This window comes from Phyllobates terribilis, unplaced genomic scaffold (assembly GCF_046119375.1).
Source record: "Phyllobates terribilis strain yellow unplaced genomic scaffold, ASM4611937v1 Scaffold_3__8_contigs__length_932513732, whole genome shotgun sequence".
Classification (NCBI taxonomy): Eukaryota; Metazoa; Chordata; class Amphibia; order Anura; family Dendrobatidae; genus Phyllobates; species Phyllobates terribilis.
In genome coordinates, this window is record NW_027362763.1 from 729472197 (window position 1) to 729616375 (window position 144179).

A 144179-nucleotide genomic window follows, 5' to 3' on the forward strand; every position below is an offset into this window, starting at 1 on the left:
CACAAAGTATCGTGGATGCTCGAGTGACATGCTCGAGTCCCCGACCTGCATGTTTTGCTGCTGTTACACAGGTGAAAAAAACATGTGGAGGTTGCCTGACATACATGAGCAATCCCCACATGTTCTTTGGCTAATAGCAGCGAAACACGTGCGGTGGGGGCTTGACGATGTCACTCCAGCACCCGTGATACTCGGTGCATACACGAGCACCCTAGGCAAACTCAAGTAGCGAGCACTTGTGCTCAACACTATTTGGCAACTTTGGGATCTATCCAGTAGTGTAGCTACCGGGGGCGGGGCAGAGGGGGTGGTGGCCCCGGACCCCGCGATCTCAGGGGCCCACCCGGAGCTACGCTAGTGTAACTGTATCGGCGTGTGCAGCACTCTGGGGCAGAGCAGGGAGACTCGATGTCCCTGCACTGCCCGGCGGCCACTATGGGGCTCTTGAGCAGGAGGGAGGGGGGCCCCTCGATGCCCATCACCACAAGTTCAGTGATGAGAGAGGGAGCGCAACACTCCCTCTCCCATCAGTCCCCCCATGCGTCTGACATCACTGACGTCATCACTTGGTGTCCGCTGTTCTGAAGATGTTCAGGTGCTCAGAGCAGTGGGGGAATGAAGAGGAGAGGTGAGTATTGTGTTTATTTTTATTTTTTTCCTATGGTGGGGATTATGCTACAGACTCAGCCTATGGTGGGGGGGGGATTATGCTACTGACTCTGCCCATGGGGGGGGGTTATGCTACAGACTCTGACTATGGGGGGGATTATGCTACAGACTCTGCCTATGGGGGTGCATGATACTATACACTCTGCCTATGGGGGTGCATTATATTATATACTCTGCCTATGGGGGTGCATTATACTATACACTCTGCCTATGGGGGTGCATTATATTATACACTCTGCCTATGGGGGTGCATCATATTACAGACGCTGCCTATGAGGAGTGCATTATACTATATTGAGGACTGTCTGGTGCATTATACTATATGTAGGCTATTTATACAGTGTGGGGATTACAGTTAGGGTCATACAGTGTGGGAGATAATGTAAGGTCTTTGCACAGTGTCGGGGTCATCATACAGTGTTGGAGCCATCAGTTTGGAGGCTACTAAGGGGTCAGTATACCGTGTGGGGGATACTATACAGTGAGGGGGCATTATACTATGTATAGGAGAGCATCATACTCTGTAGAGGGGAGCTGTACACGGGCGGAGATTCGGGACATTATTAAATGTTAAGTGGGCACTTATCGATATGGGGAACTCAGGTTATTGCGACTGTCAAAGGGGCACACAGGGCATTATTACTTTCTAGGAGGCAAAATGTTTTCTAGGACACTTACACATGGCATTACTATATTCTAAAGGGTTGTTTTACCATCTAGACAGCACACAGAAGGTGCAATAATAGGGACACATACGGCAGCAGCGGCTCGGTATTGGGGTATCAGCAGGATGTGGAGTTCATGCAGGTTGGGAATAGATGGGGACGGTGCCTGAAATGTAAGGAGTCAAATGTGTCTTTGTGGTGATCTCTGCAGACCTGAGACTCGGGGTCCTGGATGGAGACATTGTCGTGTCGGTCTGGGCGAGATGGAAAAGACAGGAAAAGTGAACAAAAGAAAGAACATCAGCTGTAAGTTACTATATATAACTGTGCTGTGATCTCTTATATGTTCTGCAGGACTGGCATCTATCAATATATGGTTACCATATGGTGGTAATAGCAGAGCTGGTCTTTGTATAGAGATTATTTTCAGCAAGAGCGCGGTCATCTGCTAAAGTTCTCCTACATCCACTATCTGGATGCGCCACCATATTTGTAATCAGGGTTACCTGGTTAGGGGCCCACTCAGAAACTTCACCCCCCCCCCGCCAAACCAAAACCCTAGCTATGCCTCTGGATCTATCTGTCCATATATCTATGTACCTATCTATAATCTAGCTATCTATATGGCTGTCTATTTATCTGTAATCTATATGCGTATGTAGCTAAGCATCTCTCGTGTCTATCTACATTAGTGTTCAAATTAATAGCAGTGGGTTCAAAAACATGAGTTAAGCACAAAATCTTTATACTAGTTTTTATTTCCATGCATTGGGAACATTGCACACTGTTTTCTAATTCAAAACATGAAGAGAAATGTATATAATTTTAACTACTTTACAGAAAATAACAAAAAATGAACATTGGGCTGTTCTAAAAAATAGCAGTGTCCACATGTGTCTTTACAAACTCACAATATGTACTCTTTTTTTGGGGGGATTTAGCATTCCTGTGAATCACTAACCTAATATTTAGTTGTTACCCACAGTTTATTAGAACTGCTTCACATCTATGTTGCATAGAGTCAACCAACTTCTGGCACCTGTCAGCTGTTATTACAGCCCAGGATGCTTTGACTACATCCTACAATTTTTTGGCATTTGTTGGCTTTGCCTCAGAAACGGCATTTTTTATGTCACTCCACAAGTATTCTATCAGATTAAGGTCCGGGGATTGGGCTGGCCACTCCATAACCTAAATTTTGTTGGACTGGAACCAAGATTTTGCTCGTTTACTGGTGTGTTTAGGGTCGTTCTCTTGCTGAAACACCCATTTCAAGGGCATATCCTCTTCAGAATAAGGCAACATGACCTCGGCAAGTAGTTTACTATATGCAAATTGGTTCATGATCCCTGCTATGCAGTAAATAAGTCCGGCACCATAGTAAAGGAAACGTGTCTTTATCATGATCCTTTCACCACCATGCTTTACTGTCTTTTAGAGTGTACTGTGGCTTGAATGCAGAGTTTGGGGATCATCTGATGAACTCTCTGAGGCTCCATTTCTCTTTAGGCCAGTTGATGTGTTCTTTATCAAATTGTATCCGCTTCAGTACATGTGTTTTTTTTGTTTTTTTTTAACAGTGGGACTTTGCGAGAACTTCTTGCTAAGAGATTAGCTTCACAGCGGTGTCTTCTAACTGTCACAGTACTCCCAGGTAACTTGAAACTGTCTTTGATCATCCTGGAGCTGATCATTGGCTGAGCCTTTGCCATTCTGGCTATTCTTTGATCCATTCGAATCGTAATCTTCCGTTTTCTTCCACGTCGCTCTGGTTTTCCTTTCCATTTTAAAGCATTGAAAATCATTTTAGCTGAACAGCCTATCATTGTCCGCACTTCTTTATAAGTTTTACCCTATTCAATCACCTTTTTAATCAAAGTGCGCTGTTCTTCTGAACAATGTCTCGAACGACCCATATTTCTCAGGCTTTCAAGGAGAAATGCATGTACAACATGTGCTGGCTTCACCCTTAAATAAGGGTCACCTGATTCACACCTGTTATTCACAGAATAATTGACCTCACCAATTGAACTCCACACTGCTATTATTTTGAACACCCCCATACAATTAATTATTCAACTACACAGACTCAAAAACATGCAGATCATGAATGCGGAGTCTGGTGGTTTTCTTAGAATCTACTGCACCAACTGGTAAAGTGTTTGACATGTGGTAATATAATTTATACCAAAAACCGTGATTAATCTGGTTAGTCATATTGGACTGCTATTATTTTGAACACTACTGTATCTATCCATCATGTTAGTGGTCTTCCACAGTGTAGCCCTTTCTCTGTATCCCTCAGCTGGTGACTCTGGTGAGGGGTCGGGGCACTGCAGACCCTGTTGTGCCACAGCTCAGACTGATTGTACAGTTTGGAATTGTCAGTGTTAACAATCCACCAGACAGTGAGTGCTGCACTCAGGGAGGAGGTCTCATTAGAGAGTCTCCCTTTAACTCTTTCCTTTCCGGAGCACACAGCTTAGAGAGGGAACCTGATCCTGGGCCTGGTGCAGACACACAGGGCTGACATCACACGGCTCCTGGAAAGTCTCCGCTTCCTGCACACAACTTCTCCAGGCTGAAAAGTTTTTTTTTTTTTTTCCTCCCTCTTGTTGTTGCAGAGCAGAACTTCCTCTGTCAGATGCAGCCTCCCCCTCCACAGCTCAGGCAGCCGCCGCATCACCCCATCCCAGAGGGCTCAGAGCAGGACCCCCGACAGCTACTAATGAAGTAAGGCATCCCCCCGGATCACACAGCCCGGCCTGCTTCCGGCTCATCCAGACCCTCAGAACAAGTGAGTGCAATGTTCCCTCCACTCCATGTAACAGGTCCAGGATGCACTCTAGTATATGCCTCACCTACACATGTAGCAACATTGTGTGATTGTGACATTACATAGGACTGCAGGTGAACTAACAACTCAGTACCCAGAATCAGTGCAGCCACAAGTGACAAGCTCAGCACTGCTACATTACCTGTAATCCGCCTGCAGATCCATGCTGGGCAAAAGTTGTAATATGGCATTCTGTGCTTTACATAGGACTGCAGGTAAACTTACTGCATTGTCCTAACTCAGCACAGTTATCATAATGCTATAACAAATACAAAGATAAATTACACAACTGATGGACAAATGTAGCAGAGCAGAAACTTCATTGTGTGATCACAGTGTACATAGGACTGCAATAAATATCCTGCCCCAAGGGATGCACAGTTCAGCCCGAGGAGTTAAAAAACAAGTTCAGCTCTGCTGCATCTATATAAATAGCCATAGAGGAATAATAATGTGTTGTACAGAACTCAGGAAGATTGCATTAATTATTAATTTTTATGATTCTGTACAGTGATTTTTTTTTCCTAGCAGTGATTGATCATTTCATTTGAGATATATATATATATTTTTACTTACAGATGTGCCCTATCTTACTTTATCTCTTGCCTCGAAATATAGTGAGAGCAGTGGAATAAAATTGCCAACTTTGAAAAAAAAAGTAAAGTGATGCAAAAATGTTATGTTTCAATTTGGTCATTTTACGCCACTTATCTCCAGAAAGCTCAAGCTAAGAGCATCAGTCTTGAAAATCTTTGATAAATCAGATGTGTTCTCCATGATTCAGAAGCCCTTCCCAGAAAGTGGTGAAGCAATTTTTTTTTTACAATTTTTTTGCCACTCCTATGGCACAAATACCTTTAATAAATCTGCCCATTAATATTTAACTCTTTAAGCAAGTATGCCATAAAAAAAAACACACAGCAAGAATGAACCTGTAGGTCAGGGCCAAACAATAGCGGTGCGATCCCAAATTGTTGAGTTATTTAGTTTTGCGATGGTAAATAAATGTTGCAGAGTCACAGATGAACTCAACAGTTTACCAGGTCCGGCTAAACATTTCCTTGTAACAGAATGTTTTACACTTGTTTGGCTACAGTGTGTTAATAAACCCCCTAAACCTCGTTCAGACGAGTGTATTATATGGACGGCACGGACCGCTCACGCAACAAATATGCCAGTGCACATGGCCGATCTTCCACACGGATTAATGGTTTGCATGGTAAAAATCGCAGCACACGTTACTGGTCTGATTTATAGACCAGATTAGTACATGTAAATTGCAGGACGAGCACACAGAGCTGCACACAGCACCGATCACGTCCGAGATTTTGTGCGACCGTCTGAACCCGGCCTTAGAATTAGACATTTTTTGCAATAATAAATAAGATCAGAGGTGTAATTATTTGTGCAGACTTTGCATTATATTAAAATGTCAGCATTTGTTAGCCATGTAAACGTTCAAATTGTCAAGTGTGTCGCACACATTCATTCTTTTTTGGGGTAAAAAATAATATATCTCAAAACAAACTAACAAATAATGATACAAAAATGACCAAAAAAAAAAAACAAAATGGTAAATCTGCCCTAATGGGATGAATTTTATAAACAATTTGATGTATATTTATTAGATTATTGATAAAAAAAATGGCAAAAATTGAGACAGCCCTCCAACAGATCCAAAAAAGCAAGTGAAGTTTATTTAGTTGCTTTTTCTGGATCGAGTGCAGGGCTGCCTCAATTTGTGTCATTTTTTTCAGTTGAAGATTGTTCTACAAACTAATAATCTTTTGTATATGACAGTGTGAGTGATGCATTTTAGGTAGAGATGATGCATGTGGATTTAGATAGGAACCTTAATGGGAACCCATCACATAATTCACGTTACCCCAGCCATAAGCAGCATGAATCAGAGACAGACTCCCTCACTACCAACATCTATGATTTAATCCGAAACTTTGCAGTGTACATAAGTGAAAAGGGGGCCAGGGACGAGGTGGCTAGGAAAATTAGTCATGGAGGAATGCCTCTGCCGGACTCTCCGCAATCCCGCTCTGCTTGATTGACGGACTCTCCGATGTCTGTCACAATATTTCAGAGTAAGATATACATGTTTGTAATGAGGGAGCCAGTCTGATTCACGCTGCCCATGGTTAGGACCGCATGAATCATATAAAAAGTTCCCTTTAAGAATGGTGATGGTGTGAGCTCGCTATACTTTATTTTTCAATGTAGTCAGATTGATATTTGCTTTCTTTGGGCTGCAGCACACTAGATGACCCCTTGATGGTCCCAAAATATGTTGTCTTTGGGACTTATCTTGTCTTCCAAGCAGCGCCTTGAACACAATTCTCATTTTCCTTGGAAAACAGACTAAAGGTGTAATCTGCTCTAATTTTCTTTTTGCAGGTTGTATAGAGTCAGAAAAAGCTGAAATCATAAGGTCCTGTTTTGTTCTTATTTATATTACTAAAACAGTTGCCACATTAGACTATGCTCCTTGTCTGACTTGGACTGCACTTCTATAATGTCCATGGGCCCTAAAAAAAAAAAAAAAAACCATACTGTGGTTGTCTTCATTAGGCTACTGTTTCATCTCTCACTGTGGCCTTGGGACGCTGTGAGTGACGGCTCAGCCAACCTAAAGGATCTGGAGTGTGCTGGACTGTCGGTATTGTGACTGACAGCCCAGTTGTCCAATCTGAGGCTGGGGTATTGCTGGGCTGGCAGCATTTTGATTGACAGACCTACTGCTCAATCTGGCCTAGCCTGCGGGCGTTCCTTCAGGTGTCTACCGTTCTTGATAATTTTATATTTAGCTGGCTAGCTAAGAGCAGAACATTGTCAGCTGTAGCTTTGCTCTGTATCTGATTTCCCAATCTTATTGCCGGACCTTGGATTTGTCGTGACTATTCGTGTGTGTTATCCCTTTTGCTCCTGACGCTTTCTGACCTCAGGTACCTGACCCCGAACTTGGCCTCCGACTATGCTTTTCTCTTATCCCCTTTTCTTGATGTACCCTCCTGTCTTTGGTCCCCAGACTGTTACTTGACCCCGGCCTGTCCATGAGTAGTGACTCATCGTCACAGCCACCCCTTTAAGATGTGCTACATCCACATCTGTGTTGGGCTTTTTATTTTTCTCTACCATCATATGAACAGAACGACGGAATACAAGCAAGCTAAGGACATTTTATAAAAAGGGGTTTGTCATGGTGTCTTTCAGTTTACTGGCTTTTTTTTTACGCCATTTATGATGGAATTTGCGGAGGAGCCTCCCAGCAGTTGTGAACACAAAAGGTTAACACTTAGAAAGTGAAAACTGATGCTGCTCACACATAGGGAGCTGTTTCCATTTCGTGGTCAAAAAAAGAATTTAATTTTACATAAAATACTTGAATAGTGTCAAATTAAACTCTTTTTTTTATGTAAATTTTTTGTCATGCAAATCAAAATTCTGTGCAGACAACAGAACTGATCTTGTGGATTGCTACATTTCTGATTATTTACTTACACCCTGTGCACACTGCTTCACATGGCTTATCTGTATCATGCTGGGTTGGTTGCTTTCTATGTGAGTATTGTATCCCTACTGAGAAGCTGTCTGGACAAGTATGCCAGAAGTGCAAGCAAATAAGCAAACTCTTCCTGGAAGGAAAGATCATGAAATCCGACAATAATGACCCAATTTAACTCCTCACTTATCAGTAATTGGATGGTAGCTGACCACCAGTGTGGCCACAGTTATACCACCCTCTTAGGATTATTTCTCAGCTTTTCAGAGTTCTAAATGGAAATTCTGCTCAGTAATCTGAGATATGGCAGCAGGAGAGTGCGGGAAAGCTAGAGGATTGTGATTTGGTGAAGGACACATATATAGTACAAAGTTTACAACCTTTGATGTCAGTAGGATCAACTCTCCTAAGCCGTCTATACGGGCATACAGGTCATAGAAAGTTTGCTAAAATACTACCTTGATATCTGCGATCTGATATCTTATTCCAGAGAAATCCACGTTTTTCTTAATATGTAAATGACCTGTTACGATCTATGGGCCGGACATAGATCTCCCTGAGAATCTGCCTCCAGAGCTTGATTTTAATGAAAGTAAGATTAGAAGAGCAGACGGTCAGCCATTACATGTCTCACACTGGTAATGCCCCCTATCATTTAAAATAAGCTGTGGAGGCAGATTCTCAGTGAGATCTATCTCCGGCCCATAGATCTTGACAGCTCATTTACATATTAAGAAAAACGTGGATTTCTCTAGAATAAGACATTGGCTCACAGATATCAAGGTATCATTTTATTCAACTTTCAGTGACCTGCATGTCCATATAGACGACTTAGGAGGGTAGTGAAACACCCCCTGGGCCGTGGGGTACCCGATGCCGGGCCGGTAGATGCTGGGGGATGTTACAGTGACGGTGACCCGGTCCGTGACCCAGGGCGGTCAATAAAAAGGGGTTATTGATAGGGGATTTATAGTGATTGTATAAAGTTAGTGACGCCACCTGTGGAATGCGGCTAAGGGAGCCACCGCTGCGGAGCAGGTCCTCTGGAGCTGATGTTACTGCAGTAGCGATGGTGTGGCTCTCCACAGGTAGAGCTTAGCTCCAGGGCAGTGTAGATGTTATGGGTTATGCTGGGCGTTGTAGTGCAGGGGTTGATGGCGCAGCAATAATCAGTCCACAACTTAATGGCGGTTTCCTCTTATCTTTACTTGTGGTGATTAGACAAGCCGGGACTAGAGTACTGGCTAGAAGTGGAAGTCCGGGCAGACTGGAAGCAAGTAAAGAACCCTCCTTGCCAGGCGAAGTTGGAGGCCTTCCCTTTCCACTAAACTCTTGGGCCCTGCTGCTTGTAGCTGTGCGGTGGCCCTTGTCCCTGAGTGCAACGTTTCTGTGCTTACCCGTATGCAAGGCAGCTTGTGCCTTGCTGGTGCGTCGCTCCCACGTGGTGGTGCTGGCCCCTGCGGTGCTGCTGAGCCTCCGGGCGTCTGATGGGGCCAGGAGACCTGCAGTCTCCTGCCCTCCAGTTTCTACTGCTGGGCCTTCTGTGCCCCACAGCCTCGGACTCCCGTGTCCTGTTCTTCTGTGCTGGTTTTTCTGGGGTGAACTGCCGCGCAGCTCCACCCCCCAGCTCCTCTCTCCTCGAGGTCCTGACTTCAACTCCTCACACTAAGACTAACTAACCCTGCCCCCAGATCCCAGTTGCTAAGGGGAGGAACTCCCCTTGCTGATCTGGAGCCAGGAAAGCGTTACATGCTTAGTAAAACCTGATTAGGGGACCCCTGCTTGCTTCCAGGCATGTCTTCACCTCTTGTGAGGGAGGCAATGACACTGTGGCAACCAGACCCCTGGGGTGCCACAGTAGATCTTACTGACAGATTCTCTTTTAGGTAAATTAGTATTTCACTGCATTGTAGATAAATGTATGTGGATCAGAGATTGACTAATGGGACCCCATCAAATAAATATATTAGGAAATCACACTTGTGCATCTCTGGTGAGCAGAAGTGTGTATAGATCAGTGCTATTGATCCATTTAATTTGCAGATTTCATGTGATGTCCTGAAAAGTCCTTCAGGTGCCACAGCAGAGGGATACAAACGAGACGTAAAATCACGAGTAAAAGGCCAAATAGGTTCGCATCACACAAAATACAGGCGGATACAGGGTGGTCCAAAAGTAGGTGGACAGAAAGTGTAATAAGGTTATGAAGGGGGAGATTTATCAAACATGGTGTAAAGTGTAACAGGTCTGGGAGGCGGAACCTCTGAGCTACTATACAAGGGGGCGGTCCTTGTAAGGGAGCGGGAGGCGACCAGGCAGGCAGTCACAGCAGGTGACCGGGACAGTCTCTAGAAGAACGGGCAGGAGGTCACGGCAAGTGACCGGGGCAGTCTCTGGATGAACGGGCAGATGGTCTCGGCAAGTGACCGGGGCAGTCTCTGGGTGAACGGGCAGATGGTCACGGCAAGTGACCGGGGCAGTCTCTGGGTGAACGGGCAGATGGTCACGGCAAGTGACCGGGGCAGTCTCTGGGTAAAGGGTTGGTACGACCTGTGGCGGCTGATGGTAGACGTGAGCTCCCAGGTGAGCAGGCGAGAGTCTCTGGATAAACGGGTGGTCACAGCATGTGACGGCGGAGCCTCCAGGAAGACCAACAGACAGGCGGCAGATGAGCGCTCCCAGGTGAGCGGGCAGAAGTCTCTGGACAGGCGGGTGGTCACAGCACGTGACGGCAGAGCCTCCAGGTAGGCTAGCAGACAGGCAGCAGATGAGCGCTCCCAGGTGAGCGGGCAGGAGTCACTGGACAGGCAGGTGGTCACAGCACGTGACGGCGGAGCCTCCAGGTAGGCTAGCAGGCAGGTAGCAGATGTGCGCTCCCAGGTGAACGGGCAAGCTGGTCCATAGACAGACTGACAAGAGTTGGAAGGCAGACCGTCGGACCTCAGGCAAGCAGGCAGGTAGTTGATGTGCGCTCCCAGGTGAGCGGGCAAGCTGGTCCTTAGAGAGACTGACAGGAGTAGTAAGGCAGACCGTCGGACCTCAGGCTAGCAGGCAGGTAGCAGAATATCAGGCAGGAATAAGACAGCAAGCTGGCAGGAATCTGGCAGGTAACTGGCAATGGGACCTGAGGGCTGAAGCAGAGTAGTGAACAGTGCAACAACATTGCTCGGGCACCTCCATTTTGGAGGAGGTGCCTTATATATGGTGAAGTCCTCCGGCCATTGGCCGGGGACTCCTTAGGACGGCGCGCGCGGCCCCTTTAAGAGGGAGGGAGAGCGCGCGCGCGCGCCCTAAGCACAGTGGCCGGGAAGGAGCGCGCGCTGCCAGCAGAGCGGGAGGAGGACGCCGGGCACGGAGCAGAGAGGTGAGGGGAACAGCGTCCCTGCCTAGCAGAGGGCAGGGACGCCGACGCTACAGTACCCCCCCCTTTAGGCCACCCCTTTTTTAGGCCAGACAGAAATTTAGCAAGGATGAGCGGGGCATGGATGTTCTCCCGGGGCTCCCACGTTCTCTCCTCAGGACCAAACCCCTTCCAATCTACTAGAAAAAAGGTCTTTCCTCTTACCCTTTTGGTGGCAAGAATGTTCTCTACCTCAAACTCGTCCTCAGCAGAAACCGGAGCAGGAGGCGTACCTGTAGACTTGGAAAAAGAGTTAATTACCACAGGTTTGAGGAGAGATACATGGAAGGAGTTAGGGATCCGTAAGTTGGCCGGAAGTTTCAATTTATAGGCCACCGGGTTGATCTGACTGATGACCTCCAGAGGACCGATGAACCGAGGCCCTAACTTGTAAGAAGGTATCTTGAGTCGGACATATTTAGATGAGAGCCAGACTTTATCTCCAGGACGAAATTGTGGAGGATCCAGGCGTTTTTTGTCAGCGTGTCTTTTCATCCGTTCGGACGACTGAAGGAGTGCGGATCGGGTACTCTCCCAAATGGAGGAAAATTTGCTAACGAGAGATTCCGCAGCCGGGTTGTCCACAGAGGTGGAGACAGGAAAAGGAATCCGAGGATGCTGACCGAAGACTACAAAAAACGGGGATTTGGAGGAGGATTCGCTCTCGTGATTGTTATAAGAGAACTCGGCCCATGGTAGGAGATCCACCCAGTCTGAATGATGGGCATTAACGAAGTGCCGGAGGTAACTGGTCAGGTTCTGATTGATCCGCTCCACTTGACCATTGGACTGTGGGTGGTAAGCGGAAGAGAAGTCCAGGGTGACGTCTAGCAGTTTACAAGTGGCTCTCCAGAAGCGTGAGGTGAACTGTACCCCACGATCCGACACGATGTGGAGGGGCAGGCCATGAAGACGAAAGATGTGACGAATAAAGTCTTTAGCTAGCTCGGGTGCAGACGGGAGGCCTGGCAGGGGAACGAAATGAGCCATCTTGGAGAAGCGGTCAGCGACCACCCAAATGACCGTACAACCGGCAGAGACTGGGAGGTCAGTTATAAAGTCCATTGCTATATGCTGCCAGGGGGCAGCAGGTACAGAAAGCGGAAGGAGGCGACCGGCTGGCAGATGTCTCGGAACCTTGTTGCGGGCGCAGGACACACAGGCAGAAACAAAGTCTATTACGTCCTTGTGCAGGGTAGGCCACCAGTAGTGCCGGGTAATAAGCTGGAGGGTCTTTTTCTGACCGGCGTGGCCAGCCAGTTTAGACGAGTGACCCCAGTGAAGGATCTTCTCCCGATCAGGTACTGATACGAACGTCTTTCCGGGAGGGAGACGATTTAGACTCACGGGAGCCACCTGCATTACTCTGGCGGGATCGATGATGTGTTTCGGATCTTCCTCGAGATCAGACACCAGAAAGGATCGAGACAAGGCGTCCGCCTTGACGTTTTTGTCAGCCGGGCGAAAATGAAGAACAAAATCAAAACGAGCAAAAAACAAGGACCACCGGGCTTGGCGCGGGTTAAGTCTCTGGGCATGCTGGAGGTAAGCCAAGTTCTTGTGGTCAGTGTAAATTATTACCGGGTGAAGAGCCCCCTCGAGCAGGTAACGCCACTCCTCCAATGCCAGTTTGATGGCCAATAACTCTCGGTCTCCTATGGAATAATTGCGCTCTGAGGAGGAGAAGAGTTTAGAGAAGAAGCCGCAAGTTACCATCCTCCCGGAAGATGATTTTTGAGTAAGTACCGCTCCGGCTCCAGAGGAGGAGGCGTCAACTTCCAGGAAGAACTGCTTGTTGCCGTCCGGGCGATGCAGCACCGGGGCGGAAGAGAAGGCCTGTTTTAAGGAAAGAAAGGCCTCCTCTGCTTCGGGCGGCCACTCTTTGGGATTAGTACCCTTACGGGTGAGCGCGGAAATTGGGGCAGTCCGGGAAGAGAAGTGTGGTATGAAGAGGCGGTAGTAGTTGGCGAAGCCCAGGAACTGCTGAATGGCCTTCAACCCCTCCGGTCGAGGCCATTTCTCGATGGCAGACAGTTTCTCTGGATCCATTCGTAGGCCGGTCTGAGAAATAATGTAGCCCAAAAACGGAAGCGAGGTCTGCTCAAAGAGGCACTTCTCGTATTTAGCGAAGAGGTGATTCTGCCTGAGCCTGAGCAGGACCTGACGAACGTCCCTCCGGTGAGTCTGGAGATCCGGAGAGAAGACCAAGATGTCGTCCAGGTACACCACTACGCAGGAGTAGAGAAGGTCCCGGAAGATGTCATTGACCAACTCTTGAAAGACGGCAGGAGCGTTACAGAGACCAAAGGGCATTACCAGATATTCATAGTGGCCGTCCCGGGTGTTGAATGCCGTCTTCCATTCATCCCCCTGACGGATACGAACCAGGTTGTACGCCCCACGGAGGTCCAGTTTGGTGAAGATTCTAGCCCCCCTCAGACGATCAAATAACTCCGGAATGAGCGGAAGGGGGTACTTATTCTTCACCGTGATCTGGTTAAGGCCTCTATAGTCTATACAGGGACGGAGAGAGCCGTCCTTCTTTTTGACGAAAAAGAAGCCTGCTCCCGCCGGGGAGGTAGATTTCCGGATGAATCCCCTGGCCAGATTCTCCTCAATATATTCGGACATCGACCGGGTCTCAGCAGCGGATAATGGATAAATACGCCCACGGGGAGGAGTAGTACCAGGTAACAGGTCGATAGGGCAGTCGTATGGTCTATGAGGGGGTAGTGTCTCTGCCTCCTTTTTATTAAAGACATCAGCATAAGACCAATAAGGAATCGGAAGTCCAGGTAGATTAGCTGGGGTAGGAGAAGGACGGACGGGATGGACGGGAACCAGACAGGTCTTATGGCAGTCCTGTCCCCAGCGAAGGACTTCTCCGGTCTGCCAGTCAAGCACGGGTGCATGTCTCTGGAGCCAAGGTAGACCTAGCAAGAGGGCGTGAGAGAGTCCAGGCAGAACATGAAAGGAGATACTCTCAGAATGCAGCATTCCCACCTGCAGAGTAATGGATTCGGTGATGAGTTGGATGGGGCGTGGTAAGAGACCCCCATCCACGGCAGCAACAGACAAGGGTACAGCCAGAGGTTTGGTGGGGATGCGGTATTTCTCTACCAGGGACTGTGAAATAAGATTCCCGGCTGCTCCAGAGTCAAGTTGGGCTAGTTCGAAATAACGGTTCTCCCCGCAGAAGATTGAGACTGACAGCAGCAGAGATGGAGAGGATTTATTCTTGTCTAGGTCGACCTCTCTGAGCGAACCTAGACACAGGCGTTTCCCGACCTCTCCGGGCAGGCACGGATCCGGTGCTCCTTACTGCCACAGTAGAAGCAGCTCCCCTCGGCACGGCTTAAGTCCTGACGGGTTTTGACCATCTTGGTCTGGTCGACCTGCATAGGCTCAGGAGAGTGTACCTGGGGAGAGACGGATTTCTGAAAAGTAGGAGCTAGACGTGGAAACCTCCTCTCACGGGTGACCTCTTTGGCACGCTCCTGGAACCGTAGGTCAATCCGGGTGGCAAGAGTTATTAGGTCCTCGAGAGTGGTAGGAATGTCCCGACCGGCAAGTTCATCTTTAATACGGCCGGACAGACCCTCCCAGAAGACGGATACCAGAGCGTCGTTATCCCAGGCCAGCTCCGAGGCAAGGGTACGGAACCGTATGGCATATTGGCCCACGGTGAGACTTCCCTGACGGAGGCGTAGCAGTGATGATGCGGATGAGGTCTTCCGTCCGGGTTCGTCGAAGACTTTCCGGAAAGCCATGAGAAAGGCAGGCAAGTCGGACACCAGGGGGTCTCCTCTCTCCCATAGAGGATTTAGCCAGGCCAGGGCCTCCCCGGTGAGATGGGACATGATGAAGGCAATTTTGGCCCGGTCGGAGTTAAACTGGTGGGACAGGAGTTCAAAGTGCAGGGTGCACTGATTTATGAAGCCCCGAGCCTGGGCGGAGTCGCCTCCGAAGCGAGGAGGTGCAGAAAGCCGGGGTCCGGGGTAGGATACCATGGTATTAGTGGACAGCGGAGCTGCCGGATTGCGAGTCATGGCACTGGCGGAGGTTGCTGGCGGAGCAGTCAGAGTGTCCAGGATGGACTCCTGTTGGGACCTCTGACGGGACAGTTCATGACACAGGTCCGAGAGCGAGGGAGCTTGGGTGCCACCGGGTTCCATGGCCCGAGCAAACTGTAACGGGTCTGTGAGGCGGAACCACTGAGCTACTATACAAGGGGGCGGTCCTTGTAAGGGAGCGGGTGGCGACCAGGCAGGCAGTCACAGCAGGTGACCGGGACAGTCTCTAGAAGAACGGGCAGGAGGTCACGGCAAGTGACCGGGGCAGTCTCTGGATGAACGGGCAGATGGTCTCGGCAAGTGACCGGGGCAGTCTCTGGGTGAACGGGCAGATGGTCACGGCAAGTGACCGGGGCAGTCTCTGGGTGAACGGGCAGATGGTCACGGCAAGTGACCGGGGCAGTCTCTGGGTAAAGGGTTGGTACGACCTGTGGCGGCTGATGGTAGACGTGAGCTCCCAGGTGAGCAGGCGAGAGTCTCTGGATAAACGGGTGGTCACAGCATGTGACGGCGGAGCCTCCAGGAAGACCAACAGACAGGCGGCAGATGAGCGCTCCCAGGTGAGCGGGCAGAAGTCTCTGGACAGGCGGGTGGTCACAGCACGTGACGGCAGAGCCTCCAGGTAGGCTAGCAGACAGGCAGCAGATGAGCGCTCCCAGGTGAGCGGGCAGGAGTCACTGGACAGGCAGGTGGTTACAGCACGTGACGGCAGAGCCTCCAGGTAGGCTAGCAGGCAGGTAGCAGATGTGCGCTCCCAGGTGAGCGGGCAAGCTGGTCCATAGACAGACTGACAGGAGTTGGAAGGCAGACCGTCGGACCTCAGGCAAGCAGGCAGGTAGTTGATGTGCGCTCCCAGGTGAGCGGGCAAGCTGGTCCTTAGACAGACTGACAGGAGTAGTAAGGCAGACCGTCGGACCTCAGGCTAGCAGGCAGGTAGCAGAATATCAGGCAGGAATAAGACAGCAAGCTGGCAGGAATCTGGCAGGTATCTGGCAGGTAACTGGCAACGGGACCTGAGGGCTGAAGCAGAGTAGTGAACAGTGCAACAACATTGCTCGGGCACCTCCATTTTGGAGGAGGTGCCTTATATATGGTGAAGTCCTCCGGCCATTGGCCGGGGACTCCTTAGGACGGCGCGCGCGGCCCCTTTAAGAGGGAGGGAGAGCGCGCGCGCGCGCCCTAAGCACAGTGGCCGGGAAGGAGCGCGCGCTGCCAGCAGAGCGGGAGGAGGACGCCGGGCACGGAGCAGAGAGGTGAGGGGAACAGCGTCCCTGCCTAGCAGAGGGCAGGGACGCCGACGCTACATAAAGTGATTATGTGGAGTGATGAAGCTCCTTTCAAATTATTAGGCCATATTAACAGACCTAATTGTATTTACTGGTATAATGAGAACATGCATTTAACATTAGAGCAACAACTAAATGAGCCTGGTGTCAATGTTTGGGGTGGTATTTCAAGTTTTGGTGTTTTAGGACCAATATTTTTTGATGAAACAGTCACAGGAGATAAGTATCTCGAAATTCTAATGAATCAAGTTGTTCCCCAGTTACAGCAACAGCCTAATTCAAATGACCTTTATTTCCAACAAGATGGGGCCCCTCCACATTATTCAAGAGTAGTCCGCGAGTATCTTGATGAAACATTTTCTAATAAATGGATTGGCTGAAGAGGCCCACTTGACTGGCCGGCACGTTCACCAGACTTGACCCCAATGGATTTTTTTCTTTTGGGGAGTACTCAAGGACAAAGTTTATAGTCAAAAACGAAAAAGTGTCAGTGATTTGAAAAATTACATAATAGATGCATATCAAGAAATTAATACCCAAAGAGACTTGTGCAAAAAAGTTTGTCGAAACGTAAGAGGCAGACTTCAAAGCTGTGCAGCTTGTAATGGAAAACAGTTTGAGCACCTGCGTTGATAAAATTTAAGGGCTTTTGTATTATTGTTCAGAATAAAATGTAATTGTCAATGTTATGCTTGTGTTAGTGAATATAATTTTATATATAAATCAAAATAAATGTTACTATTTTCTGGCCACCTACTTTTGGACCACTCTGTATTTGTGACAGGAGGCCAATTGCATGGATACCTTTGTGATGTGAGATGTAGGTGGACGGATACGTGTTTGATGGAAGATATAGGTGTACTTATACCTGTGTGACGGGAGATGTAGGTGGACGGATACCTGTGGGACAGGAGATGTAGGTGGACTGATACCTGTGGGACGGGAGATGTAGGTGGACGGATACCTGTGGGACGGGAGATGTAGGTGGACGGATACCTGTGAGACGGGAGATGTAGGTGGACGGATACCTGTGAGACGGGAGATGTAGGTGGACAGATACCTGTGGGGCGGGAAATGTAGGTGGACGGATACCTGTGAGACGGGAGATGTAGGTGGACGGATACCTGTGGGGCGGGAGATGTAGGTGGACGGATACCTGTGGGGCGGGAGATGTAGGTGGACGGATACCTGTGGGGCGGGAGATGTAGGTGGACGGATACCTGTGGGGCGGGAGATGTAGGTGGACGGATACCTGTGGGGCGGGAGATGTAGGTGGATGGGTACCTGTGGGGCGGGAGATGTAGGTGGACGGGTACCTGTGGGACGGGAGATGTAGGTATGAAGGTGTAGTGTGGAGTGTTCCCAGTATTAGAGGTAATGGAGGTATGTGTTACCCTTCATTATTTTTTTAGGGTAAAAGTACAATTGTAGGCCCTCAGGATTTTCTGGGAGTTATAGCTTTGTCAAAATCTTGTGAGCCCTCTTGGGGATGTGGGTAGAGATGTGAATTTCACGATGTTACTTTGACACTTACCAACCAACTAAACATTGTAGAGACCAGATCCCCTCCCTTCATGGCAATGATATTCGCTAACGTCAGTGGCCTCTTTCAGCAGGATATTTAGGAATGGTTTGAGGAACATAACAAAAAAAATCAAGGTTATGTCTTGTCCTTAAACTTCTCAGATATGTTGGTCATCTGTGGGATGTGCTGAAAAATAAGTACGATTCATGAAAGCCGCAGAAGACAACTTATAGGACATATAGGATCTGCTGATAATGTCTAGGTGCCAGATACCACAGGACACTTTCAGAGGTCTTCTGGAGTCCATACCCTGATGGTTAGAATTTTTGTGGTGACACAAAATATTAGGCAGGTTTTGATTTTTTTGACTGTCTGATGCACATACTGTATATATTTCTGCACGGTCACCAATAAGTGACAGAATAAGCGGTATAGTCTAATACAGTAGGGATTTAAGTTCATCAGGAAACCTGATTATCCAGACGAGTAAATTATTGACAACTGGTGGGATAAATCTGATGTAACCTAGGAAGGGATATACAGTGACTGGTGTGTGGTAGATTAATCAATTTACTGCCCAGTGGCAGTAACCAGTGAGCGGTCGATGAAACAATAATGTACAGGATAATAGTCGGAAGTAGATTAAAATATACTAGTAATAATAATGGTAATAAAAATATAATTTACCACATCCAAATTTACAATGGATGTAGGCCAAGCAATTTTCTTAAACCAAGGAAAATCTAATTGTACTTCTCAGTTGTGCCTGGAAATTCTATCAGTACAAGATGCATCTAAAAAAGTGAAAATGTCATAGAATTACATATACCTACATAATTACACATAGGCCCCTATTCATCATTGCCTTTGCCCCTGTTTTTTTAATCTAGTTTTTCATCTTTTTTTTGTTTTCACGCAATTAGTTGTTTTATTTGTGCCTTTTTTGAGGACTATTTTATGTGTTCACCTGTGTTTTTTTTTTTTTTCCCTTTTGTGCGCTGAGTTTAGCAATTTCAGATGTTTTCGCCTGATTCATCAATTGTGACTTTTGAAAAGTCGCTAAATTTGGCACAGCTTCAATCCAGTTCCCTCCTGGTGGATTTTTTAGTACGTTTGGTGCAATTTTTGTGACTTGTGGTGCCAAAGTGCAAAACCAGTTGAAGACAGAAAAAAAATCCAATTTTTGACTTTGCGCCAAATTCATGAATCGCGTATGCTATTTTGTTGAATTTGGCACCAGAAACGGCAATTAATATCTTCAGACAATATACAAAAGGAAAGTGGGGGTTGTCCACTGCTGGACAACCCCTTATTAATGGTCCCAGGGTGCTGCGTAAGCAGTGCTGGTTGATGAAAAGTGCCACATAGGGTACCACCACTGCATGGCCCCTCACCCAAGCTCCTGTAAACAGATTACATATTACTTTGAGGGCAAGCACTAAACTGTGCACCTATTAATATTTATTTATGTTGCCTGTAGAGTGACAACATATTGCTCAGCAAAGTTTAACTTGATTAAAGGGATGTTCTGAAGTTTAAAGGTTATCGTTATCCCCATCTGCGGGGTAGGGTATAACTGTCTGATTGCTGTGGGTCTGATAACCTTGGCCCTCTCAATCGTGCACTACCATTGCATTCAGTCTTAATGGGAGGGCTGGTTGATCTTTGGCACTCCGATTAGAATGAATGGAGCGGCAGTGTGCGTGATCAACCTGTAAGGAGACAAGACACTGTGGAACCAGATCAGTGAGGGGAGGAATTTGGTCAGGACTCCGAGTACAGTGTTGTCAGAGAAACTAGCTCAGGAGAAAAACAGCGCGTGTGCAAGTTCTGAAGTGATTCTGGCGCTGAGCAGAGAGACTGGAGGAGCGATAGCAGCGTCTGGAGCTCCTGTCAGGAAGAAAAGTTCTGCGTAGCCACCCAGCCCAGACGTCAACGGTCAAGCCCCGGAGAGCCGAGTGATGCCAGTCAAGGTTCCCAGCCCAGACGTCGACGGTCAAGCCCCGAAGATCCGAGCGACGCCAGTCAAGGTTCCTCACCCTGATGACGTCGGTCGACAGGATGGGAGCAGGTTGTGGTGGCACGGTTCTCAGATGTATGCGCCAGCGACAGGACGTCGCAAAAGCTATGGGAGGTGTCAGATCGGAGATTCACGGTTGGGCTGTTGACCAGGAAGAACGCGCGAGACGGGTCGTTACTTCTGACAGGGACATATGGTACTGGTCACGAATAGAGGGAAAGACAGTAGTCAGACCGGAACCACCAGACGCCAGAGCAGCATCGCGAAAGTGGATAGAGAGTGACGGGGAAAACGGGCAGCAAGTTGTGATAGGAACAGAGTATGGCAAAGGCTTTAAAAGACTGCCGCTTGCCCGATATAATTAATGACAATCTAGTTCCCCTTCCCTCCAGGAGATCATTTTAAACTACCTGCCCCTGAATTCTAGTGTATTCCGACAATTTATTCTGTTATGTGATTTCCTGCTTATTTTACTGTCAAACATTGTAAAGAAATTGTTACCATATAATATGTGTTTTATAATTAATATTAGTTGTTAAATAAAAGAAATATACTGTTGTTTCACCTGGTGTCTCCGCTGTTGCATTCTGATACCTGCTTACAGACCTTCGATCCATTCAGCTGGGTCTCTTCAGTCGAGCCCCCAGCTATTGGAAAGTTACCCCCTATCTCGTGGAAAGGTGATAACTTTTAAACCTGAGAACATGCCTTTAAGGCCAAGATCACTTAAGATGACTATGACCTTGGCATGGCAAAACAGTTCAGTGCACCTTCCCACCTACTTGTTTTCCATCTGTCTCCATCTTGACTGACAGGTCCAGCTTTACAAGGAGGTACACTGCACTGCTCGTCCAGGGTGCACTGAACACCTGTGCTTGGTCTGAACAGTCATTTTGTACTGACAGACTCCTTCTAACTGGTTCTCCAATCCTGCCAAAATATATCAAATTTGTATGGCCACTGTAAATGCCACTAATAGACAAGACTTCTTATACTTTGCATTATGAAGTCTTTTAACAAGCGGTTAAAGTTTTGTCTGACAAAGACCATCCTTGCCCATATGCCCTATTATTGCATGCAAGTGTTATAAACTGCAGGTTCCTGGTTTGGGACCCCCTGAAAGCAGCTCCAGGCCCCTTTTTCAGGTGGTATATTTTATTTTTTCAATCACCGTTAATAGTATGCTTTTTTGTGAATTCCACTTCGACCCCCATCATTCAGTTGCACTTTTATGGCTCATCCTACAAGTTAAAGTCAAACATTACTGCGGAATTGTCTTTCATACAGACGCCGTTACTTTAACATAAACTTTTCCCAGAACTCATCTTGTATCTGCAATGTCTTTTGAGAGACACAATAACGACATTATGGGCTCAGAGTCATTCTCATCCGGGACTGCAACTGTCTCTTTTTTTGCCAGTGGGATAGATGATGCATTTTTTATAAAGGGAAGCAATTTTGTTCATATGAAGGCGTTGATAGTCATTGCCACTATTATTGCTGCGCTGTTGTCAGGATGTCTTCACTTGCTATGTGCTATCGCTCAACAAGCCCTACTTACAATACAGGAGAAGTCATTGTTATAGGAAGGCAGCTGTCTTCAATCCCTGCCACTAAACGCTCTTCACATTTCCTGTCAGCCGCACGATACGAGTTGAATGTATAAACTTGGCTTTTATGTGGAGAAGTTTTAATTTTGTTGCCCCCACAAATCATAATGATAGAAGCCACACAGATGGTCCGACCGGTCCACCAGAAAACCAGAGAATCTTCAAATGCCCAGACCCTGACATATTGGGGTCCTATTAGAACATGGCTCCAAAGCTCCAACAGAACAAAACCCCATGTAAAGTTGACTTTGTACCAATGAATTACCACTAGGGTCTATTTCCTTTGGGTTGATTGACATAGATGTCATTGATGATGCACTATATGGCCAGAATTATCCCGACATCTCTTCATTGAATTCAGGTTTCTCATTCAGTCCGTTTGCCACCAGTATAAAACATCCGGCCCCCCCGTCATGCCGTCTGCCTTTACTAACATGTGGCAGAATAGCTGGTGAAGAGCTCATGGATACCAGCTCGGTCCTGTAATAGAAGCCACCGGTGTAACAAGTCAGGTCATGACATTTCTTCCCACCTAAATATTCCGCCATCACCTGTGAGTGGTTTTATTGAAAAATGGAAGGAGCCACGAAGTGGAGACCACAGAAAGTTACAGAGCGCGGTCACCGAGCGCTGAGGAGCAGACGGCAGAAAAGTCACCAACATACCTCTGACTCCATAACTGCAGGGTCCAAACCTCTTCTAGTATTAACATCGGCGCAAAGACTGCCCTGCCAGAAACTTCATGGCATGTGTTTCTATGATAGAGCAGCTGCATTCAAGCCTTACATCACCAAGCACAATACCTCGCATCGGATGGAGTGGTGTAAAGCTGCCACCACTGGATTCTGGAGCAGTGGAAATGTGCTCAGTAGAGTCACACTTCTCTTACTGGCATCTGATGAACGATTCTGGGTTTGGCGAATGCCAAGAGAATGCTACCCGCCTGATTGCATTATGCCAACTGTAAAGTTTGATTGAGGAAGGATAATGTTGATGATTTTTTTTCAGGGATTGAGCCATTTAATTCTAGTGAAGGGAAATCTTAGTGCTTTAGCATCCAAAACATTTTGGGACGATTTAATGCTTCCAACTTTGTGGGAACAGTATGTGTCCCAGTGCATAAGCAATATCTATATAGGCATGGTTGGTGGAGTGTGGTGTGGAAGAACTTCACTGGCCCACACAGAACCCGGTCCTCAACCCATCGGTTTTGTGGTGCCAGCACCCAGTGCAAGTATTTTGCGCACACTAACTTGTAAACTATTAGTGCTCTCTGAGTTACTTCCACGACCCCAGTATTGCACCTCATATCTCCCAAGCACATGGATTGTAATTTTGAGGAACATAATGTTATTATAACCTCTTAGTTTTTTGGGTGCTTCTAAAATGTAAAAAATAACCCAGTGTGTCTGTTGTTTTTTTTTCTTTTTTAATTCCATTTTTTTATGTAAGAATTTTATAAACCTAGCCCACAAACCTTTGTTTAAGCCTAAACCTAGCCTTTCATCTTAATCCTAACCCAGTTTCTAACCCTAAGACTAACCCTAGCCCTAAGTCTAACCCTAACCCTTAATATATCTCTAACCCTAGTAAGGGTTAGAAAAAGTGTAAAAATCAACTCTTACTACTGAATGAAGATAGTATTGAATCATGTTCACTGCACCATCTGTCATCTCAGTCGCTGCTCATGCAGATTGCAGCAGTGGAGATGAGTTTGTCATTAGCTGCTGCACTCTGCATAAGCTGCGACCAAAATGACAAAGCTCACTTGTTATATGGAGCTTTGTCATTTTGGTCTCTTTCTAAGCAGAGCACAGCAGACGATGACAAACTCCTCTCACCTGGTACGCTTTGCATAAGCCGCTCCAGGCGGACGCTCACTGCACACTTGCAGAGGCCCATCACTTCACAGTGTTGTGGGGAAAGGGCAGAGGGAAGGGCAGCATTTTGTGCCCCCATAAGCTGGGGCACTTGGGGCAACCACACTATGCCACTGCCTCAACACCATTGAACAAATGTGTGATGAATTAGAACAGAAATTGCAAACCATGCCCTTTCATCCAATGTCTGATCCCAGAAATGCTCTTCTGGATAAATTGGGAAATATTCTCACGGACGCCAAAACCTTATAGGAAACCTTCCCCGAAGAGTGGGGGCTGTGATAGCTGCAAATGAGGGAATAACTACGTATTAATGCCTATGGATTTATAATGGGATGTCATAGAAGCTCCTAGATGTAACGTGTATGTGTCCCAATGATTCTGAATATATAGTGTATGTTCTGTGCATGCAAATAGAACAACAAAATGTATTTTTAAAGCGACTGGCCAACTCTTTGCTTTGGTGGCACTGGAGATCTTGTTTTGAAGTTTTGCCACATAATCATGCCCCTTTCACATGTCCTGCCTCTTCCACTCCTTGTTAATAAGCGGTTGGAATCTGAGGCTCCTAACACAATGCACAGGAAACTTCCATAAAGGGATTGCCAACTGGGAGGTTTCAAGAAGCTTTTGTGGCACCCAGGATATTTGCCAATTTTTCTAGGAGTCCCTTTTTCTGAGAGGCTCCCAAACGATCGGAGAAATTTGGCAAGTATGTATTAAAGTTGAAACACACATTTAGGACTGGGCTATAGCGGTGGGCAAAAAGTATAGTGTTGCCCTCCACCAGTAACAGTATGATAGAATGCATGGCTACCTTTTGCTGGATATGTGCTGATGATTTTCTATGTACATTAATTTTGCGGTGACTTACTGGATAGGAAAGCCTAGTTCAGTCTGAACATCCCTATACAGTAAGGCTATGTTCACACACGTGTTTTTTTTACATCAGAAATCTGATTTCTGGCAGGAAAACAGCTGCGTCAAAAACGCAGGTTTTGGTGCGTTTTTGCAGCATTTTTTTTCAATGTCCTTCTGTCTCTATTTATGCATGTATATAAAGTTCTGTGAACAAAAAAAAAAAAAAAAAAAGACCCCATTCTTTTTTGCCATCAAAAACGCTGAAAAAACACAGGTGAGTTTTTTGCTGCGTTTTTGGTGCTTTGTTTCAGTGTTTTTTTTCACCATCCATTACTTCCTATGGGTGAAAAAACGCTGAAAGAAGTGACATCCTCTATTTTCCAAAAAACCCAACCAAGGCTCAAAATCCGCAGCAAAAAAAAAAACAAGATGTGTGAACAGAGAATTCTGGTTTCTCATAGACTTTGCAAGTACTGCAAAACGCAGCTGAAAATTTGCCTAAAAATCTGCAGCAAAACACAACATGTGTGAACATAGCCTTAGTCACCGCAAAATTAATTGTGATTCAAACCGCCCTGACATTGGACATAAGTACACTCACCGTCTCTCGGTGGACATGACTGCTGCGTATATTCGATGTATAAAAATGCTACATAAACATAGACTAAAGCCTGCCATACACAATAGTTGACTATTGGCCGAATCATGGCCGGCTCTCTCATACAAAGGCACGTTCTGTCGACCGAGTGTTCCTGCTTTCTCTATGAGAGAGCGCCACCAAACATGTCTGCTTATAATCTGGGAGAGCAAAACGATCGGCAGTTCAAAAGCAGACATGTCGGATCCTGTACACCTCCAACAATCAATTGTCCAAGGCGCATTAGAGTGTCGGCCAAACACTTCGATGTTGGGCAGTTCATCCAACATTAGTCTAATGTATATGGGGCCTTAAGGCATCAAGGTCCTCTGGAAGACCCCTAGAAGTCTATATTTATTGACTACACAGCAAAGTTGCCATGAGCATATCCTGTCACCCACCTGCTTGTTGAGGAATTGTCCAGGAATACTGTGTTCTCTCCTATAACATCATGTACATTTATACCATAGATTTATGTCTGCGGGTGGAGAGCACTTACCTCCTCGTTATAGAAGGGGTCCTCTGCATTTTCTGCCCCGATGTTGTGTTAGATCACTGTCTGCTGAATTATTCTACAGCTCTCTTATTAGTACATGAGGTCAGCAGCAATCTGAACGCTCCCAAGACGATAGACGGCGGGAGAGGAAATCTTTGCCCGCTTTAAACAAATTAGTTTAATACGTTTTTCACATAAAATGTTATTTTACGTTCAGTTGTTTTGTAGTTTCCTATTAACCCAGTTAATTAAACTCTTTTATGAGAAGTTCCCTGGACGGATGCAAACCATTCCTTTTGCTGCGTAAGCAGGACAACTCCGTATCTGCTCTCAAGGTCACATGCCAGTCATAGTACTCCAGGAATTCATATTCTCTTAAGGCATCTGTCCAGACCTGACAGATTATGATAAATTCAGTACTTTACCGGCGATGATTACCTGCTATTTATTCTCCTCTGATCTTATTCCTTGGCTGCTTTTTGGCTCCGTTCCATTATGGTAAAGCTGCGATCTGTGACTACAGTGTAACTGCATTGTCTACAGGGATTCTGTGATTGTCTGAGACACACCTCACCCCTGCTGTAGTATGGGAGATGTCTCATCATTAGTACACCAATAACCAGAAAACAAATCCTTAAAGGGGTTCTCCAAGAATGGAAAAAAAAAAACTATATTACTAAAGGAAATGTCAGCATAAATTCCTAAATACATTTAATTAGCATATGAAAATCGTTTTTTGAGGTAATCACTGTAGAATTAAAATGGCCACCACCTTGTTTCACTGAGATAAACCTGTCCTAGAATGTTGGGCTAGGACCCTGTGAGCATGTGCAGTAGGACAGGACCCTGTGAGCATGTGTAATAGTGGGGAAGGGCGTAGCCTTCCCTTGGTACTGAGATAGTTAAAGGAAGTGTTCCTGAAGTCAGACCTCTCTGAACTGTTGGTAGACCAAGCTAAGGGGTTAGCTTTAGTGGTCCAGTCAGTAGAGTAAAGGGGGAACTTAGTGCCCGGATCAAGCCTTGAGTGATATAGAGCTTGTTCCTGGCATAATTCATTGTGGGCTGCAGTACCTGTAAATAGCCACAAGATGCCACTGTCCTGGGTGCAGATGTCAGTCTGCTAGCAGGGTTACAGGCAGTGATGAGTTAATGCTGTGTGATGACAGCTCACCGATGTTGGGCACTTTGGGAAAATTCCTGCTTAAGTTTCCAGAAAGCAGGAGGAGTCACTCAGTAAGAAATAATACAGGGAATCGTTCGGGCAGCCTGTATATAGTGGCTGCTAGGGTAGACGGGAGCTCCATACCCTCTGACAGTGGGATCCCCAGTGTGAAAGTCTCCCTACACAAGAGCACGAGTCCTGCTAGCCGGCCGGAGAAACTCATCAGAGGTAGTGAGGACCCGGGGCACTTCTAGTCTGCAGGAAGCAGAGGAAGAGGAATAGGACTCCAGGCTAAGACGTGGGGGAGAGATTGGATCCAGATTACTGTCAGCATTACAGAAGAATCTCTTGGGCTGGAGATAGAGTCACAGAGATGCTTCATTTAAAGAGGGAACCAGGGCTGAAGATGTTGCCAGCGCCTGTGAGAGAGATGATAGCCTGTCGGGCCTTATCCATTATATCTGCCTGTAAATACTGTATATATTCCTCTTCCCCAAGTAAAGTTCAAGTTCTGGTTAAGAACCTCGTGTCCTCTGAATTTATTGCTGCCCTGGTCCCAGAAGAGAAATGCCTGGAGACAGCCGCGATCGGATGGCTTGAAGTAAGTGAAGAGCACCACATACACAGCCACACTGCAGAGGGAGAACACGTATTGTCTGTAGGGTGCCATAGCGAGTGGGGACTACAGCTCGCCCACGACTACCTCGCTGGGGCACCTTACACATGTGCAGCAGGACAGGACCCTGTGAGCATGTGCACTAGGAAGCGTCGCCCTTTTTCATATGTAGGAAGATGTGCTCCACTAATACTACTGGAGATACCAGAGGGGCTGAGGTAAGAAGAGGCGGCCCAAACTTCTGTGTGCCCCGTCTTTCTGAATAACAATATAAGTATCTCCAGGTCACAGCAAGGGAGCTTCCTACTTCACAGGCGCCTGTCCCTGCTGCACCCGCTCGCAGGCTCCTGTCCTGCTGCACCCGCTCGCAGGCTCCTGTCCCTGCTGCACCCGCTCGCAGGCTCCTGTCCCTGCTGCACCCGCTCGCAGGCTCCTGTCCCTGCTGCACCCGCTCGCAGGCTCCTGTCCCTGCTGCACCCGCTCGCAGGCTCCTGTCCCTGCTGCACCCGCTCGCAGGCTCCTGTCCCTGCTGCACCCGCTCGCAGGCTCCTGTCCCTGCTGCACCCGCTCGCAGGCTCCTGTCCTGCTGCACTACTGCACATGCTCCTGTCCTACTGCACATGTTCACAGGTTTTCATGGATAGCACTCATACCTATGATATCCTTTGGGGCTGTACACATGTCCGACTTTTTCCTCGGATCAAGTGGTCCTCGGAAAAATTTGGAGACCTGTCTGATTTTAATCAGAATGTGGTCCGATTTTCAAGGATTGACAGAATGGAGAAGATGGAGATACTTTTTTTTTCTCTCCACTTCTGAGAATAACTCTGATCAGAGTAAGTGGACTGTTTTTCTGCCCTTAGAGCAAGGGCAGAATGATTGTAAAGTACAGATTATTAAACCATAAGTGTGAAAAAGATGATCATTAGATAACAGCCACATGTATACTGAGACAATGAGCCTAAAATCCCCCCCATACACATTACGTAGATGAAAGTAATGTATGTTACTGGTTGAATAATTGTTTAATGAACGGTTGTTTAACAAATGATTATAATGCAGACCCGGCCATATTAAGTTTAGTCAATATTAACCCTCATAGTCTCTAAACAAATGACCAATCTTTTTGAGTATATTCTTTCAATGAAAGGTTGTCCATGGATGAAGGATCTTTCTGTGAACAAAATATCTTTCAGATGAAAGAAACCAAACACGGTCCATTTTGGTCGGCTAAAATGATTGTTCGTTGTTAAGTTTTTATCCGATGAATGATCGTTTTGGTCGAAATTGTTAATTTCCATCAATTTTAGTCTAATATGCATTGGAGTCTATATTAAGGGGGCTCCCACTCCTGAGAAAAAATACTGACCAAATACTGATAGTGGGGCCGTGGCCATACATGGGTTATTGGACTACTCTGTTAGTTTGTAATTTTCCCCTTGTACTTTGCCTAATCTGCTGATCTCCTTTGTTTCCAGATTTTTACCAGTTGAACTTATATATCTTGTGCCCCTTTGTATTGTGTTTGACTGCTGCACTTTTCTCTACCAACCAAAGTTGCCAACATTCAGAAATTCGTGGACAGTCCGTAAAAATAACACCCTTTTTTCCCCTGTCTGTAAAAAAATTTGCTACATCCGATTTTTATTTTTAGGTTGGAGAGACTTTTACAGGTTTTATGACTGTACTTATCACCCTTTTTACAGTTCATAGTGAACTCATCAAATGTCTTCCTACAGGATTTATGGTCTGTAGACATGTATCACTTAGACCACCATAATAAATCATTATGATTATAACGTGTCCATTAAAAAAGTTGTCTGTCTGTGATTTTTTTGAAGCAAAGAAAATAAAGTTAGCAACCAAGGCTAATTTTTTAATAAGGTCTTGCGCTAACCTTGGGGCTCCATTAATATCTGTGTTGTGGCTACTGATTATCACGAAAGCCACAATTCAAGGCTAGATCCATGGTGCGATGGATATGACCAACAGCTAACCATCAGGCTTTGTTGTGGTATTTGTTGTGTTGGTCCTGGAGACAACCTATTAGCAATTAAGTTGTGGGGCTTGCAGTCTACCAAGAACTGAATCGAAGTTGTGTGAGTTGGTATAACTCACTGGTTTCGTGAAATATCTGGGAATTACATCCATTTCTATAGCATGTTGTGTCTTGGGTTGTTTATCACCATTTTCATTCTCTATTTGTATAGTCCAGTACATAAAACTAGAAAAAGTCAAACGTTCTTCAAAATTATAATATATTATATACACTGAAGAAGAAAACAAAACAGAAAACATTAAGGAAAATGGCAGCTTGGTACAAAGGTAAAAAACATGTTCACCTATGACAATCAAGCCGAGAACAAGCGGAGGGTGTTTTTCAATGAATATTTTTTTCTACTCTTGATATCTTCCCCATTTGTAGTGACGCGCCCCCGGGCCTGTGTCGCGCTGCGTTGCGCACGCGGGAGCTTACCCGGAGCCGGATCTCTTGAGGGTTGTAGTCTCGTGGCGGTGACCCGGTCCGTGCCCAGGGAGTCAAACTGAGCGGCGATGTAACAGCGGTAGATGCAGGACGACTACGCCACCCGTTGAATGCAGCTATGGAGCTGCCGCTGCAGGACAGTCCGCTGAGGCCGGTGGATGGATGGTGCAGCGTAGATGGTATAACCCCCAACGGGAGGGGTATGGCCTCAGGACAGCAGATGTGGATGATGGGGGTAGCAGGAACCACTCAGAGACGGTGCGGTGTAATTCAGGGTCTTTACTGGTAACAACGATAGACCCTCCCGGAGTACTTGCTAGTGAACGGGGCCTGGTCAGTCCTTGAGCAGATGGGATCTCCCCTGGCCAGGCGGAGTTGTAGGCCTCCCAAACTGACTGTACTCTTCTGGCTACCTTGCTAGAAGCGGATATAAGTAGCCCACGTCCCTGAGTGTACCGTGTGGTGCTCACCCATATGGCCGGTGACTCGGGGCCTTCTAATGGCTTCCGCTCCACGATGGCGGTGCTGGTCCCACGCGTGTGACCGTGCCTTCGGGTTTCTGGGCCTGAGGACCTGAAATCCCCTGCCGGTCGGCTTCTGCTGCTGGGTAAGAGTTAGTCCCCACAGCCTCGGACGCCGGGTCCGGTAAGAAAGCTTCTCAGTCAGGGCGAGCTCTGCAGCTGCCAGCCCCTGACTCGTAGTAGTATTGCTTCTGCTGTTTCTTGTCTCTACTCTCCTTGACTGCTAACCCTGCTTCAGCCCCGGGTTTATATAGGGGAAGTTCTTCTCCTCCCAAGACTGGGAAGGAGGTGTGGCATGCACAGGATCCCTGACCAAAGGACCTCCCACCTGCTCTCAGACATAACATTACATTACTGTGGAAACCAGACCCCTGGGGTGCCACATTCCCCCCTAGTAAAATTTAGTACTCCGGGACTAAACACATTTTAGAAAAACATAACAAGATATAACAATAACAATACAATAAGAAACACATAAAGGTGGTCACGGCATGTCCGTAACCGGGTGCAGTCTTTGAAGAAAGCAAGGTGTCCATTTCACCAAAACAGGGAGACGTAACCAGGTAGGGGTCTGTCCTACCCCGAGTCCTTAACAGTCTCTAGTCCATCCTGGGTTACGCTCCAACTAATTGTACAAGGATTCCCGGTAGATCCACCAAGGATTCCTAAAAATAACTGGAAACACAAAATTATACACAAGCAACAATACACAGATAAACATAAATAAAACAATTTATACACTTCAAATCCTCCAGCGTGCGGGTAACTGGCCTCTAGTGGCCCTAGTGGACCTACGGAGCTGACTGTCTGGCCCTGAACTACAGGGTGTAGGAGCTGTCAAGGGTAAACTGGGCAGCTGTCTACCGGCTCTTTGTCTCACTAGGGGTACGGCAGGCTCACTATAAGCAGAGGGTTGATCCTCCTGTTCTGCTTGTGTGGAGTCTTCTGCCTCCTGGACCGGCTGTTCTTCCAGCTCTACCTGTTGCTCCGTAGGTGCTTGGGATGCTGGTTGGAGGAAGGTGAGTACGGGTACCACAACTGCACCATTGACTTGAGTCCAAGACCGAGTGAAGTCCCCGAGCACAGTACTAACCATATCTTCCCTTTCCTCTACGGGTCGATGGTCTTCTTGTTCCTCTTCAGGGTTCCTCAGTTGTTCGGGACACTTCTTCAGGTGGTCCCGGGATACAATGGCTGTGGTTTCCCCTCCGTCTTTACTGATGGTACAAACCTTCGGGTTCTCGTGGCTTGAGGGCAGTACGGTGTACGGGTCCTTCTCCCACTGGTCGTCCAACTTGTGGAGCCGTCTCTTCCTCTTCAAGACCTGCTCTCCGGGTACCAGGGGAACAGCGGGAGCATACTGGTTGTAAGTTTTCTCTTGTCTTTCCCTAGCCTGACAGAGACTTCGCTCCACGCTCTCCTGTACTCTCCGGTACTGCTGCTGCCTCTCTGTGTCCCAGTCTGTTTCTGGTGAAGTGTCCTCGGGTGTCAGGACTCCCATTTCCAGGTCAACAGGTAACTTACCAGGTCTTGCCCTCATTAGGTAAGCCGGGGTACAGTTGGTGGAACCTACCGGGATGTGGTTGTATAGGTCCACCAGATCGGGCAACTTCTCAGGCCACAGACTGCGTTCTTCCAGGGGCAACGTTTTTAGAAGATCCATTACCACCTGGTTCATTTTCTCACAAAGTCCATTAGTTTGCGGATGGTAGGGTGTCGTCCTTATCTTCCGGCAGCCATACAGATTGCAGAATTCCTGGAAGACCTCCGCTTCAAAGGCAGGTCCCTGGTCCGTCAGCACTTGGTCCGGGTACCCGTGTGGACGGCAAAAGTGCTGCTGGAAGGCTCTAGCTGCTGTTTGAGCCGTTAAGTCCTTGACGGGGACGACAACCAGAAACCGGGAGTAATGATCCACGATGGTTAACGCGTAGACGTAGCCACTTCTGCTTGGGGTCAGTTTTACATGATCCAAGGCTACCAGTTCCAACGGTTGCCAGGTGACGATGGACTGCAGGGGAGTCTTCTGGCTGGCACGGTCCTTCCTTCTCAGGTTGCACGGGCCACAGTCTCTGCACCACTTCTCGATGGTTCCCCTCATGCCTACCCAGTGGAACCGCTCGCGCAGCAGGAACTCCAGCTTCTTCCACCCGAAGTGTCCAGCTCCGTCGTGGTATGCCTCCATCACCATGGCTGCGTCTCTTCGTGGCACCACTACTTGCCAGAGTAATTCATGCGTCCGGGAGTTAACCATTCTGCGGCACAACTTCCCTTTGTAAAGGAACAGTCGACTCTTCTCTGCCCATAGTTGTTTGGCTTCCTCCGGAGCGTCTGGTTCAAGGCGAGCCTCCGGCCGAGTCAGCATCTCCTTCACCAGTCGGACGGCAGGGTCGCTGTCTTGCGTTTCCGCCCAGTTGTAGTGGGGTAAGGGGTTCAATGTAGCAGCCTGCTTACTCCTTACCCGGTGGGAATACTGGATAGTCCCATGACGGTGGAACGCAGGGAGTTCAACTTCTTCCAGTCCCTCCGGATCTTCTCCTCCGTCCGGCAGGTTGGGCATCCTGGACAGGGCGTCCGCGTTGGTATTGGAGCGTCCTGCCCGGTATTTGATTGTGAACTCGTAGTTGGACAGACGGGCCATCCACCTCTGCTCCAGGGCACCGAGTCTTGCCGTGTCCAGGTGTGTCAACGGGTTGTTATCCGTGTACACGGTGAACCGGGAAGAAGCGAGGTAATGCTTAAAGCGCTCGGTGACTGCCCATACTACGGCCAGGAACTCTAGCTTAAATGAACTGTAATTCTCGGGGTTCCTTTCGGTGGGTCGCAGTTTTCGGCTGGCGTAGGCGATTACTCGTTCCTTCCCCTGCTGGATCTGGGACAGTACGGCTCCTAGCCCGATGTTACTGGCGTCGGTGTAGAGGATAAAGGGCTGGCTATAATCCGGGTACGCCAGGATTTCGTCCCCCGTGAGGGCCATCTTCAGCTGGCGGAAGGACTCTTCTTCCAGCTCCTCCCATTTGAAGGGCGGCTTCTGGTTCTTGGCCTTCCGGGACTGGCCTATCAGGAGGTCCTGCATAGGTGCTGCCTTTTTGGTGAAACCGGGAATAAACCTTCGGTAGTAGCCTACCAACCCGAGGAACTGCTGCACTTCTTTTACGCTGGAGGGGCTTGGCCATTCCTTAATTGCGGTGATCTTATCAGGGTCGGGAGCCACTCCGTCAGCGCTCACCACGTGTCCCAGGTACTGCACCTTTGGTTTCAGGAGGTGACACTTGGAGGGTTTCACCTTTAGGCCGTAACTTGCCAGAGCTTCGAACACTTCCGCCAGGTGTTTCAGGTGGTCCTCATACGTCTTGGAATATACGATGACATCGTCCAGGTACAACAGGACCGTCTCGAAGTTTCTGTGGCCCAGACAACACTCCATTAGTCGTTGGAAGGTTCCCGGTGCGTTGCAGAGTCCGAACGGCATGCAGGTGAACTCGCTAAGTCCCATCGGGGTGGTGAATGCGGTCTTCTCCCGGTCCGCCTCTGCTACAGGAACCTGCCAGTACCCGCTAGTGAGATCCAAGGTAGAGAAGAAGTTAGCAGATCTTAAAGCAGCCAATGACTCCTCTATCCTTGGTAAGGGGTACGCATCCTTGTGTGTGATACGATTGATTTTCCGGTAATCTACACACATCCTCATGGTGTTGTCTTTCTTTCGGACTAAGACTAGTGGAGCTGCCCAGGGGCTACAGCTATCCCTGATCACCCCAGCCTCCTTCATGTCTCTAAGCATCCCCTTGGCGTGTTGGTAGTGGGCAGGGGGTACGGGTCGATACCTCTCTTTTATAGGAGGATGGTCTCCCGTGGGGATGTGGTGTTCTACCCCCTTGACTCGCCCGAAGTCTAACGGGTGTTTACTGAACACTCTCTCGTACTCCTGAACCACCCGATAGACTCCTTGTTTCTGGTGTGCGGGAGTGGAGTCAGTACCCAGATGTAGTTGCTGACACCAGTCCTCCATGTTTTTCTTAGAGCCGTTACCTTCCTCCGGGTGAGATGGAGGCAAGGGTTCCACAGATTGTATAGAATTTTGGTTAATGGTATATAATTTGGCTAGCGTGGCATACCGGGGCAGGTACACTTCCCTCTCCCCGATATTTATTATGCGAACGGGCACCCTCCCATGGCGTACATCAACCACCCCCCGTGCTGTCAAAATGGTGGGCCTACTGTCCGAGTAAACTGGTTCTACCATTGCCTGGTAATCTCTACCTCTCAGACCAATAGCTGCCCGGCACCAAATCATCATTTCACTTTTTGGGGGCATGGCAATAGGAAAAGGGTCACACATTCTTACGCTACCAATCTCACCGCCGGAGAGTTCCACCTGTTGCCGTCGCATCAGTGCCCGGATCTCTTTCTGGAGCACCCGCTGCTCGCCGGAGCTGGCGTTCTTGGCAACCTGCTGTAAAAGGAAAATCACCTCTGCAAGACAATTTTCAATTACATTAGTTCCTAGAGTTATTTTCGGGTGACTCTCATGTTTGTCAATATCTACAATGATCAGTCCCTGTGCTGCCAGTTCGACTCTACCGATTTTGATGGTCACCTCTTTAAATCCGATCTGTGGCACGGGCTGGCCATTGCTGGCGATGATACTCAAGTCGTCGTCAGGGTAGCGGGTAATATCCGAGTCATTCCAGTACTGCTTAAAGAGCACGTACGGGATGGTGGTGACCTGTGACCCGGTGTCCAGTAGGGCACTCATGGGAATGCCATCCAGTACCACAGGCAAGACTGGACATCCTCCCACATATCTGTCGCGCCAGTTCGATGGGCCTGGTGATCTTTTTCCTGGGGGTTGGCCCTCTACCCCAGGTTGTGCCCGTTTAAAGAACAGTACCTTGCCATATGTCCAGGTTGATTGCAGCGGCGGCAGATGGGTCGTCCGTCCTCGCTGTATCGGTCACTGGGTCTTCCTCTGGCCGGTGGGGTCCTCCTTGGTCGACGCCACGGGATGTCCTCCGGTCCGGATGCCAGCTGGATCTTCCCTGGGGTGGAAGCCTGTAAAGACTGCACAGTTCGGGTTAGCGCAGCAACGCTCTTAGCTAGCTCTTGGACCTGATGGTGTAGGTCTGGAGCCGGGTCATTGTCCAAAGCCTGCGCATCAGCTCCCACAGGCCCTGCCGACAAGGGCGCCGCCTCCTGGTGGTAAGTGATAGCAGGGCGCTTGTGGGTCACAACGCCACCCGGTGCCGGTTCTCGGAGCACCCGGATGGCTCTGTCCTTGAACTGTGCAAAGCCCAGATGGGGATCCTGTAAGGCCATTGCCCGCAACTGGGTTCGGTGGGTATTACAATACAGTCCCTCTATAAACTGTTCGGTCAACAGCCTGTCCTCGTTTCCCACTCCATCAGGGTCGGTCTGCTTAATGGCCCTCAGGGCCTCTTGTAGGTTTAGTGCATAGTCCCTTATACTCTCATGCGCTCGCTGCTTGCACCCGTAGAATCTAAGCTTAATCTCGGCTGAGGTGCGGGTATCAAAGGTGTCCTTCAGCCGGGTTAGTATCCCTGCGACAGTCTTCCTCCCAGGTGGCCAGGATTTTACTTCCCTTTTGGCTGCCCCGGTTAGTTGGGCCACCAGGATGCTCACTTTTTGCTCTTCTGTGAGGGGGTACACCTGGAAGAGGCTATCCAGCTTTTCTCTAAAGTCATGCAGGGTATGTGACTCCCCTGAGTACTGGGGTAGCCAAGCTGCTCCCGGGATATAGGGCATGGTGAAGGGCATAACTGCAGCAGCGGTAGCGCTGGCGGGGGTTGAGGCAGTGAAGCTCTCCTCCGTATCCGACATCTTCCTCCCCCCTAGTGGACCGTGGCCTACCTTGCGATGATCCTCTTCCGTAGGCCGCGGCTCCGCAGTGGATCGTCAGGGTTGAGGACCTTCCGTCGCGCTCCTGTGACGTCGGCGTCTGCTGGGCTCCTTCCAGGACCTTACGCAACGTCCGGACGTGAGGCGGGTCTTCAGTTCTCGCGCGCTTTCGGAGTCCACGCCCCTCTTCTTCCCGCGCGGCGTCCTCAAGATGGCGTCCAATGGCGGGAAAACTCCACGGATGGCGGGAAGAAGGCAGAAGATGGCGCCGGATGGCGGGAAACTTCACCGATGGCGGGAAGAAGGCTGAAGATGGCGCCGGATGGCGGGAATCTTCACCACAGGTAAGTTTGAAAAGTCTCTTTTTCAGGCACGCAGTACCCGGTGGTTGCGGGCACGAAATCCTGCCGACTACGCCAAAGTTGACGCGCCCCCGGGCCTGTGTCGCGCTGCGTTGCGCACGCGGGAGCTTACCCGGAGCCGGATCTCTTGAGGGTTGTAGTCTCGTGGCGGTGACCCGGTCCGTGCCCAGGGAGTCAAACTGAGCGGCGATGTAACAGTGGTAGATGCAGGACGACTACGCCACCCGTTGAATGCAGCTATGGAGCTGCCGCTGCAGGACAGTCCGCTGAGGCCGGTGGATGGATGGTGCAGCGTAGATGGTATAACCCCCAACGGGAGGGGTATGGCCTCAGGGCAGCAGATGTGGATGATGGGGGTAGCAGGAACCACTCAGAGACGGTGCGGTGTAATTCAGGGTCTTTACTGGTAACAACGATAGACCCTCGCGGAGTACTTGCTAGTGAACGGGGCCTGGTCAGTCCTTGAGCAGATGGGATCTCCCCTGGCCAGGTGGAGTTGTAGGCCTCCCAAACTGACTGTACTCTTCTGGCTACCTTGCTAGAAGCGGATATAAGTAGCCCACGTCCCTGAGTGTACCGTGTGGTGCTCACCCGTATGGCCGGTGACTCGGGGCCTTCTAATGGCTTCCGCTCCACGATGGCGGTGCTGGTCCCACGCGTGTGACCGTGCCTTCGGGTTTCTGGGTCTGAGGACCTGAAATCCCCTGCCGGTCGGCTTCTGCTGCTGGGTAAGAGTTAGTCCCCACAGCCTCGGACGCCGGGTCCGGTAAGAAAGCTTCTCAGTCAGGGCGAGCTCTGCAGCTGCCAGCCCCTGATTCGTAGTAGTATTGCTTCTGCTGTTTCTTGTCTCTACTCTCCTTAACTGCTAACCCTGCTTCAGCCCCGGGTTTATATAGGGGAAGTTCTTCCCCTCCCAAGACTGGGCAGGAGGTGTGGCATGCACAGGATCCCTGACCAAAGGACCTCCCACCTGCTCTCAGACATAACATTACATTACTGTGGAAACCAGACCCCTGGGGTGCCACAGTAGAATTTGAGAAAAACACTTTGTACTTACTATAAGGCCCCGGTGATTGATTTCTTAGAGCAAAGAAGAATACAGTCCTGTGATATTACTCCACCAGACTAAAAGTCAGGATGCTGTAGTGATGTAATGCATTCTCAATTCTTAACAATTATTTAGCATTTTTAATAATAGTAACTTGCAGATTGTAACATTATTGGTGAAATTAATAAAAAAAAAAATTAGACTAGAGATCTTTTTTTTAACTTAATTATTGTATATTCAAATAACAAAAAAACTTTTCAGGAAAAAAAAATTGCTTACAAAACTCATTAAAACCGCCTCAGGAAACGAAAAACTTCTTCGAAACCGCCTCCAAAAAATGAGCAGTTAATGATTGAAAACTTTAGTTTTTTTTTAAAGAGTTCAAAAACTTTAAGTGTGAACACAACCAAAGGGTATGTGCTCACTGAGTATTTTTGCTGAATTTATGGAGGAGAAACTGAGCGGAAACTCTCCAAATCCTTCTCAAAAACGTAGTTTCCGCTCAAAAAACTCAGCAAAAAGACTTAGGCCGGTTTCACACATCTGGATATTTCCGGTACCGGAGATGTCCGTGTGCACATGTGTGCCGCATCAGGAGCACACGTATCGAAATTTGGGAATCAGTGTACAGTTAGCGCTGTTACCAAGCGCCGGGTGCTGAACGATGCGATCAGCACCGGCAGGGACAATGATGAGGGTAGTAGTGTCTGATAATCATCTGTCCTAAGTTTCCTCCGCTGTAGTCCATGCGACCGCTCAGCAGAGGAGCCAGGGAGAATGACTCCTGCAGCGAGCTCGGTGAGTGACAGGACACCGCTCGCTGAGCGCAGCTCCGGGGCCGCTCACTACAGGAGTCATTCTCCCCGGCTTCTCTGCTGAGCGGTTGCATGGATTACAGCGGGGGACACTTAAGACAGGTGAGTATATGGATTTTTTTATTTTATTCTTATTTTTACAGGTGGACACTGCAGGAGCAGACACTACTACTCTCATCATTGTCCCTGCTGGTGCTGATCGCAGGTGATGATGGCAGCGTTCAGCTTGGTAACAGCGCTAACTGTACACTGATTCCCAAACGCCGGTACGTGTCACACGAATGGCATCCGTGTGCGGCACGTGTTTACACGGACCCATTGACTTGAATGGGTCCGTGTGATTCCTGCTGCTGGCCAAAAACGGACACATCTACGTGTGGATCACATGGACACACGGTCCTTGGAAACACACTGACGTGCACAGACCCATTCATTTGTCTCCGGTACGTGTGGAAACTGTCACCACACGTACCAGAGACACTGATGTGTGAAAGAGCCCTTAGTGTGTACATACCCTTAGGCTATGTCCACCCTGAGTTTTTTTTTCAGGACCTCAAAATCTTTTAGATGATGGCGTACCTGCATCATTTTTGTTATATGAAGACCCTTCAGGGAAACGTGGGCGGTGTTTTCCTTGAAGCGACCATTCTGACATCTTTTTGGATGTTTCTGGCATCTTTAAAGCAAATTCTATATATAAAATAGTGATTTCTTCCAAGCAGAAGCCGCCAGAGGAATAGACAGGTCACTTCTTTTAGCCACTTCATGGTTTCCGAAGACTGAAGCATTTAAAAGAAGTGACAAAAGACAGAACATGTGCATATCAAGTCGTTTTGACATTGTTGTGCATATATTTATTTTTTATTATTTTAACTATTTTTAAGTGCTTTTTCGGGTGGTTTTCACGTGGAATCTGCCTGAAAAAGATATACCCTAAGGTTCAGTTCCTGCAATAAGTTTCTGGTGAGTTTTTGGTGCTGTGTATTTTCACTGCACAAAAAAAGCAGAGCCTTACAGTTCCAGAAAATTGTATGGGATTTATAGAGATCTCGTGCCCACTGTGCTTTTTTTTTACGCTTTGCAAACTGATCTGCGGCACATTTTTTAAATCCGCAACTTGTCAATTTCTAAGTCTTATGTGCAGATTTTCCCCATAAAATGGCATTAGATACGGAAAATCCGCAGTTTAAAAAGGCATGTAATCCACATAATGCACAGGAGTGTCAAAACGACATTGCTGTGCACATGTTCTGTTTTATGTTTGGATACCCTGATATGGTTAAGAGAAGTGACAAGATCATTCTTCGGACGGCTTCCGTTGGGAAGGTTTTGGCAGGCAAGCTGCCCATCCTTTATACTTCACATTGTAAAGTTAAAGATGCCGGAGGCAGAGGCACCACAAGAACGACAGCATGACCGCCCGGCGAAGCCCCTTCAGGAAAACAACTACTGTTTTGCCTGCAAAAACTTGGCAGCTGCGCCAGTGTCTCTGTGTGCACATAGCCTAAGATTTCTTAAAAAAAGAAGTATCTTCTTCTTGGTTGTCACAGACAGTGTGAATAATTCACTTTGTTGGTATGTGGTATTCGGAATAGATATCTTGCACCAGTGTATTGTAAACTGCTCTGATGTCACTGGAAATTATGGGATTATTATACATAGTGTAATGGAGAAGGAGTAATAATGAGGAAATGCACCATTATGGTGTTGGCAGGGACTACCAGCTATTTTATGGAGGAGTGTCAGACTGCACAACAATGTAGACCGTAATGTCTCGCCATCTTCATTATCATCTTGGAACATTTTTATCCACATAAAAATAATTTAGAAAATGAGGTCTTGTGATAGACCAGACAGTTCCCTCTTGCTACCAGCAAGCTGTGAAGAGCTTGGCAGGCGGGGAATTGCTGTCAATTTGTGAAGCCAGGAAACGAAGGTTTACTCATCTGGGCGCTTTGAATAGAAGGAGCAAATGAGAGTTTTTTCTGCCTTCCATGAGATATGATATCCGCATTTGGTGCAGAACACACAGGGTTATGTACAGTCATTAACATTTCCTCTATAGGCAGATTTCATGCTCACGGATCATTTTATGTCAACATCCACCGCCTCCTGAGTCCACGGAGACCGGCGTACCCAAGTGTAAAGCTCTGCAACCCTAAAAGTAAAAAGAATAGAAAATCTCATTAGATATGTGGGTAGAAAACTTTGCACAGACTAGTCGTGGCTGTGTAACGAGGGGAATAAATTAGTCTAAGGCTAGGGTCACACAAACGTTTTTCTCTCATCCGAGAAAATCAGTCTGATTATGCTAATCACATCAGAATCTAATCAAAGTGTGATCCGATTTTGTAAAAAAAAAAAAGAAGTTTCTCCATCTTCTACATGCAGTGCGTCCGTGAAAGTTGGACCGCTCTTGGATGACATCCGAGTGCAGTCCAATGTTTTCCATAGACTCATAGACATGAATGGGCAAGTGCCATCCTATTATCGGAGGCAACTCGTGCATGCTCCGTCTTTTTATTTAAACCAAATTGGTCCGAGGAAAAAATCAGACATGATAGCACTCATCTGATCTGTATGGTCATCTGCACGAGCCCTTATTATTAATTGAATCATTGTTGCACTCAGGGCTGTGGAGTCGGTAAGCCAAGCCACCAACTCCGACTCCTCAATTTCCCTGACTCCCGACGCCACAGCCCGGCCTCACTACTGAGCGTGGACATAAAGTGCAGCACAGATTCATCTCAACTAAAAGCCGAGATCCTTAGATCAGTAACAGAACAGACATTTATAGGACATTTCAGAACTTTCCCAAATTCTTATGAAAACATTTACAGCACATCCTGCATTGGACTACTGTACCCAATTTATTATATATTTTAGGAGTCGGTTCATTTTATACCGACTCCAACTCCACGACTCGGACTCCTGGATGCACCAGGTGTCTAGTCAACGCTGTAGTCTCACTGAAATTGCTTGGCTTAGCGGACTCCATGGACTCCTAAAGATCTAGAGGTCCTTGCTTATGGGGAAAGATATAGCAATTTGGCCATCCCAAAGCTGCTGGCGTAAAGGTTTTTTTACATTAACTGACCGACTGCACTAAATTACTCCCGATCAGCTACTTGTTTACACAGACAGACCACTCTTCTTATGCGCACTGAACTGTCTGTAATACATCACTCACTGCACATATTCTGCCATTATTCTTAGCAGCACAATTGCTGTTTACACAGGATGATGCACTGCCGAGAACGATTATCTTTTGTGCAGCAAAATTCTTGTTTGTCGGGTGATCGACAGCCAGTTTGGACTTCCAGGAACGCTTGCTCACGATACTATTGCAGTTATATGGATCCTCAGTGTGACATACAGAAGTAGTGCTGTTGCTTTAAAAGCATTAAGCAACTATTGAAGTAACACAAGCATAGGAGACAGGAAGTGTTGGGCTCCAGAAGCATCCAGCAACTAGAGGGGTTAACACAGTCACAGGAGAAGGGAAGTGTTTTAGCAGAGCCCCAGGGGTTTGTGGGGAAGTTGCTTACTGTCTGGCTGGAGCCCAAGAGAAAGGTGGTGTGTGTGTTTTGTATCTCACAGAAGCGCCCCTGCAAGTGAAAAGGATTCAAGTCAGGAGTGAATATAAGCACAGGTCAGGTAGAGTTCCTGAACTAGCAGTGCAGAGTATTGTCAGGCAGAAAGATAAGGACTGGAAGAAATGATGTCACAGGGATCATCTCCCTCAGCAAACCCTCCCCCCCTCCATCTCACTGTGCAGTAAAGAATGCTGTGTTCATTAATGTGCCTTTTCATTAGAACTGTGCTGTCCTGTACTACTGGGAAGACTGTGAACTGCTGTGCTGCTAAGGAAACTGTACTGTTTGTCACTGGAGCCTGTTGCTCATAAGACTTAACTTGCACTGGCTGTGCGGCTTCTTATTAAATGCTACTGTTCTACCATTTAGGAGGACTCTTGTCAAGTGTGTCTGGTCAGCAAGTGAAACAACCTACGTGTCTGTGCCTGACGATCAATACGCCTGTGTGCCTGAGAGAAGCTGCAGCACATGGTCTATGGTCGCCCTGAGTAACGGTTCCCCCAGGATTCCAAAGAATTCATGTAACCTGTCTTGCCCCTATCTGAACCTAGCGGCGTGCGTGTAACATCAGTCACAAGTTGTATGTGGCCTTACTGGGTGAGTACCCGGGGCTATCTATGCTCTCCATCTGATCCTGACCTCTTGTCTCTCTTAGTTTGGTTTGTTCTCAAAAGCCGATACTGCTCTCTAATCAGCTCTGACCGACTGTACACAAGAGAGCCTTGCGAACCTGCCAATACTCCAATCTTTGGCAAAACTTTTCCCTTGGAAACCAGTTACTTATGGAAGAATCATAATGGGGGTTTGGGCTAAAGACCACCTTTGGGAATTTTTTTTTACTTAAATGCTGGTATTTAGGGCTAAAAATAATTTTTACAATTACATTTCATTAAAAATGTTGCAGTTTGCCTTCTATAGCCTCTGTGTTGCACTGCCTATTGGTGGCAACAGAAAGAGTAAACCGAGAATCCATCAGTGAGCACTTTTTGATGCAGGAGAGTTTGTAACTTTTATCTGTCTTTTTCTGAGCTCCTCTCAGCTGATGTATGACCACAGACCACATCAAATTTCAATGTGCAGCAGAACAAAGAGCCTGTAAAAGCCAAACAGTGCAAAATCTTTTATGAAACCCAATTGCAAAAATGATTTTTAGCCTGAAATACATAAATTTGAGCACCCTGATTCATACAGAAATAAAGATGATTTTATGGAAAGTGAAGGTAGTGAAAAATAAACTAGTGGTATGATTTTAAAGGGGCTACGTCCCCATTCAGGCTATATGCTTAAGTTAAAACATCAGTTTGGTCTAAGAGACTCCACTTAACTACTAAAAGGTCTGTCTTGTATACTTTGCAACACAAGGATGAATGCCATCTGGACTCAGTGATTTGTCTATTTTGGTGTTTATAAGGCGGCGCTGCACTTGTTGTTGGGTTAAGCAGGTGGCGTTTAATAGAGAATTATCTCTAATCATGTCGTTTGTCAGTGGATTTCCCTTCGTTAAATACAGTAGCAGGGAAAGCATTTAATAGGTTGGCTTTTCTCTTCTCCTCCGTTACCTAGATAATTTCTCAGAAAGCCTAAACTTTCAATTTTAAGATTCTTAGTATTTATGTAATTGACTAAATTTTTGGGATTATATTTAATCAGGAACAATAAATAACACCAAATTCAGGAGAACCGCAGACACCAGGTTAAAAAGAAAATTCCATATTTAAGGAAAGTGATGGGTCCTCCTTATATTTGATGTACCTGTACATCATAATGGGAAAGGTGTTCCTGCAAATTAGCATACAGGTATGTCATTATTTATTTATTTATTTATCTATTTATTTTACTCACTTATATAGCACCATTAACTCTACAGCACTTTACAGACATTATCGGCACTGTCCCCATTGGGGCTCACAATCTGCATTCCCTATCAGTATGTCTTTGGAGTGTGGGAGGAAACTGGAGAACCTGGAGGAAACCCACGGAAACACTGGGAGAACATATAAACTTGATGCCTGGATCCGTAGAAGCGTGATAGACACGCAAAACGGCTGTCCGCAAAAGGCGCCGCTTCCCTGCATTTTTAATGGAAATGGAATAAAAGAAGATTTTATTACATTGGTGTGCCACCTCGCTTTTTTCATGTATAAACATATAAACTCCTTTCTGATGTTGTCCTTGGTAGTATTTGAACCCAGGACCCCAGTGCTGCAAAGCAACAGTGCTAACCACTGAGCCACCGTGCTGCCCACATCCAGCCTATATTACTGGCAGAGATACACAGAGCTCACATCTAGTCTATATTACTGGGAGAGACACACAGAGCTCACAACCAGCCTATATTACTGGGAGAGACACACAAACCTCACATCAAGACTATATTACTAGGAGAGACACACAGAGCTCACATCCAGCCTATATTACTGGCAGAGATACACAGAGCTCACATCCAGTCTATATTACTGGGAGAGACACACAGAGCTCACAACCAGCCTATATTACTGGGAGAGACACACAAACCTCACATCAAGACTATATTACTAGGAGAGACACACAGAACTCACATCCAGCCTATATTACTGGCAGAGATACACAGAGCTCACATCCAGTCTATATTACTGGGAGAGACACACAGAGCTCACAACCAGCCTGTATTACTGGGAGAGACACACAAACCTCACATCAAGACTCTATTACTGGGAGAGACACACACAGCTCACATCCAGCCTATATTACTGGGAGGGGCACACAGTGTTCTCATCCAGCCTATATTACTGGGAGAGATACACAGATCTCACATCCAGCCTATATAACTGGGAGAGGCACACAGAGCTCACATCCCATCCAGCTTATATTACAAGAAGACACGTCATGGGGATCATATGGGCACAGTAGCTACGCCCGATCAACCATCGCCGCGAGTTCACCTTAAAGGGGTATTCCCATCTCCAAGATCCTATTCCAATATGTACTTGATGTAATAATACTTTTAGCAATTAGAAATATAGTATAGTTCTTCTGATTCGCTATGTCGCTTACCCCATGTGTAGAGCATTGCAGTAGCTTAGGTATCTATGGTCACGACAACTACTGTCGCTATATGAGTGGTTCTAGCAATGGATACCTAAGGTACTGCAATGCCCTGCACATGGGGTAAGCGACATATCGCATCAGAAGAACTATACTACATTTCTAATTGGAGGTATTTGCTAATATTATTATTACACTTGCCTTCCAATCCTCAAAAAGCAAGTGGAGAAACAAAAACACAGAAATTGTGATAATCTCCAAGCTCTGATTAGACAAGAATGGACGGTCATCGGTCAGGATTTGACCCAGAAGCTGATATCCAGCTGCTAGTGAGATTTGTAGAAGTTTCAAAATATAAGGGACAACTCAGTAAATATTGAGTCTTTAGAAACTTGATGTATTTGTCAATAATAGTGTAAAAACTTCTGAAATGCTGATACTTCAGTAACTATAGAAACATCCGACTAAAAGATCTAAAAACACTAAAGCTGTATACTTTGGGAAAACCAAAATTTGCATCACTCTCAAAACTTTTGTTCACGAGTATATTCCATCCAAATTTGCGCTCCAAAAGACAAACTGCGATCCTTCCCTCCTGAGCCCACCTGTGGGCCAACCTGTAGTTTTCAGAAGAGGGTCATTGAGGAGCAGTTAATAAGGCTAGGTGGATGAAGAATGAGTTTAAACTTTAAAAAAAGATTATACAGCCATTCTGACTTAGATTTTCAAAGTAAGTACATCAGCTACATCAGGTCTAAGAAATCTATTTAAGAACATATGCAGCTTGTATTGGGTAATCCGGTGACAGATATGCATTACATTTCCTAATTTAGACTGCACACCAACGGTCTTCAACCTGTGGATTGGGAGCCACATGTGGCTTGCAGGCCTGTCATGCACTGGTGGACACAAAGGGCCTCTGTGCAAGAAGAATATATGGGCCCTTAGCAGTACAATAGCTCAGCACAATGCACAATTTTAGCTGCTTTTGTGGTGAAAGTAGGCCCCTTTACCTCTTGGGCCCCTGTGCAGTTTCACAGGTTGCACCCATGGAATGTCAGCCCCTGGTTGTCTGCCAGCTTAGTTAATTAGCACCAGGTCTCTAGGTCTAGCAAGCAGGTCTCCCAGATGGTGACTTCTGTGAGTAGCCCTGCACAGAAGAGCTGATCTGGATGTGCATGTACTGGCCTTAGGAGAGGAAAGATAAATTAAAGGGGTTGTCCACTACTTTTATATGATCCCCCAATGTATTCCCCCAGGGTCCATAAGTGTTTCTCTAAATACCTTGTGGTGCCTTTTCTGCCTGTGAACGGCGCTATCACTGGCCGCTCACAGGCATCACGTGACCCCCGGCTGCAGCCGACTCTGACATCCGCTGACGTCACGACAAGTCCAGGCTCAGGCGAGGGTCCCCCTTCCACGTTCCACCGGTGGCTGCTGGGTTGTGGGTGGGGTTACCCTGCGCGTCACACCCGACATCCACCGCGCGCTCTCCCTCTCCTCATTCACTGGGAAAACGCACGGTGGATGCTGGTGTGATGCATGGGGTAACCCTGCCCATAGCCCAGCGTCCACCGCAGGGAGCGCATCACTGATGTCACGCCTCACTTGACGTGACATCAGTGATGGGTCACGTGATGCCTCTGAGCGGCCAGCAATAGCGCCGATGGGTCACGTGATGCCTCTGAGCGGCCAGCGACAGCGCCACTCAGAGGCAGAAAAGGTACCACAAGGTCTTTACAAAAACACTTCTGGGCCCCGGGGGGATACATTGTGGAGTGCATATAAAGTAGTGGACAACTTCTATAAGTATGGTAAGCTGGGGATAGGATGATGCTACGTGTCAGAGGAGGTGCTTGGAGCTGGATGTGACATTGTGGCACTGTCATGCGTCTGGGTTCGAACCCTTTTCTACGGGTGTTTAGTATCTGTTATCCTTGCTTCAGTCTTTTTAGAGTAGCAGGTGTTTTCATTTACTCAGTATTCTGCCCTATCACCTTTTGGGTGCGGCTTTATATACTTTCCCACTGCTGGTATTTCCTGCTGGTGATGTCTCATTTGGATGTCCAGCCATACTGCTATAGTTTAAGCCAGGCAGTGAAAGACCAGCTAGCGTTTATCTCTGCTGTTTCTGTTCTCTACCCTGCACCTATCTTCTGTTTCTTTTTAGGAAGCAGGTGGCTAATTCTCTAAACAGTTCATACTTAATCCTTTATTTTGTATTTTGTGGTTTGTTTTACTCACTCTGGGATCTTTTTCTATTTCAGCACACTTTGCCTTCTGTAGGTAATTTGCACTCTGCTCTGCCCTCCAGTTATTTAGGAGGAACGTGAAGCGCTCGACGACCTTTCAGGCAGTATTGGTCCGAGTTGCCATCGTCTAGTCTGTGGTTAGGGCTGTCAGATCACACAGGAACCACTAGGGACTGTGGGGTCAGGATCTCTAGTCTGTACAAGATCCGGCAGGGTCAATTGCAGTTCTAGTGTTACCTATTTTCCCGAGTGAATTGCTACACTATATTAACAGGTAGAATTTCTTGATGTCAGAATACTGAATCGGGGTAAAGACTCATGCAGATGTCCATGGATCTCGGTCCGAGAGCAGACCACTAATGCATGGACTGGCCCTGACAGCTTCATATATTTCTATATGTGCTCGAACTGAAGCCCTCGATCTAAGTATACTACCTCAGTGTGATTTCTGAGCGACTGTTTTGGCTATCATTATACTGGTAATGAGGGCTATAGGTACGGGTCTTTGTACACGTTGCGGTTTTGTTGTGTTTTTTTTTCTGCCCATATTTGTCATAAAACCTGAAGGGTTTCCTGATTTTGGCAAAGTGAATGAGATTCCTGACATCTCATGCACACGCTGCTTCTTTTTTCCTTGCAGATTTGCAGCAGATTTAAATCTGCAGCATGTACATTTTTGCTGCAGATTTCATCCATACTAATGAATGGGAAAAACGCATCAAAAACACTTAAAAAATGCGCCAAAAACTCACGTATTTTATGCTGCCTTTTTCCTGCCAGCACATCAGTATTTGCAGCAGATGTTTTTTTGCATATACCATATCTCTACTGCAGGGGGCTAGGAGCTGGACGTCACTACTTAGGGGGGTCTGGATGGGGCTAATTCTTAGAGCTAAATGTGACTTTCAAGGTAATTAAGGTTGGGGACCACAGCCATATACCAATTTCCATGCACAGCCATTAAAATGGATTACTATTAGATGAAAAATTGTCAAGCCTGTGTAAAATACTGCAGCGGTAAACATGATCTATTTTTATAAGTTGGGGGCTAAAACTTAATTTAAAGTCCAATAAAAATGTAATTTCTACATCCGCCTTGGTGTCGTCAGGCTATTTGGAAGAGGAGGAAAAAAAAAAAAAGTGTCACATTAATTCAGGCCGTGAAGAAGAACCTGAAAACACCTCCGGAGTGATCTAATTTTTGTGGGTATCATATTGTGTGTATTGAAAACACTATAAATATGAAGGATTGGAGAAGTGAGAGATTTAATGAAGTGTGTACCTACTGGGAGCGTCGACGGCTCGCAAACGAGGGGGATGTATTAATCCATGCATACTGGGTAATGTGGAGCTCACCACAAAGCCTGGCAGTGCTTTATAGCCCCAAGGCCTAAGATGACCTTCCCACTGGTACGGCCTTTCTGCCTGATTTAGCTTGCTGATAAAACTCCTGTTCCTTTTGCCATTTTATGAAGCAGCGCTGTTTACGTGATTCATGGTCACAGCTGGAGAACTCTTGTATCCACAGGGCTGAACATTTTTACTGGAAGAGAGTGCATGCAAATTAAATGCTTGTGTAAGTTCGAAAGCATTTTTTTTTGGTTACGGAGCCTTGTATATAACAGATGTTCAGATTGTTTGGATTTGTTAAATGCCTTAAAGTTAAGGATTTTAGTCCACTCTTCTTTATTCATGCATAAAACATACATATATGCTGTAAAAATCCGGATATAGCGGAGCGGAGATTGCGCGATGCAGCAGAAGTTTTTCCATGGGACTATGCAAGAAATGAAATGGCCGGTCTGCTTCATCGGCTTCCTCCTTCGGTCACAGCCCCAGATGTTACAAATAGACTATAATAATGACGTGATCGGAGATCGGAGTGTAAATTATTTTGAAAAACACTTTTTTTTTCTTTTTTTTTTTAAGCCAACTTGCTAAACAGATGGCTTTATAATCCACTCGTACAGTTTGTTTAGGAAATCATCCTTTGATGGTTTTATTCCTGGATACAAATGTCCTTTGTTTATTTATATTTCGATAAAATTTTGGATCAAAATTCAAGGTGTTTTTCAATTTGGTAAGCTGAAAAAAAAAGTATAAATAAAAATATACAGAGAATATGTGAAGGGTCGTTATGTTTATAGCAGCAGATTTAGATTTTTGGACTGGAAGATGGAGAAATAATGGCATCTTTTCATTTACTGCAACCGTTCCGTATTTCTGAATGGGGGTGATTCTGCAGCCTAGGTATACAGTACGGTATATTTCTTTAAATCACTTTTAGATAAATAGGTTTATTTTCTAGAATAAATTTGCGATGTGTGAACAGACTCCAACAAATGAGAGCAAATAAAAAACCTGGGAGTCTGAACTGAAACTTTAAATTGATGCGCATGCAAAATGTAAATGCATGTTCACATAAGGCCACTAGACAGAGAAAAACCAAAGACAAGCAAAATACCCAAATAACTGGAAGTAAATGGATAAATTGCACAGTGCAAAAATAATGATAAATAATAAAGGGTATTTAGTTAACATAATTTTGATCAAAATAATGTAAAAGCCATCCCGCAACGTCACGGCAACCCTTATGGGACAGTCCTAACTCTAATATTAAAACCTTACCATTTGTCAAGTGACATACATATGGATAAGGGCAGAGAGACTGAACCCCTAGTAGAAGCATAGACCTGAAAGGCAGAATGAACCTTTCAGCTCAGACAAAGGGCGGCCACACCCTTATATGCACTGAAACATGAGAGCAAATGCCTAACGAAAATTTTGTGCTGCGACTGCCACATCATTCACTATCCTATGGTGTAGAATAACTTCATGGGTCTTTGACCTTATTCACATGTTAGAATTTTGCATCAGAATTGTGAGCCAAAACCAAGAGAAGAACAGAGAAAAGCTATAATTGATAGCTGCACAGTAGAAATGAGCAAAAAGATTTGCATTTTGCCGGAACGGTGTCCACTTTGGAACTCCAAGGCAGTCAAAACAGGACAGCGTGCATGTCCTCTGCTGGCTTTTAAATGCCAGGGACCTGGATGCCTCTTTCGATGACAAGACCCGTGCGACGCCAAGACATGAATCGCTCTGTGATGTCATGACGCTAGGGGGTGCATAGTCATCAATAGAGATATCCAGAATGCCGGCATTGAAGTGCTAGCCAAGGAAGTTTGTACGGCCCTTGTCTGGATGCCATGGAATATTGATCAGACTAGTGTGAATCTTGTAGCTTAGTTCACACCTACTAGTATTAGGCTATTTTGAAGCTTATAAATACTGAGGGACTACTGACATGAGATCTCTTTGCGTTTCGTCCAACTCGTGGACCAAACTCACATAGACAATAAATCGACATATGATATAATGGACAACATCCACATATCATCTTTATTGCATTCATATGCTGTACATGAAAAAATGGAAACTTCACACTAGACCTCAAGCAGCTTGGATTGTGGCCTCTCCACTCTTCCTCCAGACTCTGGGACCTTGATTTCCAAATTAAAATTGGAACTCTGGGATCTTGTGGAGTGTGTCAATGACTGCCTTCTGGACATCTGTCAAGTCAGCAGTCTTCCCCATGATTGTGGAGCCTACTGAAACTGACTAAGGGACCTTTTTAAATGCTTAGGAAGCCTTTGCGGGTGTTTTTTGTTAATTATTTAAATTTACTGAGATAATGACTTTTGTGTTTTAATTGGCTGTAAGCCATAATCATCAACATTAACAGAAATAAACACTTGAAATAGATCACTCTGTTTGTAATGACTCTATATACTGTCATATGAGTTCCACTTTTTGTATTGAAGAACTGAAATAAATTAACTTTTTATTGATATTCTAATTTAGTAAGATGCTTCTGTACATATCAGAGGACACCATGTGCCGCGATATGGTGTCTCAGTGAGGGACTGTATTCTCCCCTAGAAAAACAAACAAGAAAAGAGGGTCACTCGCTAGAAACCCAAATTTCCCAGCGATTTATTAATTTTACTTGCTTATATAGCGCCATTAATTTCCACAGCGCTTTGCATACAGCATCATCACTGTCCCATTGGGGCTCACAATCTAAATTCCCTATCAGTATGTCTTTTGGAGTGTAGGAGGAAACCCACGAAATCACACAAAGAACATACAAACTGCTTGTAGATGTGGGATTTGAACCCAGGACTACAGAGCTAAGAGCGCTTCAGAGCTAACCACTGATCCACTGTACTGCCAACCATACTGTACATTATACCGTACATTACATCAAGATAAAACAGTAATATAATTATATACAATGGCTTACGAAAGTGTTAACCCCCTTGGTTTTTTACCTATTTTGTTACATTACAACCTGTATTTAAATATATTTTTGTAATCCGATTTGTGTGTGATGCATCAGCACTAAGTAGTCTAAGTTGGTGAAGTCAAGTAAGAAAAATATAGGCATAAATTACATTTATGGGGTCAAACACTGTAACTAAAAATTGGCATGTGCATATGTATTCACCACTATGAAGTCGCTAAAAATTCCTGGTGCAAGCAATTACCTTCATAAGTCACATGGTTAGGGAAATGAAGTCCGCCTGTGTGCAATCTAAGTGTCACATGGTCTGTCAGTATATACACACTTTACCTTTTCTGGAAGGCCACAGAGGCTGCAACATCATTAAGCAAGAGGCATCACTAACCAAACAACACCTTGAAGACCAAGGAGTTCTCCAGAGAAGTCGGGGACAATGTTGTTGAGAAGTACAAGTCAGGGTTGGGTTCTAAAAAAAAAATATCCCAATGTCTGATGATTCCCCGGAGAACCATCAAATCTATTATCATCAAACGGAAAGAACATGGTACCACAACAAACCTGCCAAGAGAGTGGCTGGTCACCAAAACTCTCAGCCCTAAGCAGAGGCTGGGGTATCTGTCCGTACAACCACAAGAATCCGTACACTCCATAGAGGAGACCTTTATGGAAAAGTAGGCAAAAAAAAAATCCTTTACTTATAATTTTTATGTGTAAGGCTCGTTTTGAGTTGGCCAAAAAACACGTGGGAGATTCCCCAAATGTATGAAGAATGGTGCTGTGGTCAGATGAGACCAAAATTGAACTTTTTGGCCACCAAGGTAAACGCTATGTCTGGCGTCAAACCAACGCAGCTTATCACCTCAAGAACATCATTTTCGGCAGCAGGAAGAGGGAAAATGGTCTGAGTCGAGGGGAAGATGAATGGTGTGAAATACAGGGATATTCTTGAGGAAAACCTGTTGGTCTGTCAGTGATTTAAGACAGGAATGGAGCTTCACCTTCCAAGAGGACAATGACCCAAAGCACACTGCTAAAGCAACACTCAAGTGGCTTAAGGGGAAATGTAAATGTTTTGGAGTGGCCTAGTCAAAGCCCAGACCTTATTCCAATTGAGAATCTGTGGTCAGACTTGAAGATTGCTGTTTACCAGAGGAAACCATCTGACTTGAAGGGGCTGGAGCAGTTTTGCCTTGAGGAATGGGCAAAAATCCCAGTAGCAAGATGTGGAAAGCTCATAGAGACTTATCCAAAGCTACTTGCAGCTGTAATTGCCGCAAAAGGAGGTTCTATAAAGTACTGACTTTAGGGGGGTGAATAGTTATGCACACTTAAGTTTTCAGTCATTTTGTCCCTATTTCTTGTTTTCACAATAAAAAAAGAAAACCACATGTTCACAGTTGTAGACATGTTCTTTACATGAACTGATGCAAACCATCAAAGAAAAAGCATGAAATTCCAGGTTGTGAGATAACAAAACACGAAAAATGCCAAGGGGGGTGCATACTTTTGCAAGCCACTGTACTGTATATTGTTCTAAAAAATCGTATGAAAGCAAAGGTTTTACAAAACCATAGACAGGAATGAGAGAGTTGGGGGTCAGATTGTATGGAACGCAGAATGGAAAATTTACATCGCAGCGCAGAAGGTCTGCAGGATGGTTGCTTCATATTTATTGGTATACGCACCTGTGACCTTGCGTTTTGGTACTTTATTGCTTCTTTATGCTTTTAGCTAATGCACAATCCATTATATGTAACCAAATGTACTGCTTTAATATTGCTGTTCCATATACAGTATACATTGTGTTCTATACAACCTGACAAGCCGTCATCTCCTTTCCGTCAGTGAGTTTTTCCACTTTTATAAGTGTTTTGTTTTTATATATTTTTTATGATATTATAGCTAATAAAAAATGCAATTATATCCTGACACCAGATACGGTATCTGTTTTTCTATATACACATATTTTCCCCTAGTAGCGATGCCTCCAGGGAGAATACATCTGTAACTTAGCAGGTGGCAGAACGTGCCATTTCCTTTTCTTATACATTCTCCATGAATCTATGTAAGAACGCCTTTGTATATAATTAGAGGTATACCTGGCTACTACATGCAGGTCCCCGTATGGAAAGATGAGATATCTTAACAACATGCAAACAATTTTTTTTTTATTACTTTCATTCTGATACACAGAGAGCAATTAAAACTATTCTAATTAGAAAAGAAATGATGTCATGGCGGTTTATGGCATGTCCGCCCCAGGAGTTGTTCGATGTCTGTTAATTAGTAAAATCTCAATGCTGTAATGGAATTAGTGCCCTTTAGGATATTGGAGGATCGGAGCGAGCCAGTGGTGGTTAATTAATATTTGTTGATTAGTATTAACAAATTATGGGGTGTTTGTGATGCTGTGATGGGATTTTGGGATCCAATGTTCAACTATTGATGTGCTCAATCTGGAGAAAGTTTAATTAGGATTTACAAACCAATCTCCGAAATTAGAGTGAAAAAAAAGGTATTTTTAAGAGGGGGTGAAATACTGATCAGTGTGGTGTTTTTATCTTTTACTATTTGAATTTTACTTGTTTTTGAAAAGTAATAAAATATCCAATACTCTAAAAATGTAATTGAACTGATGGCAGCAGCAGAGGAGTGAGCTGATTTTGTTGAGGGCAGTGACTGTCCTTATGTGATCAAGCTCAGGAGAAGAAGGCTTTGTGTGGCAGAAAAAAAACAGTTGATAAAATGTGTCGGTTAAGATCAATTTATAGAAAGATCAGAGTATGTGGATGGTGACAGCAGCAGGATATGAGACTACTGATTTGGTGAGAGAAAGTGACCTGTCCGTTGATTTAAATATTAGTGAGAACAGAGCTGTATATGAGAAAGAGGTCGAAGTGGGCAGGTGAAGAACAACTTGTAAACAGTTCTAAGAATGTTAAAACCAGCAGGATACAAGTGTTCTAATATAGCAGGAGAAAGTGACCTAACCACTTGTATGAATTTCCTTGTAAGAACAGGTTTGTATGTTGCTATAAGTAAGGAGATAAGTAGGCAGGTAAAGAACAAGATGTAAGGAGTATGCTAAGGATGACTGCAGCAGTATTCATTAATGCTGTTATGGCAGGAGAAAGTGACCTGTCCATTTGTCTTAATGTCATAGTCAGAACAGGACTGTATAAGGCAGTACGTGAAAGAAAGAAGAAGGCAGGTAAAGTATAGCTTGTAATGAGTATGTAAATGATGACAGCCATTGTGCCATTACAGCATTAGTGAATACAAGAGGGTGACCTGTCCATTTGTCTTAATATTGAAGTGATGACCGCAGCAGAGGAGTGAGCTGATTTTGTTGGGGGCAGTGACTGTCCTTTTATGTGATCATGCTGAGGAGAAGAAGGCTTTGTGTGGCAGAATTTTTTTTTTTTATAAAATGTGTCGGTAAAGATCAATTTATAAAAAAGATCAGAGCATGTGGATGGTGACAGCAGCAGGATATGAGACTACTGATTTAGTGAGAGAAAGTGACCTCTCCTTTCCTTTTAAATAGTAAGGACAGAGCTGTATATGAGAGAAAGATTGAAGTGGACAGGTGAAGAACAATTTTTAAACAGTCAGTATAGGAATGTTAAAAGCAGCAGAATACGAGTGCTCTAATCTAGCAGGAGAAAGTGACCTAACCACTTGTATGAATTTCCTTGTAAGGACAGGTGTGTATGTTGCTATAAGCGAGGAGATTAGTGGGCAGGTAAAGAATAAAGCCCCCATCACACTAAGCGAGATCGCTAGCGAGATCGCTGCTGAATCACAAGTTTTGTGACGCAACAGCGACCTCAGTAGCGATCTCGCTACGTTTGACACGTAGCAGCGACCAGGCCCCTGCTGTGAGATCGCTGGTCGTGTCGAAATGGCCTGGACCATTTTTTGATCATTGAGGTCCTGCTGGGTAGCATGCATCGGTGTGTTTGACACCTTACCAACGACCTCGTTGGCGACTCAGAACTGAGACACATAGGCGTGCATTCGCATTGCATCGTTATACAGGTCGCTACGGGGCGCCGTATCGTTGCTGCGTCTTTGGGAAGATCTGACTGTTTGACATCTCACCAGCGACCACATAGCGACGCAGCAACGATCCCTGCCTGGTCTTATCGTTGTCAGGATCGCTGTAGCGTCGTTAAGTGTGACGGTACCTTAAGATGTAATGAGTATAGGAATGATAACAACAGCAGTATTCACTAATGCTGTTATGGCAGGAGAAAGTGACCTGTCCATTTGTCTTAATATCCTAGTCAGAAAAAGACTGCATAAGGCAATACCTGAGGTATAAAGGATAACCTGTAACAACATGTGAATGATGACAGCAGCTGGACAAGCTGATACTGATCTAGCGTTAGAAAGTGACCTGTCCATTATGCAAATATCTTAGTAAAAACTGGACTGAATATGGCAATAAGTGAGGAGAGAAGTGAGCAGATAAAACTCAACTTGTAGCCTGTCAGTAGGTGATGGATAACAGCAGCAGGACATTAATGGGTTGGTCTTTGAAGAGGCAGTGACCTGTCCAAATGTATGGATATGCTAGTCAGGATTGGGCTGTCTGTGATAGGAATTGACCAGCGTGTAAGGAACATCATATTTATGATTACAGCAGAAGGAGAGACGTATTCTGATCTTTTGGGGGGCAGTAAATGCCAACTTCTGTAAATAATGGTCACAAGGACCATGTGTTAGAGTATTGTCATCAAGGTGCAAGGGAAGAACTAGGGGCTCGTATGAGGAATTCAAGCGATTTCTTCAAACTTTTCTCATCACTGTGTTTGTTTTTGGACAGGACTCCTGTAGCATTAGTACGGTGGCCAGTTCTGCATATTTCATGCCATTCACTATCCATTTTTTTTTTTTTTAGACACAAAAGCTATTTTAATAAGACGGAATTGATTAACAAAGTCAGAATCCGACCTCCATAGCTCATGTGAGTTGGCTGGCGATGTATTAAACAAGTGATTGTTGGAACGTTCCCACAATCGCACATTTTCATTTCTCTTCCAGACAATGAGGAATGTGCTGACGGACAGCTTGTTTGTTGTGGTTGCGAAATAACTGGGTTCACGAGCCACGTTGCATTAGGACTTTCTAAATATACTCAGATGTGAATTAAATATGTTATTAAAGTTATGCCCTCAAATAGTACAATAAAAAAAACTCACCTAGAAATATCGAATCTGTCTATTGGTCGTTTGGTAATAGACTTTGTGACAACCCACCATCAGCCATAGTTGTCCGCTTTCCACCCTGTCACAGTTGTGTAATCCTGGTTTATGGTTCAGGATGAAGTATAGGTTTACTCCTAAAGGCAAACGAGTGCAACAGTTAGAGGAACACAAAGAATAGAAAGCATTTAAATAAATGTGGAGGTGAAAATATAATTTTTTTTGTTAGCTAACATATGACTATCATGGTCGAATAGGATATGATTTTGGAGAACTTTTTTAAAACGAGAGAAACCTGAGCCGGAAAGTTTGGTTTTTCTTTGGACATTTTGTTTTTCATAAGGAACAAATGAAGTCACATTTTCATGTAGTGTTAATTTCAAACATATCTAGGTTGGTACAAAAGTTTATGAAACAAATCTTCCATGAAAAATAAAAACTTTCCAGTGCACTTAGAGTCTTACGTAAAGCACTTTTGTAAATTCTTATGTGCCAAGTTATTTAAACAGCGGAGCTGCAGCCTGGCTTTGGTTCCCTTTTCTCTGTATCTCCTAGCAAGATTAATGGCAAAAGACCAACAACACCCAGCAGAACAATGTTGGGCGACTTACTAACAATTGTTCAAGTCGCCCACCATTGTTCTGCTGTGTGTTGTTGGTCTTTTGCCACTAATCTTGCTCAGAGACACAGAGAAAAGGGGACCATATCCAGGCTGCAGCTTGCATTTACACCACATAAAACAATTACATTTTATTGGCAAGTGACGGGTCCTCTTTAAATGTCTTATTCAATAACCATGGGCAATAATATGAAATAATTTTGACCTCTTCTGCTATACAGGAGCATTGGTGTGGTGGTTAAGTGCGGATGTTGAGTGATCCGACCTGGCACTTTTATTCTAAATCACCCCAAAATAATGGTTAGTGTCGAAGTAAACCAAACTTTCTGCATGGGGAATTGTGATGTTAACACTCAAAAGGACCTTTCTTTAGGCCATATTCACATGTTCAGTATTTGGTCAGTATTTTACATCAGTATTTTTAAGCCAAAGTATTTGTAAGACTAGGTGTCTCCCGCTGTCACGGGTGTGTCAGAGGTGACAGACAGTCGCCCTGCAGCTGGTTGCAGGGGATCTCTACGTTTGGCATTACAGACATCTTCTTAGATAAGAGGCTGTCTTTAGGACCCAGCAGCTACCTCCCTCTGGCTATTACCTCTCTAGCTTGGGTGTATAAATACCTGGTGTGTCTGAGAGGGAGATGCCAGCTATATTCATTTCTACTTGTGAGGCTTAGCAAGAGCAGTACTTCATCCTCTCTGGAGCTTGAGGCCATGTGCACATTTGGAGTCGTCTAAAGCTGAGCAATTTCCCCCTGTTTGTCTTCCATTGTTGTCTATAGAGTTTAGTGGAGATCGACTAGTTCTCATCTCCTTCCATCCCTGGCCTTAGCCATACGTCTGGGAAAGACAGGGCGAGGCACGCACACGGCGATTGCTGAGGAGGCAGTAAAGGGACGATAGTTGAGACAGGGTGATGCTAGACCAGACTAGGAGGTCTCCACTTCCCCCTTGTCTCTAGTGTCTGGGCTCCCTTTCCCTCCTCCCTCTGTGTTGCACTAAGTCTTTTCCACACCTGGCGTGACACCTGCTTCTTTTTTAACTTACCTGTGACTTCTCATTGCACTATGTATGTTATTTCTGTTTTATATGTTTAATAAAATTAAATTGTTTTATTATATATTGGCTTGCATTTTTTCCTATTATTGGTATTTCTTGCTTGCAGTGCATATGAGCCTGACTATATGGATTGTGATGGTGTTTATTAGTTTACAATGAATGCTGTTGATGTTTTCATATCAGAACTATGGGCTGTAGACCTGTATAACACTTATTCATTATAGTTTTCCAATTTGTCCGTAAAAAATATGGTTGGCAACCCTGGAAGGGATACTCCCCTCACAACAGGGCTGGAGTCTATATTTTGTGTGTCACCTTAGCAGCTGAGCTGTTGCTGCTCATATATTTTGTGCCTCACCTTAGCAGCTGAGCTGCTGCTGCTCATTGCTGATCCAATTCCCAAAATCAAATCTAGAAGAGCAAATATTTTGCTAAAATGACTTTTTGGAAAGTTGGTATCCTATGACAGTTCCACATGGAAGTTCATTAAAAGGTTGTTCCCATCATTAAAAGTGGTCAGACTGCTGGGAATGTCACCAATCTTGATGGTGGGGATTGGAAATTCCCCACCGGAACGGAGCGGTGGGGCGCCACCGGAATGGAGCGGTGGGGCGCCACATCACCTTTCTGTCTCTTTTGAATTGCTGGAAAAATCCAAAGCTGTATTTCTCCATTCCAATGGGGTATTTCAGAAGTCCATTCTTTGGATTGGTGAAGGTCCTAGCAGTCAGACCCTAACCAATCCACAAGTCATCACTTATCCTTTGGAAAGGTGATACATTTCAATGATGGAAATAACCCTTTTAGATCACAGTAGAATAGTACTAATGTTTGTCTATGGAGATTATACGCCTGTATGCCTGATTTTATGCACTTAATAGCAATTGATATGGCTGAAATAGCAAATTAATGGGGGGTTTACATGCTTTTGGTCATGGTATTTATCCCCTTATTGCAATCATTATATTGCATGTACAGTTAAAGATTAACCACTCGATCTGACACAGTTAATTGGCTGCATAGTTTGTATACAGAAGTGAATTTAGAAATGTTTTCACTGTGTGGGATTTGTCTGAATGTTCGGCTTTGCTGGTACTTGTGTCTTGGGAAACAAAGGCAGTCATACATTAATTACCCTGCAAAACACCGTGGAAACTTTCCTTGTTTCACTCCTACTGATTTCAGCGAAATGTACTAGCAGAGCTAAAGTCGTTTTATAGCCAATTAACACGGCACCATTTTGAGAAATGCAGCTTGCAACGTTGTTCCAGGAAAATAAATGGACTCTAAATGGATTAGTGAAGCCGACCACATTTATCCCTCTACAGCTCTTTTCACATTAACTAGCGCTATGTGGCTTGAACTTATTACATGTACCATACACTAATACTAATTTTATTTATACAAGTGTTTAGATTACATTACTTACCAAGAAATGTTATAGGATCATTTTAAAGGTATAATGTAAACTTACATTATATTATTATGACATGCTGGAGTGCTGGGTTTGAATTTGGCATTTGTATGTTCTTCCGTGTTTAAGTGAGCTTCTTCTGGGTATTTTGGTTTCTTCTGACATCTTGAATCTTTACTAAAAGGTTAATTTAGAAATTAGATTGTGAGGCCCAATGGGAACAGTGACTACTAATATGAGTGATGGACATCCCCGTAGAGAGCTGCAGAATATGTTGGCCATATTGTTACACACCTGTCCCTGGTCTGGGCTCTGCTCCATCTGCCCTGGTCAGCTGAACTTCCTGGTGCTCCACGTCAGGCTTTGCAGGAGACCTAGCGTGCTTTCATGTGACGAACTGCCTGGGTCTATTTATCGACTTCTAAGATACACACCCGGGGCTTGGTATTGATTCTGTGACTGACTTGCAGTTTGTGTATGCACAGCAACCTGGCTGCAGGACGTCTGTAGACTAGCAGCTTCTGGAGCCTCTACTTGTCTGCGGAGTTCTGTCGGCTACCTGTCCCCGGGTCTGCTGGACCTCCTCTGTCCACCTGCGTTTTTCAGGATGTCTTCCTGGCTGTGTGCGGCTTCCTTGGTTGCTCACTCTCCTGTTACTCCGGAGTGTTATCTGCTATGTGCCTGCGATTTCCTGCACTCTACCGGCTTGCCTGTGGTTTCCTGACGTCTTCCGTCTGCCTGCGGTTTCCTGCTCTCCAATTGATTGCCTGCTCTTTCCTGATGTCCTCCGCCTTCCTGCAGTTTTCTGCACCCCACCTGTTTGCCTACGGTTTCCTGATGTCCTCAGCATGCATTCGGTTTCCTGCACACCTTCTGCTTGCCTGTGGTTTCCTGACATCCTCTGCCTGCTCGCAGTTTCCTGCACTCCGCCTGTGTGCTTGCAGTTTCCTGCTTTCTGCCTGCTTCCCTGGGGTTTCCTACACTCCACTTACCTGCCTATGGTTTCCAGCATTGCACCTGTCTATGGTTTTCAGTCCCTCAACTCACTAACCTGCTACACCGAAGCCCATGGCCCATGTGCTACCTGGACCTTGGGTTTAGAGGATCCACCTCACCCAGGGAGCCTCTTGAGCTTATCATAACGGATACAAACACACACACACACATATACAGTACAGACCAAAAATTTGGACACACCTTCTCATTTAAAGATTTTTCTGTATTTTCATGACTTTGAAAATTGTACATTCACACTGAAGGCATCAAAACTATGAATTAACACATGTGGAATTATATACTTAAAGAAGTGTGAAACAACTGAAAATATGTCTTATATTCTAGGTTCTTCAAAGTAGCCACCTTTTGCTTTGATGACTGCTTTGCACACTCTTGGCATTCTCTTGATGAGCTTCAAGAGGTAGTCACCGGAAATGGTTTTCACTTCACAGGTGTGCCCTGTCAGGTTTAATAAGTGGGATTTCTTGCCTTATAAATGGGGTTTGGACCATCAGTTGTGTTGTCCAGAAGTCAGGTGGATACACAGCTGATAGTCCTACTGAATAGACTGTTAGCTGCTTTTTCTTGCCATAATACAAATTCTAAGTAAAGAAAAACGAGTGGCCATTATTACTTTAAGAAATGAAGGTCAGTCAGACCGAAAAATTGGGCAAACTTTAAAAATGTCCCCAAGTGCAGTTGCAAAAACGATCAAGCGCTACAAAGAAACTGTCTCACATGAGGACCGCCCCAGGAAAGGAAGACCAAGAGTCACCTCTGCTTCTGAGGATAAGTTTATCCGAGTCACCAACCTCAGAAATCGCAGGTTAACAGCAGCTCAGATTAGAGACCAGGTCAATGCCACACAGAGTTCTAGCAGCAGACACATCTCTACAACAACTGTTAAGAGGAGACTTTGTGCAGGAGGCCTTCATGATAAAATAGCTGCTAGGAAACCACTGCTAAGAACAGGCAACAAGCAGAAGAGACTTGTTTGGGCTAAAGAACACAAGTAATGGACATTAGACCAGTGGAAATCTGTGCTTTGTTCTGATGTCTCCAAATTTGAGATCTTTGTTTACAACCACCGTGTCTTTGTGCGACGCAGAAAAGGTCTCTACATGCCTGGTTCCCACCGTGAAGCATGGAGGAGGAGGTGTGATGGTGTGGGGGTGCTTTGCTGGTGACACTGTTGGGGATTTATTCAAAATTGAAGGCATACTGAACCAGCATGGGTACCACAGCATCTTGCAGCGGTATGCTATTCCATCCGTTTTGCGTTTAGTTGGACAATCATTTAATTTTCAACAGGACAATGACCCCAAACACACCTCCAGGCTGTGTAATGGCTAAATGACCAAGAAGGAGAGTGATGGGGTGCTACGCCAGATGACCTGGCCTCCACAGTCACCAGATCTGAACCCAATCGAGATGGTTTGGGGTGAGCTGGACCGCAGCGTGAAGGCAAAAGGGCCAACAAGTGCTAAGCATCTCTGGGAACTCCTTCAAGATTGTTGGAAGACCATTTCCGGTGACTACCTCTTGAAGCTCATCAAGAGAATGCCAAGAGTGTGGAAAGCAGTCATCAAAGCAAAAGGTGGCTACTTTGAAGAACCTAGAATATAAGACATATTTTCAGTTATTTCACACTTTTTTGTTAAGTATATAATTCCACATGTGTTAATTCATAGTTTTGATGCCTTCAGTGTGAATGTACAATTTTCATAGTCATGAAAATACAGAAAAAATCTTTAAATGAGAAGGTGTGTCCAAACTTTTCATCTGTACTGTATACATATACAGTGGCTTGCGACAGTATTCACCACCTCGCAAACTGGAATTTCACTGTTTTTTTTGAGGGTTTCTTATGGTCATGTAACGAACCTGCCTACAACTGTGAACATTTGGTTTTCATTTTATTGTAAAGTAAACAACAAATAGGACAAAATAACTGAAAGCTTCAGTGTGCATAGCTATTCACCCCCCTAAAGTCAGTACTTTGCAGAGCCTCCTTTTGCAGCAATTACAACTGAAAGTCACTTTGGATAAGTCTCTGAGCTTTCCACATCTTGCCACTCATTCATCAAGGCAAAACTGCTCCAGGTCCTTCAAGTTAGATGGTTTCCTCTGGTGAACAGCAATCTTCAAGTCTGACCACAAATTCTCAATTGGATTAAAGTCTGGGCTTTGACTAGGCCACATCCAAAACATTTACACGTTTCCCCTTAAACCACTTGAGTGTTGCTTTAGCAGTATGCTTTGGGTCATTGTCTTGTTAGAAGGTGAACCTCCTTCCCATTCTCAAATCACTGACAGACTGAAACAGGTTTTGCTCAAGATTATCCCTGCATTTCGCACCATCCATCTTCCCCTTGAATCAGACCCTTTTCCCTGACCTTGCTGATGAAAACATCCCCACAACATGATGGTGCCACCACGATGTTTCACTGTGGGAATGGTGTTCGTGTGGTGTGGCGCCAGACATAGTGTTTACTTTGGTGGCCAAAAAGTTCACTTTTGGTCTCATCTGAGCACAGCACCTTCCTCCATACATGATCTGTGGGGGCTTGATCTGCTGCAGTCATAAGCAGAGTGGTAGGAAAGACCCCTCAAAGAGTTTCTTTTGTGGCTGTAACATTAATGCCATTTCCTTAGGATAGGCCATCAATGTTTGACTGGTAGAGGTGTAACTGCCAGGACCCTCCCAACTAGCATAGTGAAGGGTCACTTCGAGACATTGAATGCTGTGGTGTAGTGTTTGCACAAGTGATTTGGGTCAGGGTTGCCAACTTGATTTTTTATTTTTTCTGGACAGCTTATCAAAAAATCACGGACGACAATATTTTTTACAGATGTATTGGAAAACCAGAATAAATAATTTAAGATTCAAAGTGATTCATGTCTACAGCCAATAATTCTCATATGAAGACATCAGCTGATTTCACTATGAATAGTAAAATTATGACAATTTGAGTCATAAAATATCTAAACATGCTTCTCTAATTTCCTAAAAAATTACAGACGCCTCAACTTTTTTTTACTGACCAGGGAAAAAAATACCCTATTTTTACGGACCTTCCAGGACGGTTGACAACCCTGGTTTGGGTGGATCCATAAAGGTTTGTGTTTATGTCTTGTGGGTAATTGCGGTGAGGTGCAGGGCTAGTAGAGTAACCTACAGAGAGAGGTCTAATCCTCAGAAAGCCACTGATGTGTCTGCCATTGGGTCTGGAAAGTGTGATGGAAAATCAGAAAAAAAAGCTGCAGTAGAGGTCCAAAAAATCAGTGTTGGTAAGGCCCCAACTAAGTATGCCTAGAAAGGGGTTACTTCTTTGATATCCGATTGGTTCAGGTATGAACTGACAACCATCTTGGGCACAACCTGACCTGTGAAATTAATGCTTTAGCGCTCTGTTTTCTGGGGTGGGACAAAGAGACTTGTCATATCCAAAACAGAGTTAAAATTAAAGTTCTGCAACTGTTCATGTATTTAGGAAAAGATACCCATCAAATGTGAAAGAAACCACAAAGCGTGTTTTGCCTCTTCAGGAGACTATAACCATTAAGCGTTGGTGCCTCTGTGTGAGCAGGAAAGATAAATCTTGTTCTACCACAAAAATCTTCTGCAATGTTTCAATGAGACGCCTGTTACAACACAGTTGCTGTTCTACTGCAGGCGGAAACTGAATGGCTGACATCTAAGCTGTGGACAGATGATTCAATGAGCAGTCTACGATGACCTGTAATGTTGTATTTGGCTTCTTTGACATTTTTAACTGTGGAAAGTACATAGTTTTGAACTGAGCCAGGAAAAGTAATTTTGTTTATATGTCACTGTACTAAATATAAGAGACAGACTAACTCTGTTATACCCCAAGCTGTCTCTGCGTACAAAGCCAATGAAATCACTACAGTAAATTCATTCAATAAATATATATAAATACAAATGCTCTAAAACCAGAAAAGGTGACTTCTTAACTCATATGGAGAGCAGTCACATATAACATCTCTTGATCTGGAGGACCTGCCCTATCCTGCATTACAGAGATAATCCTATGATTCTAATAGATACCATGTAATGCTTAATTTCTCCTGTGGAGGCGCTGCACTTTTTCATAGATTACAGCTGATTTCTGGGGGTCACAGCAGAGAGACCTATTTTGATCAGCTAATTGTCAGAGGAACTATTTAATTAGTAACGCCTTCTTCAGACATCCATGAAACACTGTCCACGTATGGACCGCAATATATGGACCGGCTGTGAGATTTCTGACCCAAACATGACAGCCTCATAGGTGTAAGGGTGTGGATTGTACTGTCACATTCCTGCCCCTGAGGACACCAATCGCATTATGTGAATAAGTGTTATGCGTCTATTACATATATTTTGTCATGTGAAGTGTAAACTATGTCCTACGGCTTTTAGTATTGTGATATGTATTGTGTAGGTAATGTAAAGGTTATGTATAATGTGAGTAGTGTGCGGCACGGATTCTTTATAGTGTAAGATAAGTAATGTATAACTATAGCGCAAGACATAGGTTAGGATATAAGGTAGTGACTATAGGGCAAGATAGATTTTGATAAAGCAATGTGAATGTAATATGCTTCATATACTGCAATGTAGTACGTAGTGTTTGTGATAGAAGATCTGCCAGCTACATACTGTAGGGACAGACATAGTTAAAGTTGGGACTAGCCCATAGTGGGAGGGACAAGCCCCAGTAAAAGGGTCTGCTTCCTATTAGATAGTTAGATAGGGATATTTAGTAACCAAGGTCAAGTTCAAGTGCAGTGGGCTGCTAGTTTCAGCAAGAATCTATTGTTCAAGACAGTGGGAGGCCTTTCTAGAATCCTTTGCGGACAGTCCTGCATCATCCGGAGCTCAAGGCTCGGTACAGGTACTACGAAGAGTGCCTTATTCCCTGGCGTACAGTGGACGATGAACGTGGAACTGCGTGAAGGGAAGGTAGCTGATCCCGGGTGTACTTCGGAGCTGGATGGGAAATCCCTGGTGCTGACTGAAACAGTAAATGCAGGGATAGTCCAGGAGGAACAGATAATAATGCTGAAAATGTGCTGCATTAAGAAAACAAGGAATAAGAAGTGTGTCCAATACTGCGTGTTACAGTCTGATGAACTTGAACTGTCCAGTAAACTTTTGTTGGCGGCTCCTGAAGATGGAGGCCTGCGGCCTACAATTGAGTGTGATACACCCCACACCTGACAGCATATTGGAAACGCCCTCGGTCACTTTACGTAGGCATAAATGAGGCTGCTGAGTTCGGGTTGGGTGACCCTCTGCCATTGTGTATATCACGGTACGTACTCAGATTGTGATTCACGAATATCTGAATGAGGCTTAAAGAGAACCTGTCACCAGGTTGTTAGTATGTAATCTGAGAGCAGCATGATGTAGAGACAGAAACCCTGATTCCAGCAATGTGTCACTTGCTGGTCTGCCTGGTGTATTTTTGATACAATCTCTGTTTTCTCTGCTGCAGATCTACCAGTTCTCTGAACTCTGAGCTCTGTATAACCCCGCCCACTCCACTGATTGGAAGTTTTCTGTGTACACTGGGCAAAGGCAGAAAGCTGCCAATCAGTGTTGGGGGCGGGGTTACACACAACAGTTGACTATGAGGCACGAGACATCTAGTCCTATAGTGATAATCTCCTGCTGATAAAACACTGATTTTATTAAATAGCAATACACAGCCTAGTAAGTGACACATCGCTGGAATCATGGTCTCAGCCCCTACATCATGCTGCTCTCAGATTACACAGCAAAAACTTGCTGACAGATTCCCTTTAAACAGTATCCAAAGTAGTATGTAGTCTACTACTTAAATGCCCGACAGACTGTTGCTTGCAGCAGTCACAATTTTATGATTTAATCTTTTTAACCATTTCCTATCACAGCCAGTATTTTTTTTTTGTTGCATTTTTTTCATGCCTATCTTCCAAGAGCCATAACATTTTATATTTTGCTTTAACATAGTTTATATTAGGGCTAGTTTTTTTTTTGAGCTCTATGTAAGAAAATCAGAGCTCTGACTTGTTTATAAGCACAGAACATTGGTGCTGTGCAGCATTATGCTAAAAGGTGTTATCTCGGTTTTATGTACATTTTTTTTCCATTTTCTGACAGCGGAGATCTTAAAAACGCAGAATATCTGAACAAAAATTTTTTTAAGAAGCTGTGAAAACTAAATAAAAAAAAGTTGAAAGGTCCTTAAACCTTCTATTTCCCACATGTTTATATTCCTATAAATAGGAGCTGGATATATTCTGGGAAAACATTCTTTTCTGGCCAAGATCTTGTCTTCGGATTTTTTTCAAGCTGTGTAAATGGTATTTCCTGCCACATTTCTAAACCAAATACCACACATGTTTGTGATTAAATGGTGAAACAGGAACATGGAGAAGATTTCGGATGAAGGAGAGGACCATCAGATGTCAATCTCCCAGAAATGTGCATTTAATGAACTGTACATCAGACCTATTTTTTTTTAATCTTTTTTTTTATTTTTTTTATGCAATTACCTGGAAAAAAAGGCGATTCAGAAATATTTCAATTATTAAACTGATCTGAATATGTCTAGAAGCCGTGGAAACAGAGGAAATTAATCATAAAGTCTAATGAATATGTATAATAAAAATTACAGCTCCGGCAATGGGTCACATTAAGTTTACCAATCTGTAGAGAAAGTCTTAATTGAAATTCTCGGTTTTTATAAGACAGTGGCATTAACAAGGGCAGAACTAAATCTTACATTGTAATTGGATATACTGCAGTCTGCTTGTCAAAAAACTATAATATTTAAAAAAAATAATAATAATTCAGATACCATAAACTTATGGTTTCTGCAGGATCGTAGTGAACAGAATCGACTGGGATGTGGTTAGGAACCAGGGGTTTCAATATGTTTCTTTTTTTCCTAATTCAAACTAATTATGGAATAAAGCAGCGTAAAACCGTGTTCACATGTAGCATAAATGCTGCTTTTTGTCTACATGTTGTCCGTAGCATAATGTACAATACAATTTTTCTCTGATTATTATGATATTAGAGGTGTTTTTAATGCGTTTTCCCCTTTATTTTATGTTTTTTGGTGCAGTTTTAAAGTGTTTGGTAATGTGTTTTTCTTCGTATAGAAAAGCTTTGATTCTGCACTTAAAAGCGTAACTGGGATTTTATTTTTTTTTTATTTTTATTTTTTTCAGTCTCTCCACAGAAGCCTGTAGAGCAAAAAAGGACCAAAACATGTGAAGTTCAGCAGCGTCTTTAAACACACACAGTTGGGCGGGAATTTGCTTGAAATCACATCCATTTTTTAGGCAGCTAAAGGCTCATTCAGAAGTCAATTTTTTTTACGTATGAGAACGGACCGAGTTTCATCTGTGGTTTCAGATTTTCAGCAAAGTGTCATCCAAGTTTGGTCCGATTTTCATCAGTTTTTCTTGTATTTAAAAAAAAAAGTTTCTCCACCTTCTTTTATCTAACAGTCCGAGAAAAGCAGACAGCAGTCGGATGGCATCTGAGTGCTGGTCCTATATTTTCAGGGACTCGTAGACTTCCATTGTCCATTTTGATCCAACAGTCTGATTAATATCTGACTGTCGTTGGTCCCTCCTACATGCGTGCTGCCATCCCAACAATTATTTCTGTTCAGCAATTTAAAAGGGATTGAAGGGAATTAGCGGTACTTGAAAGGATTGTCTACTACTCGGACAACCCTTTCTCAATACCTATGTCTCCCCCCTTTTAAAATAATAACACCTATACTCTCCTCCGGTGCTGTTGCAACGGTGTAAGCACTGGCTCTCCCAGGGATTGCATGACATTGTTATGTCACGAGATCACTGCTGCCAATCAGCATTGGCTTCACGCTCCCCACCTTCAGCCGAATTACATACATCCAGAGGAAGTGAGGGAGCAGCAGCGTTCACTTCCTCCAGATGTATGTTATTATTAGGTAGGTAGACATAGCGATTGAGAAGGGGTTGTCCAAGTAGAGGATAACCCCTTTTTTAGGCGATCAGCAGGACAGGTTACTTTTAGCCCTGTTAGAATGTAGTGGCGATGCAAACACCCGACCACCACTCCATTAGTTCCCTATTGGGCTGCCGAGCACTACACTCGGCTTTTTCCAACAACCTCATAAAGAGGATGCGGAGGCGTAACGGAGATAAAAATGCCCTGTTGTGCCGATCAGTGTGGGTCCAAGCAGTCAGAACCCATCTATCAGGAACGTATTACCCATCTTGTGTAAAGGTGATAACTTGTTTTCTCCAGACAACCCCTTTGAATAATAAGTTCAGTAGGGATTCGATCTTGAAACCACCGAACAGAGGAATAAAGTGGCCCCTCCACCCCAATTCTCCCCATTATTTATACAGGATGGCTGCACTACATTGCCTTAAATTTTACGCAATGCAGAATAGCTTCCAGTGTCTTAAATGATGGACACTATTGCAATCATGAAATTTCTTGCATTCCCATAAATTAGCCCCGGACCTGGTCAAACTTGCCTTTTACTATGACAGTTAATATTTTGGTTTGTCAATGGACTAAACAATGCATCTAGACCTTTTAGAAGTTGGCCTGCTTTGCTGTAGTTATGCCCCTGCCTAGCCGCCCAAAAACACAGCTGCAGTTGATTAGTTAAAGGGATTGTATGAGGTTAACAAAACATGGCTGTTATTTCCAAAAACAGTGCTACCCTCGGCTTTTAGTACTGTCTGAGGTACGTGTGTATTTCAGCTTTGGCTTTTGAGGTGTGTTGACTTCTAGTTCTGCCCCTGGTGCCATCTGTTTCACATTTCTGCTTTGCAGAGATCAGAACCTTTTTCATGCTGAGCCCTATGGCGTGTGATAGGTACTTTTGATGAGTATAAAGTCTGCGTCCCAAAAAACCCGCTCCGACGCTGTGCAGAAGTATAATGTAAATTCTTGGTTTGCTCAAGTAGGAAAAAAAACAAAAACAAGCAAAATACCCAAATAACTGGAAGTAAATGGATAGATCGCACAGTGCAAAAATAATAATAAATAATAAAGGGTATTTAGTCAACATAGCTTTTACATTATTTTGATCAAAATTATCCTGCCACGTCAAGGCAACCCCCATGGGACAGTCCTAACTCTAATATTAAAAACCTTACCATTTGTCAAGTGACATACACATGGATAAGGGCAGAGAGACTGAATCCCTAGTATAAGCATAGACCTGAGGCAGACTGAACCTTTCAGCTCAGACAGAGGGCGGCCACACCCTTTTATATGCCTTGACGTGGCGGGATAGCCTTTACATTATTTTGATCAAAATTATGTTAACTAAATACCCTTTATTATTTATTACTAGATGGTGGCCCGATTCTAACGCATCGGGTATTCTAGAACATGTATGCGGCCGACCAGGCGCAATCAGCAGAGCGGTGTTTACATTTGGCGCCAAAATCGCTGCTTGGTCGTGGCCCCCGGCTGCGACTAATCAGCAGAGCGGTGTTTAAATTTGGCTCCAATATCGCTGATTGGTCGCGGCCGCGACCAATCAGCGAACCGTGTTAGTGAGGACTGGAGAGTGTGTTTAAATTTGGCGCCAATATCGCTGATTGGTCACGGCCGCGACCAATCAGCAGAGCGGTGTTTAAATTTGGCGCCAAAATCGCCGATTGGTCGCGGCCGCGACCAATCAGCGAACCGTATTACTGAGGACCGGGCAGCGGTGCCGTCCCTCCCTTCACACTTGCCGTCGGGAAATCAGCGGGCCAAGCCGCTGATCTCCCGACGGTAGCCACATGGGGGTCAGCGGCGCCGCAGGTCGGGGTACTTATGCTGCTAGTAGCCGGGAGATGAGCGGCTAGTGCCGCTCATCTCCCTGCTGCATTGCCGCTGACCTCTGTGCAGAGCGGTGTTTAAACTTGGCGCCAATTTTGCTGATTGGTCGTGGTCAGCGAACCGTATTACTGAGGACCGGGCTGCGGCGTTGCCTGTGTGGGTACTTCCGCTGCGAAGAGCCGGGAGATGGTCGGCTGCTCGCAGCTGAAGTATCCCGACCGGTGGCGCCGCTCACCGGTCCTCCCTTCACACTTGCCGTCGGGAGATCAGCGGGCCAAGCCGCTGATCTCCCGACGGTAGCCGCATGGAGGTCAGCGGCGCCCCCCGTCGGGGTACTTGTGCTGCCAGCGGCCGGGAGATGAGCGGCTAGCGCCGGTCATCTCCCGGCTGCATCGGCGCGGACCTCCGTCCGGCAGATGAGCCGCTAACGGCCGCCATCTTTTTCTGAAATCCCGCGTCGCTGATTGGCCGTGGCCAGACCAATCAGCAACGTGGGATTTCCTGGACAGACAGACAGACGGGATAAGACGATTATATATATTAGACTACACTGTGCTCCAAATTATTATGCAAATATTTTCTCAGATTTTCCCAAATTACCTATATGAATTGCAGTCATTGTAATTTTCCAGTCAAATAACTATTAGAGTACAATTGAAAGGTTTTTGTACAAACTGCCTATGATAACAGTATGTTTTTAAAAAAATAAAAACTCAAAATGCATGTTCCAAATTATTATGCACAGCAGAGTTTTCAACCTTTTCATTTTAATAAAGAACAAAAAAATGGTCATTTTTGAAATTATAAGCATTAGCAGGTTATTACAAACTGAAATCAAACAGTTTTCAACTCAAAACTTTATTCTAGGTGATGTTGCACATAGGACCGCTTGTTCGAAAGGAGCTTCTGAACTCTCTCATCCATTGAATTTGTCAGGTTTTGGATGGTTTCTGCTTCCAATTGTTTTGCATGAGGACAGAATACCCTCCCAGAGCTGTTGCTTAGATGTGAACTGCCTCCCGCCATCATAGACACTCCTTTTGATGATGCTCCAGAGGTTCTCAATGGGGTTGAGGTCAGGGGAGCATGGGTGCCACACCATAAGTTTGTCCCCTTTTATGCCCATATCAGCCTGAGATGCCGATGTGTTATGTGCAGCATGAGACGGGGCATTATCATGCATGAAAATGATCTTGCTGCGGAATGCACGGTTCTTCTTCTTGAACCATGGAAGGAAGTGCTGTTTGAGAAACTCAACATACATTATGGAGTTCATCTTTACCCCTTCAGGGATCCTAAAAGGGCCTACAATCTCTCTCCTCATGATTCCAGCCCAAAACATTAGTCCACCTCGTAGCCGTAGCCGTAGCCGTAGCCGTGTTTGCATGGGGTGTCCATCAACCAGCCATCCTCCACTCCATCCATCTGGACCATCGAGATCATTTCATGCATGATAATGCCCCGCGACCAATCAGCAAAACGGTGTTTAAATTTGGCGCCAATATCGCTGATTGGTCGCGGCCGGCAACCGCGACCAATCAGCAGAGGGGTGTTTAAATTTGGCGCCAATAATGCTGATTGGTCGCGGTAGCCGGCCGCGACCAATCAGCAAAGCAGTGTTTAAATTTGGCGCCCATAATGCTGATTGGTCCCGGCCGCGACCAATCAGCGAATCGTATTAGTGAGGAGCGGCGCTGCCTTTGCGGCTACTTCCGCTGCGAGAAGCCGGGAGATGAGCAGCTGCTCGCAGCAGAAGTATCCCGACCGGCAGCGCCGCTCCCCGGTCCTCCGTTCACACTTGCCGTCGGGAGATCAGCGGGCCAAGCCGCTGATCTCTCGACAGCAGCCGCATGGAGGTCAGCGGCGCCGCCGGTCGGCGTTCTTTTGGTGCAAGCAGCCGGAAGATGAGCGCCTCGCGCCGCCTCATCTCCCGGCTGCATCGCCGCTGACCTCCGTCCTGCAGATGAGCCGCTAACGGCCGCCATCTTTTTCTCAAATCCCGCGTCGCTGATTGGCCGTGGCCGGACCAATCAACGACGCAGGATTTCCTGGACAGACAGACAGACAGACGGCATAAGACGATTATATATATAGATTATTTTTGCCCTTGCAATTTATCCATTTACTTCCAGTTATTTGGGTATTTTGCTTGTTTTTGGTTTTTCTCTGTTTAGTGGCCTTTTGTGAACATGCATTTACATTTTGCATGCACATCAATTTACGTTTCAGTTCAGACTTCTAGGTTTTTTTCTTTGTTGTTCAGTGTGCTTCAGTGCATATAAAAGGGTGTGGCCGCCCTCTGTCTGAGCTGAAAGGTTCATTCTGCCTCAGGTCTATGCTTATACTAGGGATTCAGTCTCTCTGCCCTTATCCATGTGTACGTCACTTGACAAATGGTAAGGTTTTTAATATTAGAGTTAGGACTGTCCCATGGGGGTTGCCTTGACGTGGCGGGATAGCTTTTACATTATTTTGATCAAAATTATGTTAACTAAATACCCTTTATTATTTATTATTATTTTTTTACTGTGCGAGCTATCCATTTACTTCCAGTTATTTGGGTATTTTGCTTGTTTTTGTTTTTTCTCTGCTCAGTGGCCTTATGTGAACATGCATTTACATTTTGCATGCACATCAATTTACGTTTCAGTTCAGACTTCCAGGTTTTTTTCAAGTAGGAGAAGCAGCTAATTTATAAGTAGTCAATGTCTATCCCGTTAAGAGGCCTTGCAAGATGACCAGGTATAAATGCCAAGTCGGAGCTCATCTACAGATGGGCCTGTTTCGGGGTGGTTTCCCCTCATCAGTGTAGATCAGAGTCTGGCTGGCTTTATTTCTGCCTTGATATTTATCTCTGGTCATGACTGACAATGGGTCTGTTGAATACCTGCAGGGTCTTATTCCCCCATCGCTGGCTATATCTTACAGTAAAGACTTGCTAATGTGCAAAGACATGTGCAGCCTCTCCATCATCACGAGTAAAACAATAATCATCATTCTTGTTCCTTTTTAAGCCACTAGCTGGCAATAGAGTGCTGTATATAATTCACTAAGATAAAAGCATTCTACAAAAAAAAAGCAAAGGAAAACAGAAAATTGTACAGAAGTATAAACATTTTTGATTTTAGGCCACAAAAGTACAATTTTAATATTAAAGCAGTGCTATATTTAGGGTATGTGCACACAGAGTTTTTTAATAATTCTCTCCAAAAAACACATGAAAAATTTCGCAGTTTTTGAAAAATGCCTGGTAGGAAAAAGAGAGTGCCTTTCACTTCTTTGAAGCTTCTGATGGAAAATACTCCAAACTAGGCACTGTCCAATCAAATGGCTGCAAATAACACTTCCGGGAAAATAAACTTTGAGAAAACACTTCCGGAAAAGAGAAAAAAATGGACATAATGCACAGCAAGGTCAAAACGAAACAACTGTGCACATATTCTGTCTTATGTCACGTATTTTAATGGTTCGGAAACCCTTACTTTTGGTGTAGCACAGTCACCGCTCACCGCACCTCTCACTATACCGGGCAGTATTGTAATGCTGTTCAAATGCAGAGTATCCCTATATCTGCAGGTAAATAGTGTTTTCTGAGGAGACAGGTTCCCTTTAAATAAGAAAAAAATTGACAAAAGCTGGACCACAAGAAAATTATAGCACACAAATAAATTGTAAAGCACCTGCACCCTTGGGCCACTAAGTTGTTTAGATTCATTTACATCTCTGGATATTTACCAATAGCCAGGTGCAAAGTTATAGGTTAAATCATCTCAAAATATCGTGTACACATTGTGATTGTGCATTTTTTGATCTAAATAGATCCAAAAGCCCTTTCCAAATGTTATTTTATTTTTATTGAGCCCCAAATAACCAACAAAGACCCTGAGTTAAAGATGTTGCCAAAGACTGATATTAATGATGTATCCAATGTCATCAGATCAGTGGGGGCCCGATCCCGCTGCAACTGGATGTAAAGAGTGTGTGCAGTGTCACAGCTCCGTACACTGTGTAGTGGTCATTCATCAGTACTGCAACTTAACTCTCATTGAAGTGAATAGGATTTAAGCTGTATTACCCAAAAATGGCAACTACACAGTGTAAGCTGTGCTGTTCCGGCTCGGCACCCAGTTTACCTCTGTCTGATGTCGAAGCTAGCAACAGATGATCGGTAGTGCTATGTTGTGTGGACACCAATCTGTCATTGATAACCTGTCATATGGATAGCTCATGTATATATAAGTAGAGGACAAATCTTTAAATGATAAAATTCTGTTCTTAGCCGCCACTAGGGGGAGCTTAAGAGCTTACTGTTTACTGGGAATGCATTGAACACATAGAAATATAAGAGTAATAATACAATATACAGCAAGCTCCTTTTAGTGGTGACTGGAGGAGATTTGGAAATGGAAATCTCAGAAAGATATTCTGTATTAGAAAAATACATTTACGGAATTAAGAATTTAAGAAATAATTTAAATTTTGGTCCTAAAAAACCATGGTTGATCTGAAAGAGGCGGCAGCATATATGGGAGGTCCAAGCACAGAGCATGGAGAGGCGCGGAGCTTATCTCTTCTGTGCTTCTCCGTCTAGATACCCCTGGATCGGTCACACCAATGCGTCCTTTACAAATCGTAATCAGCACCTCAGGGTATTAATCCTTGGTGCACTCTGCTGCCGCATCTTATCTCTCTATGTTAAGGTTATATTCTATATAGAAATGTGTCTGATTTCTGGCTCAGGCCTTTCGGTGCATTGTTTCTTTAAGATCGTTGAGCTGTAATTTTAGTTGCTGTTCGCAAAGTTTTCAAAGTCACAACATCTGCTGTGCATTTTAGGTCTTTATATTTAGATTTAATTATTCTTCTTATTATTACTTTATTCTTATACTGCACTGATGGCTTACAATTAAAGCGCGGCAGATCGCGCATACTAATGCGTTTTGTGAGAAAGCGCTGCTATTTGTTACAGCAGAGTTCATTCTTTCAGAACATCTTACCGCATAAACAATAAGATGCTGTGGACGAAAAGGGCAACTTTCTGAAGGGCGTTCGAGAGGTAGAAAACAGATCGCTCCGTACAGATATTGTGGATAAAATATATACTGATTAACTGTTTCATGAACCTTTGGAGCAACCCAAATCATTTCTTACCGCACAGGGGTCCCATTATTTTATAGCCAAATTAACTGGAACCCACATGTAGGAGCTACACTTATCCAACAAGGATGGTGAGCCAAATAGGAGTTTTTACTCAATTTTCATTTGAATTACTTTTTTATACCCTCATGACTAGTGTTGAGCGATACCTTCCGATATCAGGAAATATCGGATCGGATTGGATCGGACCGATACCCAAAAAATATCGGATATCGCCGATTCTGATACCGGAAACCAATGCAAGTCAATGGGACACAAATATCGGAATGAAAATAAACCCTTTCTTTCCTTGTAGGTTAATTCTACTTGAAGGAAAACAACTAAGAATAATATAGAATGTATTACATGAAAAGCCGGCAATTTAGCAGTGGCATACATCGGTACTCGACAATTTAGAACAGAAAGAATAGAGCAAAACACTTCATAGACACTGCAGACCGCAGGCATGTTTGCGCTCTGCAGTGTCTCTGAAGGATGACAAGCTGGATGGCAGTGTTCAGCTGCGATCCAGCTTGTCATCTCAATGCCATCCCAGCGTGGGAGAATTCTCCTGCTCAAGCGCTGAGCGCAGGAGAATTCTCCCACGCTGTCAGTGACATGCATGAGGTGAGCTGAGTTCATTGGACATGAGCTCACCTTATGCACGTCACTGACAGCGTGGGAAAATTCTCCTGCGCTCAGCGCTTCAGGAGAATTCTCTCACGCTCACCGCATACGCAGGAGAATTTTCCCACGCTGACAGTGACGTGCATGAGGTGAGCTGAGTTCATTGGACATGACCTCGGCTCATCTTTATGCCGTCACAGCCAGACACTGAGGAGCGCAAGCATGCCTGCTCTTCTCAGTGTCTGCGGCATGGCAAGCTGGATGGCAGCTTTCGGCTGTGATCCAGCCTGTCATGTGAATGTAGCAGAGCTGGAGCTGTCCTGGGAACCATGGAAAGGTAAGGATGAGGTTGCTTTATTATTTTACTTTTATTGCAGGAGATCGTTGGCTTCAGCTGGAATGGGCGTGATGCTAAGTATGGTTTAATTTAGAACAATAAAGAATTGTGTGTTTATTTCAATTCTGGGTGTTTGTGTTTTTTCTTTTTAACTTTGACTATGGGGTTAGTAATGGGGGTGTCTTATAGACGCCTCTCCATTACTAACCTGGGCTTGATGTCAGCTGGCATTATAAGCTGACATCAATCCTAGTCCTATTACCCCCACTGCCACCGCTACAGGGCAGTGGGAAGAGCGAGGCTACGTGCCAGAATTGGCGCATCCTATGGATGCGCCATTTCTGGGGCGGCTGACGGTTGTTGTTTCTAGCCTGGGAGGGGGCCAATATTCATGGCACCCTTCCTGGGCTATTAATATCAGCCCCCAGCTGTCTGCCTAGCCTTTGCTAGCTATTAAAATAGGGGGGACCCCACGTCATATTTTTTGGGGTCCCCCATTTTAATAGCTAGTAAAGGCCTAGGTATTCAGCTGGGGGGTGATATTAGTAGCCTGGGAAGCTCCATGGGTATTACCCCCTTCCCAGGCTTCAAACATATGCCCCAGCCGTCTGCTTAACCTCCGCTAGAGACTAAAATTACGGGGACCCCCACCCCAATTTTTTTTTTAATAAATCCTTTTTTTAACACTAAATGACAAGTACAGTAATCAACACTATCACTGTACTTCTTATATATGTGACTGACATGTTTCTATGTATCTAATCTATGTGTGATGCTCTATTCTATTCTTTCTATTCTAAATTGTCGGGTACCGATGCTGAATTGCCGGCCGGCTTTTTTAAAGAGACGGTGCATGAAAACACTATTATTTTTTTTTAATAAATCCTTTAACACTAAATGACAAGTACAGTATGCTGAGCGCTGCCATCCAGCTTGTCATCCTTCAGAGACACTGCAGAGCGCAGGCATTATGGGAACTTCCGATTTCGGTATTCGATATTCTAAAAGTATCGGAACTCAGTATCGAAACTCCGATACCGCGAATATCGGTCGATACCCGATATTTCAGTATCGGAATGCTCAACACTACTCATGACTAAAACCAGACCCCTAAAATAAAACATAGAGTATACCACTAGGTAAGAAGCGGGCAATTAATATTCCCAATGGGCCACGTGAGAAACTGGGACTGTTATGGGGGGCCAAACTAATAGGCAGAACTGAATTCTGCTCATCATCACTGCAGTCAATCACTGAGCTCAGCAGCTCCCTGATCAGTTGCAGCCATCACATGTCACTGTTTACGTCGCAGAAAGGACAAGGGACTCAAGGGTCAAACTAGCGAATGGTGTCACTGCAGGAGCTGAGTATAATATATATTTTTAATTATTTAATGCCGCAGTCTCAGGGCATTTAAAGGAGGTTGTCTAGTAGTGGACAACCCCTTTAAGGGATGGTGTACACATAATGATGATGTAATTGATGTCCATTTTTCAACTCTGGAGAAAAGAGATTTCGGTCTTATGTGCGTGACGTAGAGACGTGAATGTGGGATGTACACTACCATTCAAAAGTTTGGGGTCACCCAGACAATTTTGTGCTTTCCATGAAAACTCACACTTTTATTTATCAAATGAGTTGCAAAATGATTAGAAAACATAGTCCAGACATTGACGAGGTTAGAAATAATGATTTTTATTTGAAAGAATAATTTTCTCCTTCTAACTTTGCTTTCGTCAGAGAATGCTCCTTTGCAGCAATTACAGCATTGCAGACCTTTGGCATTCTAGCTGTTAATTTGCTGAGGTAATCTTGAGAAATTTCCCCCCATGCTTCCTGAAGCCCCTCCCACAAGTTGCATTGGCTTGATGGGCACTTTTTGCGTACCATACGGTCAAGCTGCTCCCACAACAGCTCAATGGGGTTGAGATCTGGTGACTGCGCTGGCCACTCCATTACAGATAGAATACCAGCTGCCTGCTTCTTCCCTAAATAGTTCATGCATAATTTGGAGGTGTGCTTTGGGTCATTGTCCTGTTGTAGGATGAAATTGGCTCCAATCAAGCGCTGTCCACAGGGCATGGCATGGCGTTGCAAAATTGAGTGATAGCCTTCCTTATTTAAAATCCCACTTACCTTGTACAAATCTCCCACTTTACCAGCACTAAAGCAACCCCAGACCATCACATTACCTCCACCATGCTTGACAGATGGCGTCAGGCACTCTTCCAGCACCTTTTCAGTTGTTCTGCATCTCACAAATGTTCTTCTGTGTGATCCAAACACTTCAAACTTTGATTCGTCTGTCCATAAAACTTTTTTCCAATCTTCCTCTGTCCATTGTCTGTGTTCTTTTGCCCATATGAATCTTTTGCTTATATTAGCCAGTCTCAGATATGGCTTTTTCTTTGCCACTTTGCCCTGAAGGCCAGCATCCCGGAGTCGCCTCTTCACTGTAGACTTTGACATTGGCGTTTTGCATGTACTATTTAATGAAGCTGCCAGTTGAGGAGCTGTGAGGCATCGATTTCTCAAACTAGAGACTCTAATGTACTTGTCTTGTTGCTCAGTTGTGCAGCGGGGCCTCCCACTTCTCTTTCTACTCTGGTTAGAGCCTGTTTGTGCTCTCCTCTGAAGGGAGTAGTACACACCGTTGTAGAAAATCTTCAGTTTCTTGGCAAGTTCTCGCATGGAATAGCCTTCATTTCTAAGAACAAGAATAGACTGTCGAGTTTCACATGAAAGTTCTCTTTATCTGGCCATTTTGAGAATTTCATAGAACAAACAAATGTAATGCTCCAGATTCTCAACTAGCTCAAAGGAAGGTCAATTTTATAGCTTCTCAAATCAGCCAAACCGTTTTCAGCTGGGCTAACATACTTGTGCTAGGGTTTTCTAAACATCCATTAGCCTTCTTACACAGTTAGCAAACACAGTGTACCATTAAAACACTGGAGTGGTGGTTGTAGGAAATGAGCCTCTATACACCTATGTAGATATTGCAATAAAAACAAGACGTTTGCACCTAGAATAGTCATTTACCACATTAACAATGTATAGAGTGTATTTCTGATTCATTTAATGTTAGCTTCATTGAAAAAAAATGTGCTTTTCTTTCAAAAATAATGAAATTTCTAAATGACCCCAAACTTTTAGAGGTAGAGTACATAAATCTAATATTCCACATGCATGGATCTACATGTCACATGTGCATGAGTGCCAAATATCTTCTCACCCACCTCAAAGTGTGATTCTGGAACATACCGTATTTTTCAGATGCACTGGACCATAAGACGCATCCTTAGTTTTGAGGAAGAAATAATAATAATAATTTTTATTTATATAGCGCCAACATATTCTGCAGCACGTTACAATTAAGTAGGGACATATACAGACAATATAAACAATACAATACAATATATCATATTTCAACAGTTACATGAAGGTTGAGGGCCCTGCTCACAAGCTTACAATCTATATGGAAATGGGGGGGGGGACACAATAGGTAGAACATGGTCATCAGCCAGTATCCGTCTAAGGACAGTTACCGTGTGGTATTTGGTGCATGGCGGATGTGGAGAAAGATGAATACACAGGGGCAGATTAAGATTAATATTTAGGAGGGACCAGGGGAGAGTTAGTTTAGTGAGTTGAGGTGGTAGACTTGTCTAAACAGATGTGTTTTTAAAGCATGTGTGAAGACATGAGGAAAGTAGGAAAAAAATTTTTAAAGTGTGAAATGGGGGTCCGGCTTATAGTCTGAATTTAGCTTACCGCTGGAGTGGGGGTACAGGAGGCAGGGCGCCGCTGCAGGAAGCCGACGGTGGCAGGAGTGGAGCGATGCTGCAGGCCCTGGGTTGAGAGGAGAAAGTGTCTCGGCGGTGGGCTTCATGAAAATGTCGGCGGTGCAGGCAGGAGCAGAGTCTCCGCTTTACACATTGCTCTCCCAACGGTGGGGTTCAGGAAAATAATCCCCGGAGGTGGCGCATGCACAGATTGAGATATCGGCTCAGTAAAGAGCCGCCGTCCCCCCCACCTCGGTAAGCTACATTCCGACTATAAGACGCACCCCCATTTTTCTCCCAAATTTGGGGGGAAAAACTGCATCTTATAGTACACAAAGTATGGTAATTAGTTTTTGGGACGTGAGAAAAGATATTTGGGTCATTCAACATGTTCAGATGGTTGCTTACCATGTACGTACTGTGTATGTTCTGCTCAGTCAGCGTGGCCATGAATTATCTAGTTGTGCTTCTCAGGCATCACGGAGTAGATATCCCACTGTATGGGCATATGGGCAACCACTGTGAGGAGTGTGCATGCAGCATGCAATGTAGTGTGTGTGACGCGCCCCTGGGCCTGTGTCGCGCAGCGTTGCGCGCGCGGGAGCCTACCCGGATCCGGATCAGATAGGAGTAGTAGTCTCGTGGCGGTGACCCGGTCCGTGCCCAGGGAGTCAAACTGAGCGGCAGAGTTTAGCAGAAGATGGTACGGTGTTCGACTACGCCACCCGTTGAATGCGGCTATGAGGCCGCCGCTGCAGGGCAGACCGCTGAGGCCGGTGGTACGATTGTGCAGCGTAGCTGGTAGAACCCCCAACGGGAGGGGTATGGCCTCAGGGCAGCCGACGTGTTTGAAGGGAGTAGCAGGAACCACTCAGAGACGGTGCGGTGTAGTTCTGGGTCTTTACTGGTGACAAGGTAGACAAGGTTGATCCTCCTGGTCTGCTTGTGTGGGGTCTTCTGCCTCCTGGACCGGCTGCTCTTCCAGCTCTACCTGTTTCTCCGTAGGTACTTGAGATGCTGGTTGGAGGAAGGTGAGGACGGGTACCACAACAGCGCCATTGACTTGAGTCCAAGACCGAGGGAAGTCTCCGAGCACAGTACTGACCATATCTTCCCTTTCCTCTGCGGGTCGAGGGTCTTCTTGTTCTTCTTCAGGGCTTCGTAGCTGTTCGGGACACTTCTTCAGGTGATCTCGGGAGACAATGGCTGTGGTTTCTCCTCCGTCCTTACTGATCGTGCAGACTTTCGGATTCTCATGACTTGAGGGTAGTACGGTGTACGGGTCCTTCTCCCACTGGTCGTCCAACTTGTGGATGCGTCTCTTCCTCTTCAAGACCTGCTCTCCAGGTACCAGGGGAACAGCGGGAGCATACTGGTTGTAAGTCTTCTCCTGTCTTTCTCTAGCTTGACAGAGACTTCGCTCCACGCTCTCCTGTACTTTCCGGTACTGCTGCTGCCTTTCTGTGTCCCAGTCTGCTTCTGGTGAAGTGTCCTCGGATGTCAGGACTCCCATCTCCAGATCAACAGGAAGCTTACCAGGTCTTGCTCTCATTAGGTAAGCCAGGGTACAGTTGGTGGAACCTACCGGGATGTGGTTGTATAGGTCCACCAGATCAGGCAGTTTCTCAGGCCACAGATTGCGTTCTTCCAGGGGCAAGGTTTTCAGAAGGTCTATCACCACCTGGTTCATTTTCTCACAGAGTCCATTGGTTTGCGGATGATAGGGTGTTGTTCTTATCTTCCGGCAGCCATACAGAGTGCAGAACTCCTGGAAGACTTCCGCTTCAAAGGCAGGTCCTTGGTCCGTCAGCACCTGCTCTGGGTATCCGTGTGGACGGCAGAAGTGCTGCTGGAAGGCTTTAGCTGCTGTTTGAGCCGTTAAGTCCTTGACCGGGACCACCACCAGGAACCGGGAGTAATGATCTACGATTGTGAGGGCGTAGACATACCCAGATCTGCTTGGAGCCAGTTTCACATGGTCCAGGGCTACCAGTTCCAGTGGCTGTCGGGTGATGATGGGCTGCAAGGGAGTCTTCTGGCTGGCACGGTCCTTCCTTCTTATGTTGCATGGGCCACAGTCTCTGCACCACCTCTCGATGGTTCCTCTCATGCCTACCCAGTGGAACCGCGCACGCAGCAGGAACTCCAGCTTCTTCCATCCGAAGTGCCCAGCTCCGTTGTGGTATGCCTCCAGCACCATAGCCGCGTTTCTTCTTGGCACCACTACTTGCCAGATCAGTTCATGCGTCCGGGAGTTAACCATTCTGCGGCACAACTTCCCCTTGTAAAGGAACAGTCGACTCTTCTCAGCCCACAGTTGCTTGGTCTCCTCCGGAGCGTCTGGGTCAAGGCGGGCATCTGGCTGAGTCAGCATCTCCTTCACCAGTTGGACGGCGGGGTCACTGTCTTGCGTTTCCGCCCAGTTGTAATGAGGTAAGGGGTTGAACGTAGCGGATTGCTTACTCCTTACACGGTGGGAATACTGGATAGTCCCATGACGGTGGAACGCGGGGAGTTCAACCTCTTCCAGTTCCTCTGGATCTTCCCCTACGTCCGGTAGGTTTGGCATTCTGGACAAGGCATCCACGTTGGTATTGGAGCGTCCTGCCCGGTACTTGATCGTGAACTCGTAGTTGGACAGGCGGGCCATCCATCTCTGCTCCAGGGCACCAAGTCTTGCCGTATCCAGGTGTGTCAACGGGTTGTTATCCGTGTACACGGTGAACCGGGAAGAGGCGAGGTAGTGCTTAAAGCGTTCGGTGACTGCCCACACCACTGCCAGGAATTCTAGCTTGAATGAGCTGTAATTCTCAGGGTTTCTTTCGGTGGGTCGCAGTTTTCGGCTGGCGTAAGCAATTACCCGTTCTTTCCCCTGCTGGATCTGGGACAGTACGGCTCCTAGCCCGATGTTACTTGCGTCGGTGTAGAGGATAAAGGGCTGGCTGTAATCAGGGTACGCCAGGATCTCATCCCCCGTGAGGGCCATCTTCAGCTGGCGGAAGGACTCTTCTTCCAACTTCTCCCATCTGAAGAGCGGCTTCTGGTTCTTGGCCTTCCTGGACTGGCCTATCAGGAGGTCCTGCATAGGAGCTGCCTTTTTGGTGAAACCGGGAATGAACCTTCGGTAGTAGCCTACCAACCCGAGGAACTGCCGCACTTCCTTTACGCTGGAGGGTCTTGGCCATTCCTTAATCGCGGTGATCTTATCAGGGTCGGGAGCCACTCCGTCAGCACTCACCACGTGTCCCAGGTACTGCACCCTTGGTTTCAGGAGGTGACACTTGGAGGGTTTCACCTTTAGGCCGTAGTTTGCCAGGGCTTCGAACACTTCTGCCAGGTGTTTCAGGTGGTCCTCGTAGGTCTTGGAGTAGACGATGACATCGTCCAGGTATAACAGGACCGTCTCGAAGTTTCGGTGTCCCAGACAGCATTCCATCAACCGTTGGAAGGTTCCTGGTGCGTTGCAGAGTCCGAACGGCATGCAGGTAAACTCGCTAAGTCCCATCGGGGTGGTGAATGCGGTCTTCTCCCGGTCCGCCTCTGCCACAGGAACCTGCCAGTACCCGCTAGTGAGATCCAAAGTAGAGAAGAAGTTAGCAGATTTTAAAGCAGCCAAAGACTCCTCTATCCTTGGTAAGGGGTACGCATCTTTGTGTGTGATACGGTTGATTTTCCGGTAATCTACACACATTCTCATGGTGTTGTCTTTCTTTTTAACCAAGACTAGTGGAGCTGCCCAGGGGCTACAGCTATCCCTGATTACCCCAGCCTCCTTCATGTCTCTAAGCATCCCCTTGGCGTGTTGGTAGTGTGCAGGGGGTACGGGTCGGTATCTCTCCTTTATGGGAGGATGGTCTCCCGTGGGGATGTGGTGTTCTACCCCCTTTACTCGCCCGAAGTCTAACGGGTGTTTACTAAACACTCTCTCGTACTCTTGAACCACCCGATAGACTCCCTGTTTCTGGTGTGAGGGAGTGGAGTCAGTACCCAAATGTAGTTGCTGACACCAGTCCTCTATTGTTTTCTTAGAGCCGTTACCTTCCTCTGGTTGAGATGGAGGCAAGGGTTCCACGGCCTGTACAGAATTCTGGTTTATGGTGAACAATTTAGCTAGCGTGGCATACTGGGGCAGGTGTACTTCTCTCTTCCCGATGTTTATTATGCGAACGGGCACCCTCCCATGGCGTACATCAACCACCCCCCGTGCTGTCAAAATGGTGGGCCTACTGTCTGAGTAGACGGGTTCTACCATTGCTTGGTAGTCTCTACCTCTTAGACCAATAGCTGCCCGGCACCAAATCATCATTTCACTTTTTGGGGGCATGGCAATAGGGAAAGGGTCACACATTCTCACGCTTCCAATCTCACCACCGGAGAGTTCCACCTGTTGCCGCCGCATCAGTGCCCGGATCTCTTTTTGGAGCACTCGCTGTTGGCCGGAGCTGGCGTTCTTGGCAACCTGCTGTAAAATGAAAATCACCTCTGCAAGACAATTTTCAATCACATTAGTCCCTAGAGTTATCTTTGGGTGACTCTCGCGCTTGTCAATGTCTACAATGATCAGTCCCTGTGCTGCCAGTTCGACTCTACCGACTTTAATGGTCATCTCTTTGAATCCGATCTGTGGCACGGGTTGACCATTGCTGGCGATGATACTCAAGTCGTCGTCAGGGTAGCGGGTTATATCCGAGTCATTCCAGTACTGCTTAAAGAGCACGTACGGGATGGTGGTGACCTGTGACCCGGTGTCAAGTAGGGCACTCATAGGAATGCCATCCAGTACCACAGGCAAGACTGGACGTCCTCCCACATATTTGTCACGCCAGTTCGATGGGCCTGGTGATCTTATTCCTAGGGGTCGGCCCTCTACCCCAGGTTGTGCCAGTTTAAAGGACAGTACCTTGCCATATGTCCGGGTTGATTGCAGCGGCGGCAGATGGGTTGTCCGTCCTCGTTGTATCGGTCGCTGGGTCTTCCTCTGGCCGGTGGGGTCCTCCTTGGTCGACGCCACGGGATGTCCTCCGGTCCGGATGCCAGCTGGATCTTCCCTGGAGCAGAAACCTGTAACGACTGCACAGTTCGGGTTAGCGCGGCAATGCTTTTAGCTAGCTCTTGGACCTGATGGTGCAGGTCTGGAGCCGGGTCATTGTTCAAAGCCTGCGCATCAGCTCCCACAGGCCCTGCCGACAAGGGCGCCGCCTCCTGGTGGTAAGCGGTAGTAGGGCGCCTGTGGGTCACAACGCCACCCGGTGCCGGTTCTCGGAGCACCCGGATGGCTCTGTCCTTGAACTGTGCAAAGTCCAGATGAGGATCCTGTAAGGCCATTGCCCGCAACTGGGTTCGGTGGGCATTGCAATATAGTCCCTCTATAAATTGTTCGGTCAACAGCCTGTCCTCGTTTCCCACGCCGTCAGGGTCGGTCTGCTTAATGGCCCTCAGGGCCTCTTGTAGGTTTAGTGCATAGTCCCTTATATTCTCATGTGCTCGCTGTTTGCACCCGTAGAATCTAAGCTTAATCTCAGCTGAGGTGCGGGTATCAAAGGTGTCCTTCAGCCGGGTTAATATCCCTGCGACAGTCCTCTTCCCAGGTGGCCAGGACTTTACCTCCCTTTGGGCTGCCCCGGTTAGTTGGGCCACCAGGATGCTCACTTTTTGCTCTTCTGTGAGGGGGTACACCTGGAAGAGGCTATCCAGCTTTTCTCTAAAGTCATTCAGGGTATGTGACTCCCCTGAGTACTGGGGTAGCCAGGCTGCCCCCGGGATATAGGGCATCGTGAAAGGCATGACCGCAGCAGCGGTGGCGCTGGCGGTGGCTGCGGCAGTGAAGCTCTCCTCCGTATCCGACATCTTCCTCCCCCCTAGTGGACCGTGGCCTACCTTGCGATGATCCTCTTCCGTAGGCCGCGGCTCCGCAGTGGATCGTCAGGGTCGAGGACCTTCCGTCGCGCTCCTGTGACGTCGGCGTCTGCTGGGCTCCTTCCAGGACCTTACGCAACGTCCGGACGTGAGGCGGAGCTTCAGTTCTCGCGGGCTTTTTGGAGTCCACGCCCCTCTTCTTCCCGCGCGGCGTCTTCAAGATGGCGTCCAACGGCGGGAAAACTCCACGGATGGCGGGAAGAAGGCAGAAGATGGCGTCCAACGGCGGGAAAACTCCACGGATGGCGGGAAGGAGGTAGAAGATGGCGTCGGATGGCGGGAATCTTCACCACAGGTAAGTTTAAAAGTCTCTTTTTCAGGCGCGCAGTACCCGGTGGTTGCGGGCACGGAATCCTGCCGACTACGCCAAAAGTTGACGCGCCCCTGGGCCTGTGTCGCGCAGCGTTGCGCGCGCGGGAGCCTACCCGGATCCGGATCAGATAGGAGTAGTAGTCTCGTGGCGGTGACCCGGTCCGTGCCCAGGGAGTCAAACTGAGCGGCAGAGTTTAGCAGAAGATGGTACGGTGTTCGACTACGCCACCCGTTGAATGCGGCTATGAGGCCGCCGCTGCAGGGCAGACCGCTGAGGCCGGTGGTACGATTGTGCAGCGTAGCTGGTAGAACCCCCAACGGGAGGGGTATGGCCTCAGGGCAGCCGACGTGTTTGAAGGGAGTAGCAGGAACCACTCAGAGACGGTGCGGTGTAGTTCTGGGTCTTTACTGGTGACAAGGTAGACCCTCCCGGAGTACTGGCTAGCGATCGGGGCCTGGTCAGTCCGTGAGCTGATGGGATCTCCCCTGGCCAGGCGGAGTTGTAGGCCTCCCCAACTAATCGTACTCTTCTGGCTACCTTGCTAGAAGCGGGTAAAAGTAGCCCACGTCCCTGAGTGTACCGTGTGGTGCTCACCCGTATGGCCGGTGACTCGGGGCCTTTTGGTAACTTCCGCTCCACGTCGCGGTGCTGGTCCCTTGTGTGTGACCGTGCCTTCGGGTTTCTTGGCCAGAGGACCTGAAATCCCCTGCCGGGTGGTTTCTGCTGCTGGGTAAGGATTAGTCCCCACAGCCTCGGACTCCGGGTCCGGTAAGAACTCTTCAATCAGGGCGAGCTCTACAGCTTCCAGCCTCTGATCTCTTTTAGCACAGCTCCCACAGAGCTCCTGATCTTTCTTGTTCCTAAAGCTGCTCTACTACAGACCAGACTGTGTCTTTGTCTGTGTTCTCTGCTCTTTTCTCTCCTAACCCTGCCTCAGCCCTAGTTTTATATAGGGGAAGTTCTTCCCCTCCCAGGACTGGGCAGGAGGTGTGGCATGCATAGGATGTCTGACCAGGAAACCTCCCACCTGCTCACAGACGTAATATTGCTATTACTGTGGGAACCAGACCCCTGGGGTGCCACATGTGCACCTAATATGCGTCTCTGCACCTCTACTCTGGTCAGGTGCACACTGTGCCATAGAAAGCCGACAGCGCCACTGCAGAAATTGATTTCTGGCCCTTTAATGGTCACGAACGTGTTCCATGACCACAGTTTGCCCTGGTCTTCTCTAGGTAGACATATATGTGGAAAGCGCCATCTTAACAGTTGTTGCACTACTATGTTTAAAAATCACTCTTTGGTGCCTTCTCCATTATGTTGCAGAGCCACTCATCATACAAAATAAATCTGCTTGATATCAGAGTAGCATATAGCGCTCATCAGTTTTTCACTTGCTGCGTTTTTATAGTTGCATATAAGAGGTGCGCCAAACTTTCATGGGAGGCCGAAAGCTCAAAATAACTTGCGGGAAGGCCCTAGGTGGGCATTCCCCTCTTGGGGTGGGGCAAGACCAAATCCATTTTAACAGCTATAATAAAGAACTATACTCAGATTAGATACTTAGCCTAAATGTTAAATCAATAATTAGCAAATTATACAGTCTCTGCAATTCTCCTCCAAAGCTCAGGCCTTTGGTCAAGTGAAAGCTGAACACATTTCTGTGTTTGACCACTTTCTGGTCATCCTATCACTGTATGGGTAGGTGCACACAACTGTTTTCTCTCCATCCAAGAAAAACAGTTAGATTTTTCAGATCAAATTCTGATCAGAGTGGGATCAGTTTTTTTTTGGAGGTGTTTTTTCTCCACCTTCTCCATTATGCCAGTACGTGAAAATTGCACCGAACTCAGATGTCATCTTTTTTTCCTCGGACTACTCAGTGTGAGGAAAAAGTCGGACATGTGCACAGCCCCATAGAATATCATAAGTGCAAATGCTATCTGTGAAAACCATGGACAGCACTCATCCGATATAATCAGTCATGTGCACGCTCCTTTTATCTGAGAGGCACTTATGGCCATGCTTCTGGCCCATGTTACTTCAACAGAGTTACTAACACACTCATACAACAGGCCTCACAATCTGGGTAGAAACTCCTCACTGTCCAAGTATACACAGGCCACTCAGGTGAAATGGGACAGTAGTCTTTTCTTCATGACTCTCTAAACTCTTCACTCTCACTCTTTGGGGGTCACTTCGTCCTTTCCTTATGTGGGAAGACAAGTTTCATACACCTAGGAAAGTCATAGAGGCAGTCTCGCCTCAACAACCTTGGGCGATGCACAACTTCAGATGTGCCCTCTTCCAATTTACAAGTCTACTGTGTCAGTTGCAGAGGGCAAGCTCCTACCGAGTACATGCCCTCTGCCACTGACCCAGAATGGAGGGAAGCCAGTTCTTAAATATAATGTCAGCATGACTCAAAACTCTTCACAGACACACACAGATAAAAATGAACATATTCCAATGCAGTGAGTCTAAGTCCACACTTCCAAGTGGAGGAGTTAAAAGCTCATAGATCAAAGATCTCTAGACTATCTGGTAAAAGTGTTAGGCTGCGGCTCCACTATCAGTATTTGGTCAGTATTCGGTCAATGTTTTTTTTGAGAGCCAAAACCATGTGAGGAACAATTAGAGAAAAGGTATAATAGAAACAAGTCACCAATTCTGCATTTATCACCCACTCCTGGTTTTGGTTCCAACTCCTGAGAAAAAGTACTGACCGAATACGTGGGGCCGTGGCCTTAGCAGAACAGTCATTCTCCGCCCTGTTGCATACCATTAGTATTGAATTTACCAGAATTGTCCCTATTTTTAGCAAAATAACCCATCAATTTTGGGTCTGTCTTGAGTCGAACAGGAGTTTATGTAAACCTTGCCCAAAATGGATGGTCTTGTTTGATTTGGGGGGCTTTCAGATAGTGTGCGAGCATTAATGTTGGGGTTAATAGACAAATGGTCACTCTGCCCCTCAAGTCTCACCTAACATTGCTAAGTCAGGAAAGCCCCACCAATCAGCTGTGAAGTGGTCTCTCATTGAACAGCTTGACGCAGCACTCTTCTTTTCCGTAAAGCTGTGTCAGGTATCCAGCTTTTCCGTTCCATCAAGACTCACAGAAAAGAAGTAAACGGCTGGGTCTTACATGGTTTGGTCACACTATATATGTATTGAATTGACATTATGATCACTAATAAAATATATGAGTGTATTTTGTATATAACTGTCCATACTCTTCATGCATTGCTATATGATTGCTGGATGGCTTCTGTATCTGTATTTCATATGGCTGTTGTCATGGCAACACATTATTTCCTTTGAACATTCTATACTTCAAATGAAGATGACGCGTATATTCATATAGACTTGTAATAGCGGTGTAGAGCACAATGCAGCATTATTCATTCAAAGAATTGTCATCCATCATCTGCACCCGGTCTCCTGTCCCCCATTGTCATGCTGATGACCTCAAAGTTGAATTATATGCCTCACCTTTATCTATATCTTGACAGATGAAGCTGTATACAGTGTTAATGATGTGTGATTGGCACTGGTGTGTTTCAGGATGTGTTCTTGTGGGTGGTTGACGTAGAAATCCGATATATTAATGGCCCAGGATGTTATACATTATAATATGTTGTAATTAATGGGTTTGTACATCTTGGGGGACCATTAATGGGTTTGTACTTCCTAGGGGACCATTTTCATTTTTTTTACTTACATGTAATTAATTGGGGCTCAACATCATTTTTGCAATTGCGTTTAATTAAAATTTTTGCGCCATTTATCTTTTATATTCTCTGTGTGTAGCACTGTCCATTGCTGGCTTCAGAATGGGTTAACTGAGGATCTGTCAGTCATCCTGTTATTATGGTGCAATCAGAAACTTATTACCTTTACCATGGATAGGATATAACTTCTAACCTTGATATAAACCCTTCTACTTGTCTCTAAATGTCTACACATTCAATAAAAAATCAGAAAAAATTCCATTCTATTTGGAGACATTTTCATAGGTTGGAAACGCAAGTTGCAATCGCTCTGCTATTTCGAAAAAAAATGCCTGAAAAATTGAACTATGGTGTGAACTCAGGCCCCGTTCAGATGTCTCCTGTTCACACGTGTTCTATCAATTGTTTATCTGATCTAGCACTTGGATGAAAAATTGTATTTTATTCACATCAGAACTTAGAAACATTAATATATAAGATTTGGTCTCTTAGGTGGTCTTGTCGGATCAGAGTTGATAACTCACTTTTTCCTTCTCTGTCTGGCCCAGACCACTGTAATTACTTTTTCCAACAATGACAATCAGTAATAATGCCCCACATAGCAAAAGTTCTTTATTTATGCTCCACACAGTAATCATCTTCCTTAAAGTCCCCACTCACTAAAACTGCCCCATTTAAACCCTCCTGCAAATATTGTCCCTTTAAGGTCCCGCTGACTGCTTTGTGTCACACATAGCAGTAATTCTCCCTTAGTGTTCTTGATATGCTATTGAGATAAGCGCTGATAATATTGCTACCTGTGTTGTATTGATATTCTGATAATATGATGGAGGATTTCTGGACTGGAGTTGGCACTGCTGTCATCAGATAGACACCGTCTTGTGTGACTGCAGGGCATTGTGTGTGCCGGTTTACGGTTTTACATGTAATAATGTGAAAGGGTTGTAGTTGACATTAGCCACCATGACCCAGGCTAAGACACCTGTAGTCAACACATCTACGCTTTTTGCAGAAGAAGGGCAAATACTTGGTTTATGGTTATGTTACAATATAGACTTATGTACAATGTCTGGATAGTTCTCAACACCCATTTAAAGGATCATTTGCACTGCACTATGATTATGAATGAGCATTCCTCATGCGGTCTAAACAGGCTGCCGATCACCTGACGAAACAGCGAAACCCCCGATCGTTGGGTAACATGATCTTTTGTGCTGTGCAAAAGATCATCGTTCTCAGCAGTGTGTAAGGGGGAAGACCGGGGTGTAAGTACTTTCAGAGCGAGGGATCCGGAACTGCAAGCACAGAAGTCAGGTGACTGGGAAGCTGGGGGCGTGTCCAGAGTGAGAGCTGGGAGGTCAGGTGACCGGTGAACTGGTGGCGTGGCTAGCCAGGGAGAGACGAGGACGTTTGCGCGAGAAAGCGGAGCTGGGTCCGGCTCAGCAGAGCAGTGTGAGAGGGTCCAGGCTCCTGGCTTCAGTACTTGAAGCAAGATCCGAGTGCAGTGAACCGGAGGAGTCAAGCTGACTAGAGGGAGAAGAGACGCAGGGTCCGTGGAGCCGAGCACGTGAGGTGCCGTGTTATGGACTAGGGCCTAAGCGGGTAAAACCGGAGACCGCCAGAAGACAGAGCATTGTTTGGGCTGGGAAGCCTGAAAAATCAACACCGGCATCAGCTGACAACTGCCTTGTGAGGAGCAAGAGTCCGCTAAGTGAAAAAACTGTCGATTATAACCTGTTCGACTCTGCTACTTCTAGTTAAGCTGTGAACTGTCAGTTCCCTTGTGTTTCCCCCATATTTTCCCCTGTAACTCCCTGCGTGGAGGTTGACCCTGTTATTATAAACCTCCCCTGTTTATTAACCCCATATTGGCTGCTCTGTGTTTCTGTGTCACTGCATCTAAAGTACCCGTGTTACAAGTGCATTATTATCATCCACGCTGCTGAGAACAATCTATTATAGATTATTCAGTGCGCATTTGACACGGAGTTTGACTATGTAAACAGGATATTAAACGATGGTTGTTTAACACCATGCTACCTAATAATCCACTGGACAATCACTTCTTCGTATGCGCAGCCTCCAATTATCAGGATGATATGACATTTCATAGCCTACAGTAACTTGCCACTTGCCTCTTAAACACAACAGTCTGTCAGGTTCATAAGCCCTGTAAATTCTCCCTGAGACGTTATTAGGCACTTTTACTGTCCCTCTGGAGCCGTGAAAACCAACTCTCTTATGCTACTCTGGGCTTTTACTGCTGCTCGATACGTTCAGTCCACCAGTTTGTTCCTCAGCTCCATCCGTCTGCTCACTCCCAGAGTAAATTTCTCTGACTTGTAACTCTGACACATACCAATCACATATCAACCATTCCCTTTTGTAGATGCGCCTGTAAGGTTTTCATAGACCAAGGTGTGGTGCTGCGACTCTAGGCTCATTTGACATGGGTTTCTCTGGGTGTCCGTATGCCGTTATATCTTTCAGAACTTTCCCACTCAGGTCACATACTGTATGATGATACAGAAACCCCAGATCTTTGCGGTACACAAAAAGGATTCCAGTCCACTTTATGACAATAAAGCGTTCTTTACTTGTGAATTTGTTGGAAACTATGTACACAAGGTAGCAGGTATTCAATAGATTAGGCACATCTACAGCAAATAACAGGCAAGAGCTACAAGTGGCGGAGTAGAACATGTACAACAGGTTTAAAATATACAACGTATGATAAACTTTCAATCTCCATATTATCTTCTGTTTATCTATAGCCCACTTCTGCAGTAGAAACTGTGCCCCAAACTGGTAGCCTAGTCTTCTTTCCTATGCTTCCAGGATCAGCTTACATGTTGCCTTGTTCAGCTCCACTCTCTAGCTGTCCAGGACCCCACATTCTACAGCTCTACCTCTGGCTTATGGCCATACTCACTACATCTAGCTTCCTTCTGTCAGGTTCACTTCTCAGTGTCAGAGATCTTCTGGTTGTATCTTGGTATATCTGACACTTCTTCTTTTCAGCTTGCTACCTCTGAAATCTTCCTGTTACACACACCCCAATAAGCGACTCACTTTCTTCCTCTTACAGAACTACTTTCCGATTTCTGAATCCTCTTACTAGGAAGCATTCCCTTTCACACCTTAAACTCCTCCCGACTACAGGGCTGGCTAAGTTTTAACTCCTCTTTGCCCAGCTTACATAGCAGAACATGTTTCCTACTGCAAAACAACTCTAATGGGACTGAGATCTAAAGGTCATCAAAAATAATAGTTCATTAAAACCTTAAAATTTAAAGTTTATTTGATATGCATTAAAAAAAAAGAAATAAACCAAAAAATTGCAAAAGTGTTCCCTCATGTGAATATTTTTGCAATGCTTCTTTTTTCGTTTTCTTCTTTTTTTGAATGCATATCAAATAAAACTTTAATTGTAAGGTTTTTATGAACTATTACTACTGCAAAACAACCTAAAAATCTCATTCCTTTTATTAAAACATCACAATACTTTTGCATTAATATTAAATAATATGTTAGTATATAATATATCATGCAGAACATCACAGAGAATATATCAGTCATATAAGAACATGGTATTAGATCATCAGCAGCGACTTTTTAGGGAAGTGTCCGTCATCTTCCAGTCCTTCACACACCTTTACTTCACTTACCCAATTGCACAATTATTTAGAGCCACCAGCACATCGCCCTCCATGGAATGACATCTGACACTCTATCATGCTGGTATTCAGGAAACCTCATTCGTGTTGTCTACTACTCTGACCGGGTATAGTGGCACTTACGTATACAGAAGTCCACCAACCTGTAACAAATATAGACTAACGGGTGTCCAGACTTTGTGAGGTGCGTAATCACATAGTAGAAGCTTGGCACAGCCATAAACAGCAATAGACATTTTTCATATATACATAGTCATGTGAGGGGGAAAGACATAGGTTACCTCTGGCTCAACCAGCTGACCGTCTTCCTTTACAGCAGAGCAACCAGCGGAACAATAGCCAAATCCACCAGACACTGCAAGATTTCTTTTGCATGACCATAATGGAGCTTGTATGTTCTCCCCATGTTTGCTTCTGTTTCCTCCGGGTTCTCCGGTTTCCTCCCACACTCCATAGATATACTGATAGGGAATCTAGATTGTGAGCCCCAATAGGGACAGTGATGATGATGTCTGTAAAGTGGTGTGGAAATGAATGGCGCTATATAGTCAATAAATTAAATAAATAAATTCTCTATTATCAGATGGAGCTAGGATGTCTAAACTCGCGTAAAGGGGGCGTGCAAGAGATGTGAAGGGTTGTCAAAGAGATGTGGAGGGATGTGAATAGAGAGATGACCAAGGGGGGAAATTTTTGCTCCATATTATTCTAGAAGGGCATCCCTAAAAGGTGGCAAGTATATGGTTGCATCCTCAAAGGACGGTGTACTAGCACAATGACTGGAAAATATCACCATCCTTTTTAAGGCTTGTTCACATGTAGAGTTTTTGCTGCGTTTTTTTTCAGTGTTTTTTTTTTTTTTTATGTGGGATAAACTCAGTGTTTTACAGTAGCCGCAAAATAAATGAGATTTCTAAGATCTTTATCACATAGGGCATTTTTTCCCATTTTTTTAAAAAAACCACAGCATTTTTTTCAATGTTTTTGCACTGTTTTTTGCCCATTAAATGTATAAAATGTATAAATTGTATGCAGCAATTTTCCTGCCAATGCTATGTGTTTTCAGTGCACAAAAAAAAAATTGCAAAAAATGCACTGTGCGAACATGACCTTAAAGAACTACAGTTTCCTGAACCACAGGGCCTGGCGCCTTCACTTTTCGCTGTTACTGTTTAATTTATAAGAAACTTGCATCTAAATAATTCACAGTACAGAATTTTGATGTATAAAAGTAAATGCAGGAATCATAGGAAGAAAGATGATGTGCTTTGCAATAGTAGAAAAAAAACTATCCGTAAGTCTGGCTTTTCTGTTCATGCATCATGACTTTATGTATGTGAAAGTAATGACACCCTTTGGTATTATGTGTTATGACTTTGAGGAAAATCAGCTTTCAGGCCATTAATGGAAAGGCATTAGCTGCGTTAATATTTATGCATACGCTCTTTCTGATATTGGCATGTCTGGCGCATTTCAATATCGTGTCTGTTCCTTTTCCATCACAAAAAAAACTGATCAACAGGTTGTTGTAAATGGAATTTCCCCCCTTTTTTTCCGTTTACACAAAAAACAGCACTCCAGCAGAGCTAGAAATTATTCCCTTGAATTTCAGCAGCTGAAATATATTCTGTTTTCTCTACAGCAATCACGCTGAGAAAATATAATATACCTTTAAATACTATAGGCACAGCATATAATTACATGAGAATTATATGTGAGCTTATCAATGAATGCAGAAAATCTTTGAGGAGGGAAACTTTCTCTATACACAACTCTGTTCACAGAATTTGGCTTCCTGGAAATTATATTGTTCATTAACAATAAAATATAAAAAATACTTTACCCTAAATTGTATAGCATGAAATTAGTAGCTATAGTCATTTTGCCATAGCAGTAAGCCTTGTAATAAGACAGATTGAAGTAAGAGCCCTAGGCAGGAGAAATCAGGGCTGCCAGTAATATAAGGTTTTTACAAAATGTATTGTTGAAGCATGACTCTCTAAAATAAAAACATCACTAGTAGAGATAAGCAAATTGTTTTATAACAAATTGTAATTGTTATAAATCTCCCCCAAAGCTTCCACATTTTTGCGCAATCTGTCTATAACCTATTTTGCTAGATTCTTTATGGGGCCAGAAAGGAGTTAAAAATAATAAACAGTTATGGTCACCTGTCCTTTTCCCTTTCTCACCTGTCCTGCTTCAGCAGCTCCCTATTTGGTGCTCCGCTCACTTTCGGTCTGCAGTATTCTCATTTTCAGTCTTCCCATCATTGGTCTTCTCTCCAGGATCTTTCAGTGCTAACTAGGCATCACGATATGGTCGCAAGTGGTGTAACAAATGAGATGACATGTGTTGTGCCTTACATGACCACATCTTGAAACCTAGTCAGCGCTGGAAAATCCCAGACATAAGACCAAAAGAGAAGAACAGTGGAAGACCCAAGATGAGAAGACTAAAGGCCTGAAGCAAGCATTGGATCAGGAGGGGTGGGTTTAGTACAGGTGAGCATAATCATTTATTCTTTTTTAACCTCAAAGCATGATAAGCTACAGTCGATGCACATTCAATTCAGCCCAAATTTAATCTATTGGCTGATACAAACTGAATCTACCCTAAACAAATTTTGGTGTATTCCCTCATTTGTAATCACCTATAACATGAGTCAGAGCTTTTAAAAGTCTTTTTTGGCTGTTTATTATATCTATATAACTTAGAAAGTTCAGTGATTATAGAGGCAGCACACCTGAGTTTAGCTGTTTCACATTACAAACTCTTCTTTCAGCTTTCCTCCTCTCATAGCACTGTTAGCTCTGCTGTACTGCCCCTGCCCCCACACTGCCTGTCCAGAGATGAGTCACACTTATGTCTATTGTGCTCAAAGCAACTTTGATAGAAAGGTTTGTAATGTGACACAGCTAAACTCATCTGTGCTGCCCGTCCATACCCCCCACAAGGACGTTATACAAAAGGTGAGAGTTATCTGCGCCCTAATTTCCCAGCATTTTCTAATTGTACATAAGGTTAGATCTGAACATCAGAGCTGTATCCTTACATCTCACACCCTGAGAAACTTGCCCTAAGCTATAGTGGAGTTGTGTTCTTTTTCTGCTGTGTTTCTGCCTGCTGATGATTGGGCAACTCATACAGGGAGAAAAAACCCACACCCCCAGTGAAAAATATCCGATAACACCCACTTGTACTGAACAAAAGTTAACTAATTAGGTGCCAAATATTTTGATAGCTAATATCTCTGCAACAGAGAGGCGAAATAAATAAAAAAAAAAAAAATTTTTATTCATGCTCTGTAGCCACTTTTTAATCTTTTGTCCAGTTCAGCATGAAAAATTTGGTGAAAGTTCCTCTTGAAACCAACTGGGTGTATACCACAGAACTTCTGTCATAGAGGAGAAAAAGTAAACTCCCAAAGAGAAGTTCTATGGTAGACGAAGATTTGCATTTTTATTAACTAGGGGAATAACTTCAGAACGGATGGACACAGAAAGAAAAGTGTTCCACAATCGGGGGAACAGCGGCTATTGAAGGAGGAACTCAGTTTAATTTTAAAAGTCCTAATTGCTAACACCCAGCTGTCAGTTTATTCATAATTGTCTAGGGTGCACAATTTTAAGTTAAATTATTATTTTTTTTTAAAGAATGCGATTTTATTAGTGAAATTATCATATCATGACAGGTAACAGGTCCTCTCTAAAATTTATTATCCGAAAACATATGGAATAATTGAACATTATTATAAGATATGAGGATTGCTAATTAGATTTTCTTTTTTCTATTTTCAGACCATTTGTATTTGAGAAAAATGTGCGCAGCAAATCCTGATAACTGGGTAACTTTTGATGATGAAAATCTGTTCCAATCTCCTCGGAAAGCCATAATATTTCCTCATGACAATGCACGCAGTCCTAAACCAAGTGAACTTAAACTAAGTCTATCTCATGAGCGGATGACAAATCTTTCTTCTTCCAACTCCACCACCCCTCACACATCTCCAGTAATTGACTTTTTCTTGAGTCCTGGTCCTCCAAGCAATTCCCCTCTTTGTACTCCAATTAAGGACAGCCCATCCACACCATGCACTCCTAAACAAGGGTCTTTTAACTTGTACCCTATAGCTGAGAAGCCCCCGAACCACCATTATACGTTGTTTGAAGGATCAACAAATCAAAGGTCAAGTGTTTCATCTCCTACAGATACGAATGACACAAATCAGAATGCATCACCATACAAAAGTAATAACAGTGTAGGACATTTTTCAGTTTTCCACTTAGATCACTTTCAAAATGATTGTGCCTTCTCAAGCCCATTTTGGAACAATGATGCCACGAGTTTTTCACAGGATCTATCCACTACGAGTGAATCTCGCATGAAAGAAAAAAAGCCTGCCAAACAAGAATATAACATATCAGAAAAAGAAACATCTAGCAACAACCAGAAAAGTCTAAACCAATGTTCCTTCAGTTATGTGTGTGAGAGGCTTCAGCATTTAAAGATTGACCCGCCTGACAACTCAAAACATCATCCTGGCTGCGTTGAAAGTGAAAGCCCATCATTTATTCCACAAAGTCTCTTTAGAAGTCAAAGGAAAGATGGGTGGCCTTTCATGTTGAGGATACCAGAAAAAAAGAACATGATGTCTTCTAGGCAGTGGGGACCTATTTACCTGAAAGTTGTATCTAGTGGAATTCTGCAAATGTATTATGAAAAGGGTCTTGAAAAACCGTTCAAAGAATTTCAGCTTCATCAATTCTGCAGACTTTCAGAACCAAAACTCGAAAACTTAGGAGTTTCAGATAAAATACATACCATTAAGATAGAAAATATATCTTACGTGGAAAAAAGGAAATACCATCCAAAACCAGAAGTGGTTCACGAGGCAGAAATCGAGCAAATGTTAAAATTAGGAACCACAGAGTATTCTGATTTTTTGGACTTTATTTTAACAATAGAAGAAGAACTCTTGTTGCTTTCTCCAGTATTGAAACAGAAAAAGACTTACGAAGAGCCTGAAATGTCGGTGGAGATAGTGGGCAATTTTTGGGGACACATTTCAAAGGAAGGGAAGCTAAGAGACACGTTGGTGGTCTGCCAATTATATTGTCTTAGTTTTATTAATAGTGGCATGGAGTGTTTTTTAACATTAAACGATGTTGAACTACAAAAACGGAATTATTTCGACAAGAACAGTGAGAAAAACTTGATCCATATTTCGGAATATCATTTCCACAAATGTGTAAAGCAACAAGAATTTGAAAAGTCTCGGATAGTTAAATTCACACCAATAGATGCCTGCCGGTTTGAGCTCATGCGCTTTAAGGTTCCTTGTGATGTGAATGAGCTTCCATTTTCACTTAAGAGCTTGGCTGTGGTACAAGGAGCCTATGTGGAGCTCCAAGCTTTCTTAAACATGTCCAGTACTATGGTGGGTCCATCACAAGTAAAATACTGTGAAAATATTACTATCCACTTCCCGGTTCCTGCACAATGGGTAAAAGCACTTTGGACTGTTAGCCTACAGAGACAGAGGTCCTTGAAGACGAAGATGAATAGAAGAGCCTGTCTTAGTACTGGATACGAAATAGAATCAGAGCCGGTAATACAAGTTACGATCGGGACTGCAAAATATGAGAATGCATACAAAGCTGTTGTGTGGAAGATTGATCGACTTCCTGATAAAAATTCTAGTAAATATATATTTTTCCATTTTATTCTATTGTTGATATTATGCTTTTATTTGTAAAGACTCACTATTGGGCTAGAGTTGATTTAGTTGAGAAATTGAGAAGGGGAAGACGATGACCAGTCATCCTACGATAGGTCTCATACAAGTTTATCTGCCTCAGGGAGCATAATGTTAATTCTCTATATGAGCATAGGTGAATAAGTTTTTGTTGTTTACCAACCTCCTCCATGGAAAAGAGAGCGCCACCATGACAGTTTAGGTTGTTATTCCTAACTTGTCTTTGGAGTCTAAGAGGTAACGTCTCTCCAGTGGAGAGTGACATGCCAGTGTAAGGAGACTTATAGCCCATGCAATGCTCTTCTGGGAAATTAAATATGCCAATTTCCTCTTCAGAGAGGAAGAGGACTAGAACTCTAGTGCCATCTACTTCCACTTTACTTCTTGATTGCAAATGCTCTCAATTGAAACTCTGCAGTTGGCAAGGTGAGGCTGACCACCTTGCAGTAATGTCTGTAAATTCAGAGTTTCAGAGGGATCTTATGGTTCTTTGTCTAGAAAGAACATACTGGAAGAACTTGGGTGGGAAATAGCTAAGTTATAGTAAGTAGTATCAAATTCTAGTAAATGTACAGTCTTGCACTCAATCATAGTTTCCCTAAGTAAACGGGAGACCTGCTATTATGCAGAAATGGTACAACAGACTATGAAACATGTAAACCGCAAGCATATGCTCTTTCTTCACAGTTGAAGTCCTATATTATGTGCCCTTAGTCCTGGAAGTACAGTGGGGAAAATAAGTATTTGATACACTGCCGATTTTGCAAGTTTTCCCACCTATAAAGAATGGAGAAGTCTGTAATTTTTATTGTAGGTACACTTCAACTGTGAGAGACAGAATCTAAAAATAAAAACCAGAAAATCACATTGTATGATTTTTAAATAATTAATTTACATTTTATTGCATGAAATAAGTATTTGATACAATAGAAAAACAGAACTTAATATTTGCTACAGAAACCTTTGCTTACAATTAGAGGTCAGACGTTTCCTGTAGTTCTTGACCAAGTTTGCACACACAGCAGCAGGGATTTTGGCCCACTCCTTCATACAGATCTTCTCCACATCTTTCAGGTTTTTGGGCTGTCGCTGGGCAACATTGAGTTTCAGCTCCCTCCAAAGATTTTCTATTGGGTTCAGGTCTGAACACTAGCAAGGCCACTCCATTACTTTGAAATGCTTCTTACGGAGCCACTCCTTAGTTTCCCTGGCTATGTGTTTTGGGTTATTGTCATGCTGGAAGACCCAGCTACGACCCATCTTCAATGCTCTTACTGAGGGAAGGAGGTTGTTGGCCAAAATCTCAAGATACATGACCCCGTCCATCCTCCCTTCAATACGGTGCAGTCGTCCTGTCCCCTTTGCAGAAAATCACCCCCATAGTATGATGTTTCCCCCACCCTGATTCACGGTTGGGAAGGTGTTTTTGGGGTTGTACTCCTCCTTCTTCCTCCAAACATGGCGAGTGGAGATGATACCAAAAAGTTCTATTTTGGTCACATCTGACCACATGATCTTCTCCCATGCCTCTGCTGGATCATCCAGATGGTCAATGGCGAACTTCAAACGGGCATGGACATGTGCTGGCGTGAGAGGGGGGACCTTGCATGCCCTGCAGGATTTTAATCCATGACGGTGCATTGTGTTACTAACGGAAATGTTTGAGACTGTGGTCCCAGTTCTCTTCATGTCATTGACTAGGTCCTCCAGTATAGTTCTTTTCTGATTCCTGACCTTTCTCAGAATCATCCTTACCCCACGAGGTGAGATCTTGCATGGAGCCCCAGACCGAGGAAGATTGAGTGTCATCTTGTGTCTCCCATTTTCTAATAATTGTGTCAACAGTTGTTGCCTTTTCACCAAGCTGCTTGTCTATTGTCCTGTAGCCCATCCCAGCCTTGTGCAAAAGGTGCAAATTAAAATAAGAATAAGGTGCAAATGATAAGTGAAAAACTAGACAAAAAAGGAACAAATGCAATAATGCATTAGGCTCTTCAAGTTTTAAAGGGGTTTTCCGGCTTTAGGCTACTAGTCTGCAGTCACTCTATGTGCACTGTGCTATGTGAGGTTTCTCCAGTGTCCGTGCCGGGAGCTGGCAGTAATGTGACTGTAGGTATGCGATTTGAATATATCCAGCCACATTCTGGCTAGTCGTGTCATTCGCATTGAGCCATGTCTAGTCGACATGTGACCACATGTATGCAAATCACATACTTGCAGTCACATGGCCGCTGTTCCCGGCATCATAGAATCCTCACAGTGCACAGTGCGCGTGATGGGAGGATTCACAAGTCTCATTGAGTGACTGCAGACATGTAGCCCAAGGCTGGACAACCCCTTTAATGAACATGGTCCAACATGTAGAACTAGCCCCAAATTTGATATATTCCGTGCACCAAGGGCACAGCTTATAGCCTCATCGTAGGGTATTACACCACTGTCCTAACACATTCTCCACTGCTCTTTTTTAAGGTCCTGATCAGCCGCACAGTTTATCCTGTAAGCTTGAGCTGGGCTCCGACCAGGAGATACCTCGTAGCTGGAATCCGATGGCAAACATGCAGTTTATTATGCCGTTTACATGTGTCTCTGGGGCAGAGGTGAAATCAATGGGAGTCGAGAATGATCTCCAGCCCCATAAACACGTCACCCAGAAGACTTGCTACAACATCCAGGTATTATTGATTTCCACATTTGCTTTGAATGGTTTACATTACATATAGATTGTTATTGGAGGACATAAGACGACCTGATGGAGCAATATACACTCTGATTAGATTGGGACAGGCAGGACTTTATTGCTTTTGGGTTCCTTCCTATCAATCTGGGATCCGATGACAGCAACATCTAAACTTGTCTATCCGGAGCAGACATAGCTCTACAGCGTCGCAAACATGAGCCATCTACTTTATGTCGTGCATAAATATCCGCATTTTATCATCCACACGGAAAGGCTATGTCAGCTGTTTTGTGCTCAAAACAAGAGGAAAACATACCATTCAGCAAATGTGTAGAAACCTCACAAGGCTGTCATCCATAATGTGCTTATAATTCTAATGTATGCAGGAATACTCGAACCGCCGCTCTTCAGACGGTTACTCAGACATGAAAACATTGTATAATATCAATTGGGATAGTCAACCTTACAAACATGCATCCATCGTTTTATCACCGCGAAAAAAGTGAAGAGGTTCCAGCAAGTTTATTCAAAATAAAATCTTAAAACATTGAATCCATGTTGTGATCAAGGCAACGCATTTCAAACTCTCATCTGCGTTCTCTGCCTGAGCTATATGAAAGTAGATCACACAATACCTATATACAATAATGTAACCGATGAAAACCATTGTGTAGGTCACATGTTGAAGGATTGTACAATGAAACCAAGAAGGAAATGTAACATAAAACAAAAAACCTAAAAAAATGCAAGAGAGAAGAGTGAAAAGATCAAAAGAATTGATAACGTCCACAAAGAAATTATGTTTCACTAAGACCATCAGGATGGCAAGTGCCGAGATTGTATATCCAGAATGCTTCCGGTGTAGGGCGCCTCCTGATATCTCCTCCTCTAGGGGATTTCCACACCCATTGGATGCCAAACACTTTGAGAGACGCTGTCCGCCATTCGGGATGGGTGATAAAATGTGTGGACGCATGGGAAACTGTACGGTGCGAACTGGTGGGACAAATGATATCAGTTAAATGTTCAGAGATGCGAACTTTCAGTTTTCTGGTGGTACATCTGACATACATTTTATTACGAACAATTCAGCTGATTATATAGACCACATTTTGGGAATTACAATTAATATATTTTTTAATTTTATATTGTCATCCATTGTGGTTCATAAAGGTATGTATGACTGAAGAATTGTTACGGGTCCGGGTGGTGGAACCTCTGTGCTGCGGTGCAAGGAGGGACCCAGAGGGGCGTGACTACACTGTGTTCCAAATTATTATGCAAATAATATTTTCTCAGATTTTCCCAAATTACCTATATGAATTGCTGTCATTGTAATTTTCCAGTCAAATAACTATTAGAGTACAATTGAAAGGTTTTTGTACAAACTGCCTATGATAACAGTATGTTTTTAAAAAAATAAAAAACTCAAACTGCACTCAAAATGCATGTTCCAAATTATTATGCACAGCAGAGTTTTCAACCTTTTCATTTTAATAAAGAGCAAAAAATGGTCATTTTTGAAATTATAAGCATTAGTAGGTTATTACAAACTGAAATCAAACAGTTTTCAACTCAAAACTTTATTCTAGGTGATGTTACATTTGCACATAGGACCCCTTGTTCGAAAAGAGCTTCTGAACTCTCTCGTCCATTGAATTTGTCAGGTTTTGGATGGTTTCTGCTTTAATTGTTTTGCATGAGGACAGAATACCCTCCCAGAGCTGTTGCTTAGATGTGAACTGCCTCCCGCCATCATAGACACTCCTTTTGATGATGCTCCAGAGGTTCTCAATGGGGTTGAGGTCAGGGGAGCTTGGGTGCCACACCATAAGTTTGTCCCCTTTTATGCCCATAGCAGCCAGAGATGCAGATGTGTTATTTGCAGCATGAGACGGGGCATTATCATGCATGAAATTATGTCAATGGTCCAGATGGATGGATGGAGTGGAGGATGGCTGGTTGATGGACACCCCATGCAAACACGGCTACGGCGCTACCAAGGAGGAGGTGGAGTAATGTTTTGGGCTGGAATCATGAGGAGAGAGATTGTCGGCCCTTTTAGGATCCTTGAAGGGGTAAAGATGAACTCCATAATGTATGTTGAGTTTCTCAAACAGCACTTCCTTCCATGGTTCAAGAAGAAGAACCGTGCATTCCGCAGCAAGATCATTTTTATGCATGATAATGCCCCGTCTCATGCTGCACATAACACATTGGCATCTCTGGCTGCTATGGGCATAAAAGGGGACAAACTTATGGTGTGGCACCCATGCTCCCCTGACCTCAACCCCATTGAGAACCTCTGGAGCATCATCAAAAGGAGTGTCTATGATGGCGGGAGGCAGTTCATATCTAAGCAACAGCTCTGGGAGGGTATTCTGTCCTCATGCAAAACAATTGGAAGCAGAAACCATCCAAAACCTGACAAATTCAATGAATGAGAGAATTCAGAAGCTCCTTTCGAACAAGGGGTCCTATGTGCAAATGTAACATCACCTAGAATAAAGTTTTGAGTTGAAAACTGTTTGATTTCAGTTTATAATAACCTGCTAATGCTTATAATTTCAAAAATGACCATTTTTTTGTTCTTTATTAAAATGAAAAGGTTGAAAACTCTGCTGTGCATAATAATTTGGAACATGCATTTTGAGTGCAGTTTGAGTGTTTTATTTTTTTAAAAACATACTGTTATCATAGGCAGTTTGTACAAAAACCTTTCAATTGTACTCTAATAGTTATTTGACTGGAAAATTACAATGACTGCAATTCATATAGGTAATTTGGGAAATTCTGAGAAAATATTATTTGCATAATAATTTGGAACACAGTGTAAGTATCAACCCGAACAGACCCTGGTCGGACGGCGGCTAACGACTCCGTGACCAGGGAGGATCCGGGCAGAGGGACCAGGTGCTACTCTGGGGACGACCTTGTAAGAGAGCAGGTGGCTCCCACGGGTCAGATGGCTGGGACTGACCGGTATGACGGATGGATACAGCAAGCAGGCAGAAGTCTCTGGTTAGCTGACAGGTGGTCACGGTACGTGACAGCAGCGCAAGTAGTAGTCTCTAGGTTTACCAGGCAGGAGGTCACAGCAAGTGATGGTGGAGCCTCCAAGTAGGCTAGCAGGTAACAGGCGGGTGCTCCCAGGTGAGCGGGCTGACAGGCCAGGCAGGTAACAGGTGAGCGCTCCCAGGTGAGCGGACTGACGGACACAGCAGGTAACAGGCGGGTGCTCCCAGGTGAGCGGGCTGTCAGACAAGGCAGGTAACAGGCAGGTGACAGGTGAGCGCTCCAGGTGAGCGGGGTGGCAGGCTCGGCAGGTAACGGGCAGACAACAGGCTGGCAGGCAGGACGAGGAGTCAGGCTAGCAGCGGAACCGGAGGGCTGAAGCAGAGATAAGTAACTGTGCAACAACTTTGCTCGGGCACCTCCATTTTGGAGGAGGTGCCTTATATATGGGATGACCCTCGGCTATTGGCCAGGGACTCCTTAGGACGGTGCGCGCGGCCCCTTTAAGAGGGGGGGAGCGCGCGTGCCCTAAGCACAGTGCCCGGGGGACTGCGCGCGCCGACAGCAGGCTGGGAAGGAGAGCGGGGAGAGAGGAGGTGAGAGGGATGGCGTCTCTGCCTGGAAGGAGGCAGAGACGCCGATGCTACAAGAATGCTGACAAGTTCTGCATCGATTGCTGCCACATTTATAAAAACCAGGATAGTCTAACCAAGTTTTATGTTGATTTATTGGAATGAAAAAAACTGGGAAAAAGGAAGTTACCAAGGATAACTGCTCTTTTGGCGGCGACGACTAAACAACCAGGTTGCAACAAACTGGAGAGGGTTGTATCTTCATATACAGTACGTCACAAAAGTGAGTACACCCCTCACATTTTTGTAAATATTTTATTATATCTTTTCATGGGATAGCATTGAAGATATGACACTTTGATACAATGAAAAGTAGTCAGAGTACAGATTGTATAACAGTGTAAAATCTGGTGTGTCGTCTAAATCACCGGCAACAAAAGTGAGTACACCCCTAAGTGAAATTAATGTGCCAAATTAGTCATTTTCCCTCCCCGATGTCATGTGATTCATTAGCGTTACAAGGTCTCAGGTGTGAATGGAGAGCCGGTGTGTTAAATTTGGTGATCTCGCTCTCACACTCTTTCACTGGTCACTGGAAGTTCAAAATGGCACCTCATGGCAAAGCACTCACTGAGGATCTGAAAAAAAGAATTGTTGCTCTACATAAAGATTGGCTAGGATATAAGAAGATTGCCAACACCCTTACACTGAGCTGCAGCAGGGTAGCCAAGACCATACAGCGGTTTAACAAGAATGGTTCCACACAGGACAAGTCTTGCCATGGTGGATCAATGCATTTGAGCAGTTATGCTCAGTGTCATATACAGAGGTTATCTTTTCAAAATAGACATATGAGTGCTGCCAGCATTGCTGCAGAGGTTAAAGTGGTGGTGGGTCAGCCTCTCAGTGCTTAGATCATACGCTGCACACTGTATCAAATTGGTCTGCGTCTGCATGGCTGTCATCCCAGAAGGAAGCTTCTTCTAAAGATGGTGTACAAGAAAGCCCTCAAACAGTTTGCTGAAGACAAGCAGACTAAGGACTTGGATTACTGGAACCGTAATCTGTGGTCTGATGAGACCAAGATAAACTTATTTGGTTCAGATGGTGTCAAGCGTGTGTGGCAGAAACCAGGTGAGGAGTACAATGACAAGTGTGTCTTGCCTACAGTCAAGCATGGTGATGGGAGTGTCATGGTTTGGGGCTGCATGAGTGCTGCCTTCTGTGGGGAGCTACAGTTCAGTAGGGAGTTACTGGAACCATGAATGCCAACATGTACTGTGACACACTGAAGCAGAACATGATCCCCTCCCTTCAGAAACTGGGTCGCAGGACAGTATTCCAACATAACGACCCCAAACACACCTTCAAGACGAACACTACCTTGATAAAGAAAATTAGGGTAAAGGTGCTTGGCTGACCAAGCATGTCTCCAGACTTAAACCCTATTGAGCATCTGCGGGGCATCCTCAAATGAAAGTTGGAGGAGCACAAGGTCTCTAACACCCACCAGCTCCGTGATGTCGTTATAGAGGAGTGGAAGAGGATTCCAGTGGTAACCTGTGAAGCTCTAGTGAACTCCATGCCCAAGATAGTTAAGGCTGTGCTTGAAAATAACGAGGGCCACACAAAATATTGACACTTTGGGCACAATTTTGCCATTTTCACTTAGGGGTGTACTCACTCTTGTTGCCAGCAGTTTAAACATTAATGGCTGTGTGTTGAGTTAGATGTCACAACAAATTTACATTATTATACAAGCTGTACACTGACTACTTTACACTTTATCAAAGTGTCATATCTTCAGTTTTGTCCCATGAAAAGATAAAATAAAAGATTTACAAAAATATGAGGGGTGTACTCACTTTTTGTGATATACTGTAACATGATGGTCTGGATAGATCCCAGAATACAATAAGGTACATGAAATTTGCTTCAAATTTTTTCAGTGCAATTTCAATTTCCTGGACAAATTCAAGAGAACCATTCAATTTTTGAATTTAGAAAGATTTACCATTCACTTCATGGCAGTACTTGGGTATATCCATTCTCTAAAAAGTGCACATGTATTTGTTATGTTTGTTTTTTTACAAATATTGAAGAGGTGGCGCTACTTAGAAGGCTGATTTAAGTCATAGGACGTTTTAGGCAACCAAAGAATCTGCAGCGTGGAAAGAGGCTTTGCAAATGATTGGGTGTAAAACCCAGGATAGGGCTTGGAAAGAAGAGATGTTTTTTATTACCGATGCCTTATGTGGTGCCTGCATAATCCGCAGTGCTATACATTGTGTATCACCATTCGCATCAGTGCCTGTCCCCGATGGGGCTCACAACCCACTTTTTCCTACGTGGAACCCAACACACACTAGGGTCCAATTTCAATACCTCTCAGTATATTTTAAGGAGTGTTGGATGAAAGCTGAGTATCTTCTGGAAACCCACTGAAAAATGGAAGACAACTTGGAGAGGTGTGGACATTCAAACATGGCTTCTTGGCTTCTTGCCAGGAGGACATTACCGGCCAGCAGGAGCCATCGTCATGACTGTTATGACAATGTTGTATTTTTAGCTACTAGTCAGGTGGCCTAGAGCCTGATATCAAGGGACGCTTTAGTTAGTGGCCGGATGGCCAAGGATTTGCTTTTTGGACTCTGATTATGCACTGTTCTTTGTGTGCCAACCATCTAACCAAGAAAATAAGGTAATATACCTTCAAGGTGTTAGAGTACATATATAAGGAGAGAGAAAACAAGAGGCAGAGAGGGAATTTATGACTGTCTAAAATGTTGATTGGAGGTGCCATATTATACTTGCCTAATAGTCCTATTCTGTAGAACCAGAAAAATGATACTCAATGAATATTGATTAGTCTTTCCTGTTGTTCTTGTACTTGTTGCTTAATGTTCGATTACACTAATCGACCAGCGGTCATTTAATAGCCCGTTATCACAGGCAGACCACACAGAATGATCTATAGTTGCCTCAGTGCTCATGTGCAGCACAAAAGATCATTTCACATGACGAACAAGCGTTTTGCTCATTCTCCGGGTGAATGACATCCTTTTTAGACAGCACGATTATCATGAAACGAGTGTTTCCAGGAGCGCTCATTCACGATAATCTTACAGTGCCAATGCACCTTTACGATATAGATATTATATAGCATAGATTGCTCTAAAGTTGAGGCTCACTATGAGGAAGGCAAAAGTCATCTAAGGTAAAGGTACAACTTTATTAATAGACGCTCCCGTGACTGGTAGCGGAGGAGCGAATGACCAGTCAGACAAAATGTAACAGTGGGAGCATAAGGATAACATGGCTCACCTAATGAAACAGTCGCCATAAATTCGCTGGAATCATCAGTTTTTGAGAGATGATATCATTCAGCAAAACTGCTGGCGTTGGGAGTATTCAGCTCAAGTTGCTTAATGACGACCTAAAAAGTGATGAAATGTTAATGCTTAACCCTTCGGTAACATAACTGAAAGAAAGAAAGCAGTAACTCCACAGATACAACTTTTTTTTTTTTTACTTTTTACTGTAGAGCAGTATCATAGTGCAGATTTCTTTTTAAAAGCTGATTCTGCAAAAATACTTTTATAATTGACTAGAGAAAACAAGGTAAAGTACTGTGCATACACAAAGTATGTAATTCCTGCTGTGAGGTATATGATATTTGAGGCACAGAGCTGCAATCGACAAGATGATCCTGTGATGGATGGATAGAGAGATAGATACAGTACATATATAGTGTGACAAGGTCACTGGCGATGTATGTAAGGGGAGATATGTGTCACGGAGGTTGCCATCTTCCATGATGTGAAACCCAGAAGCTTTTCTCCAACATGTTAGGTGCTGAAGAGGTTAATCAGCCATTTTGGGTTGGGTTTTTTGTGAGTAGGTGTGAGATGGGTGGGACGCCTACTCACCATATCTCCACCTCAAGGGTTTGGCTGGAGAAGTTAAATCTCCAGCATTGAGGGGTTTTTTTTGGTGGGGTGGTGTGTTTGGAAACCAGGAAGTCTCCTGTGTGGAATTTCAGCTCAGGAGGAGCTGAAGTGAGTTGCAACCTGAGCGGGCGAATCCCGCATCCTTATGGACTGTGCTTTCATTTGTCTTTTGTTTTGCCGTTATGCCAACAAAGCGATGTTTATTCCGTTGAACCTGCCATGGTTTAAACTGTATTAAAATAAACCAGCAGACAAAAAGCGTTCCTGTGTCTACCTCTGGAATGAGCCAAGTGAGTCAATATACCACAATAGATAGATATTAGATAAATAGATATATTTTGTTATTGTTCCAGCCACTTCTCCAAACCTTTTCTTGGTTTGTGGGATTGATCTGAAGATGCAATATAACTAGTTATAGACGCCTTAGGGATCGTCTTTGTAAAATCCCAAATCAGCAGCAATGGAGCCCGGGGCACAACACCAAGTATGGGGGAATTGTGTTGATCTATGATACATGTTATGTAGGTTTATATTGGGCCATGTGATAGAATGACCCCACCATACAGAAACTGCAATACATTTACTTACTTTCTTGTTCACACAGGTAGAGATTGATAGAAAACGTATCCCCACTGATGGAGAAGACATGGACAAGACCAGAGAGTGCAGAACGCAGTAAAAAAAAAAGTTATCAAACAGAACAGAGGAATCTGCCTGGAATCTAAAGTGCTGTATGTGCTGGACTATATCTCCCAGCACGCCCAGCCTGCCGAGGTCATACACTATACATTCACCATGGCTGTTTTACATGTGTGGATGTAAAGGATTATAGTAGATGTATTCTGTTCTTTGTAACTGAACATTTTCCATTATTTCATATTAATATACCTAAAGTACATTGTTAATATGATTTACATTTACAAATAAGCAGCAATTTGATGTAATAGTCTTAACTGATTTATTTGCTTAATCTTCTCTTATGGCAATAAAACTGTAAAAAGAAAGAATGAAAAAAAGAAATAAACTATAAAAACAAAAACAAAGAAACAACAAAAAATATACAAAAACATTTTGTCTCCTCTACTCTTTAGTAGTATTTAACTATTTAGTTATGGGCAGATTTGTTTTAAATGTGACATGGATCCCCCTATCCCGCATCTGCCTCTTTGCTGTAGTCATGGGGATATCTGTGCATCGCTAAAACTCCTCACATTTGGGTTGCCACCACGTAATGTGGCAAAATGTGTCGCCAGAAGGGCTGCCCATCTGTTTGTGAAATAAAATTTTGTGACAATTGCCCATGATGGTAGGTAGAGTTTCGCTCACATACCGGCAGTGACTGTATATGGTCTTACCCTCAGCGCTGTCAGGGTTAGGGCTCGTGCAGACGACCTGTGATGATACAGAGTAAAATCTTAATTATGCCAGACATACTTTCTGATGGCAAGAGCGGCATTCCTTTATTTTTATGTAGACTCTTTAATCTCTGTTCTTCTTTAGTTGATTAACACAGACTACTATTTGTATAACCCTGAATGTTATCTGCTCTTTGATTCTGAAACAATGATGTGTATTTACAAGAGCCCCTGTGATACCAACTATGTAAATAGATTATCTCAAACAATGATAGGTGAGTCCTGCACCTTTACCTCTGACATGTGATATACATACTAAGCTTTGGGGGAGGAGGGTTAGAGCAGTTCTGGCATTCAGGGAGCTGAGCCCAGAGAAGCAAAAGGAACATATGTTTTTTGTAAGAGTCAGACTTGAGCCCAGTGAAGCAGAAAGGAGGGAGTCTTGAAAGAGCGAATCAGAAAGACCTTTAGAAGGAGAATGAGAGACTTCCTTCAGGAAAGTAGATGGATTGCATGGCATTATCCAAAGAGACACGGATTTGTATTCTACATTCTGGCCTAAGGGTACCGGCCCTGACTGGAAAGATTCGGATATGCTCCATTAACCATCAGAGAGACCATGGATACTTTTGAGGAGTCCAGGAGAGGACGAAGAAGTCACCTGGCCCCATGGATATGTTGTTTTGGGGTTGATAGGAGGGACCCACTGGTCGCCTAGAACCCATGGAGACATTTGGAGTTGCCAGGAGGGCCCCACCGGTCGCCTGGCCCCATGGAAACTGTCGGAGAGGCCAGATTTGGACCCTCGGGTCTCCTGGTCTTGTACCTCGATGGACTGCTAGCTTCCTAAGCTTAAAAAACGCTTGGTAATAGGTCTGCAATGGTCCCCAATGATAATCCGCATGTGCTGTGCACATGCTGCGGAAATTTCCGCTGCAGATTATCATTGTGGAAAAAACAGCACGTCCATTAATTTTGCAGAATCGCAGCGTTTTAGCCGCCATTGACTTGCATTGGACCGCATAACATCCGCATGACTACACGTACACATGCGGATATTATGCGATTCAATGCGTGGATGGTACCCGGGTCTGGAGAAAAGGAGACTCTCCTCCAGACCCGTGTACCATAGTACCTGTAGTTAAAGAATTAAAATAAAAAATAAACATATGCTTACCTTCTGATGGCCCCCTGTCTGCTCCCGGCGGTGCTGCTGGCTCTTCGGCTGCTCGCGGTTGTAAAAGGACCTTCCATGACGTCATTTAGTCATGTGACAGGTCATGCGACTGTTGATGTTGGTGGTCGCATGACCTGTCACATGACTAAATGACGTCATGGAAGGTCCTTTTACACCACCGCAAACCGCCGAAGGCACCAGAGAAGGAGACCGGAGGCCATCGGAAGGTAAGTATAATTTTTTTTATTTTTCACCATTTTATTATTTTTTTTACTATTGATTCTGCATTTGCAGCATCATAACTTGGTCACACTATATAAATCCATGCCGGTTGCATGGATTTATATAGTGTGACCAAGTTGTCAAGCACTTTTCCAAGTGATGCTAAAATCGCTTGGAAAAGCAATTGACAACCCGCATGCGAAATCGCATGTTCAAAACGCTTCACAAACGCTTCCACCTGGCAGAAAACGCATGTAAAATCCACATACGTTTTTTCTGCCATGGAGATGCAGAAATGCTCAGGAAATATCCGCAGCATTTCTGCATCATTGGCACATAGCCTTACTGGAAACACGGACATGTGAAGGAGACCTAAAATTGTTTATGGACACTCTGTATTGATAATGGATTTATTAACCGCTTCCAGACCACCCACTGTACATAAACGTTGGCGCTGTCTTGGCTCTGTGCAGCGCCGACGTTTATGAACGATCGGTGGTCCCGCAGCCCTCAGGACCCCCAGGGTCCTGCAAGCTCTGCGGGTGCGGTGCAGAGCGACAGCTCTGACAGGGGACATCATCGGGACCTGATTGGATCAGGTCCCAATGATGTTAACCCTTTGCTGTCTTCTATATGCCACAATCTACAGTGGTCGCGGCATTTAGAAGATAGTGAGAGGAGAGGGGGTCGTCCACTTACCTCTCCGACGGCCCCCTGATGTCTGACAGGACCTGCCGTTGTCATGGCAGCTGGAGGTCACATGACCGCCTCCGGATCTGCCATGTATGGTGTCTTGCTAGACTCAGCCTGCAGCAGAAGTCTAGCAGGAGACACTGACTGAAACTGTCAGCAAAGCTCTGATGCAATGCAATACATGTCTATTGCATTGCATGAGAACAGTGATTAGAAAAATAAAAATTAATGTCCCATACAGGACTAAGTAAAAATGTAAAAAAAGTCTAAAAAATGTTTTCAAACTGTTAAAAAAAACCCCACAAAATAAATAAAAATAAATAAATAAAATATTAAACCAATAAATCCGTATATTTATGCAAATACAAAAAAAGTACACATATTTGGTATTGCCGCGTCCGAAACAACCCGATCTATAAAACTGTCACACTAATTAACTCCTTCTGTGCACACCGTAATAAAAATAAATAAATAACGGAGCAAAAAACTATGCTTTTTCATTATATCGCCAAACAAAAAGTGGAAAAAAATGCGATCAAAAAGCAAAATGGAAATAAAAATGGTACCGCTGAAAACGTCATCTTGTTCCGCAAAAAGAAAGCCGCCATACAGCTCCATCAGCCGAAAAATAAAAAAGTTATAGCTCTCAGAATAAAGCGATGCAAAAAAAATATTTTTTCTATAAAATTGTTTTATTGTGTAAAAGCGCCAAAGCATAAAAAAATATACAGTAAGTGTAGTATCGCTGTAAAGGTACTGACCCGAAGAATAATGCTGCCTTATCACTTTTACCACACGCAGAACGGCATAAAAAAACAACTCAAAAAACAATTCCTGAATTGTTGGTTTTTGTTAATTTTACCTCCCAAAAAACGGAATAGAAAGCGATCAAAAAATGTCACGTACCCAAAAATGGTACCAATAAAAATGTCAACTCGTCCCGCAAAAAACAAGCCATCACATGACTGTCGGCCGAAATATGGAAAAATTATAGCTCTCAAAATATGGCGATGCAAAAACTAGATTTTGCAAAAAAAAGCGTCTTTTAGTGTGTGACAGCTGTCAGTCATAAAAACCCGATATAAATCTAGTATCTCTGTAATCGCACCGACGGGAAGAATAAAGTAATCTCATCACTTATACAGCCCGAGGAACGGCGTAAAAAATAAATAAAACTAATTCTTCACCTACTACTGATTTGTTTATTATGTCTCCCAAAGATCGCAGCAACGCTCTGCTCACATTTATCCTGCGCGCTGCGCTGAGTACTTACACCAGAGTTTCCATGTAAATCTCTGAAATATGTGATTCAGACGGAACCCATGTTGGAAGATTCCCTGTAATGAGGCAGATATAGGCCACTGTGGATGCCGTCTGGCCTGTGATCCCACGGTGTCAGTTTTTTTAGGCGTGCATAAAAGTGCGGTTGGCCACAGTTTTGTGCACTTCTGAAAAAAGGACACCGCTAAACCGAGGCCAGACGGAGTCCTGAGTAACTCTGCTGCCTCATTACAGTAAATGGATCCCGCTGGGGTTTCATCTGAATTACATCACTTGGAAATTTAGATGGAAACCCCGATGTAAGTGCTCAGCCTAGAGCGCCGGATAAATGTTGCGTAAAATGTTCCCAATAAAAGCTTCAACTCAGTCCTCAAAAAAAGCTAGTCCCCACTCTGGTCCGTTATCTGTTAAAAATATAAGGGACTTCCAAGTTACTGGTAGCAGAAAGGCTCTGGAAAAGCGAAATGGCCCTTGCCCCCCAAAAGAAATTCAGAAAATGTTGTGCTCCCAAATCCAAATGCCTATTCTACAATAATTTGTTCTCCAATTGTCAAATAGTGCTCCGTCCCTCCCAGATTTCGACGTATGGCTAAGTGGTACGATACAGCCACATATGGGGTATTGCCACTTTTAGAAGAAATTGTGTGACACATTTCGGCACCATTTTTACCCATTGCCCTGTGTGAAAATGTAAAATCTGAGGGTAAAACATTTTTTTGTGGTAAAAATATAATTATGTTTTCTTCACTGCCCAATGGTATAAATTTAAAAATTAAAAAAATACTACTTCCCTAGATGAATTCCTTGAGAGGTGTAGTTTACAAAATGGGGTCACTTGTGGGGGTTTCTGCTGTTTTGGCATGTCTTCAGATGTGACATGGTGTCTGCAACCTATCCCAGCCAACATAGTGCTCCTTTCTCTTCCAAACCCTGCCGTACACCAAAGCAGTGGTTTTCCCCCACATATGTGGTATCGGCATACTCAGGAGAAATTGTACAACAAATTTCATGGTGCAATTTCTCCTGTTATCCTTATGATAATGCAAAATTAATGGATGAAAAACATTTTTTTGTGGGAAAAATGTGAAAATTTTATTTTTACGGCTCAATATTATAAACTTCTGTGAAGCACCTGGGGGTGCAAGGTGCTCACCACACATCTAGATAAGTTCCCTAAGGGGTCTAGTTTCCAAAATGGTGTCACTTGTGGGGGGTTTCCACTGTTTAGGCACATTAGGGACTCCCCAATTGCGACATGGTGTCCGCTAATTATTCAAACAAATTTTATATTCAAAAAGTCAAATGGCGCTCCTTCCCTTCCGAATCCTGCAGTGTACCCAAATAGTGGTTTTCCCCCACATATGGGGTATCGGCATACTCAGGAGAAATTGCACAGCAAATTTCATGGTACAATTTCTCCTGTTACCCTTATGATAATGCAAAATTAGGGGATAAAAAACGTTTTTTGTGGGAAAAATGTGAAAATTTTATTTTTACAGCTCAATATTATAAACTTCTGTGAAGCACCTGGGGGTGCAAGGTGCTCACCACACATCTAGATAAGTTCCCTAAGGGGTCTAGTTTCCAAAATGGTGTCACTTGTGGGGGGGTTCCACTGTTTAGGCACATCAGGAGCTCTCCAAACGCAACATGGCGTCCGCTAATTATTCAAACAAATTTTACATTCAAAAAGTCTAATGGCGCTCCTTCCCTTCCGAACCCTGCAGTGCTCCCAAACAGTGGTTTTCCCTCACATATGGGGTATCAGCACGCTCATGAGAAATTGCACTACAAATTGTGTAGTCCATTTTTTCCTGTTACCCTTGTGAAAATAAAAAAATTGGGTCTAAAGTAACATTTTTGTGAAAAAAAGTTAAATGTTCATTGTTTTCTTCCACATTCCAAAAATTCCCGTGAAACACCTGAAGGGTTAATAAACTTCTTGAATGTGGTTTTGAGCACCTGGAGGGGTGCAGTTTTTAGAATGGTGCCACTTTTGGGTATTTTCTGTCATAAAGGCCCCTCAAAGTCACTTCAAATGTGATGTGGTCCCTAAAAAAAATGTTTTTGTAAATTTTGTTGGAAAAATGAGAAATCGCTGGTCAACTTTTAACCCTTATAGCTTCCTAACAAACAAAAAAATTTGGTTCCAAAATTGTGCTGATGTAAAGTAGACATGTGGGAAATGGTATTTATTAACTATTTTGTGTGACATATCTCTCTGATTTAAGGGCATGAAAATTCAAATTTTGAAAATTGCAAAATTTTCAAAATTTTCGCCAAATTTCCGATTTTTTCACAAACGCAAGTGATATCGAAGAAATTTTACGACTATCATGAAGTACAATATGTCACGAAAAAACAGTCTTCTCAGAATCAGGGGGATCCGTTGAAGTGTTCCAGAGTAATTACTTCATAAAGTGACAGTGGTCAGAATTGAAAAAATTGGCCTGGTCACGAAGGTAAAAACAGGCTCTGGCGCAAAGTGGTTAAAGTCCCAATTCTCAATTTATTTGTACATTTCCAGGAGGTACAATAGAGGAATGGTGCAACACATATCTAAGAATAGATTCTGTAGAATAGTACATTTTCATGGGGATTATGAATATCTACTAAAGCAGACGAGTCAGGAGAAGATCTGGATCCTCTGTGCAGCGTCACCACTTGTACGTATGAAACATGCTGTATTTGCTTAAAATGTATATATTACCAGGGTCGGCACCAGCACCCAGCGAAGGTGCAGGGGCATCACTCCGTCTTTACAGTGAAGAGGAGAGGACAAGAAAGGGTCAAAACAGAGACATGAAAAGAAAGCAATCCACTAGATGGAGATATTGTCCCTTCTAATAAAGACTGGATCACCTGGCATTCCTAATGCTCTTACAATGCCTGAGCTCATATACGTCAATCTGTCATAACTTTAAAAGCCTAATAATATGTAGGTTGGTCTTGAGCTGTTAAAACACCTGTGATCCAACAAGGCATGGACTCCACCAGACTCCTGAAGGTGTCCTATGGCATCTGGCACCAAAATGTCGTTGGCAAGAAGGCATGTATGGTGCCTTGAAAATGGACATACCCCTTGAACTTTTCCACATTTGTTAACATACACCTGCAAACTGAAATGTTTTTTATTGGGCTTTTATGTGATATACTAACACAAAATAGCAAGTATTGGTGACGTGAAAAGGAAATGATACATGGTTTTCTAATTATTTAAAAAATATAAATCTGAAAAATGTGACGTGCATTTGTATTTAGCCCCCCTGAATCAGTACTTTGTAGGACCACCTTTCGCTGCAATTACTGCTGCAGTGTTTTGGGGTCTGTCTCTACCAGCTTTGCACATCTAGAGGTGAAATTTTTGCCCTTTCTTCTTTGCACACTCGCTCTCGCTCAGTGAGATTGGGTGGAGGCGTTTGTGAACAGCAATTTTCAAGTCTTGTTGCACATCCTCAATGCAATTTAGGTCTGGACTGTGACTGGACCATTCACACACATGAATATGCTTTGATCTAAACCATCCATTGTAGCTCTGGCAGTGTGTTTAAGATCATTGCCCTGCTGGATGGAGAACCTATGCCCTAGTATCAAGTCTTTTGCAGCCATTATCAGGTTTTCCTCAGGATTGCCCTGTATTTAACTCCATCCATCAATTCTGACCAGCTTCCTTGTCTCTGCTGAAGAAAAGCTTCCATGCAGCATGATGCTGCCACCACAATGCTTGACGGTCGAGATGGTGTTTTCAGGGTGATGTGCAGTGTTAGCTTTCCAAAACACATAGCATTTAGCCCACAAAGTTCTACTTTAGACTCATTTGATCAGAGCCCCTTCTTCCACATGCTGGCTGTGTCCCCTACATAGCTTTTTGCAAACTGGAAGCGGGACTTCTTATTGCTTGGTTTCAAAAATGGCTTTCTTCTTGCCCCTCTTCCATAAAGCCTAGATTTGTGGAGTATAACACTAATGTCTCATACTCATCTGTGTATAAATCGGACGAGTGCAATCCGATAAAAAAATCGGATTGCACTTGTACCAATGTCATTTAATGAATCAGTGTTCATCAGCGATTTTTTTTTCTCAGCTGGAATCTGGATGAGAAAAAAATCGGAGTATGCTGCGAGTGGCCGCGTATATCGGACAAGACTCACCAATGCAAGTCAATGAATGTGAGAAAAAAAATGGACGGCACACAGACCATCCGTATGCCGTCTGATTTCTATGGATACATTACCATTTTGTAGCACAGAACACTGTAAATGGTCCTGTAAATGATTGTAGAATAATAGTTGCAGAGAAAAAACAACACATTGCATACGGATGTCATATGGATGTTAGGTTTGAAAAAAAATTGCATACTCGCATGACATGGATTTGACTCATCCAACTTTTCTGGATGAAAATCTGAGCGATTTTTTTTTAACTCAGATGAGTGAGAGCCTTAATAGATTGTCCTGTGGACAGATTCTCCCACCTCAGCTGTATATCTCTGCAGCTCCTCTAGAGTGACCACGTGCCGCTTCACTGCTTGTCTAATTAGTGCTCCCTTGCTTGGGATGTCAGTTTAGGTGGAAGGCCATGTCCCGGTAGGTTTGCAGTTGTACAATACTCCTTCCGTTTTTGGATAATGGATTGAACAATGCTCCATGAGATATTCAGAGCTTGGGCTATTTTATTTATAACCTAACCTTGCTTTACTTTTCTCCACAACTTTATCCTTGATCTGTCTGGTGTGTTCCATGGTTTTCATGATGCTGTTTGATCCCTAATGCTCTCAAACAAACCTCTGAGACCTTCACAGAACAGCTGTATAAATTACAGGTGGAATCCATTTACTAATTATGTGACTTCACTCGATTTTATTTAGGAGTTATCAAACTACACGGGGCTGAACAAAAATGCACAATGTCACAATTTTCAGATTTATATTTCTAAAATGTTTATAAAACCATGTATAATTTCCTTAACACGTCACAAATAGTTGCTACTTTGTGTTGGTATATCGCATAAAATCCCAATAAAATCCATTTAAGTTTGTGAGTGTAAAGGGAAAAATGTGGAAAAGTTAACAGGGTATGAATACTTTTTCAAGGCACTATAAATGGCCTGCAACAATGTTTAGATGTGTGTAATATGTGAAATTAACATCGACATGAGTTTCATTATGGTTTCAAAACTTTTGCCCAAACCTTATTCTGCTTCTGCTGGCTTCTCGTTTTGTTTATAGTGCACCCTCTTTTCTACTCTAAGTGAAGTACACACATCCGTTGGTCCGCATAAACTAAAAGAAGGCCGCCTCCTTTTAATGCCCCATGATCCAGTTTTTATGTTCAGGTGCCTATATGTAGGTGATTTTAGCTTGAGTCCCAGAGTCTGCATTGGCACTCTGACTGGTCTGCAGTTATGAAGCCTAAGGCAAGGCATTTTTCTTTTGTTGATTCTGTATGAACGAACCAGACAAGCTAGCCTTTACTTTCCATGTGTATTAAAGGGAACCTGTCAAGTCAATAAATGCTATAAACCTGCAGCTATAGGGTTAATCTGCAGGTTAATTAAGTTCACCCGCTGCACTGAAAGCCTGGCTACTAGGAGGAAATGAACTTTGTTCTTCCCGGGAGCCTTGGGCTTTCAGTCATAGAGACGACGCCGGCGCAACTTCAGTCACCACTCAGTACATAGTGAGCGGCGGCTGTAATCGTGCCCCGGTTTTGGGACATGAAAGGTTCACTAAAGTCTTGGGTGCCCATTACCCTGCTTGTTGTTCTGCCATGGACTTGTGTTGGGTACTAACCAATAAATATAAGGAAAACCCCACAAGGTTGTTTTGGTGACAATCTGTCCTAGCCGTCCCGACATCACAATTTGACCTCTGCCAAATTCCTTAAAGATCTTTATGTTTACCCATTTTTCCTACCTCCAACACATCACCTTCAAGAAGAGATTTCACTTATATATTCCAACCCTTGACAGGCAGTGGTGTAATGCGATAATCAATGTTACCTAAATGATGTGGCAGATCAGTGTATACTGCAGTTTCATTGTCTCAGGTGTTGGTGGTGGTGCCGTGCACCTCGATAGAGACCGATATTTAGGGACCACCACACATGTTCTTGCTACATGACGGTCAAGAACGTGTATGACCTTGTTGGAAAAATTATGGCATTTTGGGAACCTACAGCTTGACCAAGACAGCAAAATAAACTTGACAATTGCCATCAAACATTTTCTATTTTAAAATTTACCAGCTGGAATGAAAACACTGCCTTATAAAAAACTTAAATACAAAAATAATTTGGCAATCACAGGCAATGCTCCATTTGGATTAAACATTGTATAAAAATAACAAATATCCAAATGATTGGATAAGATTTTCTGCTTAGCTGTTTGTCCTATTGACATTAAAAATTTGATAAAAGCTCACAATGGGTTTCTGCTCCAGATGAGAACCTTCTTCAAAATCCACAATAGATGACCTCAAAAGGCACAAGCTGAAGGTTTTATAATTGCCCTCACAGTCCCCTGATCTGAACAGCATTGAAAATCTGTGGCTAGACCTTAAAATAGCAGTGCATGCAAGATGACACCGGAATCTCACAGAACTGGAAGAATTTTCCAAGGAAGAATGAATGAAGATCCCTCAAACAAGAATTGAAAGACTCTTGGCTGGTTACAAAAAGCATTTACAAGCTGTGATACTTTCAAAAGGGGGTGCTACTAGGTACTAACCATGAAGGGTGCACAAACTATGCATCGGCCCATTTTCCTTTTTGTAATTTTTAAAATGTAAAAGATGAAAATCTATATATTTTTTGCCTAAAATATAAAGGAAATGCTTCATCTTTACCTTTAGGCCTTTTAGAGATCATTTCTTCTTCAACTTGCTTAACTGTTCACAATAACAGTAATTTTAACCAGGAGTGCCCAAACTTTAACATGCCACTGTATGAAGAACATTTGACATTGTTCTTATGAAAAATTATGAATGGTTGTAAAGATATTTGTTTTATTATAAGGATGCTGCTTTATTGCGTTACTAATCCTACCTGCCTAATTACTGTGTTTGCAATTTTCTCTAGATGGCCGAGCATGTGCAGTAATTCATTATTTTCCTGTTACTATACTTTTACAGCTGAGTGCAGATAGTCAAAGGAGAATATAGATTTACTGCGCATGCTCGGCCACCTAGAGAAAGTTGCAAACACAAACAGGCAGGCAGCATTAGTGACTCAATAGGGCACCATCCTGTAATAAAACATGAATATCTTTAAAACATTTGATATTTTTTACTAGGAGTAAATTTAAAATATGTCAAAAAATGTTTTTCTTCATAAATAAATATAACTATAATGCTAGCACAACCCTTTTAATATTATATAAATTCCCTGATAGCATTTCCCTGATAGCATTCTCTACCAGTGTCACAGATGGAAGAACATGAGAGCCTGATTTCACTGTCAATCTCTAATTCTGTAAAACATTATTGCTTCTTATAGAAAAAGCAAAGAATAGGATATTTATAAAGATACTATAATCATATGTGTCCAGATACCATTTTTGCACCTCTTTCACCTCCATAATGCCCAACATGAGCTTTGATATCATGGCAGGTGCAGATGGCCGTAGATTCTCTCATCCGAGAAAACTGGGCCGATTATGTAATTGACGCTCTGATCAGAGTGTGATCCAATTCTCTCGAATGAGGAAAAGAAGGAGAAAGAAAAAAACTCCATCTGCATTCAATGAAGGCGTGGAAATCGGACCCCACTCAGATGTCATCCGAGTGTAGTCCAATGTTTCCCATAGACTTGCATGGACGAGTGCGATCCGATAATCGGATCAAACTCTGCCATGCTGCGTTTTTTTTCCTCGGACCGGCTCTGTCCAAGGAAAAAATCGGGCATGTATTGGCCCTATAGAATAACATTGGTCCGAGTGTGATCCAATGGTTTGTTGAATGGCACTTGGGCCGATAATACAGCCATTACACAAATTATCTGACAGCATTCTCTGCCAGTGTCACAGATGGAAAAACATTTAGCAGCCTGATCTCATTGCCAATCTCGAATGCTGCAAAAACATCTTTTTCTTCTTATGGAACGAGTTGAAAATAATAAACTTATGAAGATACTGTAAGCGCAGGTTTCCTACCCTGTTACTATTAGGAGTCTACATAATGATGCTATTTTTACCTTCATTATGAGCAATCTGTTGTTTGTGAATCCATAGATCGCATACGTGTTTTGTGCATCGCTAGGTGCAGCAACCTAGAATCATTGCCTTCCGCTAATTTTACAGAAATGCTAAAACCGTCCTTTCCTGTTCTTGAAGCAATTAGTAACAGCAGGTGTGACTCATTAGCGGAGAAGAGCTGTATTGTGACAGGTAGATAAAATCATCCAACGCACCAACTCTGCACCTCGCAGGTGCTTCTAACCTCTGGGCTGAAGTCAAATGCCACAAATAAAACCATCTAAATTTCACTTACAGTCCGCTGTGTGACAAATTAGCAGGAAAAAAAAAAATTGTGCCCATTCTTACGGAGGAAATCGCATTATGTGCAAATCTGCATTCCCAGAGGGTGACGTCTATTTTAATTTACTTATTTACTATAACAATTTGTCGCTAACTGTACAGGAAGCAGTGACTAAGAGGAGAAAAATACAGTGTATGGTTGGAAGCAAGATGGAATATATTATTTTATATTGTATTAAAATAACTATGGTATGTGCCAACCAAGTGACGCCACGGACTAGAATGTGCAAGAACATATCCCCGACCTACTGAGCTAGCTGAATTAGCAGCGTTGGGGTGACCCAACATTATTGGGATGAGTTACTGATTGGGTAGGGTAACTTCCTGAGGTGTTTGTCCAATAATGTTTTAGCAGTTTTATTTTAATATTTGTGTAAAAATTCCATCAGACTTTAAAAATGGAGCCTCTTATCAATAGGAGGTAGGGACATCAAGGAGCTGAAATATTTATGTATTAGGTGGGTTGCAGTTTTTAGAAGGGGCTGCATGTACTTTTGTAATTTATGGTGGGCTGTATGTAATTTTCCTGAAAGTTTCTAAAGCCAGATCTGCAATTATCAACTGGTAGAGTTAAAGGGTCCGATTCATCAAAGCGATTACGGCAGAATTCTGCTGTAAATCACTTTGAAAAGTCTCAAAAAATTTTCTTGCAGCGCATAGTTGAGCAAAAATTGTACTACTTTTGCAGTTATCATGCCATTTTTGGCGGAGCTGAAGCGGCAGCCACAGTTTGTTTAATTCATGACAAGTTGTGGCATTCCTTAAGTCAGAAAATCTTACTCCAGACATTGAGTCCCTCATCGAACCCGACTTGAACATCGCCGGTCTTGATGAGTCAGGGCCAAGCTCTTTGATTTTTACATGCTTAGCTCATGTGGAACTGGACGTTGAACCTTGTGCTGAGAGTTGGGATGTCATATACAGGTGCATCTCACTAAATTAGAATATCATCAAAAAGTTAATTTATTTCAGTTCTTCAATACAAAAAGTGAAACTCATTATATAGAGTCATTACAAACAGAGTGATCTATTTCACGTGCTTATTTATGTTAATATTGATGATTATGGCTTACAGCCAATGAAAACACAAAAGTCATTATCTCATTAAATTAGAATACTTTATAACAACAGCTTGAAAAATGTTTTTAAAATCCAAAATGTTGGCCTACTGAAATGTATGTTCTGTAAATGCACTCAATACTTGGTTGGGGCTCGTTTTGCATCAATTACTGCATCAATGCGGCGTGGCATGGAGGCGATCAGCCTGTGGCACTGCTGAGGTGTTATGGAGGCCCAGGTTGCTTTGATAGCAGCCTTCAGCTCGTCTGCATTGTTGGGTTTGGTGTCTCTCATCTTCCTCTTGACAATACATTATAGATTCTCTATAATAGATTCTCTATGGGGTTAAGGTCAGGCGAGTTTGCTGGCCAATCAAGCACAGTGATGCTGTTGTTTGTAAACCAGATATTGGTACTTTTGGCAGTGTGGACAGGGGCCAAGTCCTGCTGGAGAATGAAATTTCCATCTCCAAAAAGCTTGTCGGCAGAGGGAAGCATGAAGTGCTCTAAAATTTCCTGGTAGACGGCTGCGCTGACTTTGGTCTTGATAAAACACAGTGGACCTACATCATCAGATGACATGGCTCCCCAAACCATCACTGATTGTGGAAACTTCACACTAGACCTCAAGCAGCTTGGATTGTGGCCTCTCCACTCTTCCTCCAGACTCTGGGACCTTGATTTCCAAATGAAAATTGGAACTCTGGGACTTTGTGGAATGTGTCAATGACTGCCTTCTGGATATCTGTCAAGTCATCAGTCTTCCCTATGATTGTGGAGCCTACTGAAACAGACTAAGGGACCTTTTTAAACGCTTAGGATGCCTTTGCAGGTGTTTTTGTTAATTATTGTAATTTACTGAGATAATGACTTTTGTGTTTTCATTGGCTGTAAGCCATAATCATCAACATTAACAGAAATAAACACTTGAAATAGATCATCCTGTTTGTAATGACTCTATATAATATATGAGTTTCACTTTTTGTATTGAAGAACTGAAATAAATTAACTTTTTGATGATATTCTAATTTAGTGAGATGCACCTGTATCTTGTTCAATATGTCTTTGAATCCTTGAGTAATGGTATGTTACATAATTAAAGGGAACTGTCATGTCCAGAAATGCTATTTACCTGCAGATTTAGTGGTAATGATTTAATGATTAAATTGTGTTTAGCTGGCTTAATTGAGCAGTGGCTTCAGGGAGAAAATGAAAAGGGTTGTCTGGCCTTAGGCTACAAGTCTGCAGTTACTCTCTGCATGCTTTAAGGATTCTCCGCTGCTGGCGCAGGGATCAGGCGGTCATGTTACCGCAAGTACAGCTCTGGCAAAAATTAAGAGACCACTGAACAGTTTTCTATTGGAAAGCATGGAAAGACTGGTGGAAAGCATGCCAAGACGCATGAAAGCTGTGATTAAAAATCATGGTTAGTCCACCAAATATTGATTTCTGAACTGTTCCTGAGTTAAAACATGAGTAAATTGAGGTCTGAAAGCACCGTTTCTTTTTTAGTATTTTGACGCTTTATCATTTGCTGCAAATAAATACAAAATTTTTAGCTTTGGATTTCGGAGACGAGACATGTTGTCAGTAGTTTATAAAATAAAACAACAATGTACATTTTACTCAAAAATATACCTATAAAGAGAAAAATCAGAGAAACTGAAAATTTTGCAGTGGTCTCTTAGTTTTTGCCAGAGCTGTATGAGATCTGCATACTTTCAGCCACATTACAACTAGACTTGTCTGGCCTCTCTCAATCCACTTGCATTGAACAAGGTTGCGCACGTCTAGTCGGCATGTGACCCCATATATGCAAATCACATACTTGCATTCACGAGCCTGCCACTCCCGGTGTCGGCACCAGAGAATCCTCACAGCGCACAATGTGTACGATGTGAGGATTCACAAGTCTGCAGTCACATGAGAGACTGCAGACTTGTACTCTAAGGCCGGACATCCACTTTAAGTTTTATTTTCATTCCAGTGATTGGGACTGTGCAGGGAGTAGTTAGAGTCACCGCTCAATAAACAATGAGCGCACTGTTATCTCTCCCCGAAACTTTAATTGGCAGCCTGCTCTGCATACACACATACTGCGCACACATGCTGCAGGACAGACTGTTGTGGCACCCTAGGGGTCTGGTTGCCACAGTGGTAGAAATACCATGTCTGAGAGCGAGCATGGGTTTTCCTGGTCAGGAGCATTATTGCATGCCACACCTCCTGCCCCAGTCCAGGGAGGGGAGGAACCTGCCCTTTATAAACTGGGTCTGGGGCGGGGTTAGTTAGTCAGAGAGAAGTCAGAGTCCAGAGAAAGGGACAGAGCAGAAGCAAGGAGCTCTGTAGGAGCCAGGAGCTGAAGACCAGGGACTGGAGCAGAGCTCATCCTGGCAGAAGACGCAGAGAACCGGAAACCGGAGTCTGAGGCTGTGGGGATTATACATCCAGCAGCAGAAACCACCTGGCAGGGGATTTCAGGTCCTCTGGCCATAGAAAGCCCAGAGGCTCAGTCACACGCAAGGGACCGGCACCGCCATCGAGGAGCGGAAGGTACCAAAGGCCCCAAGTCACCAGCCATACGGTACACTCAGGGACGTGGGCTACTACACGACTACAGCAAGGTAGCCAGGAAGAGTGCAGTCAGACGGGAAGGCCTATATCTCCACCTGGCCAGGGGGACTCTTGTTCGCTCACAGACTGACCAGGCCTCTAATGGTAGCCAGTACTCCCGGCAGGGCCTTCTTCAGTACCAACAGTAAAGACCCTGAACTGTACTGCACGGACTCTGAGTCATTTCTGCTGCGCCCACGCACCACGACCCTCACCATCTATACACACTGCCCTGAGGCTATACTCCTCCCGTGGGGAGTTATACTACTCTCTGCTGCGCACACAACATCAGCCTCAGTGGTCTGCCACGCAGCGGCGGTTCCTAATAACCGCAATCCACAGGTGGCGTAGTCGGACATTTAATCATAAAAACCACATAAATAGGAGAGAGACCGACGCTGACGTCACCAGGACGAGACGCAAGGTCCTCGCCCAGAGCAGCACCAGCGGAGCCGCGGCCTACGGAAGAGGATCAACGGAAGATAGGCCACGGTTAACTAGGGGGGAGGAAGATGACGGACGCGGAGGGACCTTCTACCACCAGCGTGGCTGCAGCAGTGGTGATGCCGTTCTCCATGCCCTACATCCCCGGAGCAGCCTGGCTGCCCCAATACTCAGGGGAATCCCATACGTTAACTGACATTAAGGAAAGACTGCACAGTTTGTTTAAAGTTTATCCCCTAACAGAAGAACAGAAAGTGAGCATTCTGACGGGGCAGCTAACCGGTGCAGCCCAGCGGGAAGTGAAATCATGGTCAGATGAGGAGAAAAGGACTGTAAAGGACATTCTGACCTGGCTGCGGAGTACCTTTGATACCCGTACCTCAGCAGAAATCAAAATGCGGTTCTATGGCTGTAAGCAGCGAGCCCAAGATAGTATCAGAGACTATGCCTTGAACCTGCAAGAAGCTCTGGGAGCAATTAAACAAGCTGACTCTGGCAGCGTGCAGGACACCGATAAACTGTTGACTGACCAGTTCATAGAGGGTCTGCTGTCCAGCGCCCACAGAACCCAGCTGCGCCTCATGGCCCTACAGAACCCCGATCTGACTTTTGCGCAGTTCAAGGATAGGGCCATCCGGGTGCTCCGAGAACCCGCACCGGGTGGCGCTGTAGCTTCCAGCGCCCTGCCATCACTTACCACCAGGGGGCGGCGCCCTACCCCGCAGACCTTGTGGGGGCTGATGCGCAGGCCCTAAACCCATCCCCGCCTGCAAACCTGCACTATCAGGTCCAAGAACTTACAAAGAGTGTTGCTGCATTGACCAGGACCGTACAGTCATTACAGATGGACCCGTCAGGACCAAACAAGCTGGATTCCAGTCCGGAGGATGTCCCGTGGCGTCGATGGAGGAGGATCCCGTCGTTCAGAGGGAGGCCCACCGACCGTTACACTGAGGATGGACAGCCGATTTGCCGCTGTTGCAGCCAGCCGGGACACGTAGCCAGGTACTGTACTTTAAATGGGTCTGACCTGGGGCAGAGGGCCAAACCCCAGGAATAAGGTCATCAGGCCCATCTAATTGGCGTGATAAGTTCGTGGGGGGACGCCCAGTTTTACCCATAGTGCTGGACGGTATCCCCATGAGTGCACTGCTGGATACAGGGTCACAAGTACCTACCATCCCCTACGTACTTTTTAAGCAGTACTGGAGTAACACTGACATAACCCGCTATCCAGACAATGACTTGAGCATCATAACCAGCAATGGCCAGCCCGTGCCGCAGGTGGGGTTCAGAGAGATGACCATTAAGATTGGTAAAGTTGAACTGCCGACACAGGGAGTGATCATTGTGGACATTGACCGTCGGGAAAGTCACCCTAAAATAACCTTGGGTACTAACATGATTGAAAATTGTCTTTCAGAAGTAATTGTAATTTTGCAGCAGGTGGCAATGAATGCGAGCTCCAGCCAACACAGGGTCCTCCAGAAAGAGATAAGAGCTCTGATGAGACGGCAACAGGTAGAACTGTCTGGTGGTGAGATCGGTAGCCTGAGGATGAGCGACCCGTTCCCCATTGCCATGCCTCCCAAAAGTGAAATGATGATCTGGTGTCGGACTGCAATCGGGTTAAGAGGGAGAGACTACCAAGCCATGGTAGAACCCGTGTACTCAGACAGCAGGCCCACCATTTTGACAGCCCGGGGGGTGGTTGATGTCCGCCATGGAAGGGTGCCCGTCCGGATCTTAAACATTGGGGAAAGGGAAGTACACTTGCCCCGGTACGCTACATTAGCCAAATTGTTTGCTGTTGAACACAATGCTGTCAGGGCCGTGGAACCCTTGCCTCCATCTCCCCAGGCGGAGGGTAATGGCTCCCAGAAACCCAAGGAGGACTGGTGCCAGAAACTCCACGTGGGTGCTGACTCCACTCCCTTGCACCAAAAACAAGGAGTCTACCGGGTGGTTCAGGAGTACGAGAGAATCTTTAGTAAGCACCCGCTAGACTTCGGCAGGGTGAAAGGGGTAGAACACCACATCCCCACGGGGAGCCACCCACCAATAAAAGAGAGATACAGACCGGTACCCCCTACACACTATCAGAATGCAAAGGGCATGCTGAGAGAAATGAAAGAAGCCGGGGTCATTAGAGACAGCTGTAGCCCCTGGGCTGCCCCCTTGGTTCTGGTGAAAAAGAAAGACGGTACTATGAGAATGTGCGTGGACTATAGACAAGTCAATCGTATCACCCATAAAGACACATACCCGTTGCCTAGAATAGAGGAGTCTTTGGCCGCACTAAAATCAGCTCATTTCTTCTCTACTTTAGACCTTACTAGCGGGTACTGGCAGGTTCCTGTGGCAGAGGCTGACAAGGAGAAGACCGCCTTCACCACCCCGATGGGATTAAGTGAATTTAACTGTATACCATTCGGGCTCTGCAACGCACCTGGGACCTTCCAGAGGCTGATGGAATGCTGTCTAGGGCACAGAAACTTTGAGATGGTCCTACTTTACCTGGACGACGTGATTGTATATTCAAAGACCTACGTGGACCATCTGAAACACCTGGCGGAGGTGTTCGAAGCCCTGGCAGGCTTTGGCCTGAAGGTGAAGCCCTCAAAGTGTCACCTGTTGAAACCGAAGGTACAGTACCTAGGACACGTGGTGAGTGCAGAGGGAGTAGCCCCCGACCGCGACAAGGTTACAGTAATCAAGAGCTGGCCAAGCCCCTCTAACATCAAAGAAGTGAGGCTATTCCTCGGGTTGGTAGGCTACTACCGAAGGTTCATCCCCGGGTTCACCAACATGGCAGCTCCTATGCAGGACCTCCTGATAGGACAATCTAAGACCAGAAGCCAAAAGCCACCCTTCAAGTGGGATAAGCCGGAAGAGGAGTCCTTCCGCCAGCTGAAGATAGCCCTCACGGGGGATGAGATCCTGGCCTACCCCGATTACGACCAGCCTTTTATCCTCCACACAGACACCAGTAATGTGGGGCTGGGAGCCGTACTGTCACAGAACCAACAGGGCAGAGAAAGGGTGATCGCGTACGCCAGCCGGAAACTGAGGCCCACTGAAAGAAACTCGGAGAATTATAGCTCCTTCAAGCTAGAATTCGTGGCAGTGGTGTGGGCCGTCACAGAACGGTTTAAACATTACCTGGCCTCCGCAAAGTTCACTGTGTACACGGACAACAACCCGTTGACACACCTGGACAATGCAAGACTAGGTGCCCTAGAACAGCGGTGGATGGCCCGGCTATCAAATTATGACTTCACAATCAAATACCGGGCAGGCAGAACCAACGCCAATGCAGACGCCCTATCAAGAATGCCCCACCTACCCGAAGGAGGAGAAGACTCGGAGGAGCTGGAGGAAGTAGAGCTCCCTGCGTTCCACCGGTATGGGGCCACTCAGTATTCTCACCGGGTAAGAGACAAAGACCTAACCACCGTCATGTTCAATCCCTTACCCCACCTCGGCTGGGCTGAAATGCAAGATAGTGACCCTGCAATTCGCCTGGTGAAAGACCTGTTGACCCAGACAGACGCTAGCCCTGGCCCGGACGCTCCAGAGGAAGCCAAGCAGTTATGGAAGGAGAAAAGCAGGCTATTCCTCTACGAAGGTAAGCTGTGCAGAAGGCTTGTCAACCACCGGACGCACGAGCTGACCTGGCAGGTAGTGGTCCCAAGACAAGATGCAGCAATGGTCCTGGAGGCCTACCATGACAGAGCGGGACATTTCGGGTGGAAGAAACTGGAGTTCCTACTGAGAGAGCAGTTCTACTGGGTCGGTATGAGAGGGGCTATAGAGAAGTGGTGCAGGGACTGCGGCCCATGTAACCTCAGAAGGAAGGACGGTACCAGCCAGAAGACACCCTTGAGGCCCATCGTCACCAGGCAGCCTCTTGAGCTGGTAGCTCTGGACCATGTGAAATTGGCTCCAAGTCGGTCGGGCTACGTCTATGCCCAGACAATAGTGGACCACTATTCCCGGTTCCTGGTGGTGGTTCCCGTTAAAGACTTGACAGCCCAAACAGCGGCCAGAGCCTTCCAACAACACTTCTGCCGTCCACACGGGTATCCGGAACAGGTCTTGACAGATCAAGGTCCAGCATTTGAGGCTGAAATCTTCCAGGAGTTCTGCAACCTCTACGGCTGTAAGAAGATTCGGACAACGCCTTACCACCCGCAAACCAACGGGCTGTGTGAGAAAATGAATAATATCGTCATTGATCTCCTCAAAACGTTGCCCCTGGAGGAACGCAGCCTGTGGCTGGAAAAACTGCCGGACCTGATAGACTTATACAACCATATCCCGGTGAATGCTACAAATTGCACCCCGACTTACCTGATGCGAGCAAGACCAGGTAAGCTGCCTATGGACCTGGAGATGGGAGTCCTGACACCCGAGGACACCTCCCCAGATGCGGACTGGGATACGGAACGGCGGCTACAGTACAAGAAGGTACAGGAGAGTGTAAAGAGGAGTCTGGCTCAAGCGAGAGAAAAGCAAGAGAGGCTCTTCAACCAACACGCCCCTGCTGGTCCCCTGGAACCTGGTGAGCAGGTCTTGAAGCAGAAGAGAAAGCTTCACAAGCTAGATGACCAGTGGGAGAGAGACCCGTACACAGTACTGCCGTCCAACCACGACAACCTGAAGGTATGTGTAATTACCAAGGATGGAGGAGAAACCACTAGCACTGTCTCCAGAGACCACCTAAAACGGTGCCCCGAGCAACTGCAGAGTCCAAGTGAAGATCAAGATGACCTTGAGCCCGCAGTGGACAAGGAAGAAATGGTCAGCACAGTTCTTGGAGAGTTCCCCCGGTCCTGGACTCGGATAAACGATGCCATAGTGGTACCCGTCCTACACTTCCTTCAACCTACCCAGCAAGAGCCTACAGGAGAGCAGGAAGAACAAGAGGAACAAGCAGCCCCAGAGGCAGAAGAACCCATGCCAGCAGCCCAGGAGAGTCAACCCTCTGCTGACAGTGAGCCTGCCATGCCTGCGGTAAGCCAAAGGACCCGCAGACAGCTACCTGCACTGCCTGTAAACCCAGCTAGTAGCTGTACCCTAAATGCTAGTGGGGAAAGCCAGGTTAGACCACCACCAGACAGTGGGTTACACAGGTCAACCCGGAGCACTAGGGGGCAGATACCCGCTCGCTGGAAGATATAGGGTGTATTAAGAACTGTAAATAACCCTTATAAATAGTTGTCAAATGTTTGAACAGTTAATTGCATGACCAGTAATTATGTGTTTCAGTTTCTTTCAGTTAACCCAATGGACTAACATGTTATGAACTTTGAGTAACCGGGGACTGCTTGTAAATTATTGCACAAAGTGCCTCCTTTTGAAGCTTAACCGAGGAATGAATAAAGACTGTCAATGACTCGGGGCTAGGACAGACCCCCCACCTGGTTTAAGCTCCCTTTTGTTGGTGATATGGACACCCGGTCACAGACCACACTGTGACCTAAAGAACTCAATTGTGTTTTGTTTGTTGCCATATATTAATGTTGTGTTTATGGTCGTGCATATGTTACCCGGTTGTTTTTTTGCCAAAAAGGCTTAGTCCCGGAGTACTAACTTTTACTAGGGGGGAATGTGTCACTCCAGGCCTGGATGCCACAAATAATAAAGGCTGTGTCTGAGAGCAGGAGGGAGGTTCCCTGGTTAGGGACAATTAGCATACAGCACCTCCTGTCCCAGGCCAGTAGGGGGAGCTGGCTGGCCCTATAAAAGCTGGAACTGGGGGCAGGGTTAGAGAGAACTGGACGACCTAGCTCAGGACTGAGACTAGTCCCAGAGAAGGAGGGACAGTTCAGCTGTAGCTGAGGAGTCCGTGAGGCAGAGGAGAAACTGCAAGCCAGGGACAGAGGCGACAAGAGCCAGTCCTGGCAGAGAACCAATCTACCGGACATTGGGGTTCGAGGCTGTCAGGGTTATAAGCCCAGCAGTAGAGAACCAACCCGCGAGGGATTTCAGGTCCCTTGGCCTAAGAAGTCTGGAGGCTCCGCCACACAGAGGGACCAGTACAGCGAGGAGAAAGCAAAAGGTACCCAAGGCCCGAGTCACAAGCCATACAGGCGAGAAGTACACGGCCAGCTCAGGGACGTGGGCTATTACACCACGAAGAGGGGGATAGTCAGAAAGAGCATAGAGAGAACGGTAGGCCTACACACTCACCCTGACCAGTGGGGCTCGCCCGAATGCTCTCAGACACCCAGGCCCATTCCTAACCAGTACCACTGTTGGGTCATTAATAATACCTACAATTAAGACCCTGGACTGTTTGAAGCGAACTCTGAACTCTTACTATTGCGGCCTGCACTATCACCCCCAGCATCCACCTACACTGCCCTGAGGCTACACTCTTCCCGTGGGGAGTTATCCTACCCCTGTGCTGCACACCAACATCAGCCTCAGCGGTCAGCCTTGCAGCGGCGGTTATCCCTGACCGCAATCCACGGGTGGCGTAGTCGGACATTCAAATCACTGATAAATAGACTGCCACAATTTGGTCTGACCACCCTGAGCCACGGGATCGGGTTGCCACTACTACCCCCAGCATCCTACAGGAGCCCGGTTCCGGGTATCCCACGGCCCAGGGGGCGAGTCAGATGTATGTGATATCATAACTGCAGGACAGCAATCAAAGACCGGCGGGAACCAATGAGCTCATCGCTGGAACTGCAGGGGATTGATAATTTATTAACCATATTGCCCGTGGTGACACATGAGTTTAATTCTTTCCAAGAGAAAAAAAAGGTGCACTGCTCTCCTACTAACTGCACGACGGTCACATTGCTGACAACTCTCTTGTGTCAGATATTTGTAGCTGTTTAGCTAAAAGGAATATCAGCACAGATCTCCCAATGTGCATGTAGAAGTAACTTACCAGAATCATTATACTTTTCCCTTCCTCCAGATATATTCAGACAATTAGATTTTTTTTTATTTCTAACATAGAAGTTTATTTTAACAAATGCAAAGGTTTGGAAGAAGAAGAAATTCTGTTAAAAAATGTCAATGAAATATTGTTCTGTGCAGTCTACAGACACCGTCATTAGGGACCCGGAGTAATTTGCTCTAGGGAACTGAAGAGGAATAAATACTTTTTGTCTGTTCTCTGCCATACACAGTGTTGGAATAATGCTTATTATTGTATATATTGCAACAACTACTATTTACTGCTGTTTAATAGTGCATGAGTTTTTGTCTCCAGCAATAGTGCTATATTGCCAGTAAAGTACTGTTAAAAAAAAAGAACCAGGAAGTTATGGCTCTCTGTGTGTCTAGTAGTGATGGCAGTCGTGCTCTTTTTGATGATCTGGCTCATTCGGCTCCGCTCACCAAAAAGAGCCATATCTTTTTGGCTCAAAAAATGGCTCTTCTTGTAAATAGTACTACGCTTCCCACTGTTATCACTTCAGTCCTCTGACTGCAAAGCTAGGGCCTCATTAGACACCAATAGGCATCTATTGAAGCAGTACAGACTGCTTTTTGCCATGTCCTCAAAGTGTCAGCTCCTGTACAGGCCGCTCAATCCTTGTTATTGCTGACCTGTGTTACTGTCTAGTATCTGATATTGCTTGTACATGTCCTTTCTGCATCAGTCAGTGCTGTGATATCTGCTGGCGATGGAGAAGATTCTGATTCTTATGAATAAATGCTTGGAGACGCGTTACAGGCTTTTACAGAGTAGCTATGATCTGTGCACCACACATGCAGTGTAAGTTCAGTTCCACACGTCCTGATATTTCCGGTATATCCGTGTCTGTGTGTCCATGTGTCCGTGTGCACCTGCGTGGCAGTTGTGTGCCGCATTAAGATAACACGTACCAGCGCTTGGGAATCGGTGTGCAGTTAGTGCTGTTCCCAAGTGCTGGGTGCTGAACAATGCCCTCATCATTGTCCCCTGCCGGCGTTGCGATCAGCAAGGGCAAGGGACAATGATGAGAGTAGTATTCTGCTCCAGCTGTGTCCTGGTGTAAAAATAAGAATAAAATAAAAAAATCATTATACTCACCTGTCCGAAGATGTCCCCCACTGTAACCCATCTGACTGCTCACACCTGGGAGAATGATTCGCTTCAGCAAGCGGGCCCCGATGCTGCGCTCAGCGAGCAGTATCCTGTCACTCACTGAGCTCAGTGCAGCACTGGGGCCCGCTCGCTGGAGCGAGTCATTCTCCCTGGCGTGAGCGGTCAGATGGGTTACAGTTGGGGACATCTTCGGACAGGTGAGTATAAGGATTTTTTTTATTTATTCTTATTTTTACACCAGGACACAGCAGGAGCAGAATACTACTCTCATCATTGTCCCTTGCCTGTGCTGATCGCTGCGCCAGCAGGGAACAATGATGAGGGCAGCGTTCAGCACCCGGTGCTTGGGAATAAGCAGAGATGTAATGATTGATGAGAACTTTGTGTCGCTCAAGTTTCATGACATCATACCAGTAGTCCAGCTGAAGCAACAACAAGCTTAGTCACAATTTCAAAATAACAAGAAAAAGGATATATAAGTTTGGTTAGGTGTCATGGGTGTGTCAGGTGTGACAGACAGTCGCTCTGGATCCGGCTGTAGAAGGTCACTGTGTGACACCCCAGGGGTCTGGTTGCCACAGTAATAGAGATATTATGTCTGAGAGCAAGTGGGAGGTTTCTCTGGTCAGGAGCCCTAAGCATGCAACACTGCCCGCCCAGACCTGGGAGGGGAAGAATCTGCCCTTATAAACTGGGTCTGGGGCAGGATTAAGGGAGTCAGAGCCTGGAGTAAAGTTCCAGACACAGGAAAAGATACATCAGGAGCTCTGTAGGAGCAGAGGCAGAAGGCCAGGGGCTGTGAGCAGAGATATAGTTCGCCCTGGCTGAAGTTACTAAAACCGGACACAGGAGTCCGAGGCTGTGGGGACTGATATATACCCAGCAGCAGAAACCAACCGGCAGGGGATTCCAGGTCCTCTGGCCATAGAAGCCCGGAGGCTCAGTCACAAAGAAGGGACCAGCGCCGCCATCCAGGAGCGGAGGCTAACAGAAGGCCCCAAGTCACCAGCCATATGGGTGAGCACCACACGGTATACTCAGGGACATGGGCTACTTGTAACCGCTGACAGCAAGGTAGCCAGGAAGAGTGCAGATAAACGGGGAGGCCTACAACTCCACCTGGCCAGGGGAACTCCTGCTTGCTCGCAGACTGACCAGGCCCCTTATACTAGCCAGTACTCCCGGGAGGGTCTGCCTTGTACCATCAGTAAAGACCCTGAACTGCACCTCACGTCTCTGTGATTCCTTGCCGCACCAGCACCATTAGCACTGGGACCCTCACACCATCACTCCCATCATCTCTCACATTAGCTGCCCTGAGGCAATACTTCTCCCGTGGGGAGTTATCCCATACTCGGCTGCGCAAACAACTTCAGCCTCAGCGGTCGGCAGCGCAGCGGCGGTCCCCACTGACCGCAATCCACGGGTGGCGTAGTCGGACATTTGCTATGCATTAAGACTGCCACTGGTTTGACCACCCTGGGCACGGACCGGGTCACCGCCACACGGAGACTACAACCCCCAGCATTCTACAACAGGCCCGGTTCCGGGTTCCCCTGCACAACACAGGCCCAGGGGGTGCGTCAACTGCGCTTGGCATTGCAGACGCTTTCTTGATCCTCTCAGCTATGTAGTATAGTGACCTCCACCTTCTGCTGCTGATTGACACACCCTTGCTTGGTAGTTAAAAATTCTCTGTTTCTTCAGAAAGTTGCCGCTGATACTTCTATGTATCTCTGTGCAGACTTGGAGTACTAGTAGCCAGCTAGTTTGGTCTTTGGTGCACTTGGAGGACAGTTGGTGTTATCTCTCTGGTGTCTGCTTAAGCGAAGTGTCTCCCCTTTGTTTGTTTACCTTGTTGTCTTTAGTTTGTAGTGGGGCTGGACTAGTGCTCACCACGTCCGTTCCCTATCTAGGGCCTAGCTCTAGCGACATTCAGGGTTTAGGTTCCTGCTCGGTGATAGGTGCAGAAGCTAAATAGGGATGGTAGGGTAGGCAGGGTGATATTAGATCTGCTTAGGGGTCTCTGTGGCACCCCAGGGGGTCTGGTTGCCACAGTGGTAGTAATACCATGTCTGGGAGCAAAACAGGAGTTTCCTGGTCAGGGAACACACTACAGGCAACACCTCCTGCTCCAGACCAGAAAAGGGGAGGATCCTGCCCTATATAACTGGATCTGGAGGTGGGGTTAGTCAGTTTAGTCTAGCCAGAGTCTAGACAGAGTCAGTGTGAGGAGTCTGATAGGACTAAGGAGCAAGGCGCTGAGGACTGGAGCTGTGCAGAGCTCGTCCTAGCTGGAGTAGATACAGAGGACCGGACACCGGAGTCCGAGGCTGTGGGAACCTTCAAGCCCAGCAGCAGATACTGCAAGGCAGGAGATTGCAGGTCTCCTGGCCCTCAGAAGCTCGGAGGCTCAGCCACACGAAAGGACCAGTACCGCCACAGGGGAGCGAGGAAAACACGGGATCTGAGTCGCCAGCCATACGGGTGAGCAGCACGTTACATTCAGGGACGTGGGCTCCAACACGACTATAGGCGGGGTGGCCAAGAGAGTGCGGTCAGAGCGGCAGGCCTACAGCTCCACCTGACCAGGGGAATTCTAGGATTGCTCCCAGACTGACCAGGCCCTCGTCCCTAGCAAGTACTCACGTCGGGGCCTATATAATTGTCACCAGTAAAGACCCCAGGACTGCACTGCAAAGACTCCATGTTATTACCCTCGCCTGTCCTGCAGGGGGAATGCAGGACAGGCGAGACACAGCTGGGTCAGAGCAAGAACGGGAACGGACACGGTAGTCACTTCAGTACCTTTTACTGGAGGAAATTCAGGCACATCCCGGAGCACTGTAGGATGAAGGGTGAATATCAGGATCCTCCCCAATGAGCGGGTGTAGGGCCTCCTGTTTCTTGCCTCTGCGTAGTAAGTTTCTGACCTGCCTGGAGCTAGGCCTAACTTTGTCTCTGTCCCGCACTGGCTGACCTTGTGGTAGGGCCTTCTCTTGGAGTTCACGCTCCCACTATGCGGGGCCTAAGCGTCTCCTGGCTCTGTTACGTATCAGCACCTTAGCGATCCTGGGACTTGTAGTTCTCCAGGGATTCCGGTTATGCCTTACTGAATCTAGCTAGCAGGAGCCTCGTGCTCCACTGCTGAACTATTAACTGAGTTCTCTAGACTAGACTGAGCTCCACTGCCGACTGACCTCTCTTAGGCTTCTCTACTGCAGGAACTCTTCAGAGGAACTGAACTGCCTAGCTCCACCTTCCATATTTATATCCCTAACGGGCTCCCTCTGCTGGTCTGAGGTGGAAGGTGGAGATGTGTGAATGTTTATGGGGGCCTCTTGTGGAGGATTCCATCAATACACTCTTCTAAGATCTGTGATACCATGCACAGCGGGGCGTCACAGATGCTATTGACGACGAGGTTAGGTTGCGCCTTCCTGGACAGAGACGGAGTACTGGAAGCACGTCAACAACTGCATCCTCAACCACAACTCTGCCTCTGACCACAAGTTGTAATGGCTCTTCAGGTTGCATGGGCTCTAAGCCTTGCATAGCCTGGGCATTTATTCAGAATGATAAGGATGACCCAACTCGTGTTATCTGTAATATTTGTCACCAAAAGCCAATAGTTTGAGTACTTCATGCATGTACCGTCACATGGATATGAAGCATAAGTTGCAGTGGGAAGCTCACTGTGCTACAATGCGGCCTAGCAGGCTGGGCCAACCACCGTCTGCCCCATCTTGTGCATCCGCGGCCTCTTCATCCTCTGTGACTGGGGGGACAGCAGTCACACATGTTTTTGGACGCAGACCTGCCACCTCTTTACCTGCAACAGCCAGTGTGATTGGCAGGTCGTCAGTTCATTGGGAAGTGGAAACACCTGCTGGTGTTGAGCACTCTCTGACATCGAGAGCACCACCTTTGGATCAAGGCAACCTAACATGTCCGCCTGCATCTTCCTCACAGACCGGCAGTTTGCCGGGGACACCCTACTCAACCCCGTCTAAGCACAACAGCCAGCCCTCGGTCCCTCAGATGTGGAAAAGTAAAAGACCATTTCCTCTTAGCCATGAGAAAGCTAAGAGGTTGAATTTCACCATCTGCAAGCTCTTGGCTACAGAAATGCTGCCTTTCCGCCTGGAGGACACAGTGGATTTTCGAGACCTTATGTCCGTCGCAGTGCCCCAGTACCAGATGCCCAGTCGGCACTACTTCTCAAAGAAAGGTGTGCCTACGCTCCACCAGCATGTCGCACACAACATCACCGCTTCTTTGAGAAACTCTGTGTGTGACAGGGTGCATTTCACCACAGACACTTGGACGAGAAGGCATGGACAGGGGCGTTACATGTCGCTGACTGGGCACTGGGTAACTATGGTGACAGCAGGACAAGGGGCTGCTGTCCAAGTCTTACCGTCCCCACGAGTTGTGTGTCAATCCTCTTTATCTCGAAGTTCCTCCACTGCTTCTGCCTCCTCAACCTACTCTCGGTCCTCCACCTGCACCCAAAGCCTGTCTGGTAATGCCACCTGCTTTCTAACTGCGCAGAAGGAATCCTGCACACCTCCTTACTATGCTGGCAGCAGGGCTCAAGGCATCAGTGTTTACTTTGAAATGTCTGGGAAATGTGAGTCACACAGCTGAGGAGTTGTGGTCAGCTCTGGAGACCCAGTTTCATGAATGGTTGTCTCCACTGGACCTGCAACCAGGGAAGGCCGTGTGCGACAATGCTGCAAACCTGGGTGCGGCCCTTCGCCGGGGCAATGTCACACACGTGCCTTGTATGGCTCACGTGTTGAACCTGGTTGTCCATAAATTGTTAGCCCACTATCCCGGACTAGATGGCCTTCTGCAGAGGGCACGGTCGCTGTGTGCTCACTTCCGCCGCTGCGGAACAGTCCTCTGAAGCTGGTGGTTTTGCAGCAATGGTATTATTACTCACCACAGGAAGAGTGTAGCTTCAGGGCAGTGTGGGTGGATGATGGTGGTTGTAGTGCAGGGAGTCAGTAATGAACACAGAGTCCGTGTGATACAGTCCCAAGATCTTTACTCACAGTTGTTGCAGTCCAGATTACAGGTACCAGAGCAATCTCACCCGTCGTGCTGTGCGTACTCAGTGAGGGGCTCAGTCCACCCCCAGATAGCTCCAGAGTACTTAGCCGGACCCCCTTCTGTGTGTCCTTTCTCTGGCCTTCTCCCTGCACCTCACACCCAGTGACACTTCTATCCGGTATCCTCGGGCCTTGGCGGGCGACTTGTGTTCCGTCCCCTGGGTCCTATGTGGCTACCTTCTTAGTGAGACTGGTGTGGACTTTTACCTGCAGTACATGAAATGCTGCAGCCTCCGGTTTCTAGTTGAGCTTTGCTATTTCTCCGCTAGTTGAGGGACCGGTTCCCCTTATCTGGCTTGACCCCTCTACCTCCTGGTAGCAGCAGGAGTACGGGTGGCCTTCTGCATGACCCGTAGCCCTAGGGTCCCTTCGGTTCCTGGAGCCTTCCTGCTCCCACTCCTCTCTTCTCTCCTTCAGTCCTGGGCCTCCCAGGCTAGGCCCGCCTCTGGAGCAGAGCTCATGCTGAGCCTCTGCTCTTGTCACTTTTCCTCCTCTGACTGGCTTGCTCTTTCTAAGATGGCTTCCTATTTATACTCTCCCTGTCATGTGCTCTGCTAAGCTGCTCCCCTAAGCACCCACTACATAGGACCCTCCCACCAGCTAGGGACCTGGGACTGTGCTCTCCCTTAGGAGCAATCTCGCCCTACCCCCACTGCGGGTATGTGTTGGATGCAGGTGTTAGGGTCCCGAGCCATATGCCTTCCTTACCTGAGGGTGAGATACCACACCTCTGGGTGAGATGCAGTAACTCTGTGGCGACTGAACCCTCAGGGGCGCCACACACCCTTCTGCACAGTTTTGAAATGGCGACGAAGATGTTTAGTGCTGACGACGATGCCATTATCAGCATGACTATTCCGGTGATTTACATGCTGGAGCACACATTAAACAGAATTCAGAGTCAGGTGGTGGGACAAGAGGAGGTGGAGGAAGTAGAGGAGGAGTCGTATGCGGAAGGGATAACATCTCCAAGGTCCAGACGGTTGGCAGCACCAAGGCGGCAGGCATGGGAGGGTGGGGGAGAGAGATTAACCAGGGCGCATGGTAGCAGCCAAACAGTTCAGGAAGGTGCAGGAGCCGAGGAAGAAGTGGAGGACGAACTGGCGATGGGCATGGAAGACTCATCAGATGAGGGAGACCTTGATTACATTTCTGTTGTGCGAGGTTGGGGGGAGAGGGCAGAGGAAGGAAGCATGATTCTTACCTCGCTACCAACACAACAAGGACTTGGTCCTCCTGGATGCGCAAGACACATGAGTGCCTTCTTGCTGCACTACCTGCAACATGACCCTCAGATTGTCAGAATTCGAAGTAATCCCGACTACTGGGTTGCCACACTCTTAGATCCCCGGTACAAAAGTAAATTTGCCAAAATAATTCCTGCCATAAAAAGGGATTGACGCATGCAGGAGTATCTGCAGACGCTGTTGCAGAATCTTACATGTCCTTTTCCACAAAACACCAGTGGTGCACGTAGTGAATCTCACAGTTCTAACTGGCCAACCGTGGGACTGTCGAGTCTTCATCACTCAAACCGTAACAGTAACACAGTATCTGCTGGTAACAGCAATTTTGTGGAATCGTTTCACCACTTTTTTAGACCATCCTTTGCAAGGCCACAGGAGACAAGAAGTCTGACACATAGTCAATGCCTAGAGAGGATGGTGCAGGAGTATCTCCAAGTGAACATCGAAGCCATGACTGTGTCACTGGACCCTTGCTCATTTTGGTATTCCAATCTGGAAAAATGGTCGGAGCTCGCCACTCACGCCTTGGAGATCTTGTCATGCCCTGCAGCCAGTGTTCTCTCTGAACGTGTGTTCAGCGCTGCTGGTGGTGTGCTGACAGATAAGAGCACGCGTCTGTCCACTGAGAATGTAGACAGACTCACGTTCATAAAGATGAACAAATCATGGATTCGCAAGGACTTTTCTACCCCTGTGTTATCCTTGGGAGACTAAAACCTTGAGGATTTGGTAAAATCACCTCACCAACCGTTTTAAGCAACTGTGGGGCAATTGATGCCACTTAACCCTAGAACGCATGACCATAAAAATCTACACTTTCATATACCTGGGGCCTTTTAGGCCCGTGTGCAAATAACATGGAATAACTCAAACTCAAATGACAAACAACTATATACATGAAGAATACCTAGAGTTTCAAAATTCTAACTAAAGTAATCTTGCAGAAAATAGAAAACAATTAACAGGGCGGGCCTGCGAGGCCCCAGGTATGCGTTCTAGGGTTAAGTGGTGTCTGTGCCACAATTTTGGGAAAAAATGGAGACTCTTTTTGGTGTCCCCTTGCTGTGTCTTACGTGACGTTGGCATCGTCAATTCCAGGTGGGTTGGGTCGCCCCCCCCCCCCTTTTAACTGTAAGAAACTACATACACTATGGCTTGGGGTAACACAGATGGTTGAGTCTGAAGAGCTGTTTACTCAGAGGTCTGCTCCAAATCTTCAGTGTCTGCTAGTCAGCGTAGAATTTTTAACTGCATCTAGCCTAGGCAATACTTTGGGCGTAGTAGCCCAGCTGCGAAGCAAGCTGCACCGCCTGTGTATCTAATAAGAATTTTTAAATGCATCTAGCCTAGGCAGACTGTGGGGACCCCAACCAAACCCAGACGCTCAGCCCCCCTACCGCCCCCCTTTCCTTGACAATACAATAATGTAACTCTTACAACTGGATGGGTGAGGATCGGTCACAGCTTTATTAACTCTTTATACTCATTCCATTAGAAAGGCATTTTATTTCTAAAATAATTCAGCTTGTTGCAGCATGCCCTGGGTCTCCACTCCGGCAAGTTGGCCAACAAGTGTAACTCTCCAACATGTCCTTTCTATTTCCAGGTCACGGAGGATCCTGCGTACTCGTATGCAGGACTCTGACCCCCACCCATCACTCTTAACGCTTGTTCCACTCCGTCCTGGAGTCCTGACAGGAATATGTCCAGTACAATATCCATTAAGTGAACAACGTCGGGCCGTATGAGGCCTGCTTTTTCTCCTTCCAGTTGTCGGTGTCGTACCACTACACCGCCTCTGTCTCTTCTAAATTTTGCCATCCGAATATTTATTACCCGCCTTGTCCGTTCAATGGCCGTGATGTCTTGCGCACCTTGCCATACCGCTATCGGCACAATCTCTGACCATACTATAGCTAGTTTTGTGAAAAATTCTCTGAAGCGCTCAGTGTCTAGTTTCATTATTGCCATTAGTTATGCGTTGTTGTGATGACCTAGGTTGTTTCCCCCGGCCTGTATAACTAAGATGACCGGACATCTTGCCTCTCTCCCTACCTTGATTACCTCCATTAGTACCTGTGGCCATAGCAGGCCTCTAATACCTCTCTAGTTGAAATATGTGTTATGAAACTCTAATTTCCTCCCGCCTGGGCAGACTTTCGCCCTTTTTTCTGCCCAATACATATACGAGTGGCCTATCACCCACACTGTTGGCTTAGCGTCACCTGTAAAAGAAACAAAT

General features: G+C 45.2%; 1 protein-coding gene and 1 long non-coding RNA gene across 4 annotated transcripts; one reads left to right on the plus strand and one right to left on the minus strand.

Annotated features, from left to right (window-relative positions):
* Window positions 1-3781: 3781 nt before the first annotated feature.
* STON1 (stonin 1) lies at window positions 3782-111169 on the plus strand. Of its 3 annotated transcripts, XM_073672092.1 has the most exons (6): window positions 3782-4131; window positions 42297-42524; window positions 43578-43724; window positions 97971-99872; window positions 102401-102603; window positions 110750-111169. In XM_073672092.1, the coding sequence occupies exons 4-6, from the start codon at window positions 97991-97993 to the stop codon at window positions 110822-110824; spliced, it is 2160 nt and encodes a 719-aa protein (XP_073528193.1). In that variant the 5' UTR covers window positions 3782-4131; window positions 42297-42524; window positions 43578-43724; window positions 97971-97990; the 3' UTR covers window positions 110825-111169. The 3 variants fall into 3 exon arrangements, with proteins under 3 accessions (XP_073528193.1, XP_073528194.1, XP_073528192.1); XM_073672093.1 differs by lacking the exon at window positions 43578-43724; XM_073672091.1 differs by lacking the exons at window positions 42297-42524; window positions 43578-43724 and having other exon boundaries at window positions 3783-4131; window positions 110750-111167.
* LOC141257510 (uncharacterized) lies at window positions 38686-60516 on the minus strand. The gene is made up of 4 exons (XR_012318076.1): window positions 60105-60516; window positions 59871-59987; window positions 56717-56856; window positions 38686-40489 (listed from the first exon to the last, which is right to left on the minus strand). It is a non-coding gene; the product is annotated as an uncharacterized lncRNA (long non-coding RNA).
* Window positions 111170-144179: the final 33010 nt, after the last annotated feature.

Excerpts from the sequence above, each read along its gene's own strand:
- STON1 (XM_073672092.1), top strand. The coding sequence starts at position 97,991 with ATGTGCGCAGCAAATCCTGATAACTGGGTAACTTTTGATGATGAAAAT. Across the intron at positions 99,873-102,400 it reads ACTTCCTGATAAAAATTCTA|GTCCTGATCAGCCGCACAGT; the intron begins GTAAATATATAT and ends CTCTTTTTTAAG. Across the intron at positions 102,604-110,749 it reads AGACTTGCTACAACATCCAG|GTAGAGATTGATAGAAAACG; the intron begins GTATTATTGATT and ends TTGTTCACACAG.